Source organism: Bombus pyrosoma, linkage group LG1 (genome assembly GCF_014825855.1).
Source record: "Bombus pyrosoma isolate SC7728 linkage group LG1, ASM1482585v1, whole genome shotgun sequence".
Classification (NCBI taxonomy): domain Eukaryota; kingdom Metazoa; phylum Arthropoda; class Insecta; order Hymenoptera; family Apidae; genus Bombus; species Bombus pyrosoma.
Window position 1 is genome coordinate 13,162,273 of NC_057770.1, and position 108,967 is coordinate 13,271,239.

General features: G+C 35.0%; 1 protein-coding gene and 1 non-coding gene across 3 annotated transcripts; one reads left to right on the forward strand and one right to left on the reverse strand.

Annotated features, from left to right (window-relative positions):
* Nucleotides 1–44,012: 44,012 nt before the first annotated feature.
* On the reverse strand, nucleotides 44,013–108,339 carry LOC122574037. Of its 2 annotated transcripts, XR_006318895.1 has the most exons (5): nucleotides 105,406–108,339; nucleotides 103,204–103,537; nucleotides 62,486–62,574; nucleotides 59,845–59,898; nucleotides 57,450–57,880 (listed from the first exon to the last, which is right to left on the reverse strand). XR_006318895.1 is itself a non-coding variant. In XM_043741153.1 (3 exons), the coding sequence occupies exons 1-3, from the start codon at nucleotides 105,962–105,964 to the stop codon at nucleotides 44,355–44,357; spliced, it is 975 nt and encodes a 324-aa protein (XP_043597088.1). In that variant the 5' UTR covers nucleotides 105,965–108,339; the 3' UTR covers nucleotides 44,013–44,354. The 2 variants fall into 2 exon arrangements, 1 of the variants encoding a protein (XP_043597088.1); XM_043741153.1 differs by lacking the exons at nucleotides 57,450–57,880; nucleotides 59,845–59,898; nucleotides 62,486–62,574 and adding an exon at nucleotides 44,013–44,436.
* LOC122571901 lies at nucleotides 77,869–77,971 on the forward strand. Its single transcript, XR_006318289.1, has one exon. It is a non-coding gene; the product is annotated as a U6atac minor spliceosomal RNA (small nuclear RNA).
* Nucleotides 108,340–108,967: the final 628 nt, after the last annotated feature.

Genomic DNA, 108,967 nt, shown 5'->3' on the forward strand with positions numbered 1-108,967 from the left:
TTCTATTGTGAGGTCTGCAGGATGCTTCTTCTTCAGTCTTCTTTCTATTATTGTTTTATTCCTTTCAGCAACCAGCTGATTTGGGTGTGTTGCAAGTCTTTCTTTATACTTTTTTGCATATCTGGCGATTTCCTCTTTAACTGTTGGAATCTTTAAGTCTTTTCGTATATCTTCATTTCTGACGTACCATGGAGCGTTGACTATTGTCCTTGAGACTTTTGCTTGCTCTGTTTCTATTTTATTTATGTGACTCATTGCTGCCATCCCCCATAGTGGCACTCCGTATGTCCAGATTGGTTTGATTATTGTTTTGTATATATTTAGTTTGTTCATTATGCTTAATTTAGATTTTCTATTGATTAACCAGTACATCTGCTTCATTTTTTCACGTATTCTGTTTGTTATTGATTTTGTGTGATGCTTCCATGTAAGGCGTGTGTTTAAATGTATTCCTAGATATTTGACATACTTTGTTTGTGCTATGTGGGCGCCATTTAGTTGGATGTCTGGGGTTTTTCCTTTTCTAAGCGTAAATGTTATGCGATTGCACTTACTGGTGTTCGCTTTTATTTGTTTGCTTTGCAGCCACTTTTCAATTTTTGTAATGTGTTCTTGTAATAGTGCGGCAGCCGTTTCTGGATTTGCGTGTCTAGTTAGTAAGACCGTATCGTCCGCGAATGTTAGAGTTTTGCTGTTGACAGTTGTTGGTACGTCTGCTGTATAGAGCGTGTATAATATTGGTCCTAGGACGCTTCCTTGCGGTACTCCTGCCTTGATATCCTTAATTTCAGAATATGCGTCATTTATTTTTACTACAAGGTTCTATTGTTTAAGTAAGATTTGAGTAATTTGTAGATTTGTTCTGGAAATTGCTTTTTGATAGTTTGAAGAAGTTTTTCATGGTTAACTGACAAATAAAAAGTATAGAAATATTTAGAGAAATACAATATAAAATATAATATAAAAAATATAAAAGTAAGAAGATAAAAATCTACTCGCATAAAATTATTATGTACTTCTGAGGACTAGGGTGAAAAGTTAATGAAGAACAGAATGAAGTTGAATCATGGTCGTAAAAGGAGAACATATGTTCCCTAGTGAATGAACAAAATTAAAAATGTTAACCACGCGCGTGTTTTCTCTTTTACTGCTTTAATTAATCCAAGAATAGTGTTAGCGTTTACACTTGCAATTTAGCGTTTATTACATTCATCACGAAGACAGTTACTAGAATTGTAAGTCACTTTACATCCACCTACATTCTTTTATGAAATTAAAGTAATTAGAATGAAGGAGATAAACAAAGAAAAGCGGCTTCTTTATCTACCCTTGACTATTACAATAAGCACTTTACTTACGATGTAATAGGAGTTTGACATATTTTTTATATTAAATTGTTATATTTTATATATATATATATATATATATATATATATATATATATAAAATTGATATTTTATATATATCGTTGTACCACTAAATTCCTCATATAGAACGTATTCGCAACATAATTATTGACATAATTCATCGCCATTAAACCATATTTTAATAATACAAAAAATCCAACCACAATTCCAATTGCTTTAATAAAAAGAAGAAACAAGACACCGTATCGAAAAATAATTTCACCGCTCCGCACGAAAAATCAAACTTTGAAGAATCGTAAAAAGTATAACGAATAGCACGTAGTGCTTCAATTCCCACGGTGGGGACTAAATACCGAGACGACGAGAATTAGCAACTTAATCTGCCGAGAGGGAATGAGACTTGACGAAATGGAATGAAAACGGCCATCGATGGAGAATTTGTACGAATCGGTCCGATATTTTGCGGCTTCGCGAGAACTGGAACGTCGACAGTTCTTACTTCTTTTTCACGCTTCCGCGTCGGCGATGATCGATAATTCATGCACACTCGATTGACGATGCCGCGGGCCGGTCTCTCCCTTAAAAAGTGGAACATCAGTCGAAGCTGTGTGACAGCAGAAAATCTGAAATCGATATTCCGACCGCTTGCTTCTCCGACTCGCGAAACTCGCGTATCCTCGATTCGCTTGAAAGAACCTCTTATCCGCCAGATCAAAGCGAGAACAAAGATTGCTGATAACGGGGATGAGTGTATACCCTTCTGCAAGGCTCTTTGAATTTATTCCGACGATCGTCTTGGCTCGTTTCGTCGGCTTCTTTCGTACAATTACCGTATGCTTATGGCGAATATGAATGAAAAACGAATAGGATATTTGTGTGTTTGATAATGGTATACTGCAGGAATTTTCATTTGTGTTTCTTTGATCTTGATGGAAAAGGTTTTGGCGATGTTGGGACATGTAGTAAAAGGTAAATAATAATAAATACATCAGAACTCCGCTTATATGGTCTTTTTGGAAGGCAAATGATTCTCTCAAAAGCTATACCGATTATCTCTATCTTTTATAAAGCTATCGATTTCACGTTGTTCAAGTACGTGATTAACATTCAACACCTCAATAAAAAGTCTTATTTTCATAAATCTATCTATTCTGTAGCCCAAACGATTGTAAATTCTAAAGAAAATTCAAAAAAAATTTTGTCTATTATTGTCATTCTTCTACGAATCTTAATTTATGGAGTTAATCGGTATGTTTATATACCAAGTGTTCATTGATTCTCTCTAATATCTACGACTTTTTATTCACATAATAAGAGTTCAGATTCAGATAAGTGAATTCAGCCAATAGAAGTATATTTAATCAGGCACTGACAAACATTTTATTAACATAAATGAATAAATCCCTGTAATATTTGCAAATTGAATTTATTAGACAAAGAATAAACTTACAAAAAAAAAAAAGGAAAACAAAATGAAGATCTAAGAAAGTAGCTAAAATAATATTTATTCTTCGTGTGTGTGAAGTCTTTTCATATTTTCAAGATTTCGTATGGGTTGAAGGTCACCGCTTTTAAGAAAACTCTACATCTGGTCTTTTTAGCTTTCTAAAGCATTGAAGCCATCGACAGCGCATAGACAAAAGCTGCGACGAAGGCAGACCATAAACAGTCGATAGGAGACGTTGGCTTCAGGGTTTTTTCAGTTATAGAGTAACACTGCTAGCTAAAACCAATCTGGACATACGGAATACCACTATGGGGGACAGCAGCAAAGAGCCATATAAACAAAATAGAGACATTACAATAAAAAATTCTGAGAACAATAGTAAACGCCCCATGGTACGTTAGAAACGAGGATATTCGGAAGGACCTCGGAATACCAACGGTCAAGGAGGAGATTACCAGATGCGCGGTAAGGTACAGAGAAAGAATAACGACACACCCAAACAGGCTGGCTACGGAAACGATCAACGCAAGCATAGAAAGAAGACTAAGAAGGAAACATCCAGCTGACCTCGCAAGGGATATAACCTAATAAACACGAAGATGGTACCCCACTGGGGGTAACCATCCACATGCTATTCAATCACATGTTACAACATTTTACCTAATGTCCCACTGGACAAATTGTAAAATTAAAAATAAACAATATAATAAAAAAAAAAAACTGCTAGCGTGCGGATCTGGACCAGCTCATATTATTATTTCAATTTTTTGTACTTTTCACTTCCGTATTTCAAATATATTTTTCTACCTTATAATTTATCCATGCGTCTCTCTCATTATACATCTAATAACCTCAATAGTATGCATATTTTTTGCGTATACAGAATTCACAATGCGCTATAGAAAAGATTGAAACGTGTTACACGACTGTATAGTCTATACAAAGAGTTTATATTTTCCGTTCGTGTTTGAAATCCTGTTCGCTTTCATGAATCGCGAGATCAAAGCACAAGAAGGATTTCTGATACAGTAGTATTTCAAACACCAAAGTATTCTGTTATTCCTTGTATTTCTGTATGAAGGAGAACGCAGGCACAAGATAACAGTTTGCCGATATAAAATATACTTTTGTATAAAAATACCTAAAAAAAAAAATGATTACATACTATTTATGTGGAATATTTGACAAATAATTATGTAAATAATATATTTTGTGGTTCTTGTAAATATTTAAAAATATTCACGCTTTGGCTTATACTAAAAAGAAAATAAGTTTTCCTTGAATTATTTAACTATCAACCTCAATCCTCCATTTGATGTACCTAAACTGATGTCTTTTAAGTGCCTTTTGAATTAATAATAAATTGCCAGAAACGATTCATAATCCTGAGCTGTTGTTTTTCGTTCCATTTAAAACAGAATTTATTTGGATTTGCTACAAATTTCATATTCGTTAATGCAATTATTAACTTTAGAATAATCATGAAATATCTTTATGTAGTGAAATATATTAAAATGGAGAAACGAATTTATTGAAATTTAAAATTAGTTGAAAATTCCTGAAACCCAATGACGCTTTCAAATTGCATCCATTCGAAAATTTAAACACGAGGATAATCTCATTTTCAAAAACGCAAGTTTAAGCGCGTTTCATTAATTTGAAATTAAAGCACTGTGCGACTAATAAACGGGTAATGTAGTAATTATGTAGATGCAGGGTACAGCATTTTACGCAAACTATTATTCTAATTGTAAATTCAGTACACATTATATTTGTGTCGTGTCCAGAGTCGTGTCACGTGTCGATAGTCAACGTGCTTTGTAGGCAAGTCAACTACAAGTTATGCCTAACACGAATGTGTAATTATTCGTAGTGTGGGACACGAACTGTGTAGAAGTTTATAAAAAGCCATCAAGTATCCAAAGAACTATTAGTTACCGTAATAAAATTGGGACACAGTTTTTGGTATTTTCGCGTTATGTAATTGAAGGTCGCGCATTATATTACAGCAATATTCTGACTTACAAGTTCTATTTAATCATTACAATAATTCAAACTTTTAAATTCTAATAAACTCATTTCTAATTGACCCACTTTTGCTAACTGTTTTCCTATGGAATTAAAAACTAAAAGGTGTAACTTCTTATGTTTATTTTTACATTTTCAATGGAATTTCTATTTGGCAATTATAACGCACATTATAATGGGCGATAAAAGATTCAAATAGATTTCTTTTTCACGGATTACTTTTTTCCCAAATGGAAACAACGATGATACAAATTTTAAAAGCTTCGTTATTTGGCAATTTACATCTAAGTGAACTTTTATTTGAAATATTATTAAAATACTTTCGTATCCAATATGGAATAATTTTGCATAATTTCGTCTGAAGTTGTCCCAACTGTAGCATTCAAAGGGGGTATGGAAGAAAATATAAGAGGAATAAATAAAGGCGAGGAAGTGATTAGATAAGTTAACTATTGTACGCGACATAGTCAGCTTATAATTATAAAGTTATATTATGTGAGACGTGCATATCACTGTACCGTATCTCTTCGCTATGATACGGTTATTTATATAATGGAAAAAGTTTCCGAAAATTTCTCTTCTATGATGGAAGTTAATTGGCACCGGGGAACTTGCGAACTTGTGCGATTGTTTGAATCCCCTAACTTTTGGTGCAAGTTTATAGCTAGAATTAAAAATTTATAAAGTAGAACCTTTAATTGTAGAATTATACCAAATTATTGAAATTATCGGTTTCGTGAGAGTTTACGAATATCAAGATTTCAAGATAATGGTAATAAATTATTATTTCGTTTTATAATAGCTACATATATTTCCTAATTAATCAAATTAATTCACACGGTTAAATCGTGCAAGTCGATTATTTTAAAATTCTCATGGAAGATTCTCGCAGATCTAATTAGCATAGAACCCAATGAAACTCCGAATCGAATCTACTTGAATGGTAGTACCTCCTAAAAATTTCAAAATAACATACGATAACCTTTTAATGAATTACATGAATAATAATCCAATAATCCTGATTTACTATCTAATGGTAAACGTCTCATAAGTCTACTCTTTCACCTTGTTCGAAGATAACGCAATGAAAATTCCTACGTATATATATTTTCTTATATTAAGTTCCAAATCGTTCTAATAAAGCCCAGGCCAATTTTCAGTTAGTTTGACACAGTAATCACAATATCCAATACTCAAGATACGTGCTAAACCGACACCAAACGGTGAAAATATAGGCTGGAAAGTGAAACGTAGAATTGTCGACGTGGGTTTCAGTAAATCTTTGGTGGATCGTGACCAAATGCAATCGGTCAAGTCGCCGCGGCAATTACGAAGCAATTACGCGCATGTTCGCGTGCGCGCACGTGTTCTACGCGATGTTTTGATGGCCGTAAGTGCATCGAATGCTGTGAGACCGCGTGTCGCAAACAGCGAACCGTAGTATTTGCTATGAAAAGTGATAGCGGCCAGCAGTTATGTGCGACCAATGCAAGCGATCCAGGTCAAAGTTATTCTACTGGCGCACTATAAAGCAGTCATGCCGAACCCTTCTTTTGCCACCCTTCTTCCTTGTTTTCTTCTTTCATGAGTTGCAGGGTATCGAATATTCATTGCGTTTTTCCATTTCTATCTTTGGAAAGATACGCACGCTTTGGAACAACATTTAGTTATTTATTAGCTTCATTATTTATTACTTTCTGAAAACTAGCTAACATTCATAGAAACGTTTAATAGGTTGTGTAATAAGTTCGTTCATATTTCTTTAAAACAGTGCCAAAAATTATTACTTCTATATAAAATCTACTTTATCAACGACATATTGTTTTGCAAATGGATTAAGTAACGTATTTAATCTATGATTCCAAACTTTTCGTGCTTTCATCGCAAAGTTGTGCATTTTAAAATTAATTTATTGAATGATTATTTAACAATTAATATTTGCCAGTATGCCATTTCCTTCATTAAGTGATGCAATAATAAGCAATACCTATTCACGCTGTTTGTATATTTATCCATTACAGCTAATATATTATTATTATTATTATTATTTATTTAGTCCGTGCCTCTCGGCTTTGGACGAACTTTCAGTTTTTTACAACCCCTTATTGCACTTATAGAAACGTTTAATAGATATATCCAGACTCTAGAAAAATAACGTTGAAAATTATGATAAAGAAAAAGAAATATTAAGTTTATGTTTTTATTTGCATTCGAATTCTCCTTGGATTCAAACATCGAGAATGTATTGTATCTAACTATAGGTGCAGTTGTAAAATATTTTATCGAACTGATTTTAAAAACGGTGCGAGTTTTAACTAACGTCCCGTATGAATGCAAACTTCCATATTCGAGGATTAGATAGAAAAATTTACAGTGCAAGTGGATTGTTTTGTCTTTTTCAAATATTTATAAGGATGAACGATGGAATATGCTTGCCAATACGAACGAACGTATTCAACGAACATGAAAAAATTGTTAAATATGGAGCTGTAAAGTATTTCAAATTCGATAGAAAAATAATTTCATAAATAATGATAAAATGTACAGGTAATTTTAAAGAGAGTTAAGTAAAACGAATATGAAATAAGGCAACTGTTAAACTTTTATTTAGAGCAAAAGTTATGTCCCACGAGTTTCGAAGGTACGAAAGGAGATAACGAAATGTCTTTACACGACAGGTTGGGGCCGACGTGAACGGAATTTTTATTGGATCGTCAAAATTATTGGTCAATTTATAGGGAGCTGCTCATAATTTCTGAAAGTAATATCGAGAGTATATTATACCTGCTACTTAAAGTAAAACCGAATTTTGATGAACAGAAGATACTTAAAGAACAAACGATATGAGTTCTTTCTCAACTGTACTATAATATAATATATAATTATAATACTAATCAAACGAATAAATTAGAAATGATATACTCTTACGCCATTTATTTACATTTATATACTGGTAATATGAATATTGGGACATTTTCTTCTCTAATCTCATGACATATTGATCAAATATACTTTTCGTGGAAATTACCATTTGGAGCGGAAAATTTAAACTACGTTAAAAACAATTTCTTATTTTCAGAACTACGCTTCGCGCACGTATTTCCATCCCTTTCCTATTTTTTATATTTTTATTTCTATTAAAAGTTTACTATGCTGAAAGTAAGTTATTTCGTTTAATTGATGCCACGATCTTGTGATACAATTTTTTATTAATTAACGTTAATTTCATTACATTTGCTTAAAATCTTCTTTAAAGATGAAGGAATAAGTAAATATTCCAAAGAAGTCATTCACAAGTACGATCTTGTGATACAATTTTTTATTAATTAACGTTAATCTCATTACATTTACTTAAAATCTTCTTTAAAGATGAAGGAATAAGTAAATATTCCAAAGAAGTCATTCACAAGTACGATCTTGTGATACAATTTTTTATTAATTAACGTTAATTTCATTACATTTGCTTAAAATCTTCTTTAAAGATGAAGGAATAAGTAAATATTCCAAAGAAGTCATTCACAAGTACGATCTTGTGATACAATTTTTTATTAATTAACGTTAATCTCATTACATTTGCTTAAAATCTTCTTTAAAGATGAAGGAATAAGTAAATATTCCAAAGGAGTCATTCACAAGATGGTTTTCTCATAGCCTACATGCGAAAACCATAGATAAATAGTTTATTAACTTTCTTATAGCGAAATTAAATTTCTATTTATTATTTTACCAGAACGAATGGTCCATCGTTGTTTCGCAAAATATTTCATGTCACAGCTTATCTCTTAAATACATTCCTATTTGACATTACATGCGGATACATAATGCTCGTAGATATAATGTGGTGGACACTTAACACTTGTAGTAGACATAGTGTAACAGACATATAACATTAATTACTAGACCGCGGATATTCGTGTAAATTCATATTCGTATGAGCAACATTAATTGTAAGGAAATAAAATCCGAATAGAAACCTGTCCCATTCTTAAAATCTAACAACGAGTAGTTTGTATATAGTAGTTTATGTATTTTGTATATTTTGATACATTCAAAATTTGTCATGAATTTGTCCCCAATTACGAGATTAATGACGATATACAACCAATAAGGTAAAATAATTTATTGCATTGTCACAACAATTACACAAATTCCATTTGTTTGACAGATAATCTTTCTTCCCAGATATAAAGAGATACAGAAAAATTAAAAAATAAGCATTTTATTATTATATACTTATTCCATGGTCATGCGACATATAAATTCTATAAATTAAATATAAAGAATGAGAAAGAAAATGTTAATTTCAAGCATTTATTCGAAACTATTTATTCATTGACGTACTTACCACTAAACAGGAGGCTTATTTTCCCTTTTATCGAATCATGCCATCGAGAGGCACGCGCTATTTCATTTTTATCTTAATGTTTAACCACCTGTTCTCATTCTCGCTTACGAGAAGCATTCAACGCGCTCTTCGTTACGTTTTCATTGTTTATTCGATATGTATCGTCATCGAGATCAATCTTGCCCCATGGAGCAACGATCTACTTATTTAAACTTATACGAATCTAAGAAACGCATGCAACTGATTCTTTAGGTGTTAGATTATCATTTGTTGATCTCGTACTTTCACTTCATACAGCACTTCGAAGAAGGAGAAAGCAAGACGCGGAAAACTAACATTCCATCTGTGTTCCCTCGCCTCCTCCCTTGCTTTTGTTCACCGTTATTGCCATTTCCGTGTCGCTGCACTTGTTATTGTACATAGTGCACATACGCAATAAAAAGTTACAACTATGTTTGTTTCTGACATTAGATGTGGGATTGTAATTATCTCTATTTGCGTTATGCAATGAAGGGAATAGCTTTTTATTATTCGTGTTTTTTAATGTCTAAAGCTTCTATTGAGAATGTATGGTTGGAAATTTGGATTTAATTAACCCTTTCGCTTCCAGCGCCGCTTAGGGGCGGCACCCGCGAGATGACCCGCGGGTACGAGCGCCGCTTATATCCGACATCCAAATGATGCATATACAAGTGCTATCTGTAGTCAATAATATATTTTTTCGTTATCGGCAGAACATCTTCTGTTGGATTAATCATATTGGATTCTTAAAGTTACTCATTGTTGAAACAACATCGAAACGTTTCACGCAATATATTTCAAACATCCAAACGATCGTATACTGTTTCATGCTAAAAAATCTATTAAATCCATTGACAGTGAAACGATGTTTCATATACGATTCTTGCTAGAATTATTGTTATTTAAGACTTAGGAAAACGAATATACAGCAACCACGCACACCGTGCGTACTTCTGACGCGCGTTTCCGTTCAGTGACGACACTTTGATTGCCAAAGCGAAAGGGTTAATCCTTTGATGGTACACTAAAATGAGGAAGAATTTAGAATCAATAATTTGGAGAGTAATGATATAGATAAAAGAATTACTCTACTCAAATCGGTGAAAAGAGACAAAATTAATAGAACAAAATTTATCTAGGTCTTCAGTCAAACAGCTTTCCATCCACGAGCTGCAAAATATAAAAATGCATGTAGTATCGCGGACATAAGGCCTAGGAGTTAGCGGGTAAACCACATACAATGTCGCGAGAGCCGAGGCACCGATGGACCCATCAATGTGTCGTCGGTCCTTCAAATGAATAGTTTCATAGAAAAGGTCTACGTGGCTTTGGCCACGAGCGGTCGCGGAACACGTGTGTGGTGGGTCTAGGGGAAGACAAAAGACATGCGAGAGCAGGGCAGTTTGAGTTGGGAAGTCGAAGACGGTGAATCGAGAAGTCAGAGAGTTTTTTTTTTTTATTTATTGTTTGTTTACATTTTACAATTTGTCCGTTAGGACATTTGGTAAAATATTATAATTTAAGTTTTGATGAAATATAGCATGTGGATGGTTACCCCCAGCGGGACTCCATCTTCCAGGTTGTTTATTGTTTTATTGTGAGGTCTGCAAGATGCTTCTTCTTCAGTCTTCTTTCTATTATTGTTTTATTCGTTTCAGCAACCAGCTGATTTGGGTGTGTTGCAAGTCTTTCTTTATACTTTTTTGCATATCTGGCGATTTTCTCTTTAACTGTTGGAATCTTTAAGTCTTTTAAGTGTATCTTCATTACTGACGTACCATGGAGCGTTGACTACTGTCCTTAAGATTTTTGCTTGCTCTGTTTCTATTTTATTTATGTGACTTATTGCTGCCATCCCCCATAGTGGCACTCCGTATGTCCAGATCGGTTTGATTATTGTTTTGTATATATTTAGTTTATTCATTATGCTTAATTTAGATTTTCTATTGATTAACCAGTACATCTACTTCATTTTTTCACGTATTCTGTTTGTTATTGATTTTATGTGATGCTTCCATGTAAGGCGTGTGTCTAAATGTATTCCTAGATATTTGACATACTTTGTTTGTGCTATGTGGGCGCCATTTAGTTGGATGTCTGGTGTTTTTCCTTTTCTAAGCGTAAATGTTACGCGATTGCACTTACTGGTGTTCGCTTTTATTTGTTTGCTTTGCAGCCACTTTTCAATTTTTGTAATGTGTTCTTGTAATNAGTGCGGCAGCCGTTTCTGGATTTGCGTGTCTAGTTAGTAAGACCGTATCGTCCGCGAATGTTAGAGTTTTGCTGTTGACAGTTGTTGGTACGTCTGCTGTATAGAGCGTGTATAATATAGGTCCTAGGACGCTTCCTTGCGGTACTCCTGCCTTGATATCCTTAATTTCAGAATATGCGTCATTTATTTTTACTACAAAGGTTCTATTGTTTAAGTAAGATTTGAGTAATTTGTAGATTTGTTCTGGAAATTGCTTTTTGATAGTTTGAAAAAGTTTTTCATGGTTAACTTTGAAAGTCAGAGAATGTGCGAGTTGCGTTGTCGATATAGTGCTGTTAGCGTTGTCGAGAGAGTGTGGTCCGCGCGAGAGAGAACGTTGGATCCGTTGTGTCGAGAGTCGTCTAGATTGTAGCGTGTTATTGCGATTAGTTCATATTAAACTACCATCGTTTTTCTGTCTGTATTTGTGCAATCCATTCATTGTAAATAAATTACAAATACTAGGATATAATAACATTATATTCCATTGAAGATACTACATGCATTGTTAGTAAATCTGGGATCAGCAAGAGTCTACGAATATCTACAAGACAAAGCTACTAAGAAATCGGTCGAGAGAATATTTAGCCCAGATCAGTCTCGTAAGTACAATTCAGGATATAGACCAGAGATGTCGTTCTCTGTTCTCTGCGTTCCTCTTTATTACGAACGAAAGGAACTTAGTAATCTCGCGCCAAGCAGGCAAAAACGAGACTCGCGGAAAGGAAAAAAGAACGTGATGTTTCAACGATGGCTGCTGTTTGTCGTGCAGCTGTTGAAAAGCTTACTTTAAAAGTCTCCGTGACCGTGTCTCACAGCCACTTTCGTTATGCTCCTGTTGCTCGATTCTTCTATGAACCGTTCCATTGAGACGACGACGATGTTAGCTGGAAGAATTTACGCGAAATGGAAACTGAAAGGGATCGTGGAATGCAGTTTAAGATAAAAACGAGAAGAATCTTTATTTTTCTAGGTCCTTGATTATTAGCAGATCGAATTTGTCGATTAACGCTTGACATAATTATTGAGATATGTATAATTTTCTGTGCTGGACTAGGTTAGATGTGGAATTAGGCGTGGAAATATGTGTGTGCGTGGCGTCGCGAAAACAGATGAAGGTAAACAGTTCAGTCGTGTATCGATGAATATCTTTGAAATCGTCCATCAAATAAATATATAATTATTCTAATATTAATTCCAAGCGTAAATTTAATGTTCCTGTGACATTATTTCGGTTAACAAGATCCACAATTCTCAACAGTAATATTGCATTGTTACATATTGTTTTGTATCTGTTCGTCAAATTGGAAAGAGTGAATGAGAAGTGTAAAAATGCGAGATGTTTGGAAATATGTAATTGTTGAAGGAATATGAGTTTTCAGTTTGTGTAGACTGAAAGCTTTGTTAATTTTATTCAGATTACAAATGAGGTATAAAGTAACGAATTTTTACATCAGCTCGCTATTAATTCAATTTTACTAAATTAATTTGATTTACTGCGTTATATCTTAATCGATACCAAACATTCATTAAAAAATGAAAGAAGACATTAATTTAACTCGAAATACTTCTGGCAAGTATGAAGCTGAATTTCAATTTAAAATAAAAAGAAACCCATAATTTTATGGCGTCTAGGAAATATGTAAGGAAATGAAAACGGAAGATATATCAATGTTAAATTCATAAGTGCTTTAAATACAAATTTTCCAAATCTTATCCTGTATTTCCTGAAAAAGAAAAGAAATATACTTGTACACTGCTGCAAAATTTATTTGTCGAAATTACAAGCGTTCGATACTTGGTAAAGAGCATTAACTCGTCAAAGAATGGTCCAACTTCCTTTGCAAAAGAATACAAATTTTGAAATAATCGTGTAAAGTACTCGTGCCAGATTGCTCGTCGAATTGAAGGGCTGTTATAAAACTTGAATGTTTCCGTTTTATCGCGTGGTGAGAAGAATAAAAACGAAGGTGCTCGCCAAGTGGCGATTGGTTACAGAAAGTTGAATGGGTAGTAGTAAAAAAGAGTAGAGGGGAGGGGGGATTCCACTCGAAAGAACGAGAATTTCTCGAGAGATTTCTGGGGACGTTGTTGCGTAAACAACGAAAGGGAAGGAAAAAAAGGTGGGAACTAAATAACGTTCCGCGAAGCGATAAATGTTCGTTTGGGTACTTTTAATAAACCGTATTGTACTTTTAAGCGTTGCGTAACCGAGAAAACCACGTTTTAACGTTTAAAGGAACATACGTTCCAATTTTGTTTTTATCCATTGATCACCCTTATACTTTATCTAAGAAATGTTAAAAATTGTTAAAAACAATTTAAGAAGAATCGAATACGAATATTTCTATATTATATAATTGTCCAGAAGTAATATAAATGTTATTATAATTACTTTAAACAGTCGAATATGTACATATATGTCGGGGATGGAAGGACACTGGAGCCTCCCCTTTGGAACTGTGGGAAAATCCCTTAATATTGTAATCTAGATTCTACTATAGCCGTAATTAAACAATTGTCATTCAATCCGATTGTATTTGTTCGAGACTTGTGATAGTGGGATTGGGTTCGAGGTGACACAACTGGACGCCGAACGTAGCCGCGGTCACGGGATGGACATTTTTCCTCGGAGGTGTCAATATAATGGGACACACGTTGTATTAATAATCAAACTCCAAGCAGAAATTGCCTAGCAACGGCGATTGGAACCTTCTCGAAGCTTCGGACCAGTATATAACAAACGAACGCAATCGTAAAGGAAGGAAAAAATTTCCGTCAGTCTATTATTCGTGCCATCGCCTTGGAGAGTTACACATCGAGCAGTATATATAGAGCGTCCCATTAAACGTGTTCTTGCGTTAAAATATTTTACGTTTAATACAATGAATTCGTTACCGAACCTTGGGCCATTGTCATAAGTGTCTTGTCCACGCTTGTTGTTGGTTAACTCTGTAAAACCCACACTCGTGTTAATAAAAGTCGCTTCAATTTTACGAGGAAGATGTATAGTTCCAGTGAAGAATCGTTATATGCCCAATACTTTTCTTCTGACGACAAGGCGACATATATATATGTCGGAGATGTAGAGACATCGAGCATTTCTTTTGGAATACTTGGGCTCGAGGTGACGTTACTGGTCGCTAAACGTAGCCACGGTCACGGGATGAACGTTTAACTTGGCAGAAGATATTGAGGGACACGCTGTATTAACGGACAAGCCCCGGCCAGGAGCAATGTCGGCTCTATGCAGGACTGCCTAGCAGCGGCGCCTGGAATTTTGTTGATATTTCTAATCAATATGTAATTGACAAATGAGATCCAGGCAGTCTTTTATCGAGATCTCCTTGGAGAGTTTACGGATATCGGGCAGTCAGTCTAGAAGATACCAAGCGATACAGCTAACGTAATTTGCGATACGGAAAAAATACAAACTATTGTACAAAGAGTTTCCCGTTGACCGTGGATTCGTTTGAACCCAAGAATATTGTTAAAAGCGTTCGTTAAACTAATTTGTTGTTAAACCTTGTAAAAGTTATATCTGTTCGTGTTAAACATTTTAAGTGTAATATAATTTAGTTAAGTTAAACGAGGGTAAATCCAAATGAAGAATTAATACGCGCCCACAATTCAAGTGATGATTCAACACAAAAATCTAACAATAATTCATAATATATATATATATATATTATTGGAAAATTATTAATTAATCTTAATTCACTTAATAAGGAAGGAGGAAATGTTGAAAAAATAAATTGAGCAATTCGAATCTTTCGTCTGTTTTATACAAATATTTCATTCGTTCATATTATCGATTGATCGACGTGCCTTTCTTCAGTTCAGTACGTTCCGTCCAGTTTTGGCAACTGGCATAGCAATACGTTCGAAGCAGAGTAGGTGGATTTAATCGTCCAGATGGCTCGAAGACATTACGTTATTTGATCCCGAAAGGTATTGTTGTGACGCTTTGAAATATCATTGCGATCCGTTAATTTACCACTAATTTATCCAGTAAACGACCTATCGTTATTCTTCGTTGAAAGAATCCTATGGTACTTTAGTACATTACTCGTAAATTATCTTATACATAATTTCTTGAATAGAATATTCTCTTAAACGTTTCTTTAGCTTTTATATTGCATTATATATTCTTTCATATCCTTTTCAGTTCTATTTCTTTACCACATACTTTGTACTGCAATCGTCCATAGTTCTGGCGTAAATTTAAACGAATTCTGTAAATAACTGAAGTAAATCTATACAAGAAAAATTTAAAATTTTTCAATTCATCGGTGCGGATATTTTTCTGTGTTTATATCAAGTTGAATAACGCCGATTCTGATGGATTTATATCTTATATTACATTTTATTCTATGAAGAACAAAGCACGCTGTTTGACAACTTGCGAATAAAAACTTCATACTTTACGATTTATCCATCTACGTTTTAAAACAATAAAAACCGACTATTACACCATGAGATGTTTTTATTTCTTCAAAATTGCTCTGTAACGTGAACACCAATATTCCGCGAAGTAGAGTCACATTTATCTCGCGGAAGTTGATTTTGGCAGGGGCCGCGTCAATTAGTTTAACGTAAATCAGGTAGAGGCAGCCATCGAGTTAGCGCGAGAAGCTCTTCCATTTGGAGTTTACCCAGCGTTCGGGGCCTCTGTATACCTTCTGTCTAAAGAGGAAGTCGACGGAGCAAAATAGGCCAGTATCCTACTGTATATCCGTTCAGGAAGCCATCTGTAATGCGGTAAAAACGAGCCACGAATCGATCTCCCTCGTGGCCGACCTGCGATCGCATTAAACGATACCTTTCTGACGAGGCTAACTTTCTCCAGCCACAATTGAAAATTCAGGTTACTTTCCAGGTTTGTCGTCTTTGTTAGGAGATCAGTATCTACTTATTAAATATATGGGAAATGGAAGCAATAGAGATTTCGTGAAAATTCAGTACGACTTTTTCTATTTAAAATATGTAGGAAGATTTTCTGTATAATGTGCAAAGTTTTATTAATAACTCGTCATATTTTGTATCGCCATATAGTATTTTTCCGTTATTCTAAGGATTAAAACAACAAACTAATTTCGAGATACTTGTATAATATTTCTTAATATTTAATTGCCTCTATGAAGTTTTAGTTTAATAAAAATATCAAACTTCCAGGAAAACAATTTTACGTAAGTGTGAAATGATCTATTTACTTAATAACATGTAGCTTCGAAACTGCTGACTTATCCTCCAATATGAACATCGTAAGATCATCAATATGCTTTTCATCCAATTTGCAATTTGATATTATGTTAAAAGTCGGAAAACCAGATTGAAGATTTTTTAAATTAAGTAACTTCAGTGGAAGGTGCTCGTATTTCCTAACAGATTGGGAATAAGTTGGGTAAGTTCTTGCTGGTCGTTTCAACGAAAAGTTTTCACAAACCGAGAAAAGTAGCCGTACATATTGCAGGAGTATTCGGCGCGTAAGCTTTTCAGCGTTAATCGATACTTTTGAAGCACGAAGTTGTAACGAATCTAAGTTAGACACGGCAAAGAGGAAAGTATCAGAATGTTCCGAAAATTCAGGTCAGATAAAAATGATCGTACGTCAAAATATTCGGAATAATTCCAAATTTAAGTAAATTCAAGTAAAACGCACACTCGCATCAAGCTTTCCTCCTAAAGCAATCTTACAAATCGACCTTTCTTAAATGTTCCGTACTTCTACCGGTTCGTATTAAACTATTTAACTCAAAACCATAACGAAATTACAACGAATGACCGGCATTTCCATAAGCCATTTGAACGGAACTCCGTTCAGTTTGCTAAAGAGGTAAAAAAGAGGAAGAGGGAAGCTCAATGAAGAAATCAATGGTATCGATTTGCGAATAATCCAAGTTTAGCAGCTGCTCCCGTGGTTTACCGCTTCCTTCATAATTTATGAATTTATATTTCTGGCACGAACCAATAGAAGTTCATTGAAGCTAGGCCCCACCTAGAAACTGAATGGCCAGGATACGATATATAGAGCGAGCCCGCCACGCCCTTGCAAATAAGTAAACGCTTGACCGGTGACGTAGACCAACCGATTAGGTAGGATCAGTGCTGAGAAAGGGCTGGCCGTTTGTTGTTGATTCGGGGACGAAGAGAAACTGCGGAAAAAGCGGGTCGAATCGATGGTATCAGAACCGCTTAACGAAACGATGCCATTGTAACACCCTAAACCGCGAAAGAATACTCGAATTTTGCCTGATATCTTCTATTAAATCCTAACGTACAAAGAGGAAAAATATGGTATGTAACTATTTTGTTTTTCATATGAAGACTATAAGAAAGAAAATGTGTCTACATTTTGTTGTGTCTACATACAAATGTGTGTTTATTGGTTTTTTAATTCAAGTGCTATTTGATTTGATCTTCGTACGATATCTTGGTCTTCTTCGATTAAAATAAATATACTTTCGCTTCTCGTCAAAGTAAGTGATTACACGAAAGTAACTCAATTTAGAGACGAAAGCTTATTCGGAACAATGTAAAGGTAAAATATTTACTTTCAAAGGAATATCATAGAATCTTGCTTATATCTTTAGCAGACAAAAGAACAGAATATTAATTATTCATTAAATTGTTTATAAATTATGCCTTTGAAGCAAACTATATCTTGATGGGATACTTTTCGGTTTACAAAGAGCTCGTGGTAACCGTCTGGTAACTGTCTCGAGTTTCCGTATAACAAACGACCGCAACTACTTTGTGTCTGACTCGACGTGTACTGTGGTCACTTGCTAGCAATCGCGAAGAAAAATCGCGTGTCGATCAAAGGCTCGAGGCACGCTTGAAAGTTTCAGGAATGCTACTTTCCAGAAACTACCCGGAACTATCGAGCTTTTCTGGTTATTTTCAGCGAGCCCAAATGGAACGTATGTCGAGGCTACGTCAAAGTCAGAATTAATTTAGGGAAGATTATTTGAGAAATTTTTCTTTAAATTTTTCATATCTTTTAAATATCTAATCATTCTCTAAATACAGACAGTTGAATAGTTCACTGTTGATTAAGAGGAGATTCGTTTGATTAAAAAAAAATTTAGAAACATAATGATTTGATGATTCTAGAATTCTTGCTATCTTATAAATAATATTTTATAAATATTTTATAAAAGTCATTAATTCAAATAAAAAGATTGAGACCTGTTGGTACAATATTAGTGGAAAGATTTTCCGAAGTTTATAAAATCTTTAAACCTTAATTCAAAATCCAGAAGGAAAAGTTGAATCAAAAAATAATCATTCAAAGAGAAGGATTTTCATGGGTTTTAACCATCACAATCGCTGTTGAAAAAAAGATAGAAGCTCCGAGTACTATAAATCTTAATTAGAATTTTGAGCTACCTTCATTCGCAAATAACTCGATAGAGTTCAATTGCAGGAGTTGAAGAGCTCGAAATATTCGAATTTTATTATATTTTAGACAAAGAAAGGAAAGAAAATATAAAGAAGTATAACGATTATAATGTGTCAGTTAGAAAAAATCAATGAAAATTGGTGGGAAATGTAAACGTTTTTTGAGCTACGATCGTCGAACGAGATCATTCCTGGTGAAATTGCTACGCGAACGAAACTCCCACGACTGGCATACATTTCATAGCACTCGTGGGATTCGTCCTGAAAATGGAGAGCGTGAAAGACTATACGTCCTTTCGTGGAATATGCAATCGTTCTGCGGAAAATTCGCGGTGTGTAGATCAAACGATTTTGTTGGAAGTTGTTGAAAAGGATAGGAAAAGGGGAATTCAAAGGCCAATGGTATGCAAGATATTCTGTTTGAAATACCCGGAAATTCTTCAAGCTATCGTTCTTATTGATACCTTGCGATACCATCGATGTTTATCGAATGAAAAAGTCTAGAAAATATTTTCCAATTTTTATATTTTATTAAACACTTGTAAATAATGTACAAATAGTTGGAAATATTTTTAAAGACAGTACAAATAATTGTACACTTCCGAACACTCGCGGTTTGTGAGCGGGATGACAGAGGAAAGAAGTTACAGGCCAGACAGTTGATTACAAAGTGAATTGTATGATTTTATTCGATGCGTGACTATTAACCCTTAGAGTGCTGAATACTCGGGGCCTATGCCATCCGTACGGACGGCATGCTGCCAGCGCTGACGATCGCTGTGGACTGAATACTTATTCGCCATACTGAACTCTGTTGATTGACTGTTCAAAGCGCAAATCGTAATAAGTTATAGTAATTCTTTTGCGCGAGATTAAATGATTCAAGAGCGTTATTTTTTAGTATTAATTATTTATTATAAACATTGAAATTTACAATAAACTAGAATTTGGGTAGTAAACTAGAAAACAATAAACTAGAAAACTAAATTTAGTAAATATAACACGAGTTGATAATTCAGTCGTGCGTGAAAAATTTCAAAACAATCATCGATACGTAATCCGACATTGCATTTTCTGTCGTTCCTTCTCTTATTTTTCACACAAACAACACATTTTCTTCTTGATAATTGTGTTGTGCCGGCACGATTATTCTACCAAATGTCCAAATTGGACAAATTGTGAATGCAAAGTATTAAATAAAAAAAAAAAAAAAAAGAAAAGACAGTTTATTCAAACGCGGCATTAACATTGAAATGCATTTGTATTTATCTCACACAAACGTAATAGTATTACTTGTGCGTAGGTGCTCGGAAAAACTGACAAACGCATATATGCGTCCTTAGTCCAGACCGATGGTTTTCGCCAGACGCATATATGCATCCATAGCACTCTAAGGGTTAAGGGACTGTCCTTTCTAAGTATAATACACAATATTAACTGTTATGTCGTGTTCGACGGTCAGACTACGGTCCTTGAACTTTGTAAGACGGAAGACGACCGTGCTCGATGAATGACTGCCCTGTCAGTATCTACCCTGTCGTATCCGGCGGTTGGACCACGACCGTTGAACTTTGTGAGACGGAGACGAACCGTACTCGACGACTAACTGAATCTGCCTTGTGGTTTTCAGCGGTCATACCATCACCTGGAGGTGTCGTAAAACGGGTGACAACCTTACTCTTGATGACTGCTTCTTGGCGCTTCTGCCTCTTGTGTGCGGCGGCCAGGCGACAACCTTTGGTTTTCGTCAGATGGAAGACGGACAGCTCTTGACGACTGATTTCTCGCTTCTGCTGTTTATCGCTCAAGATGCAGGTGAAGGATAAAAGTTTGCTTCTTTCTACAAAGTGGTTTATGACATTGTTGTCCCTCCAAAAGCTTTCGAGCCTAGACTCTTCTTGGGACCCACTCAGCAGTGTCATAAATCGTTATCTTATCAATGGCCTTGAATAATAATGGAACAATCGCTTTTCGATAAGAAATTTAGCTTCTGTATTTAGTTTATTGAATGCAAAATTGCAATATTTTTCACTTTAACGTCATTTCACACAAAACTATCGCAAAGTAAAAACTGGTATATAATAAAACGAAAATGAAATATATTGAACAAGGAGATAACAAGTTTTTCTAGAATCTACGTTACCAAAATCTATATTCTTATCCACGCGAATGAAAATCATGTTTAATCAAACAAACAAGTACGCGTGACAAATATTTATTTCCATTTCGAAATAGAATACACGCGTTCGATGCAGAAAATAATTGAATGCGTGGGCGAAATTGCCGACAGAAATGGAATTCATTGCTTCTCGTTTGCATAGAAGCTTCGCATGCTGAAATGTACGAGGACAAATGATGAGTGAAGAAAAGCGTGCGTTTTTTATTTTTTTAATCTTACGCCTTCTGAATATTTAAGCACGAAACTTACCAAGGAAGTAAGAGATTAAACAAATTGTTTAAATATTTGCGAAATATACTTTTCTCATAACTCATCTCATTTTTATTTAAAAAAGATTTCTCGAGAAAAGATACATCTATGTGTGATCATAGTTTAATTTAATCACCGATAATTTTCAATATGAAAATAGAATTTGTTTCATAAATAAAAAATCAAAGATATTTTCGAAATTTCGAAATGTGTACGTAACAAGAGGAAATCATGTAATGCACCGTGTAGTTTCTTTGCAACTGTACAACAGTTTACATTTGGGATTAAACAGGTTATCGAAACGATTACAGTTTTATACTTCATCTTGTACATCTAGATAAATATCAAAATTGTCATGAAAGGCAGAAGCTTTCAGTTGAAACTGAAAATTATGTCTCAAAGTCATTACTTTGATTGATTGATTGTTAGATTGATTACTGATGTAATCAGACATTCCAACCAGAGTTATAGTATATTATATACAAACAGAAAAATGTAAGGAAAGTAGAAAAAGTAAAGGTCGAAGGTTGAGTAAAGTAAAGGAATGTAAAGGAAAAGTAAAGGAAAAGTAAAGGATACGGTTGAATTTTGTGCGGGGCTGTTTCTCTGTACGGCAGAGTTTTTTTTTTTATTATATTGTTTATTTTTAATTTTACAATTTGTCCAGTGGGACATTAGGTAAAATGTTGTAACATGTGATTGAATAGCATGTGGATGGTTACCCCCAGCGGGGTGCCATCTTCCTATTTTTTAGTTTATATCCTTTGTGAGATCAGCTGGGTGTTTCCTTCTTAGTCTTCTTTCTATTCTTGCGTTGATCGTTTCCGTAGCCAGCCTGTTTGGGTGTGTCGTTATTCTTTCTCTGTACCTTTCCGCGTATCTGGTGATCTCGTCCTTGACCGTTGGTATTCCGAGGTCCTTCCGAATATCCTCGTTTCTAACGTACCATGGGGCGTTTACTATTGTTCTCAGAATTTTTTATTGTAATGTCTCTATTTTGTTTATATGGCTCTTTGCTGCTGTCCCCCATAGTGGTATTCCGTATGTCCAGATTGGTTTTATAATTGTTTTATATATTTTAAGTTTATTTTCTATGCTTAGTTTGGATTTTCGACTATACGGCAGAGTTTGACGCGAATTACGCGTAAACGATACAGCACTGCACTGTGTGACGGATAATGCTGTTCTCTACGCAAGCACATTGGGATGAAGTTTTTGGTAATTAAATTATAATTGTTCTTAAAGATATGATGCATGTATCTTAACTTTAATAATTAATAATACAATTGAGTGTGATATATTTTAAAGCGCGGTACGACACATAGACCCACGTCACAATTTTCACACTCACAGCGCGATAGTATCGTTCAAATTGTTTTTCGTTTTCTATTTTGAAGCGACATTTCGAGGTTGAAGATTCTTAAAAGTTATAAGGCGTGTTAAAAAGAGCATCTAATAATGGTATATTTATTTTAACGAAAAGAAACAATTGATATCTGACTATATATTCTATCTGTATATTGTCAACACTGTTATAAAACGTTGCGAGGACAGGAAAAGTGTTTTTTTTTTTTTTTTTATTTTATTTTATTTTTAAATAAGTCATTTTACAATTTGTCCATTAAGACATTTGGTAAAATATTATAGTTTGGGTTTTGATGAAATATAGCATGTGGATGGTTACCCCCAGCGGGACTCCATCTTCCAGGTTGTTTATTGTTCTATTGTGAGGTCTGCAGGATGCTTCTTCTTCAGTCTTCTTTCTATTATTGTTTTATTCGTTTCAGCAACCANGCTGATTTGGGTGTGTTGCAAGTCTTTCTTTATACTTTTTTGCATATCTGGCGATTTCCTCTTTAACTGTTGGAATCTTTAAGTCTTTTCGTATATCTTCATTTCTGACGTACCATGGAGCGTTAACTATTGTCCTTAGGATTTTTGCTTGCTCTGTTTCTATTTTATTTATGTGACTCATTGCTGCCATCCCCCATAGGAAAAGTGTGAAGCAAGACAAATGAAAAAGATCATTCAAACGGCGAGTGAATGAGTGGTAGAGTGAGTCACTATAGCCCCGCTGTAACTCGTAATGTAAGACGACATCCGCGAAAGCCACTATAATGGCGCATCGTACCTAAGAGATTAAGCTACGAAACGAAAGATCTGTTTGCGTATTTTATGGCAGACTATGGCCGCATCGCGGAACATTTCCGAACGCTGACGCTTCTTGCCCAACAACTTTCTGCTTCGAAAGTTACCACAGAGATCGGGAAATTTTCGTGGCAATGCAGCGTAAAAGAGAATTAAGGATGAGCGGAAATAAACGGATTCTACGTTCAGTGAATACTAAAGATGGTCTTTGAAAGAGAATTCTATTGCTACGAACATCGTTTGAAAATATAATTTTATGGCATCAAGAAAAAAAGAAAAAGAATTTGGAAATTCTGCATCGATCAAATAATGCTATTTAAAAGGGAATTATTATGAAGACTCGATTAAATTGCTTGAAATTGGAATAAATGAGACTCGTTCGATGAATAATAATTGAGATAGAAATGAAAGAGATATCGTGTAATATATTGTTAAAATTTATTCATACATTCTGTACAGATTGCTCATTGTTGCTGAAATGTCGTATTCTCTACAATGGTAAAATATTATTTGTCGACACAAAGAGTATGATTAAAATAATAATATGTAAAATAAATATTGATGTTTCAGTGCTTGGAATATGATACCTACCAGTTGTAATTTGAGAGCAAATTCTGTATGGCACAATTACAATAAATTTGTCCAAAATTCGAAAGAACTAATTGTTGATAATCATTTTAATATTTCGAAGAAATATGAGAAGCATCCTGCATATTTCTATTGTATATTTCTATTCAACGACGTTCTACGTTACAAACGAGTCATATTACAACATAATATTACTAATAAATTATTAATAATTCATTGTCCAGTTTTACCGTAACAAATACAATATACAAAATGAGAAAGACCACATATTGATTCGTAATATATCAGAAATTATTCCATTGCTCCATTTGCAATAGCTACGCTAAATAAAATCCGAGACGAGGCAAAACCGGAAGCAAGGTCGAATGAAAGAACCACGCAGTTACCGTTTCCGCTATTTTCAGGTTCAATAATCGTAAAAGTGGATTTCACGCAGGGTACACGTACACACATACGCGTTTTTAAAAAGAGGAACGAAGATTTTATTGGCACGTGCGCATGCCACCCTCGCGGCGACGGCAGAAAGGAAGGTTAAGAGAGGAAGGTAGAGGCGGAAGGAAATAAAGATTTCGTATCTCAGAGAATGAGTTCTCTTTTATAAAACGTCATGGATCACCTTTATTATTGTTTTATGTAACACGTGTCGCTGGTTTTACAAAATCAGGAATCTCGTATGTCGTACATGTACATATGTATAACTTTACATATTTTATATAATTTTCCTCATTTCTTTGCTCATTCTTTGCGCTTGTGTCAACATGTATACGTGTTCTACGTAAGGAATATTTTTTTCTCGAGTTACTTTTGCTTGAAATCGGTCGTACTCTCGCTTTATTTCCAATCGTGGCGAATAAAAAGAGGCAGAAATAACATTTCTAGTTGAGGTTCACAGGGGAAAACGATAGGCACGGTTTTGTAGACCTTTTTCTTTTCATGTCATTTTATTACTAGAAATATTTCAACATAATGTTGCTGGAAAGTGGAAAGAATCTGTTAAATCCAGAAATATAGTCGATACATTTTGCGGAAGCGATAAAAACACAGTTGTTAAAATGATGTTTTAGTATTATGACGAGCAATATTTTTAAAGCTATAAAGAAAGTGTAAAAATACATGGTTAACATAAAAATCAAACAAGAGGATAATGTTAGCAACATGGATACTGCAAAAATATAGCCTACTCTGCTCGTCGTTTTTCAATATGCGATTCCATTCCTTTACTTTTTTATTATTTCGTGCGTTTCAACGCGTATGTTGTCACGCGTACTTTTTTTTCTTTTTATTTTATTCGGATGTAAATCTGCACTAGTATTTCACTGAAATATTTCCATGAAAACGAGGCTTTTATCGTGTTGTCGAAATCCCAGTCGTTGCACGAGATAAAATGTATTCGTGCCTTTGTTTTCAATGGAATATCGAATCTCATATCGCGAACGAGCTTATTATAAAACAACTTTGATTCTTTATAGTATTTCATACTTTATACACTGCTAAAAAAAAAAAAAGCAAAGGGAATGTATAAAATTCTTTAATTACTAAAATACCTCCTCTCCACGAAGCTCCGCTTTTACCAATTTTTCGTCCTTTTCCGCTTTATTTACGTTATTCACATTTTATGCTTTAACAAAATACCATTCTCACAGAATGCAAATTGCACGATTACGTAATCCTACGAGGATCTTCCTCTCGAACTGTTTCAACGTTGTTTCTTCTCCATTTCCTACTTTTCAACCACCAACAAAGTACCATTTCCATAAAATGTAAATTTGTTTAACAACGGCGCCATATTACGAAAATCCGTTCTCGCGAACACAGCAAATTCTCGCCCTTTTAGATGCTATCATTGAAGCCGCGGCCAAGAAACAATTTCCAAGAGTTTTCGCGACCAAGCCAGCCTGTTCGCGATGCTTTTACTGACAACGACCGATATCTGGGTAAAGAGAGAGTGATAACGCGATGTGATCGATGCGACGCGGGTCACGGGAATCGCACAATGCTCGTTATTGAGCCATCTAACCGCGTTGCACGCGCACACCGCTGCGAATCGGCCTCGTACAAACACACCGACCTGTGGCCGGAACAACAATATCCCTCCACCGAAATGCTAGTAACAAATGCTACGTTTTGCACTACTGCGAATGCGAAAGCTCGAATATTATGTAACGCGTCACCTTTGCTGAGAATTTTTGGGGATGGTGATCGTACGTTGTGTTAAATCAATCAGAGTCAGAAAGAGACAAAGAGAAAAGAAGATTAAGTATTAAAGAGAAATGACAGAGCAGAAACAGATTGGAAAATATCGAAGATTTTCTTGTCTAGTCGGTTGAACTAATACGATGAAAAGTTGAATAAAAACGGGTTGGCGAATTAAAAAATGTGATAAAAAGTGATAGAAGGAAGGGATTGCAAGGGTGTTTGGCTAAGAATACTGTCATTTTTTGTTTTTATACTTTGGTACCTTTTACTTTGTTCATTTTAGACTCAGAAATTACAAATAATCTTTTCGTTCTTCAAAGTTTTCTTGAAAATAATTGTATATCAAGGAAATAAGGAAGAATTTACTTTTCGAATGTTTTAAAATCCACCAAGTAAATCCGCGCAAGAACTTCAATTTGGAACAAATTGTAGTCTCGGACGACAATGTAATTACTAAAAAAGTACTTCTGACAACATAAACCTTTTGACCTTCTTTTCAGAGAACCTATTTGTCCCCAAAATCCTCAGAAATGAATCCCTACGTAGATCGATCGAACATATTATTATCATCTAAAGATTTATACGCGCTTCAAATAATATTGGAAGAAATTGTATGGTTTTTCAATTTTATGGTTACGTTAATTTTGATTACAATACATTTCCCCCGAGAATATCTTCTCAGAATTCGGATTCAAGCTTTTGATCTTTAATTGATTTTACGAGAAAGACGCGCAACGATGAAACTAGGTGAAAAATTGATTAAACTGGTTACTCTTGTGACTCGCGTTCTTTCGTGTTTCTCTTTTTATTCCTATACTCCTCCGACGTGTACAACTATCATTCTGCGTAAGTCACTATGAAGAAAGGAATCAATAAGCGGTCATATAACTCGAATTCGTGCTAATTAGTACTTTATAAGATTACGTGTAATCAGTATCATATTATATTCTATGCTCTTTGCCTCGTATTCTCTGTAGTCTGGTATACTTTCGACACATCTGACCTTGCTTTTAGTTCCTTATTATCAAAAAGACTTATTAATTACCTATATGTTGGGTACTATGCATAATTAAAGTACAAATCGAAGAGATCTATTTAAAAATATGAAACTTAAACTAGTTCCGTAAAACTTTAATTCCTTTTGCAACGAATTTGAAGTTGGTTATAAATTATCAAGAAATTCGAAAATATCGGGAATGCACTTTATTCTTGGAAATTTTTGTTCCTACAATGTGGAACATCTTAATCTCCATACAAATTTTTCCTGTCTAGAGACTCATCTATCATCCATAGCTGTCGAAACAATGTTTTAAAATTCGTAAACATTATCGTAACCTCCATGTGCCGAGTCTGTTTTCATTTCAAGAACTTGCGTCGTTTTGTTAAAACTGTGCGACCATAATCAGACGAAAATAAACCGATAAAACTTCTCAGTTACAATTTTCAACTGAATTCCACCTGCACATCTAGAGATACAAACAAAATTTGTAATTTGTTTAACTTATATCCACATACGTATAACAACCAGATTGTAATTTATAATTTGTATTATACGATACGGTCGTATAATTTTATGAAACAAGACAGAGAATAACGAGAAAGGTAAATCACGCTTACCGAAATAACCCAACGCAAAAACCTAAAAATCTCTCAGACGACAACAGTCGGAATATCAAAATGGGTTCCTACATACAGGAGCACGAGGTTCAAAGAATAAGGTGAAGATACATCGCAGAATGAAGACAGCCGACGGTAAAATAGCCGGGAAAATTAGAAAAGCCGCAACAAGGCGCAATGATCTGGGTTTCTTAATGACAAAGCTGCTCGACCGTATCGTTTCTCAGATTGTTCATTCGTCTAGCCCCTCGTCCTCCACGTTCACAGTCCTATCTCCGTTTCCCTCTCGGCATCTGTAATCTGGGTTACTCTACAATTAAGGTCAGGACGGTGGAGCAGCGCTCGAAATAAGACAGCGTCGGAACAGAGATTGCACTCGACGATGAAACGATGCACCGGCGTGTACACGCGCAGGGGTTTCGATCTTGAGGAACTGATGCGTCGACGACCGACCAGCTAATTTATCGCTCGAGGTTGCCTGAGATATAGATAGTGTTCCATCAAGCCTATACAGCTTAAACTGTATGCGAAGTGCCCTCGCACGTTAATTTGTTTATCAATATTAGGGAACTAAGGCAAGCGATAAGTTGTAAAATTTATTAGCATTTTAATTTCTAACTGATAACTTACTCGCACGATTCGTACGAGTCGTGCGATTTTGCTAATGATATTAATTCAAGTGCATAAGAGGATTCAGATTTGTATTCTTTGAAATGAGAAGAGAATTCTGGAAACATCAAGGCGATGATTTTAACGAAACTGTTACACGGTTCATGCGCTGGGCTTCTAGCTCTTGGCAAATCAGTCGTCTACAGAAGTAAATACTCAGAAGTCTGTAAACCATCTCCTTTTGTAACCACGCGAAAGCCAACGTTCAGATTCGTCCCACGTCTTTTTTAAAAAGCATTCTTTGTTTGTACTTATGGATAACATTACATTTTTTTTAATTTACCTTTCGTATTTACGTTCTCTTCGCAGTGGAGAAGAGGTATCAAGCGTCTTTTTATCATACGTACAAACGACGATTTTCAACTTGAAACATAAACTTCGTTATGTATTAACGCACAAAAATTATAATTCTCGTTGGATATTATTTTTTATTTTCAATCGCACAAACAAACGTTTTTTTAATATTACCCGCAAAGAAACTGAGTTACACCCACGGATCATAAATAAGACCAAAAAGAAAGTTTGCATCGAAATAACACAGAAGCAAACGTATCTCGCGGTAAATCATAAAGTTAAATCTCACCTGTTCGACACGCGTAGAGGAAACCGAATTTCTATATCTGACGGTCTTTCCCGACGTCCGTCATTTAATTTCAATTCCAGCTTCTGATTTGACTTTCATGGATATTCAGATCGTTCTGAGCCAGCGAGAGCTCGATCGATTTCAGATTTCGCGTTCCATATACCTCTATTCTCATCCTTACAAGCGTCTCTGTAGAAATATCGATTTATGGCGATCGACTCCTTCGTCGATCGTTTTTCACACGGAATAAAGTGTCTCTCTCACAATCGATAAAATTCAACAGCGCTATAATATAGTATAGTATATATATGGTATATATATGTAATATATAGATACTATATATATACTATATATCATGTATGTATATGTATATGTATACGAATATAATTAGTAGAAACGAACCCTTTGCGGTTTAGACCAGCTAAATGCCAACATCGGGCGGCTATAGAATACTCTTAACTCTCGATTGGTAACATATCGTATCGCGTTTACCTTAAATTCTATTTCAGCGAACTTGAAACTTTACATTTTTTATCTTTCTTCTTTTTATCATCTCTTCTTCTTCACCTTCGTCCTCCTTTTCTTCTTCTTCCGCGATGCTACAGCTCTGCCTAATTTACAGTGGCGTGTCTCTGTAGAGATGTGTACCTGTGTCTGTGTGTATCGTGTGAGTGTATGATGGTGTGTGTTTGTCGATTACTTTAAAACGTAGCTACGTAAGTAGTTTACGGGTACAGCTCCATTTTAAACCTCAGTTCTCGTTATTTCTCGATCGATTATCTCGAGGGACAGAGAGAAACATCCTTGACAAACGTGACGAATAACAACAAGTTAAATCGTGTTATGTTATTTTCTTCTAGGAAGTGTTTTAGAAAGTCGGCATTGTTCTTCAATTATTTTCAAAGTTGTTTCTCTTCGGCCTTTGAAACGCTTCTCGATTAACGAGAACTGTTCTCTCTATGTGTAAGACACCCTACGAGGGTATACAAGGGTAGCTGTCAAGGATTAGCGTACAAAATTCTTAACGAAAATTCGGCTCGTTACTCGGTTAAATATCTCTAGAATTTCTTATTTTTTTTTTTTTTTTTTTCTCTTTTGTTTCATTTAACGTTTTAATTTCTAAGAGTTTCTGTTTTCCTCCCGCTGCTTCGATCTTTGGTACGTTAAGCTCGTGACCATGTATTTTTTGGTTTAATTTGTTTCTCGAGTGGTCTTCTACGAAGCTTGGTCAGAGCTTTCCTCCGGCGTGATAATATAGCGAGAAATCGTCGACAAGATCGTTTTGAAATTATCTTCGAAATTGTCTCTCTCTATTTTTCTTTTTTCTCTTTATTTGTTGGTAGTAAAATTGTCGACGACCAGGCAGCTCGATTTTCATCGAAATCTTTGAAATTGGCTATGCCGGTTTGTCTTTTTTTGATTAGAGTTGCAAGCCTGGCAGTGCCCATATATGTATAATTAATACCGGAGACAAACATCGTACGTTCACGATTCTCTTCTTATATATCTTTACCTTCTGCGCAATTGGTTATCGTTAATTGCTCGCGAATGAACGATATCTGTCCCCGAAACCTTAATCACTAACTTTATCTACATCTCTTAAGCTAGTTTCGATCTCTACGAGTTCATCTCGTGGAAAAGGAACAGTTGATCTATACGAGGTTGAAAAATCCTCTTCGCGAGGCTGAGTATCGTAAACAGAATGCTAATGCTTGAAACAACTTTCTTTGCTACGAAAGGCTTTGCACGATAGCAATAGAGTTTAATCGTACTATCATCGAAATTAGAAAATATAATATTCTAACATAAAGTTTTATATAACCAGACAATAGCATCGTATAAGGATTTGAAAAGAAGTTTAAATACATGCGAGAGAAGATAATTATTATAACATTTTTCGTAAGCAACAATCGATTGTAATTGCAGTATTTTTTTATCCTACTTTGCCAGCTGTTTTAGAAGACGCTGTATTTACCGGAGAAATGCAAATTTGATACTTCAATCGCATAGAAGATGTCGATAGAAATGATAATTTAATCCTGTTGCGTTCTTCCTGTCATTCTTGAGCCGATTGAATTTTTTCAGCGTTAAAGATATTTCATGTCCGGACAAAATATGAGTTTTATGTCAAACATTTTTAAATATTGCGCATTCTGTTTGTTTCCTAAAATGAGATCAAGTTTGTAACGCTCGTATAATAATTCGAGATATGCAACAGGATCGAGGCTTTCTTCTCGAGGATAGTAAATTTCATTTTTAAGCCAGTTGTATCAAATGAATGTTCTATATTTGAAAATGAATTATCTCATCTATCTGACAGAACAATTTTAATCAAAGTGTCCAGAGTGTTCAGGATAAAGTGACAAGATTTTAATTCCATTTTTACATCGTATAATTTTCTGATCTCTTTATTAGAAAGCTAATACTTTCTCGATACCGTTAGGTAACACTTAAACGAAGGAAAATAAGAAAGAAGTAGCCTTCCATTAGCTGATCCGTTGTAAAGTGAACTTGAATCTTGTCCTTTCTAAACCGTAGTTACTCGGATAGATTTAATTAAATGAGAAGGACACGATCGAAGTTTGATTCATGCGTCGCATGCAAAATAAATTTCATGAGGTTGATTGTCGAGGCACGTGGAAAAATATATTACCAAGCAACATCGGCTCCACGACTCTACGCTTACATCACGCGAGAAGATTGATTTTTGGCGTTACATTTCGACGGTAAAGAATGCGAAGGACACGAAATTACTTTCGTTTCACGCCTATTTCGCCGTTATTCGTCAACGTAAGCCATTCCCTAAGTTTCAATTTACTAACGCCTTTTTCCGGACATTAGAACATTCCACTCTGAATATCGCCTTATTCATCTGAATCCGATATTCTTCAAAGGAAAAGGTAGATCGTGAACATTTCGGTATTTAAAGAAGAAGATGAAAAACGCTGGCCTACCCCATATTTAATTCTCCTATTCATTTGGAACCGACGTTGATTTTTTATTTCCGGAAGGTTTCGGTGCTAGAAAATATTTTTCCACTTCGCTTTTTCTATCAATTCTTAAATTTTTTCAAACATATATAGCAGACTTAAAGCTACGATGTTATAAATTAATATTTTGACTTTAATCACATATGTCAACCTACATTAATTAAATAAAATCTTTATTTTTGTAATTACCTCGTATATTGCCCGCGAATCGATATTATTTTCTACCGGGTGATATCGCCATATATATAATAAACATATTGTATAATTAGTGGTAATTTACATTGTTAACGAGTGTCGCATGGACAATCGAACCGAAAAACTGATTAACGCAGTTGAATCTATGGTAATGCAGTTACGGGTTTGATAAACGACGCTGTGTGTGCAAATGGACCGTTGTTCACCGGCGAACTAATAAACTAAACGAGCTTGCGACTGTAATTTAACCAATTGTAAACGCATATAACGAGAGTCGTATTTTATAACATTGAACACATACGGATAGTCATGGCAAACGTAGAATAATAAACATAATTTTTGAATGAGTTTTTCTTGATGAATGAATGTAATCTTATTTATGTTGTCCTGTTAATCAGGCAAAGTAATTCATGCATTTCCAATGACGTTATAGAAAAGTAATTAAAAAATTTGTGTTGCGTCTTTCGTTTGTCACTTTTTCAGATGTTTTTACTAGTTTATTCTAAAATTAATGTAACTTATTGTCCAATTTAATTCAATATCAAATATCCAACACTATTTGTATGTTAAATATTAAATCTAGCGTTAACTTAAAAAAATACGATTTTTATAGATTTTTTTCCATATTATCTCACTTTGACTATTTTCATCATTTTCGCATTTTACATATTTCCGTTTAATACGCATTTAATGTAGAGTAACAGCTGGACAATATGCAAAATAAATTTACGATACTCCGTATAGCTACAATAATATCAATAACATTGAGAACGAATTTGCATCGATAAATTATATGGGAATTATTTTAAAAATCAACGTTAGGTTCAATCAAAAAAAGATAAAATGTCAAAGTAACATTATGCCGTGTAAAATACTCTAAATGGAACATTCTAAACTAATTCAATTCCCCTGAAAATGCAAGTACCTCAAACACGAGTCATAATATCTTGAAATCTTACTCGAAGTCTTTGAATCAGTTATACTACACAATACTTATCACGCTTCCTCAGTGACATCCAAATAACGCAACATAATTCAATTAATTATTATATAAACTAAAATAATTTTAATTCACAATGATAACCATAACGATAAGTAATAATTATCAAGTTATAATTTATTTATAATATATAAAATAATATTATAAATAGCATGACTCAACTTAATGCTGCCTATTACTTAAAAAAAAAAAAAAAAAAAAAGAAAGAACAAACTTGTGTGATATAACTGTGTAAAGATAGAACGAAAACGACCACGTCATGGTCGAATATTTCTCGATTACGAGTGAAGCGAACACTGGCTTCGAGAGACCTCCATTTCGAATTATACAGCAGCAGCACGTGTTCGACAGTGTAGCGGCCACGGCTATACAAATTATTTGCATGCCAGGACGAATTTCAGTGGCTCTAAAAACATGGCTGTTCAACAAAAAGAAACACGCGAACTCGCGAACCTACCAGACATAAATGTCAGTGGAGAGAAGAAAGAGAAACGAGAAGAGGGGAAACAGAATATAAAGGAGAACGCGAAGGATCGTTCTACGTTGCTGCGATTAATCAATGCAGAATTGTTTCGGACCAATCTCCGCGGTTGAAAAACTTAAGTTTTTTGTTTCTTCCAATGAGATCGTGAAATGTATATCGATATATAAGTATACGTGCGTGGATTCTTAAAATATATCGCTATGCATTAAAGTTTGTCCTTTTGATTTAACGAAGGCCTTCGAACGTTGAATTACGTAAACTATTGTATTTATTGCATTTCCCACTGATTTATTTCTTGCTCGGAGAATGAAAACTAATTTTAAAATAAAAATAAAAACATCGAGGAAATTTGATTGGGTCTCTCGAATAGGTGTTATTATATCAATTTTCTTAAATTATTTGCACGGTACTGAATAAGTACTTTTAAGTACTTATTAAAGGGAATAAAACCTTCATGGTGATCAGCAAGTTTAACGTGATCGATGACAGATACCTGTTCAAGTTTTCCTGGGCTCAATAAATCCAGTCGAAAATCGGAAGCGGGTTTAATCGTTCTGGAAATTCAGGTTGATTACCACGTTGTCAGCTATGGATTCGTTCGATACGGGCGCAATAGATGTATTGTACAGTTTATGGTACTGTGCAATCTCAGATTCGTTCTATCCGAAACATACAGTGAGATCTTCTTGGTCAAAGCTGACATTTTCATGAAATTTCGCTGCTTAATCCGTACGACGACAATTCGAAAAACGGTTAATTATTTGCTATTTTAGAACGAGCCAGATTCAACATTTTATCGTAAATGAGGCATACTTAACAGATCAAGTTCAAAGGTTCCTCATCATTCAATTACGGTTATAAATTAAATAAATTTTGTTATCAAATATTTTCCGTTAGTAATTTTTTCATTAAATATTTTCTATTAATACGTTTCTCTTAATTTAAGTTTATCGACATGGAAGAATTTATTTTATGTACTAAATATAAAATCAATAGAACGAAATATGAAGTTGAATCGCAAATGATTAATTAATGTGTGATATTCGCGTGTAACGTTATAAAATTCTGTACGACGGAGATCCGTTTAAAATGTAGGTCAAAGCTTCTTTCGATACTAGAATTATTCTGCATCGCAGAAAAACCCAGTCGAACCCACCTTTTCTTTGTTTTCCGAAGAATTTCATTTCTTACACTGCGTCACAATCAAAATTTTAACAGCAAGTAATTTTTTACCTTAACTCATTATCTGTGGGAAAGATAAAGTATTCGATATAGAATGAGAGTATTTAATATCAGTAGCGCTGTTAATATAATAGAAAATGAAACTTAATTAATTAACCACTCATTTGGTTAATTTACAATTTGTGAATCAATATTATCTAGGAAATTAATGATTTAAGAGGGTTCTCTTTCCTGGAAAATATAGTGAAGCTTAGGCAACTTGAGGTTATCTTTTGCTGAACAAAAAGCAGATGTTTTCATGAGAATTTAAGAACTTGTAGTGTCCTATCTTTTAAAGAGAAAAACAATTTTCTACTTTTTTCGCTAGTTCATTATTTCACTCTAATATCATAAAAGGTATTACGTGCCTGTTTATGATTCTTGTTAAAATAAGCTCCTTTGGTATTTGGAATGGTGCTCTGGGTATTCATTTGCTTAATTTTCTGACTTCCGGTACTGCTGTATAATACTTCTTTTAATTCTCAATTCATTACTTCCTCATATTTCTTTCTATAATGCTAATGGGAATTTCAAGATCACAATTGTTAAGTCTATAAAATTCTATTACCACATTCGTTCGACGTATTTTATCGCGGTTATTAAAAGCTCACAGTAAATTAAGTAATTGATTCAAAACGAATTTCAGAAAAAATAAAAAATACATAATTAATTTTATAGTGGCAACAAAGTGCCCTATATGTTCTTCACAAGTTATTCTATTCATAATGTAATGGAATGACGAGGGGCTCAAAAGGAATAATTTGGAAAGTATTAAGTTAAAAAATTGCGATATCATAATAAAAAATTAATGATTATCTGTTGGAACATTTTAATGATTATTCTTACGACATTTTGCATTTTTGGTGTCGGATAAAATAATTCTTACTCGATCATAAGAGACAATTTCAATAATTTCGTAATTAAGAAAGTAACTTTGTTATATTACATTACGAAAGGATTAGTTAATAAGCTTATGGCATGGCAACATAGAATACCACATTCACGCAATCTATTTGATATTCTAATATAGCGATGAAAGATATACTATATTTCTTTATCTCTTCCTCCGGTCAAAATGGAAAGCGCTGAAATTTATCAAATACTCGAAAGCAAAGTAACCCAAAGTTTGAGTCCGTTTCCATAATGCAAATTATATGCAAATCGTTCTCCAATTATAATCGCACGTTCGTGCTACGGATTTATCGAGACGAAAACGAAACATCTTGGCTGAATTATACTACGATTCGTATTCCAGGCTTCTGTAAATCTTAACGATTAATCGATACGCTTCCTGTCGTCTATCGGCGATGTCGGGTCACACCAATTTCACCAAGATTTGCCGAAGCGGTGGCCCAACTTAATATATTGTCGCGTGCTACGGGTAATTCGTTAATGTTGTATAATGGCTGTAATAGTAACTATTACGTCTTGTTGGTCGCGCAGTGTACTTTACACGCGATTGCATTCCTCGTAATGGCGCACTGAAGGTAATGATCGTTTGACTAAATTATTTTATTCCTCCTCTTTCGTATTCGTTAATTCTCCTGCTGACGAAACAACAAAACATTTATTTGCACACTAAAGATTTAATCGTGACCATTTTGGAATTTACTTTACTTTGTACATTGTTATCGTGATACACAGTCGACGAATTCTCACGCAGGAATGTGAGTTCTAAAATAGTTATATGTTTAATAGAAAGTATCGAATAAATTTGTTGATTAAATTTGCCAAATGATGTATTATTGCGTATGGACACTTTGATTTTTTACTTATTACATCGAGTATGTCTAATCGCAGTTGTACAGTACTTTCAACTCCCTAAGTTTCACGTGAACTAATGCCTGATGTGACACACAAACACTTGAAAATTGTCTTATATATCTTATGTAAAATTTTCATCCTTTTCTCTAGCCACATATTTCAATTATATTTCCGATTCAGAAAAGTCTGAGACACTAAACTGAAACAAAGTTAAATTATAAGAACGTGTATTTGATATTTGCGAGTTATTGTCATCAATATTGAGGAATATTTAATGAAATTAACAATTTGCGATTGCGATTGAAATATTTGATCATGAAGTACGATTAACAATTAAATTCTGATTAAATCAATAATAATCATAGTTAACGATTACAGCAGGTATTTAAATTTGGTAGAGTAGAATCATCGATTAATTAGATGAACGGTTAAATTGGTCATTTAATTGTCAATTGGATTGATGATTAGATTTTGCACTTCCATTCGCCATGAAATTAGTATGTAAATTTGGCCTCACATCTAAAGTTGATTAGCTTCAGTCGTTAACGATATTCACTTAACACGATACTTCATTAAATTTTGGTTGCAAACTGGTAGCAACTGGTAATTGAGAATCAATATTTTTCAATCATCGATTAATGATCAACGATCAGTACTTCTAACTGTCAATTGACGATTAATTTCATCAATGTTAAATTAATTGCAATTTTTGTAGATCAACTGACTTCAATCCCGAAAATTAATCGATTATTGCTCGACAGTGGTCCGGATTAGAACTTTTCTGTTCTGTTTTCTGAAAAATACATTATATTTCAACAAATTGTTAAATAACTAGACGATAAACGTATTTGTCTTCTTATCCTGAAATTAATCTTGAAATTTTAGTTCCTTGTGTCTTTTTTACTAATGTGCTATTCCAGATAATGTGCCTCTACTGTTAATGATCGATAAGAAGTAAATTTTTCTTTACAAATTCAGTTGAGTTCGCGCGATCCTCGGAGGAGAGATCGTCCGCGTTTCGAGTAAATGAATTTCAATACCCTCGAGGAGAATCGGGCTCGAAGAAACCAATTCCTCGATTTCTTCTTTTTCACCTTCGCTCTCTTTTCGTTCATTGTTTCGCGTCGATACTCAAAGGTATCGAGAATGAGAACGTCTCCTTACTGCCTCTGGTCCCCTTTGCTTTTTCATCTTTTTGCGTTTCTCCGGAATAATGACCTCCTAGCGTGGCAAGAAAATAAATTAGCTATTGGCAGGCCTACGCTAGCAACGATCGATTAACTTTTGTCGCATTTTTCTTTATCCACTTTGCATGGCGTTTAAGGGGGTTCCTTTCATTCGTTTCATTAGGATTTCGACGGGGTTTCTTAATGATTATTCACTTCATTCGTGCTCCCGTTGGAATCAGAATTGTGCGTAAGAAATTATACGACGATAAGAATCTATGATTTGTGATTTGTTGAAACAAGGATTTCGAGACATGAAATACCAATTTTATCTTAGTTGATTTACTTGTTCTCTTATCTTAGCTTAGTATCGATGATTTAAAGGCTTTTTCTAATTTTATATTAATTTTATTTACTCAGAGGCGTAGTTCCTTAATTTTGTTTAATCTCTTTAGTTCACTGAATTCACGTCGATATTTTTGCGAATTGCTATGAACTTTTATTTTCATGACGCAGCATCGTACATCTTATCCTTTGAACAAAAATTCAAGCTCCTGTGAAAAATAAGTGATCTATCGTTACGTTTAATCATCTCACTTTGAAAAGGAAAGAAATAAAAAGAATATCAGTAAATAAGAGAAAGAAATAAACACAGCAGCATCTTTATCCAAGCGCATTAATACACGTCGAAAATTGAATGTTTAAAATCACTTGACACCAAAACTTTAACACAAGCAGTTTTCATTCATTTTAACTTACGTACCAAGAATACTTTACGCTACTTTTCTTTTATAATAAGTGCTACGTACACCGTATAAAAGTTTGATAAACTGCACGTTATCTTCATCTTCGTGTAGTCTAGCGGATTTAACGAAGTTTCGTTCTCCGGAAGTCGAACTAGCATCGCAACCAACGGTTTCTATCGCTTCGTACCAACTGGAAACTCTCGCGACATGATCCATCTCTGTTGTACTTTTGACTTTGCATTACTACTCGTACGTGAGCGGCTTTAAACCGGCGGAAGTCCGATCACGAGAGCGTGGTCATTTTCTTGACGCGTCCGCACATTAATTCACGCGTCCGTGGACGTGTGCGGAAATTTTTGCCTATGGAAGCTGACTTATTTACATATTCGGAGGAACAGAACCGTCGAGGCAGGACGACACGGAATTTACGGAAAAATTCGTGTCGCGAAAACGACCACCTCGATGTTCGGAATTTCTAAGTGCGCCCAGATTCGAAAATTTGAAACTTCTACAGGGAATATTTAAGTCTAGTCGAATTGCGGAATTTTAAAAATCGTGAAAAATGTTTATTTCTAATATTTATATTTTTCCATTCGACGTTTCAGAAGATTTTTTAATGATATAACATTTTTAAAGATCGAGCAGATGTTACGAACTATTCAGTTATCATTAGAATAGATGTTTCCTTTCCGGAAGTGTTTGATGATTTAATTTCGTTGCTTGTCATCTTTAATGATCGATCTATCAAACGAGTTAAATGTAATTGCGTATTTTGCAGGTTAGAGCTTGTATAAAAATAGGCATTTTGTTAGTTTCGCAATTTTGTAACTTGTGTACAGCTTTTATAAAGTGGAGTTTTTATCTCTGAATGTAACAAATGTCATACTTGTTTTACTGAAGTAATCTCCAGTCGAAACAGAAACTTGTTCAGATTCCCATTTAGCGAATTGAAAAACGAGAATACTTTTGTACCTCGTGCAATTTTTCGATCTATCGAGCACAACTCTGTGTACAGCAGCGAACAAACGATGAAAATTTTCTGCTAATAAAAATAACAAGTTATCGCACTTTGTAAATAATTAAATTTAATTTAATAAAACAAGAAGAAGAATCTTTCAATTTACTGTTACGTTCCTCGTATAAATCTATTTTTATTTATTATGATTCAAGTCGAATATGAGGTACGATCGCAAAACTGAGGAAATATATTTCGAAAATAACAGTAGTGCAAAATCTATGATGTCTTGGCACAAAATTTCCAAGCAATTCTTTGACTCTATTCATAATTACGTTCATTCGAAATACTTCAAAGAATCTCTGAGGATACACTCAATAAGCAATTGATAAGTACACAATTTATAGAACTTGTTGTAGTTCAATTTAATTTTACAGTAAATCATATATTTTTCTCACGGGTATCCCAACAGAAATATCATAAAAAATATTTTTATTTATTGGAAAAATTAGGTAGAAAATACCTTTATTTATATTAAAAGAATTATCGAACATCAACTTAATTTAAGAATGAAGCCTTCAAAACTTATTTTAAAGCATGCGTAGCAATAAGTTGATCTGAATAAAACTTTCTAGTGATTCCTCGAAAATTATCATATACTACATATCTTAAATAAAAAATTGCAAACAAATTTTTCCAAAGACAGAAGGAGCATTTTTATATCACCGAAATAAAGAAGCATTGGGATAATTTCATAGTTTATTTCCGAAACCTAATTCAATTCTCTGATTAATCAGCCCTTCTGTTGCAGCTTCTTTTCTGCACAATATGAACGTTTAAAATTTTATTTTCATGTTCAATTTCGTCCACCATTAACAAAATTCACTTCAAATTTCTTTATACAATTGAAATTCTACACGATCAAGCGAAAAACAAAAATTGTGTACAATGTTCCAAATCATAATGTAATTGGCGCATCTCATGATGAAATGTTTTTCCGCTATTAGATAAATGCAGATTCGCTTGTCCATCACCGATATTGCCAGAAGTAACGAAACGACCGCCTCTTTTTTTCTTTCTCGCTGCCGTGAATTGCGGTATCGACAATCTCGAGCGGAAGCGCGAACTTACCCGGTGCCTCGTGCATTTTGGCAACCGTCCACACGCGTACAACCAAAAGCCCGCCACGTAATATGCAAATGAACATAATCTCTAAAAGGTCGAGACCGGACGTATGCTTTTTTGCAACTTGTACTCTTAGGATCTGGTTTAGGCCACCGGAAGTGCTGACCACCGTTCTTACATGACAACTTCCGTAACTCGAAAATTGTTATTTCTTTTTCAAACATTGCAGCTTGTGTTAAAAATCGGCACCCTGATAGCTAAAATTATTGAAGAATTATAGTAATAAATTAGATTTCATATATTTATTATATATATCATATATTTTTTGACGTGGCAAAATTGTAGAATTTCTTTAAACGAAACTTTTAAGAAATCATTATTAATTTCGTTATAATTTTATGTAAAACTCGCATAGAACATTTAAGATATTTTAAAGAATATTTTCTATCGATTTGCAATATTTCAAAAAATTCAGCGTTTTTGGTTACCTGACTTCCTTTATAAGTCCTTAACCAATTAGTAAATTTTTTTCAACCGAGTAGCAATTCCTTTTTTCTCCTTTACTTTAGATTAAAGGATTGGGTAAACAGTGGATTGTTAACTAGTGCATAAATTTTATAGGTACGTATATAATTTCTTATGTAAATCGTAATTCCTGCTAATAAAAAATAAATTTCTTGTCGTACATTTAAAAATTTTTCTTTGAAACATAAATTTTGCAAAATCATTAAACGTTTAAGTCAGCGAATGGCAAAAGAAAAATATTTTAAATAAATTATAACTCGGATCCCTGTCGTGAACTTCTTACTTCGATTACGAAGTTTTCAGTGAAAGTTTTTGAAAATTTACAAGTTTACAAAACTCCACATAGAATTGTTCTCTCGGTGAAACAAATAAAAATTCAGCGAATTAAAAGAATTTCTGTATCAATAGATTGGAATATATAATAAATTTCTTCATTGCACGAAAGTTTGGTTTACTTAGTTTTATATCAAATATTAAAAACACAATTCTGATTCCCATTCAGGTGAAATTTTCTAAGATTTTAACGTTTCACATAAATTTCAAATACGTATGAAACGAAGTTTATGAACGGCGGAAGTTTTCTAGGAAAAATGGTCCTATAAGTTAGATCGACCGTAGCTTCAACAACAGCCACTTGCGACGTAATAAAAAATACATTTTATGATAATCTTCATTCAACTCCTCGATCGTTTTTCTTTCGTTTGACTATTCAGGCAGTTATGCATTTTACTATTGCCGTTTTACATTATCTGACCTAACTCCTAATTTAATAGTTTCAGGATCATTTATTTTGTCAATTTTAATTTCTCCTTTCTTTAGAAGGAAACGATCCAACGATTCTTTTTTAACATATTTTCATTCAATCTTTTCATCGAAACACACGACTGCGCCTATTACACGTGTGAGTGTAACTTTTAACCGGAAACAACCAACGATAATGGGAAATTAAATGAACATCATTGTCGTCGCATTCATTCGATAAACATGTTCATTATCGTGCATCATGTCATTTTAATTCGACTGGTAATTACCGAAAAATTTCATTTCGTACGATTGAATGTGCGAAGTAATTATACCCTAATGATCGTCTAATGCATTGGTAAATTTAAATGACAACTGTTTCACTTCATTGAGGAAATTTACTTGTTAAAATTCATATTCAAGAAACAACTAACGAATGACCGTTCTATCGAAACGATCTATTTCAGTAAATTTAGATCTTATTATGTAGATTATCGCTATTTTTTATTCCATAAAAAATAATTTGATTCCAAAATTCTCCCGAATTATTCTCAATTATGTATATATTATCGTATTAACATAAGTTGCAATTATTTTCAAGATATTTAACGAATATTAAAATATTGATACAATTGAAACATAAATATTAAACATGAATATTAAAATACTAACGTAAATAAATATTAGAAGAAGCTCGCGCACAATTAACTTTTTCTCGTGAAAGAAGAGATGAGAAGAGATCAAATTTGAATAAGTTTGCGATGACTCTCCTTGATGAAGTTGCACTACTATACGTTTTGCTATTTACACTTGCTTTTAGAAGTATGCCAACCTCGTACTATCACGACACAATGATACTCGATTATCGTGTAACTTCCGGCTCGTTTCCAAACATCGAAGGTAATTACTGCCCGAATCTTCCTCTGGCAGTTTTGATTCCAGCAATAACAACGCGTTCACGATGTTGTACGATAAAAGCCACGCAACAGGACGCTTGTAAAATGGCACACGAAACAGTTACTGCCTGTGAAAGTTCCTAAATTTATGGAAATTCGGTTTTCGTTCCAAGCTATTATAATGCTTCGACGCTTTGGCTTAATGGTTAATGGAAGTGTAGTAATATGCAGAAGTTTCTGTACGCCTTTTTATTGTCTTTTCAGCTCTGCTTTGAAAGAGAGAAATTTATAGAGGTTTTGCATTATGTAAAATATAGGAAAGGTAGATGTCTCTTACTTGCGAAGATTAGAATGTGCTTTGATGATCTTTCATCTTTAAAAGTTGAAAATGAAATGATGACAAGAATCTTTACAAATCGCTGTGTATTTTTATTAAAAAAAAAAAAAAAAATTGGAACCTCTTTTATTATGGATATATGAAAGGTTACGTGTAGCATCATCAAGAACATCAGCAAGAGGTAACCTGCATAAAATTTCTAATAGAAATCGATATATTTGAATGTTGTTTCATTACTAAATTAACTTGAATATATCTAGAGAGTCAGAAAGCATGCTACAGTTGTCTTTCATACCCCTTAAATTTTCTACAATTCCCCTAAGTTGAAATCCGAAGGAAAGGAAGAACGTTTTCTCCCCTAGTAAAAGTTAAGACACTTTAGGGCATGTTCGAGTTATCTATTTATTGTTCCTGAGATACAACTGATGAATTTTATCCTACTTTCAATCTTCATCGCAACCCAGAATCAAATCCTTCTCACTTACGGATATCTTTATCTACTTACATCACTATTTTTTACGCAAACCCATATTTCATATATGATTTCTTCCTTAAATAACAATTTCCGAATAATTTCCAATAGCTTTGAAAATAATTTCCATGATAAATGAAAAATATTATATACAGAAGGAATATCAATAATTCAATTTAGTTGTATCGGGTGCACATTTTACAAACGTTTCCTCCTCCATCTTCGTTCACACCTAATTTTCATCAGAATCAAGAGTTAAATGGCGAATTACCTGCATCGAGATCCTTAACAGATACCTTGACAGAGATTAACTTTCTTGTTGGAAAAAAGATGATAAAAATTCCATTCCCATCGTTCGAAGGACCGTTTCCTTTCTCTTTATACCTCGGCTTGTTCCGCTCCTTACACGGTGCTGCACGTGTCATATTGTACATGTGTGTTATACGTGTACAGGTGTAATGGAATGCCGGTGGAAGGGAAGGATCAGGTGTGTTACGTACAAGGTGCGATGAGTTGGAAAGATGGCAAGGGGTAGTTTTTCGAAGAGGTTGAAACGGCCGAGGGCGGGACGTGCAAGTGAGTGGAATAGGCCTAAAAGTCGGACTGCGACGTGGCCAGAGCACTCTCGGCCGTTTCCTCGCGTCGTCATAAGGGTCTGGTCACTTCGCCGCACTCACAGTGCGTTGGATGACCTCGTCGATCCACGCGATTGCTTATCGAGTGATCGCTGAAACAGAAGAAAAGCAGCTAATTAATTTGATAATCAAAAGAAGACGAGTGAAGATGATATTAACGAACATCGGAAGAAACAGATTGATTTTAGTATATTTTTTAGATAAAGAATTCTTGAATATAAAAGATATATTTACAAATAAAGCACGTGTTTTAATTTGCATTCGTTTCTTTTGTCCATTAGGCTATTTTATTGTCACGGCAACAGTACTTCGTTAATTTCGATTCCTCGAATGTACAGAAACTTCATTTTTCCATTTTTTATAGAAAAGATTTCATTATTCCTTGTTCATTATCCATTATTCCTTGATTTATACTTATTTTTGTGTCATACTATTATATTATATTTGTTTCTGTGCCACTTAATAACGTTCTTTATTACATTTATTAATTTATTAATTCGCTTACATGTTTGATTATTGTTTATTAAAGGTAGCCCAATTCGGTTTGTATGACTTAACAGTCCAATCTAAGTAACTTAGTGTATCGATATAATTGCATGAACACCATAATTGCCAAAGCAGAGACGAAATCACTTGAGAGTGCAGATAGTGAAACAATCTAAACAAATTAGTGATGTGCATGTGTATTGCAATAATTTTCTATTCTTATGCAAATATTCTTATAACAATAAAATTATTCAACGGTTTAAATAATATTCATTAGCAAAAAATAATTAAGTAATAAAATTGTTGATACTTCTGTTACCATAAATTAAATCGTATAATGTTTAAAAAAAATATTGAAGTTCGAGTAGCCTCGGATGACAGTGCACGTGAATATGAACGATATGAACATTAAATTCTTCGAACAATGCTCGTCGAAAATGCAAATAATTTCCGACGCCGCGGACAGATGTGTCTCATAAAAGACTGTCGCGAACAATACGTTAGATCCTCGGTTCATGTTTCAAAAGGATCAATTTCTGCGAACAATAGGTCTGCAAGCCGCGAATAATTTTCTTCGCTATGATCCGACTGATGATTCAACCAGCTTACAATGGCCGCTGAGACGAGGATCGTGGCCGAAATTAACTTTCCATCCTTCCAACGTGTTCGACGACGTTGTCGGGCCTTCGTTCACGAGCTGAAAAAATGCTTCAACCCAAATATCGTAGATTGATTCCCTTGATTATATCCTGAGTGAAGAATAAGTAGCTTGTCTGCTACTTCAGCGTGGAAGGTTCATTGAAAAATTGGCGTTTCGAGGTATTAAGTATTAATAGCTGAAAGTTGAATCGTGATAAATTGTTTGATGGCTGTTGTAAGGGGATTTTATAAAAAAACGGGAAATTATCCCTTTGCCTTCGAAAATATTTTCGAGACTAATGTGAAATGTTCGTAATAACAGCGAAAATTTGACAATGATACAAAAAAATCGTCAATTTTGAAGTATCTGCAAAGTATCTATTTGTAAGTAACAGAAGTGCTATAATGCCTTAGCAAACAGGGACAGAACACCATAGAAACAAATATCAAGTACTTCAAACGGATTAAGAAAAAGAAAAAGAATAAGAATAAGATGGAAGTAAAAAAGATATAAGAGAAGAGATTATCCATTCTAAAGGATAAAAAGAAAAAAAGGAAGATTTGGGGCAAAGAGTGGAGAGGAAGAGGGGGGATATCAGGCGAAGGACAAAGCTGGAAAAGAGAATGCAATGTAGAGAAACAAAGATGGCAAAGGATGGATGGTACGCAAAGAGGATAGAAACAGAGGGAGAGGGACAGATTAAAGAAGGGAAATGAAAGTGAAGAAACGTAGCGAAGAAGAGAGAAGAAAGAAGATGGGAAATAGAGGGTGAGAAAACAAGAAAGAATATTAGGACGGATGGAAAAAGAAAATGGCAATAGAACTGCAAAGCTGGTAGCAATTCACTGGTTGCACTGTAAAAAACCTGAATATGATGTTACCATGACCTACATCGATGCGACTGTGAAAAGAACAGAGAATAGAGGCCGGGCCATTGTCAGCGGTTGCGGACCGATCATATCAGACGAGGCAACGAAGCTCGCGCAGTAGTTATGACCTGATAATGGTCAGACAACGCTGTGAGTTGCGTGATAGGCCTCGTTAGAGCGCACGTAAGAATTTTTAAGTTATTTACTCGTCTCTGTTTGCGCAGCTGTGAGTCCATTTTCATGAACCCATCAATGCACTTAATGATTGTTCATGATGTATGGGGCGATACATTAGAAATAAATCATATTAACATTTTACGTTATGCTATATGTATTTCGATGGCCACATTCTTCGAATGGAAAATTTAAAAAAAAAAGGTAAGAACGACGTAAGTAATATGTAACGTATATAATAATATATGATACCTATTCGGATGAATTTGAATAAATTATAGAAACGAAGTTTCTTTCAAATTAAAACTTCCTATTATTCTTCAATGTTTATTATATTATTATGTATTATTCGTCACAAAAGGTTAATAAACATCGAACAATTCATATAAAGCATATAAAATATATAATAAATATAATAATAATGTGCAATTGTAGTATTAACTGGTCCACAGAAAGTAATTGAATATAAAACATTCCAAACATGAAAATACGAACAACGAATAAATTATAATATATACTACATAGTTAATAAAATTCTATTTTATATTACAATTCATTGCTTTTTCTCTTATATATGTTCAGATATATTAAACTAAAAAAAAAAAAAAAGAAACAAGAATAATATATATATGTGTAAGAGCACTCGTATAAAAACCAATTATTTGATACGTGGAAAGTGTTTCGAGCAGCCGCAACTGTTGCCCTACATAAAGGCATTTAATCTATTTGAATAGCTTGCTGATGAAAATCGATACCATGTATTTATCAATTGCGTAATCGAGACGTACGCCAGCCATGCTCGCAGCGCTTAAGCATTTTGATGATTTAGAAGAAATCGTTGGAAACGCGTAATATGAGGTCGAGCGTAGATAGCTAGTAGTCACGACTGTTTACGATCGGAACACGCATATGCCTTGATAGCATTTAATCGACAAGCACGATTATAATCGCGTTAATTCTTACGACATCCCTTATTAAATCAGGCATCTTTGTCATCAAGAACAACATTAAAATTCTACTTTACTTTAGTCATTATTTTATTTTAACGATGATTGGTATACACATTATAAACTTTTCAACTGCAATAAAATCTTCCTGGCTTATTTCGACCCAATTGTGTTCCTGTTTTGTTAATTTTGAGATAAAAGAAGTTTTAACGCAAGACACGAGATTAAGAAATTTTTAACGGATGAACGGAACGATAAGACGGGCAAAAAATTTGTAATTTTTTAAAAAAATGATCCAGAAGCTACAACGAGGTTAAACTTTAAAAGAGTTGAAGGTACAGGGCGGTCGATGTTTTTTCCCCTTTCACTATTGAAACTTTTCACTAAATGGAATTTTACATATAATTAATTTTCGAATGTTATTAAAATTGTTTAACAGAGTAGATAGAATAGCGATCGAAGACATAGTGAGATGAAAATTCCGACATTCAATTCATTGCCTGGAAATCGAGTATGACCTATTAATGGTTAATAATCGATCTGCTTGAGCAGAAATTCCATTAACGTCGATGCGCGGAAGCAATTTTAGCGAGGCATTGAAACGGTCGTTCTGTTAATTTAAATTTTTTCGTTGCGGGGAAATATAAACTCAGGTGAAACGTGTCGCAACGATATTACGATTCTGATAAGATTCCGATTTATCAAAATTTTTTCAAAATCTCGATAATGTTGAATGATAAATACGTATCAATGAAGAATTTATGAAACAGATTAATATCACTTAGTGTTAGCCACTGAATATTTAATATCACGATAATATGACACAAACGGAAAGAATTTAATGAATCAAGGGGAAGATAGAAGGTTATTAGTAATCATCGTTCGAATGACACCATGCTCGAATTACCGACAATGTCGAGAACGGTATTATAGATATTAGACGCGATTAAATCGCGATTACGAGTGATTCCCTTCAATTTGTAGCAGCGTCTATTAAATATCGATTTCCGCGCAGCAGAATTTCCATTTGCCGCGGAATATGAAGGTGGTTGGTGGTGGTGCTTTATCGTGGCGCAGCTATCGATTGCTTCTGCCACTAGCTACTTTTTTCTTTATTCTCTTCGCTATTTTTTACCTTTCTTCCGTATATATTTTTTTCTACAATATCGTACGATGAAAACGTTGCTGGACATGGAACAAGGTACCGGCAAGAGTAATTAAAGCGGCGGTTTCGATCTACCCACAGGCGGAACGAATCATTCTCGTGACCAAGAGATCGATCACGAAACCGGTGCTCCCCGCTTTTGTCCCATCGAATTAGTTATGTGTCAACATTATTATATCGACAAGCCGACTGTCGTGTTACCCAGTTATTGATTTCAAGTAATGCACACCGAACACTGTTTACGATAGTTCTCGAAAGAAACTCAATTCTAAGAACATTGTACCGTGAAATCGCTAATAAGAGTATTTCTCATTTTCCGATAGCCTGTGAATGGACTTTCAGATTGCCTCGATAAGAATCGATTGCGTAATTGTGACAATTTAGGGGTAAAATTCTACTAGAGATACATTATTCGTTTTATGACAAAGATCTTATCTAAAAGGTTACTGGAATAGTTTGGAAATTGGATGGGTTACTACTGCTGATGATAAGAGATAATGCCGATGAGAATATGGTAGAAAATATAGAGTATTAAGTACATAATGCACAGATAAAGCGCGAAATCGTGTATAATAGAATAAAATCATACGGTGATGATTAATAATATCCAGAAGGGGTAAGGTGATCGATATGATTAGTTTAGTATCTACCATGACTGTGAATAGTTGATTTAATAGTTGGAAATAAACGTTGGATTACGTCAAATAAATTTCATAATTACTTGCATGATCTATAAGATATCATTTTAATATTCTGAATGTTCTTTCACATTTATGGACTTTATTTCCCCGATACAACGCTACAGAGATTCGTTTCTTTTTATCCGCACGCAATCTTTATCTTATCTTTACAACTGCAAGGAACGTAACGAGGTGACCCGAAAATAAAACATCCTTCAACATCGTCAAACTCTCCTTGATATCCTAATATGTCTTTTTCTTCTCCAGATACACACACATACTCTTCTATCTCTTATAAAATTCTAATTTATTACCTAACACAATTAGGGCATTCTAAAAAGTAATAAAAAGAACCTCAGAAAAACACTCTATCAGTCAATCACTCAATCACTCAATCTATATGGAAGAAAATATTAACAAAATATAAATGAACAGACATCCTTGACCTTGTAAAAATCGAAACCCTGGAATCGTCTTGATCTCGTCCATAGGAGGCCTTATTAAATGCGTGTTCCGCTACGGATGCGATATCTCGCGTTCGACGAAATCTGGTCCGAGAAGCAGCTTTAAAATTTGCCATCACGCTGCTCATAATCATAACTTCAATTCCGTCGAGGATACAAGTCACGACGCGAAAAGGGGGTCGAGTATTTGTCCTCTTGCTCTATCCCTCATCTCGTTCTCCGCCACACCCACACCCTGTTAACTGTCTATAACGTTCGCTGACATTCTGAAAAGGTCAGAGCCGCGTTTAACGACAACGTTTGTATACGAGGATCCATCTAGAGGATTAAAACCCGTTGAATCGGTGAGACAGGCTCTTTTGAAGGATCGAATGCTTTCACTTCGACAAATATTGGTGACCGGATAATTGGAAATTGAGATACCAAGACTTGATTCCAAGTATTCTTGTACGTCGAGCACAATGCTTGCGGAGGTTTGTTAAAATACAGTGGTCTAGGTTGCAGCAAGATACAAGAAGTATATGATATCTAATGGTGACAGTGGAATTGTAAAGGTTTGATAAAAAATAAAATAAAAGGTATATTAAAATTAACTAAAAATTCTGGTTATTTCGCTGCCTAGCACTGATAGTGGCACCGCAACTGTAAGAACGCAAATTTTAGAGGAGAGGCTTTCTAAAATTTACATTTTTTAAAAAGTAAATACAGCCCTTGTTAACACAACTGCCCTGTGAAACGGCAGATGTGATATGCCACATAGACACATTAAAACCAAGTTTATTATGCGAGCACCAGGCAAAAAGTTCTGATAAAAATGCATCAACCAAAAAGTGAACACTAACATCGATGCTTAAATAATAAAATACCAGGACTCAATAAATAAAAGGACCCAAGCCTTTTCTTCATATAGAGTGTTTATTAGCCAATAATAAAGTGACAAACAACATAAATAATAAAGTGACAAAAAAATCTTGCTGCACACTCTGTAATTTACATAATGTTGTTAGGATCAGAAGTGTAGAAATAAGAAATTCGGCTGTATTATGCATAAAATGTTATAGTGTTTCCAAAACCAGAATTCTCACTGTATCTAAACACTCTTCAATTCAGGAATATACATAATATCGTTAAAAATCTTTCTTTCAATGTCCCGAGAAAAATCATCCAACTTCCACATCCATACCACGAACGATCGCTGATAATCTCTAAGCGGTAGGGAGTTAGGTGAACACATACTTGGAAACCGCGAAGGGTGATTGTCCTTGCCCTTGATCTAACTCGCACGCACCACGATCGACAGCATGAAAGCTCGCGTGACGGGCTGATTTTAAGAAAATGATCGACTCGGTGCGCCCCTGAACACCGTTTCACTCCGCGGAGAAATTTCAGGCATTTCCCTAGTCGAGTGTAGCTGATGAAGAAGCGCGTGCACTCACGCACGTATCTCAGATTAGCGTGATCGTAATAAATTTACCAAGCTAAAAGCTTTACGCTGAACTCGACCAGTAGCAACCGGCTAGCGGGATACTTGGTCTCGCGTTATTAATTTCGCCTGGTACCCGTATTTCCTGGGATTTAACTGTGCTTTCGAATATTTGGTGAATTACCTCCCTAGAAACTGCTACGTTCAGATTATGCTGTGTTCGGCTACCTCGGAAATACATGGACGGCTGGATAGACTAATGAGAACCGTGTGCAAGTACGTTTCATTTGGTTCGCGTTTGGTTGGTTTGAATTTATATGTTGTAATATGGATAGTGAATTATAGGCGATTTGACGAGTGGATTATTAATTTATTTTTCAAGATAATTTTACTTGTGGACTATCGAATGATGTTTCAGAATAGAGACGTGTTTAGCTTGGAACTATTAAATAATGAAGATTAACGAAGAATGAAATTTCCACGGTTTAATTATCGATCGTTATTTCACTGATAATCATTAATGATGAAATTCGAAGCATGGAGTATTAATTCGTAACGTATTGTTCGCGATAACGATATCGTAATACCGAGCTAAAAAAGAAATAGTCTTTTTATTAATGGCAATTATCTGGCAACCTGTACGTTGGCAGAATTCAAGCTGGTTTGCAATCTGACATGAAAAGATACATTAAATCAAATTGTTCTCTAATTACGTTTCATTGTAACGAGCAAAGAAAAATATCATTCTACCGTCAATATTCTTTCATTAACTGAAATTGCCTTGCTAGTATGTAAAAAACATTCTATCATCGTTTCACGGAATCAATTTGGCAAATAAACATTCGTTTCATTCCAACCTCTCGCAACGAAAACATAATTAACGCACGCATTCAAGAGTACATATTAACTGTAACGAATCAGAACCAAATATGTAATTTCCACTGGAATCAAATATATACATGTTCGAAATATATGTATATATTGAAATTAAAACCAATCAAAACATTATAAGCTTATAGTACGTGAGTGATCATAATCATTCGGCTAAGAGGATTAATGTGCACGTAATATAATTGAATTAATCACATACCTCGCTGATCCGCGAGGTTAATCTTCCATAATCCGAATTTTGTCTGATTTTGGGGAAAGAGAAACTATAATTGATTATAGATTCTTATGTTCTTGTATTATAAACTATAAAATAATGTTAAAATTACTTTCAAATTTTTTTTTCAATTTTTACAAATAGATTTCTTGCGATTACTGAAAAGATAAAATACGAGGATAAAAAGGTGAGATAACAAATAGCGGATGTTTATGCAAATTCATATTTTTATTAATGTAAATAAACAAGTGGAATCTGAGTAAAAGCTTGTTTCAGCCATTAAATATTAAAACCAATGCTTTATTTTGAATATGTTATTTGCAATATATTAATACTTTTGCACATTACGTACATGTAAATTTTCCATAAATGCATAAACACCCACAATTTAGTAATGAACAAAGGCAGTATTATTTTAAAAATGTGGACGTAATTTTTTTAATACCAAATAAGATAATATGATACAATAGAAGTTTTAATGGAAATCTAGACAAGGTGCGATTTCAAGCATTCCACCGGACGACAGATTTCCTCTTTTTTAAACACTTTTCGCCTATAAATAACCTGTCTTTTGCTTTTACTGTTCGACTTGGATGCGGACGGTACTCTACGAAATAAGCTCTCTCCTTCTCACCCCGCGTCTTTCCTACGGCTATGTTCAATATTTAATCGCGATCGGTGAAAGTGTAGACTGCCAATTTCGTCGAGCGTTTCCAACTAAAAATAAACTCCGACTGTCCCGTTTTAATTCCACCTTTCCGTATTTCGATCCGATCCTCCGTCTTACTCTGCAGGGAAAACGAAGAATTATAAGGTTGATTGGAAAGTTCCGTCACTATATTTTACCTGTTACGTTTACGAGCAGCTTTCTGGATTTCTACGAAACGCACGAACCTTAATTCTACAGGATGTTTCATATAATTGGATTAAATTCTTGTTTCAAGGCAATAGAAGACGGAAAGGAATTTTATTAAGCAAAATAGGATATTTTCAGATAATGTATGTTACGCGTCTGTTGAGAAAATGTAAATATTTGAGACATTCGAAGAATCTTTCTCTTCTTCCTCTTTTTTACGCACCTTCTGAGATAAATATTTTGCATTGAAACACATGAATCTTACCTTTACCTTCTCTCCATACAAACATGATTTTCCCGCTGAAGATTATGCGAAGGTCGACATGTTGCGCATCGTTGAATTTGTTTTTTATGAGCTATAAGATTGTTATGATGAAAATAGGTTTGTCCTATTTAAAAGTATTTCGGTGGCATTGAAATCTCGAAAAAAGTGACCCTGAGAAAAATTTGTTATCTATCACCGCATTTACCCCTTCGGACCGAATATTTTCTTCCTGTGATATTTTTGCCTATCATAAAAAATAACCGAGATACTTCGGATGGTCAGGTTAAGTGAAATACCCTGCATATTCTTATTATTTGTAAAAAAAATTCTTCTACTTGGTAATACTATATACTTTTTAATATTTCAATAATAAGTGTGAAGAATTCTCTAATGAGGAAGTAAGTAAGTTAAAAGACAGTGTCAATGAATAAAAATCTTATTGAAGAAAAGACCGATTTCTTTTTTCAAATACATAAACGAATACAACTTCCAAATATCCTACAATACATAAAATGTCCCACTTAAATTGGACATCTAAACTATTCCTACCGCTATTCAAAATGCAAGCGGACAATTAAGAGAAATACGATAACGATTAAAAAGTTCATTCAGTGTTGTCTCAAAGACGCTAAAAGACGTATTAATACGTAAAAAAGTAACCCCTGAAAGAAAATAACTTTCTACTTACGAGTATATATACTCTACTCCACTGCAAGGCACCATGTACAGTAAAACTTACTATCCTGCATGCTGATATCTTTAGATGTTTTATTCAACCTAAGCAGTTCGCTTTTGCAAAGTCTCCAACAATATATTATAGCGTCATTGTATAAGTTAGGATAAGCGTCACATTATAAATAAATTAAGGAAACAGAGTTATCGGTGGAACTGACTGCCGATAGTTTTCTGTTTATTTTTAAGGTCAGCAGACGATGAGGGGCTGGTGGCCACGTACAGTCCTTGTGGGGTGTACGTGGGCTTAGGCCAAAAGGGATGTGTGTGTGTGCTTGTAGCGAGTACCTGTGTGAAGGACAAGAGAGTGTTCGCCTGCGAGTGTAAGCGAATGGAATAAATTAATAGTTCAACTTCCCGTGATAGTCGTCCGCTCTCTTATTCCTACAATATTAACTTTTGTCCAGCTCGTACAATTAATTTTATATTTTTCTCCGGCAACCAGAAATTTCTCATAAATATAAGATAAGGTTGACCTACCGCTGATAAAATTGTTCAGCAGTACGCAGGCTTTCTTCTCGCGCTTCAACGACGTGTTTCGAGTTGGGTACCGGCGTCCGAATCGAAATAGAACAAGTGCGGCTTATCGGTTGCCGCGACCCAAAATCTGCAAGACAAAGACCGGGTCCCTGGATGTTTTCGAATGGGGGAAGTTTAAAATACAAGAGGCAATAACTGTGGTATATATATATATATATAGAAATCGTGAAGATACAAGCGAACAGCTGAAGGGATCAGATGTTGCCTTGGGGTTGATACTTTTAAAATGAGAAGGTTAAAGAGAACTTTTGGAGTGGAACAGGAGAAGGAAATGGAAATGCAGGGTAAGATTAAGGTTTTCGGGAATACGTGATATTATGCTGGAGATTCACAATTTCAGCTGCTCCACGTTAGAGATATTTTATAATGTTTATCCACTGATTCTTCGATCAAGAACTATTAATTGCAATGCATGCACTTTTATCGATGACTTCTAGGATTATTTATTTTATTTTCAATGGATTTTTAACAATAGTAGTTCAGTTTTTACTAATGTATCCATATTGTGTATTTCAATATTTCTCTTTCATTAAGAAATAATTTTATTCAATTTCAATTATCCAAGTCCTGTCTGTTTTTAAATAAAATCACTTATAATTTTTACATTCATAAACTGCAATCCACTCTTCGAACTCTAGCATGTTCCATTTTTTATTCTGATTTAAGTACACAGATCCAACGTGCCGTTATATGCCCGTGGACATGCAAATGAACACGTTGACTCGAAGGAAAACAACGTTCTCTCTCCAGCGACTTAACTTGGAACAATATAATGGAAATATATTGGGAATGTGTTCAATAACTCTGGCATAATTATTATAGGTATAATGGGTTGGCGGGTATTAAATCGTCATCGATAAGGGCGCAAATGGTTTCCCCCGTTTCCTGAAAACAATAAGGGTGCAATTCGCGGGACAAAAGACTCGCGAAATCTCGCGGACAAAAGACGGAACAATAGGTGTCTCCCTTTTCCGTCATATCAGCTCGGGCAGCGCGCGTACACGCTCCTATCAGCGCGGCCACGCGAGCCTGCAAGCGAGCGATTTTTATTCCACGTTGGAAGAATTGGCGATAACGGCCGCCTCGAACCTCGGTTTCGATCGATGCGCCCTGTTCTGCTTAACGGATGTTCCGATTGTAAATCGATTCGGATTGTCTACGTAGAATGGCTTAGTTAAAAAAGTTAATTTTTTAAGAAGAACAGAAATAACATTGCAGATATAATCCGGAGGTGGGATACAATTGTAAGTAATATTTTTGATAGGTAAAGGATTCGTTTTACTCGGTAGAAATTATAACCAGTGCTTTACTTTCGATATTTTATATACTTCAAATTTTTTACTTCACTATACACGTTCTGTATGTATTTTGCATTTTCGAATTTACCATAAATTGCATAGAAATCTGAAGTTTAGATATAACAGATAGATAATGATTGGTGAAGTTTGGACTGTAAATACAGAAATAGATTTAAGTAATTTGATGTTTGATCAAATTGAAGTTCCATGATTGTTTGAGGAGATTGAAAATGATGTAAAGTTGTAGGTTCAATCTGGAAACGGACTATAGTTATGATAAAAGTGTAGTTAGAAGGGAATAAATAATAGATATTGATTAGCAAAGTTCGGATTATGCAGGAGTTAGCATAAGTAGTTCATTGAAGTTGCTTCAGAAATTGTATTAGGAGACTCTAAGTATTAGATATATGTGTAGTACAGTAAGTTATAGATAATATAGTTATGGTTATAGCAGGTAAGAATAAAAATGACCGAGTTTACGCATAAGGTACATATGCGTTGTTCTGAATAAAATGTAATGTTACCAAATTAAGATGTCTAAATGTTTTTACAAATTTTTATAATGTATATAGTAACTTGAATACGTAAGGAAACTACGTACAATGGACAGTAATGTATTTCAAAGTATAGCAAAAATGTAATACTCGTAAAAGTGAACGTAGACTGAACATGAATGGAACTGAAAATTGGTCTAAGTTTAAAGATTGAAATATTTGAATAAATTTAGGTGTATAGTAGGAGATAATTCTACAGTGAAAAAAGACAATATAACTGCAAAAATATGATAGCAATAAAATATGTAAAAGTATGTGAAAATTACATGCAGATTCCCGTGATTTCAATAAAGTTGATAACGGTTCAAAATTTTTCGTGCAATACCTGATCATTTGTAACAGCAATAATATTTCAGAAAAGAAGTAAAAAATATAAAGAAGAATCCTGAACACTTTATATACATACCATTGTTAAAATAGATGCTGTTGAAATTGATAAAAAATGATAAACGTATCAAAATCTTAGTAAACAATATAATTCTTGATATTCTGCTGCGTATCTACCTGCTGAATATTTCATTACCAAACTTTCATTTCTCGAAAGAATCGACTAAATATCCAAAGAAACGTAAAAATATTATTAAACAGGCTAATGAATGATTACAGGTATAATATACAATAATAAATATATATTTCTAAAATACTTACTGAGCTTTAATACAGGTATCGTAACATTAACACCAGAATTCCTGACTTGTAAATCTATACTCAAACACTGATACATAATTATAGAATGATATGATTGAAATAAACCTATGTACCTATTTCAGTATAAGTCAATAGGAATTTTGCCAAAGACCTGTGTGATCTTTCTCTTTTTATTAAATGAAATTTGGTAATTCTAGTGTTAAAGCAGATCATTTTGGATTCAACAGATCGTGACACGAATATCTCTGTACAATTCCTTTATTACATTCAATGATACACCACAGTTACATACATTCGTTCAAGCATAATGTACGCCGTTCATCGATACGAGTCTAGCTCGCCGAAAGACTCCAAAAAATTCTTTCTGCTTCTCCTGCTCTCACCCTTCTCAAAAAACGAGATTCCGCTTCAGCGCGGTTATCAGGAATTTGCATTTCTAACTTCCGCGAGAACTTTTACCGTGGAGCCCGGATCTTCTCAGTGCTCCATGCGTTCCAGCTGCAGCCGTGCATCGCGAGACTATAACTTCCGGCAATTCGCGCGCGCCATCACGTCGTCCATACGACGATCTCGTGTCTCGATTTCCGTGCACAAGCGCGTCGATGAAAATCGCAAACGACGATCTTTCATCCTCGATTGCGTCGCAGCCGCGTCTGTAGCGTCGAATCTTTGCTCGAAAGACCGATCTGCCTAAAGAAAAGTACGCAAGTTGCAGATCTCTTTCTCTCTCTTCCTCGATTTCCGTTCTCCGGATTTGAATCGGATTTAATTTGATTTCTTGGTGTTTGCACGTGCAACGATGCAAAGCACACAGCGAAAAATACAAGCGCAATCGTTAAAATGGATTTTATCTTTGTAACAAGAAGTGCAAATCGCAATCAAGATCGTTCTTGATTAAATTTTTATTTCCGAATATTTTTTTTTTGTTTTTTTTTTTTGTCTTTTTCTTTAGTACAAAAATGGAAATGTGTGATTCTTTCGTAATATAGCTTCGGTTGTTAAACGATTACAATGTTCAAAAAGCTTTCGTATGTGTCTGTGTGTATATATATATATGTATGTATGTATACACTGTAAATGCTCGAAAAAGTGAAATTCAGCATCAAAATAGGTCGCGCTTAGAGAGTATAGGAGTTGTTAGTGTTAACATCTACTTTTTGGCCCCGCATTAATGAACGAACTCGACGTTTCCTGCGAAACTGTTGTGTATGTGTGTGCTACGGAAAATGTTCGAAACTTGTTACGTTCGACTATGACCTTCGCTTCACATTCTTCCTTTTTTCGGGGTCGGATATCAAAGATTCTAGAAAATCGTTATGTCTATAACTCTTTACGCTGAACCATTTAATATTTAGGAATAATATATATTGTTTACTGAAATGTATATTACTTTACTATTACTTTTATTTGCTGAGAATACCTTGATTAGTGTTCTAAGATACAGAATTCCTCGTAACAAAAATGTAAGTCAAAGTTTTAAAAGGAAAAAGGTATTTCAACTGTAAACCACAGATATTTAACAATGATAAACGGCTACATATATTGCCAAGATATTGTAAGTAGTCGAAAGAAACATCCACAAATACCTAAGTGTTGCAGAAATTGTATTCTTAATCTTGGGGCATCGTCTAATTCACGTAATTTAAATATAGAGTAATGTACCAGTACTTCTAATTTTAGCACGGTATGTCAAACAAACGCCACTTTTGTCGCCTACTGCTCGTCGGCGAGCTCGAGCCTAGGCCGTTTTTTGCTAAGACAGTGATCTTGTAGTGTCTAAAATTCTAGCATGCGCACACAGGTGTGACCGTGTTTACGCCGATCGCGAGTTGTTTCGTCAAACGTGAAAGCGGAAAAGGCGCTCTGAATTATCTCTGTCCGACGTTCGACATTGTTCAGCCACTTTCGCATCACCAGCGTGCCCCTGTAAAAGTATATTTACCAAAATTTTTCCACCGCGCGTTCACCAACTGACTGCAACTTTTGTTACGATTTCTATAGTCAAATATTGCTGGCCTCTAACTCACACTCGTACGCTTCACGTAGCACGAGTTGTATTTGTTTCGCTTGTCAACTGTTCATTAGCTCTAAGCTTTACTTCTCACGTATTCACGTTTCTTTAAATCTCGCTAACATGTTTGTATACTTTTACTTGAAATCTTCCGATTGTAATATAACTCTCTTCGCATCCATACTTTTTTGTTAGTTCACTGTAGTCGCATTTCGTTGTGATTTATACGTTAAATAAATTCGTTTAATCGCCCTTGGCATTCTGCATCATCTATCTCTGTAGCTTATCATTTATTCAATTATACTCCGCACTAACAAATTAATTATAATATATAAATTTCTAATGAAACTCTAATTTATCTATGTGTAGCTTTATGTTTCTGCTACTTTTTCTTCTACGAGAAAACTGGCTGCTACGATTAACAAGTTTCGAGCAATTTCCATACGAGTTATCCGTGCTTAATATTGTGCCCAGCGTTTCATCCTCGTGTATTCATGCAACACGTAGAAACGAACAGAAGACGAGAAGATGAAACATTTGTAGAAATTGAAGGAAAAGAAAGAATAAAATCTCGAAGTGTACACGCGTGTCGTGTACACTGGAACGAAATAGTCAGCTTGAAACTAAATCCCGAATTGCTTACCGACGACACCATTGTCGCAAGTCGGACGATTTTTGGCAATGTCGATGGAAGTAGCTGAAAAACAAATCGTATCGATAACTCGAAGAGATCTCGTTGGCACGGTACACGAACGCACACATAAAACAAAATGCGACTGGTCCATCGAATTGTGTTTCCAAAAACTTGGGAAACGTACAGGTAAGCTTACACGAGTTTACCAATCGATCGCAGTCTAGCTTTTTTATCTTCTTCGATCGATTTAAAATAGACGATGCTTCGATGTGTACGCTAATATACTTGTTATATTATATGTAAATGGCTTTAATAATTAAGGTTCTTTCACAAAGACGCATACGTGAGAAACATTCGTGCGAGTCGGTCAACATTAATAAAATAGCACACAAGTTAGAAGCAATAAGTGCAGAGATTTAAAAAAGGTGATTTCGGAAATTGATGGCTTCTAATGTTCCATGTCCCTGGGGAAGAAATTGCTATTGACATTAAAAATTTTCAGATTAACTGTCTCAACACAACTTGTCAGTTCTTCGTTGGATAATAATGAAAATTACGTATCTAATGTTTCTTTCATTTCAGAACTTTTTCTGTCGATTCTAATAACATGGAAAGATAAACAACAGAAACAGACAACTTACAATTCTGAAATTCAAGGTAATTATGAGTATAATAAGTTGTGTGAATGATTTTTATATAAAACAGTCGACTGACGATAAATCAGCTTTGCTTAGCTCATCGAGCACTCGAAATCTGCAAATTTCTGAACTCCCGTTTTTTAACTCTCTGCACAATATCCCGAACGTGATAATGTGTAGAGGGCCAAAGGAACATTTCTCACCTTCGTCGCTGGAAACGTTTCATTGGCGCAAGTTAGCCTCTTCGAGATTATTGATATTTACGTAAATATCAGAATAATATAAACTGCGATATTCTGTGTTATATATCGAGATATTCTCGCATCACGCAGACGTGTGTTTCCATAGCCTATATCTCGACAATCAGCAGTGCAACACACAAGCTTTCATCAAGCAAAAATTTCTTTGAAGCATTTCTCGCGAATATGCTATGTGGATCCATAATAGATTTGAATGAAATTTTTTTTTTTTTTTTTAATAAAATAGAATGAAAAAATTTGCCAAATAATCAATTAAAAGTGATACTGTTAAAATGATAGGAATTGAACATTTTATATATCTTATTATTAATTCTTCCGTTAAGTTCACTGTAAAAAGAGAATATTGAAATTAGACAAATGAAAAGGTTAACAAGATATCTTTTAAATTGCTTCAAAAATTCGTAATAAAAAATGAATAACTTGAATTTCAATAGAGGTACAAATCAATTAAAGAAATCGTTATTTTTTACTCTATAGAAAGGTTTACAGAGAAATATCTTCTACTTGTCGATAATAGTAATAATAAAATAAATTCGAAAAGAACACAAACTTATTGGAATTGTGAGTATTTAAATTTAATATCATCGAATAGTAGTACGTTAGAACCAATTTACAATATTAAACCTTCTATCTTTAGCACGTTCAGTGTCACCGAATTAATAGTTTCCGTATAATAGAAAATTGTTCAATTTCGAAATGTATTCACAAAATCCTAATTCACAAAATAAACATTAACGAATAAATCAATATTTCAAATCAATATTTATTATTTCAAATATAAAAGCTTGAACAAAGCTTCAAAATTCATGTTTACAAAACACTGAGCATGTTAAGGACACATACAAGAGGGGGTCTCAAAATTAGTAGCAAGATTTACTCTACTCGTTTCGAGAGTGAAGAATGTACCTTACACGTGACGAATGGTCGAGCACTTCACTATACTTAATAAATGTATTAGCGAATAGCTATTCCAAACGTCCCAAATCTGAAATATAAATTATTGCAGAATTTAAAATCGTTATAGCCCAAATTTCGAAATAATTTCGTCTAAAATATAAGAAAAATCCTCATATTCTCTTATCCTGTATGTTCAAGTCATAAATGACCATAATAGTTGAAATTAGATTTGAACTAGGCTACTCAGTTTCATTTTATATAGATATTAATTGAGTTATATGTAATAATTAAAAACGATCAATATTACTCTTATCGAAAATTAGGTAACCTGCTCAAATTCAATTTTAATTATTCCTTGTCATCTATGACTCAATAACATCATTCAAGGATTAAATACAACAAAGTTATGAGAATACATCCTGAGACTTCAAAATAACGTCACCATCAATGCTATATAGAAAAGGAAAATACTTGTAGCTGTTGACATAACATAAAATCGTTTTGTACCACAAAATATAATCCAAAGCTCATGAATCGACCAACACAAAGTCACAGAAGCATAATAAAAAAGATAATTCCATCCTGCATGTTAATATGTAACCAAATATAATCAATTCACTCTCGCAACGAATAGAAATGCAATGGAGATAACGAACGACAGTTTGAAAAGCACTCTCTGTAGAAGCCTCGAAAGATCGTCAGCTTGAACATCGATCGTGAAAAGCGGTCTCGAAACGCGCACACCTTGCGCGCGCGCGCGCGCGCACGACGACGCTCGTTCAAAACGTAACATACGCAACATCATGTTCACTTGATAGACGAGACAAAACGAAATCACAAAACGGCGATACTCACACCAAGCTGGTGTATACTCACACCGAGTATATTAACAGTGACGGTTCTAACGGCCGATATGTATGTTGCAGAATTTACATAACTCGATTCTGAAAAGAAACATTAGCAACAATGTAGTTGTGGCTGCGATATTGTTATTCGCGGTTCGAGATTGATAGAAGAAAGGGCGAAGGATTACAGAGAAACAGTGAAAAGGGAAGAGAAAAGGGAGAAAAAGAGCGGCACAGTGCGATAGATAGAGAAGAAGACAGGGTAAAAGGGGGGGTTGGAGTGAGAGAAAAATAGTTGTCGAGAAAAGAGGAAAGAAAGGGAGAGGTCGAAACAAACACTATTCCCGTCAGTAGAAGGAATGGAATTCCTCAGATATTTACATAATTTCATATAGCTTTGTAAATTTATTCCGAAACGTCGCCAAATCGGGGCGCTGCGTTATGTAAATTAATTCATATGCTGGATAACGATTTTTAATCGCGTGTTAAACCGACGATAGCGAGCCATCGATGCATGCGCCGTCGGAATCTGATCGATTGGAAAGCCGGTGAAATAATGGTGGTTGACGCTTTTTTTCTTTTGATAGACTGGCCGCGATTTCACTTCCGTCTCAATGATAAACGAGGAGAGAACGTTATTGGAATGCGAATCGTGAACTAATTTTGTGTTATCTCAGTTTATCGCAGCGTTTTAATCACGGTATAATTTAATTAATTTGAATTATCGATTCAATGAGAAGAGAGCAAACGAATACGAAAACAGATTCTTGTTATGAAGGAGCTGTGTAAGAAATGAAGCTTTTCTATTTTTTTCATTTGTTGTATGAAGAAGGATATTTAATGAATTGCATTTTTGTCTTGTGAAAGCTATGTGATAATATAATACATTATATTTTTTTAATACTATATTTATTTAAAATACAGAGCATAACAATCGTAGCTGCATTGAACATTTTATTACGCTCAGATTTTATTTATATTTATTTTATTTATATAGCATGTTCGAATATTTTTATCTCCAACTGAAATGAATTATTGCCTAACAATTTTGAATAGTTTATATACCACGGAAATTTAAATATAAAAGTGTAATTGTTGAAAAATGTATTTCATATAAATTCACACATATGTATATTCAACGGTCAGTGAAGGACGAATACAAGAAAATGTTGATACATCATCAGAGTCATGATTGTTGAATAAACAAACATTGAAAGCTACAAGTTACGAGCTTAAAACCGATAGATTGTTATCATCCCAAACAAATTCTAGTAATAAACAGGGAGGAACTCACAGAATGGGTCCGCAAATTGCAGGACACGCGACGATTACGTCGAATTCTTTCATGCAGAAACGAAGCTGTGTATCTTGAGAACCTGAAGGCCGACATTATGTAAATTAATTCGCTTATCGATAAATACAACCTTCTCTGTTCTTCGACGATGGAAATAGAAAAGACGTTCAATCGATACACCGAAACGAAGAGAAGGAAAATGCTTTCTGCGTATTAAAATTTTAGAACTCGGAACACAGAAATTCGCCCATTCGATTGATCAAACTAAGAATTAATTTTAGTATCCTTTTATCGTTCTTTGAACACGAATAAAAATTTATTTTTAAAACATGATTGTTTCAGTCACTCGTAAAAAGTGGTAGTTCTTTGTTATTTATGTTACCTGATCATTTTCTGGCAAGAAAATATGAAGATTACTCGATAACAGATCTGACCTTTATTTAAAGTAGTCGTTACGTTAATAAAATTCTACTCTTCACCTAACTAAATATTCTACTTTTACTCTTTTTCGTGACCAGGGCATGTAGTTCCCTATAACATTATATTAGGACGATTATGTATAGCTATATTATATTGTAGAATTTCTTCCCCATTTTATTTAAATTCAAAGTATATCTTACGGAATAGAAAGAAATTTAAACAAATAATAGAATAAAAGACAAATCTTGGAAATAAACATTTTACAGAACCTAAAATAAAAAAAAAAAGAAAGAAATTATGTACAAAATCTATTTCATCATTCGGTATCATTGTTTCCGCCCTCGTTACATCGTAAAGTAGTTGAATCCGTAACAAGTTCGAACGTAACGCGAAACTGGGCGAATCATAATCTGCCCCGTTTGAAAAAGTGGATTCGCGACTAAGACCTGGAAATAAGCTTTTCGTTTCTTAAGCAGGATTTCTATGGTGGACAAAAGACCTGGGAGACCTGGTGAAAATTTAGGTTAACTTTCGATATAGAACAACCGACTCGGAGCCTTCGCATGAAGGATCCCACGAATCCTTGACCTATATCCCTTAAAACATCATATCGCCATTACGTGTGCCTTGCACACAAAAAAATATGTACATGCATGTGTCTGGGCACGTATGTACGATGGTCCTGGAGGATGTTCAAAATCACGGCAGATACCTCTACGTAAAGGACTCCCGTTTCCTTTTTGCTGATAACTTTTGCCGTTGTAAGACCGGTCACGATACCGACGAAATTCGATAAAAGTCCAGCTGGAAAATTTCGTGGCTGGCATACGACGAAAGCGCACGAAGCCCGCCACTTTGATCTTGCGACCTTTAGAAAATCGGATTTCCAGCTTCGAAGACATTTTTTATACGCCTCTTTGGCGAGACGTTCCCTATCCCCTAATACGCTTAAGGACTGAAAGACTTCTTTTGGTCTTTGACCAGCCTCCTTTGCGTTACGAAAAAAAAAGTAATTTACTGCTTGTTTGTTCATTCGAAGAATTTTATTTATTATTTGTTTGGAAGTTTTGAGTAAAAATTTCTTGATCTATGAAATTTGCAGTCTAATGAATTTCTCGTTGCTACTTACTTTTCGTTCCGTATCTGATTAGAGCGAGAAATGCTGTCCCGATCTTCCAATGTTTAACCAGCCTTCTGTTCGCTACGCAAGAGAGTAATTTATTGTCTGTTTGAATAAAAATTTGTTGATGTTTGAAGTTTCAGAGATTTGCTTATGGAATCTGATGGAAGAGAAATTTCTTCGTACTACTTATTTTTCGTTCGACGTCTAAACGAAAAGCGCTGTTTTGTTTTTTCATAGATAGAAATATCGTCTAAAGTTAAGTATGGTAGTTTGTTTACGTAGCTTGTATTTGACTTTTAGCTTCTGCTTTTGAAAGTCATGTTTCGCGTCCATTTATTCACGTAGTTCATCTGGTGTTTTCAAAGTCAAGAGAAGAAGATTTATATCGGTAATGTTGAGATGATATGCTACCATTTTCGACATTTCAAATAATTATAATGAATAATGATTGTAACATATCCCAGATCAATTAAAAAAAATAATATTAATACATTGGTAATTCTATGGATATTGGTAAAAAGCAATAAAATGAACGAAATAAGAAATCAACATTATTGATATAATTTTATGGCTGTGGGCCAACATATGGATTTCAGACAGTGCGGTTAATATCAGTATTTTTATTCAATATTCAATATTTTTCAAAATTTCTCAATACGATATTGAAATAGTTTAAAGTACAATCGATTTATGTTATCTATTGAAACTAAAAGTATTCAATTTGATTTTTACTATACGAACTATTTAAAACTAGAAGAGTATGAGCAATAAAGCATTAAAAAATTTGTAAATATTGCGGATTAACAAATATTATTTACAGCATCACTTAAAAATAGCATTAATTTGTAATCTCAAATGTACTTATATATATTAAACTTATTTTCGGTATTGCAAATAAAATCACCATTTTTTAAATCATTTCCAAAATAACGCACTACACAAATTAGTCTCAAACAATTGCAAAACACTAAAGTTAGCCACCATATCATAGCCATACAAAATATATTCAGTTGCAACCTTCGTTAAAGTCAGAAACAGTTCATACGAATGACAATTACGCAGATATTAAAACTCGTTTCTTACGTTGGATATTTTTATCTGTTTTACAAACAGCATACAGCTTAGACTACTGAAAGTAGGTTTTAGGACGTTTAAGGATTGTGTTGAAATGCTTACGTTGCCAGTTTGATGAGGGGAATTAGAACCATCTGGAAGAAGGTACGTGTCCCTTTCTTTTTCTTCCGTCGTGGGTGAACACGAATATCTTGGTAAACGGTGCTTTTAAGAAGCTGCAATTAGAAGCTTAAACCTCGTTCAACGCCGACAATTTACCTCACTTATGAACGTTTCTGATGTTATCGCGAACATGCTGACTGGAATTCACGTTTAAATTTTCCCTCGTGTTAGTACGCTACGTGGAGCACGATAAATTAGAACCTTTTCTTTCGTTTTTCATGAACTATTTGTTCAGAATTCGCGGATTTGACCCAATTTGAGAAAATGGAGACGGAAACGATACATTTAAACTCGATTTAATTTTTCGCAAGTAGGTGAATGAAATTGAAGTGAAGAGAGGAGATGACTGGCATTTTAGATCGTGAGTTGTAATAGAATTTTATGCACTTAACACTTCTTAATTTAAGTTTAAGTTTAAGTTTAACTTTGAGTTTGGAGAAACCAGAGAGAATAGATATTACAGAACGTCGGTAACATTATTAAAAGATTAAATCAGGATATAAAAATAGACACTGATAACGGATATCTAATAGAAAAATTAAATATCCATGAAAAGAGAAATATAAAAATATAACACGATCAGAATTTCAAATTAAAAGGCATACTTTTTAAAAAAATTAAGGAGGTATTAATATATCTTATTTTATTATTTTTTGACAACAATCCAGCTTTTTTGTCAGACTGACCTACCCTCAGCCCCTACTCGGATACAAATTATTTTATGTTCTGCTAAACAAGCGCGTATACTTTCTCCGCCGGTACTCCATTTCAGAGTTGAACGTCACTTATTTGTGTTCCACCAGCAGGATGGTTCCTCGTGGAGTGCGCCAATTTTGACTGTGTCTCGCTACAAAATTGTTCCGACTTGCAACACAAGCCTCGGACATCATGGCTCATTTATCTTCTACGGTGTAACTTTGAATGAATTTTCGAAGGTCTGACTTCCTTCACAATGTCGGAATACTTTCAATGATTCAGAGATGCTTACAGTAGCTTATATTTACTACAGTAATTTAGAAACAGATATGAACGACTGGTAAATAAAGATTCTTATTCGAAACAGAATTGTTTAGTATGATGGCTGAGAGAATGGGCAGTATGGCTTTGTTATTAATAATAATTTATTGTAATAACTTATCATATAATTGAGAATGGTAAATAGGGTTTAACGTTAGTTAATAGCGTGGATCGAGATATACGGAAATAAATGTAAGAAACGCTTTTTGTAGGAAGGACAGAGCTCTCTTGGTATTTTTATAACACGGAGATGTCTTGGGTATGTTCAAAATTAATGCAAGTATATTTCTGTAATAATACAGGAATTTCACTACTAACGAGCGTTTAGTCCTTTCAATGAGTGCCACGAAGGTTCTGCTATTGAAATGGGCAAGTTGAAGAAAGAATCATGGGAGTCACGTCATCGAAATTCAAGGTTCTTTGAGAGCTAAAAGCGTCAAGATCATATCATAGATTCGTTTCATAATTATGGAAAATCTTTGAAATTTTATTGTAGGTACTTAAGAACACGAGGTGATAAAAATATGTGCACATAAAATAAATATCATTAGTATATCATTAGTAGTATATCTAAAGTATCGACGAACCGAAACATTAATAAAACACTAATGAATAAAACACACAATATTTCCTCATAATATAAAACGAATAACAAATGACAGAGTGGTTGCCAAACCCTGTACTTAATATCCAATGAAATATCAGACAAATAAAACTAATTGCAAATTAGAAATGATTCCGCTAACGATGCAGAAAGTAAAAGGAAAATATTAAATAATTCTACCGGAGGATCTCCATTTTCCACGGTAATGAGCTAACCTTTCCTCTCAGACGGAGTCAGCGAGGTAGAAGATGTTCTGGGAAACATATCGGCCTTGTTAAATTCTTCCACGCAATATCATTCTGTTGAACATTCCGCGGTTTCCTTGGATTTTCCGTAATAATGCGATGCACGTAGAGGCCATGCCGATTGAAGGCTGATGAATAGAAAAGGAGATATCGGGGGATGGAAAGTTGAGATAATTACTTGTTGAGGAGGTCACGGTCCGATAGCAAGTCCCCAATGAAACAAGAAGTCTGGGCTCGCAAACGAAACTGATCCCGAGTTGGAAATAGTCCAGAAACATTCGGCTAATAACAACTACCGACGAGATCTTTTATTCGCCAATGGAGGTTTATTCCATCGGTAAAAGTAATTTTCCTCGTCTCGAAGATCAGCTCGATTCTCCCGTCTTTTCATTCTGTTCGTTTTGTTGAGATCGTTGATGAAATTTCGTTATGAAGGATGAGGTAATAACTTAAAACGATTAGGGTGAAGAAGATCTAAAAGAATATATTGTCTTTGAGTCTCCCTGGCTTCGATATTTTTTAATCGATTTTTTAATTAATGCACAATTGACTTGATATTAATTTATTATTGCTCGTTTACTATTTCATATGTTTTTTTATATAGAAATGATACATGATTACGATGCAAAGTGTATTGAATTGATGCATTGATTATTATAATTGGAATGTAATATTAATACACGTTGGAAACGAGGTTTTGTGAGTGTTATTTTAATAATGACATCTAAATTTTCAAAATGCAGTTTCATTTTGTTGCTGCAGTATTTGTTTTTAATTGATTGCTTATGAATGTTTCACACATTAATTACATTATCAAACGTGTTACATGAAATACAAGTAGGTAGAATAAAACAATATTATATCATATAACATACTCAATTATAAATTATAATCATTAGTTTCTCAGCATATTTCCAAAATAGCTTCAACAAATTAATTTTACATATCGTTCACACCATGAAGCAACCTATTTCTTATATTAAACGTATTTCTCTATTCACTCATTTAATTAAAAAAACGCTAAACGTTCTACTCTTGTCGAACTACTCTACATATATAAACCTTCGAAGCAATTATAAATAAAACAGTAGTCTATCAGTTATTATTTGTATCATCGTTAACAACAATTTTTCGTGATATCGTGCGCACGAAAAGAAACAGATAAGATTGTCTCGCGGATGAATCACGAAAAACAGTAGGTGAGAAATGTAGGTACGTGGAAGCAGTTTGACGTTACATAAATATCTCTAGAAGACTTACGACGCTAGCAACCGGCCGCCCGGTGAAAATTAACGGCGTCGTAATGCGAAACAAACGACGAAGATCGAGGAATATCGTCGCGAATACCGTTGTTCGCACTATCGAAAACGTATTTCAACGTTTATAAATTTTCTTGGTCCTCTCTCTCTCTCTCTCTCTCGAGAGAGAGAGAGAGAGAAGAATACACCCCGGATTCGATTATCGCTGACCGTTGACTAGTCCTAATACTATGATTATTATACACTTTCGTAGAAAGAGGAAACCGTTAAAATCCCATTTAATTTTTTCAATTTGAAAAGCAAAATTAACCCTTAGAGTGCTGAATACTCGGAGCCTATGCCATCCGTACGGACGGCACGCTTCCAGCGCTGACGATCGCTGTGGACTGAATACTTTTTCGCCATACTGAACTCTGTTGATTGACTATTCAAAGCGCGAATCGTAATAAGTTATAGTAATTCTTTTGCGCGAGATTAAATGATTCAAGAGCGTTATTTTTTAGTATTAATTATTCATTATGAACATTGAAATTTACAATAAACTAGAATTTGGGTAGTAAACTAGAAAACAATAAACTAGAAAACTAAATTTAGTAAATATAACACGAGTTAATAATTCAGTTGTGCGTGAAAAATTTCAAAACAATCATCGATACGTAATCCGACATTGCATTTTCTGTCGTTCCTTCTCTTATTTTTCACACAAACAACACATTTTCTTCTTGATAATTGTGTGGTGCCGGCACGATTATTCTACCAAATGTCCAAATTGGACAAATTGTGAATGCAAAGTATTAAATAAAAAAAAAAAAAGAAAAGACAGTTTCTTCGAACGCGGCATTAACATTGAAATGCATTTATATTTATTTCACACAAACGTAATAGTATTACTTGTGCGTAGGTGCTCGGAAAAATTGGCAAACGCATATATGCGTCCTTAGTCCACACCGATGACTTTCGCCAGACGCATATATGCATCCATAGCACTCTAAGGGTTAAGAGCGTAGTATCGTGGGCAAAAGGATTAAGAGATATCGGGTGAACCGTAAACAATGTCGCGAGAAGGCCTAAGTGCCGACAGACCCATCAATTTATCGTCGGTCCTGCGATCGAATAGTTTCGTGGAAAAGGTCGACGTGACCCTGGCCACGAGCGGTTGCGGAACACACGCGTGGTGGGGCTAAGACAAAAGGACAAAGGGATGCTAAGGGAGAAGGACGAATTAACAGCCAGTATTAGTTGAGAAGTCAGAGAGTGCGAACTGTGTTGTCGAGAGAGTGTGGTCCGCGTGAGAGAGAGCGCCGGATCCGTGGTGACGAGAGTTGCAAATTAATCATTTAGTTGTCTAAATTATAGTACGTTATTGTGATTAGTTCGCGTTAAACAACCGTCGTTTCCTGTTTAATCAACACCCGTACAATCCATTTATCGTGAATAAATTAATTGTAGTATAAGATCCTACAAGAGTATTTGATATTAAATTTCCTTTAAATCAAAATATTTTTGAACGTAATGCAGCAACAAAATCTCTTATCTTTGAACATAGAGGACGTATAGCAAGAATCCAATTAAACCGCGAAATATTCAATTAATTCAAGTGTCACGAAACGCTCTGTGCGTTTAGCAATGACAAACAGATGTGCACGTTTTCCGTACAAACTCGCGGAAAACTTAATATTGCGATGAAGAATGGCGTACAAACATAAACAATTCGTTTATCTGCTTCCGACGTAATTAAATTACAAATATACGGATAGTTGTCGAACTTGAGATACAGCGAGAACTACCCTTCGTTTCGATGTTCACACCGGACGCGATACAGACGCAAAACAATTAATCTAACTAACAAACCGCAGAATTTCATTTGGGTATTTCGTCGACTGAGTTTCACGAAGAGCATGTTCCATTTTCAAGAGTAACCAAGTTGTAGATATTTCTGTCGTCCGCCACGAATTGCGTTTCACTCGGAAACTTACCACTGTTAAACCAGAATCATTCATGGTGGTTAATAGGGAATTAATAATCTCGTTACACGAATAACAATATGAATTTAAAGCCAATGGGTATAAAAACACATTGTCAGAGAATGGAATTTTTTATTTGTAACGTGGTTTAATAGGAATATGGATTAAGTGGCAACTTTTTTTTAAAGATATTCCGTATGAGTTTCAAGCTATTTGTAATGGTCACGAAAAGCTTCCGTCTATGCCACTTAGGGGATCAATCATACACTGAAGGGTGACTTGTTAGATGAGTGTACCTATTTTATTCACATTGTTAGAGTTTTGGAGAATCGACCAGATTCATGACACGTGATGAATGAGGGGCAGAGCAAATTTTGATACTGTAAGACTTGTATCGTAAATTTGTATTGTCGAAAATGATAATTTTCTACATGTTAATTAACATATGAATCACTTTTTTAGAATATATACATGTAATTTTCTCTAGAATCGGAAAAGGAGTTGGTAAAAGAGTGCATAAAGGAAAGAGAGAGAGAAACTGGGGAAATGGCCAGGAAGGGAAAAGAGCAAGAAAGAGAAAGAAGGAACTAGAAGAGGTGAGAAACGGAGGGAGACAGAGGGAAGCAGGAGGGGAGCAAGAAAGTTGGACAGGAGACCGAATTGCAGAAAAAAGAAGGAAGAGAGAAACAGAAGAGAGGAGGAGAAGGATAAGGGAATAGAAATACAACAGATACTACAGGAACATAACCAAAGAGGAGACGCCAAAGTACCTGGAAGGGAGGATGAAGTGGAAGGACAGAAAAATGATAGTCAGGTTCAGGTGTGGAAACGAGACCAAAGCGAAGGAACATTGGAAAGAGGAGGGAGAAAAGAGGTGCAGACTATGTGGAAGGGAAGAAGAGGACCTGAGACATGTAATAGAGGAATGTGAAATAACAGGAGGAGCAAAGGACATGGAAAAGACATTGAATGAGACTGGGGAAGGACTAAGGGACTTAAGAGCAATAATAGAGAAAAGAAGGACAAAGGTAATACAAGACGGGGTAGAAGGACAGGAAGGTAGCGCAGCAAGGAGGAAAGAAACCAAAGGACAATAATGTGTAGTCATAAGTGGCAAGAGTTTATAGTCATTAGTTATAGCGACTAGAGATAAGAATATGCTAAGAAGTGCAATACAATGTAAATTGAAAGTTCGTCCAAAACCGAAAGGCACGGACTAGAATAAGTAATAATAATACATGTAATTATAAATGTAACACATACGCTATGTGAAATATATTTCCTCTTAGAAATACAACTTATTCTATTATAACTTATTTATATTCTATAGTTTAAAGGTAACCAGTTGTAAACAAGTGCAATGACAACAGTATCAAATGCAACATCAATGTTGTTTTCTCATTACGTCAGGCATAATTTTCTAACAAAAAGTAGTAAATTTGAAAGAAATATCATACTTTATTCTTCCAATGATAAATAATCAAAGCTGTAGAACATCTTATATCCAAAGTTAATACACGCAAACTATGAATTATCTCGCACAAGAAATGACAAGAGTATCCAAAAGGATAATAGAGGAACAAAATGATCGTAATAATACGCAGTAACCAAGAGAAAAGAAAGAAGAAAAAGGCATTAGGAATTTTGTTTCTTTGGGACAACCTATTACTTTATATAAACAGTTATTACCATCTCTACGGACGGTAATGCATATTGAAAATAAAATAAAATAATGTGCATATACATACTTATACGGATAAAGCAAAGTGCATATAAGGTGTAACTGATAAAGTAATCGTAAAAGGCACATGGGTAGAGGTCAACGTATATGTACTTAAAATTGCATAAACTCACGTACGAGTATAAAGTGCAACTTCCTGAACAAAGCAAGAGCACGGAGGAAATGCGTATAATAATTGTATGCTATTTCCGGAAGACCTCTACGATGAATCATTGTTGATCGAAGTGTAACGAAATCTATAAGAACTTTCATCTTTTCGCCTTCGTAATTGTAAAAGAGTTAGTTTTTAATTTTTACTTTATTCGTCTCATGTTCAATTTAATTATGAAAGAATTCATCATTCGTATGCAATAATAAATATTCTATAGATACACATTTACAATCATTAATTAACTTTTTGGCTAGACAGTGTTTCTCGTGTTACACATTAACATCAACGAAATGTTTAAAGCAGTGAGATATGTACATAATCTTTCATCAATTTATACAGATCGTGAAGAAATTATGCAAAAATTAGCAAAAGTGTGTAACGAGCCAAAATATCACGAAGAATAAAATCCTTTTCTTTTGAAACATAGAATTCTCATAAAATTTCATCGACCACAATTCTGGCTATCCATCGTCTACAATCTCGTCTAACAGAATAAACAAACAGAATCAACAAAAGGTAATTAAAACCGTTCCGAACTAACCCACATACCATCTCGCGTGTAACACGAAGATCATTAAAATTCGAGTCGACTGTCAGGAATCTCGATTCAGTTATCCAACCCTCGTGAATCTAACCTTCTCAAGGCGACAGGTTCCTTAATAAACAACCGATGTATCATTCCACGTTTATGTTATGCGAAATACTTCGTCAAACCATTGTACTAGCAACTTGATACAAACTTAGACTTTGGTCTAACTTGGCTTTATCGAATATATCACTTTAACGCGAGAAATTCAGCTAACATGCCGAAATGGTCGACCGATTAACATGCATATGATGTTTGCACATCATTCTCCTATTATCCCGATGATCAAACACGATATTTAACAACGTTACGTATCTCGATTCACAGGTGATCCCGTCATTGACGAATTCACTTTCCAGCGCTGAAATTGGGACAAGGAAAGGAATATCGAGTTGTGAATATGGTAACTACGCAGCCATAGGGCGATTCGTAATGCGCGATGGTAATAGTCAAGGTAAATTCTGGTGACTACTATATGATAGTTATGTGTCGTTGCAATAACAATGAAATTTCAAAAAGTCTCTCATAAAACACACTGTACCTTTATACAAATTTTCTGTGATAAATATTGAAATAATTTCTTGAATCAGTGCATGCAATTATATTTCACGTATATTATATTTGGTTCTTTGTTGCATTATTTATTTTGATTTTCTATTTTGTTTAACTAACTTAACTGACCACTCAATCTTTAATAATTAAAAATGTTCGATACATATATAATATATTTTAGTATAATTAAGTATAATTTTTTACTTATATAATACGAGTTGGACGAAACTAATTAAACTAATTAAAGGCACTAATTAATGTTTCGTTGCAACAAATAGAAAATTCCGTTGTAGTATTTTTTGTTTTGCTTTCAGGTAAAGCAACTTTGTGTAAGTATGGGTTTCACCACTAACGATAATCTTATTTCTATATATACAGAAATACACTATGTATGTACATACATCTGTTCGGGAAAGCAAAGAAAGCCACTGTGAAGCATAGAAAAGTCTCGCGATCATCAATAATTTCAACGTTGCTAACTCTGGCCTTTCGTTTAATTCTTTATTCGCCTCGGGTATATTCACGTTGCCACTGATATCAACGTTTTTCCCGACTTCTGTTCTCCCTGATAACGAGCGGTACGCGCTCGTGAAAGAAACATCGATTCCAACAAGTTTTCTATGAATAATGAATGGTCGTTTGGTCGATTACGTCTCGTGACCTCTGCAACCTTCATTAACTGTCTGACTCATTGTCGGATTCTGCAAATACTAACGATCGAGTGAACCATTCGATTCAGTGATTCGCGTGTCATTTGAATTCGATGTTAAATGATTATAGAGTTTAAATTAATGTTTGCACCGACAAACTGTTCCGTGTGTCCTAGAATTTTCCTCTTGACGAAGCAGATGAAAATGTTTTTTTATCTTCAGAAAGATCCATCTTCGATTCTTCAATTTTCAGGTCTTCAATTTTTTATTTCTTTTATTGAAATTTGTAAATCTAATTATCGGCGAAGACGTATAATTTGCAAATTTTAATTACGCGTTCATTTCATTGTCGGCCTTTATAATTATAAAGTCTTGATTGAATTTGTGAAGAAGATCGTGGATATTAAAATTGTAAGAATTTCGAAAATTTTCCTCTTGATCTGGTAATACTGATATGTTAGAATGAAAAATTAATTTAGCTTAGGTAACTACTCAAAATTAATTTTAAAAAACGCGGTTAAATGTCTTTATTTGATTTCCGAGTAGAACAGAATCAAGGAACAATATCAGATCTAACACGAACAAACGTCATTGGAAGTACGATGAAAAATTCACGTAAAGGCTGAACTCCTGGCATGGTCGAAATCATTCATGCTTTTCGAGGGACAAAGTTCCGAATTTCCTTGAGCTGGTATTTAATATTATAACATAATTGATTATAGTGTCATTGTGTCTTTTGATCTGAATACTTATGCACAGCTTGTACGTTGCATGATATCGGATCCTTTGACTGTGTCAAGTTAAAATTAAGATTTCGAACAAACGTTTAATCATTAAATAAGCAAGTAGATTAATTCCTTAATTCCTTTTATATATAGAAGGAGTTCAATTAGCTATTTGTTAAAACGTGTCTTGAAATAAAATAAAAGTGAAAAGAGAAATAAAAATGAAAAGATTCCATGAAACTGCCCTAATAAAATTTGATAACGTTGAAAAGTATTACGATCAAAGAAATTGTGTTGCAAGCAGGAAGTATTTAACATCCGTCTTCTACAATTTAAACTGATAACTTTCCTTTAATGATTTACACGATGGACTTTAACTATCAGCTCCCTCGATTATTTTCAAGACAGGAAGAACTGAAGATTAAAAACTTGTTTCATTAAGAATTCAAAAGAATTTCTTGCTATTAAAGACTATTCGGTTGAACCAATTCTCTTCCAAGCAGAGAAAATTCTCAATATGTCTTTAACAACTCTTACTACAGATTCTAACTTAGAAATCTTCCATAAAATCATCCAATGAAAAATTTCAATTAGCTCGAAATTACTATTAAAAATTCAGAAACACTCGTACTATTATAGGAGTAGGTGATGTTTGTTGCGTTCGATACACGTACTATGCGTATATGTACGTACTACCTATGTGTGTCTATTTGCATTCGACATGACGGCGGATATTGTAGAATGTCTTGTTTTCTAGAGAAAGCTGTATGTGGAAACGAAGAACACGCAATCTAAATTGTATCTTCATGGAACGAGGATATATTATAACACTACCTGTTTGTTATCAAGGTAAAATCATTAAAAAGAGCAGCAAGGTATGAGGAAAGAACTCTAGAATCGGAAAAGGAGCTGGTAAAAGAGTGCATAAAGGAAAGAGAGAGAGAAACTGGGGAAATGGACAGGAAGGGAAAAGAGCAAGAAAGAGAAAGAAGGAACTAGAAGAGGTGAGAAACGGAGGGAGACAGAGGGAAGCAGGAGGAGAGCAAGGAAGGTGGACAGGAGACCAAATTGTAGAAGAAAGAAGGAAGAGAGAAACAGAAGAGAGGAGGAGAAGGATAAGGGAATAGAAATACAACAGATACTACAGGAACATAACCAAAGATGAGATGCCAAAGTACTTGGAAGGGAGGATGAAGTGGAAGGACAGAAAAATTATAGCCAGATTCAGGCGTGGAAACGAGACCAAAGCGAAGGAACATTGGAAAGAGGAGGAAGAAAAGAGGTGCAGATTATGTGGAAGGGAAGAAGAGGACCTGAGACATGTACTAGAAGAATGTGAAGTAACAGGAGGAGCAAAGGAAATGGAAAAAATATTGAATGGGACTGGGGAAAGTCTAGTGGACCTAAGAGCGATAATAGAGAAAAGAAGGGTAAAGGCAATACAAGAAGGGGTGGAATGACAGGAAGGTAGCACAGCAAGGAGGCAAGAAGACCAAAGTGGCAATAGTGTGTAGGCTTAAGTTGCAATAATTTGTAGGCATAAGTTGAAATAGATCGTAAGCGTTGGTTTTAGATTAGAGGTAAGAATATGATAAGTGCAATAATGTGTTGTAAAAACCGAAAGTTCGTCCAAAGCCGAGAGGCACGGACTAAAAATAAATAGTATTACTAATTGATTAATTTTCATTCAATTTTGCGTTAAAATCTACTGCGTTTCTTCCACTAAAAAATATATACTGCTACTTAAACAGTAGCATAAATAGTTTAACTTTCATTCAATTCGGTGCCAAAAACCATTAATGTAATAAGTAGATTCAATTTCATCTGTGTAGTATGAAAGGAGAGACGTTTAGCACTCCCCTAGACAAGGATGGAACACATATAAATGGTAAGGCACTGTCCCCTTTCGGCGGCACTTATCAGATTTTTGGAGGGGATGCTACAGAAGTAATTCACCCGAGGTTCCTGGAGCACCCCCTGTCATACGCGTAGGATGGAGTTTTAGTCGGTAGGAGTCTGACACTACTCTGCTGCTACAGTTAGCGGCAGCGGAGTGTCCATGAGGATTTCTCCACGCGCAAAAAAAAAAGATTCAATTTCATCTGCGCATCTTTTTTTTACCTTCCAATGCCGTATAAAAGGTTAAATTAATGCTAATGCTACAGCGACTACGATTAAATCAGCCGATTAATTTATACAGCCAGATATTTAACAATTTGACGAACGCAACACGATAGGATAATAATCAAATTACAGCCAGCGTAAATATCACGGGACGACTGGCAGAAACGATTTTCAATCTGTTCGTGGACTCTGAACGAGACAGATTCCGACGTTAAGCAAGGTGAATGATATCGCAATTTCATGGAGCAGGAACAGTCTGCGACATCTCGGGGCTGTCGTGAAGATTTGACGAATTCCTGAAGCGAATGTGACTCGCGCTATTGCAACTAATCTGCAAGAACGCCTTCGATAAATCATTATTTCATTGACCATTTCCCTGCCTCTCATTATATTTGCTTTTTACCTTTTAGCTTGCCTGATTACATTTATCTTCTTCGACATATTCGCGACTATGCATTATTCATCTAGCGAAAAAGGTAGATTTGCTCAAACACTGCCGTGTTTTTGAACGAATAAAATTACTATACGTGCAGAAAAAGTGAGGAAAACAACATTTGATGGCAAACGTAAAAAAGTTTATTGCAAGTGGACGATCAAATTTGCGCAAGCTTACTTTTGTAAAAATATGAATTTTTCCACTGATTACTTTCGTCATTTTTATTTTGAACGTCGAAACAAATTATAAAACTGAATTTGATTACGTCCAGTTTGGAAATTGGAAGTTAGGTTTTTCATTTTTTAAATTATTTTTCTTGATCTCAATTGATAATTCAGGTAACAAAATTCTGCTACCATTTGATTATCTCTTTCATTTTTCATAAAATTTATATTTAGTAAAATTAATCCAAATTTTAAATTCGTGTATTTGTTCCAAAATATAATTAAACGAACGTGAATATCCTTTTTCCTCTCTACACTTCATTAAAATAAATAATACAGATAACAGAATCCCATTACAAGTTCGTCGTCTCTTTCACTTTCTATTGCAAAAATGTAAATGTGGTAGTAGATAATATTCAAATCGATCAAAAGCTATAAATTTTCCAAAATAAATCCAAGTACACTTTCTTCTCTTTTTATCTGGATTTATATCACACTGGGTTGCAAATTAAGGGACAGAATTGCGTTACAAGTGTATGCATTCATTCGGAATATCTGGGTTGCTGGGTATTACGTGCACGTTTATGCATTTGATCCACGAGATGCATGGACGGTCGCGTCGTTGCAATTTATAAAAGGTAAGGTAACGTAACAGAGGTTTCGATGCAGCTTATGCGCCTCGTCTCCACTGATTACATAATATCGTCCCTTGGGCCAAGTTAATAGATTACGTATACCGGGAAGAAGGAAAGTTCTAGGAAAGCTTTTGAAACCGAACAATACCGAGCACTGAATACGGTAACCGGCATGCAAGCTCGATACAGATTTTAGGTCATACTTGAGGAAATTTTCTGAACAACTATTGACATTCTTTTCAATTCTGTTACACGAGACTTGGCCACCCTGAATGGCTCTACGTTTTAGATCTTTAGAAACCGACACTGTTTGTACATCGATATCTCCCTCTCTCTTTTTTAGACGCTTTGAAATTATTTTGTAAATCGAAATATCTTCGTAAATTGCGAAAGTATTTCAAAACGCTTATAAAATGCTAACAAAACGTAACTTGTCTTAAAATTTAAATAATTTGGTATGATTACAGGAGAGAATTTCGAAGAGAATATAATTAGGGTTAATGGATAAGTATTCCAGAAGATTCATAAAAGGTTACAAAGATGTAATATAATTGTGCTTATAATTAAAGATAAAGAATTTGGAATAATACGATTTTTAGAAACACAAAGTTTCCTCGCGTAATTGATAAACCAACAAAAAGTAGAGATGTAAAAAGTTCATGTAAATATCGTAATTCAGTGAGAACAATAACAACTTCAGCGACTTGATGCGATTACAAAGAAGTTCGTTGTTACAAAGGAGAATAACTTTTTGTGAAAAGAATACGGGATCTTTATTGTTCTCCAGGAAGAAAGTTGTCTTCAAACAAATTTTCCCAATAATTATTGACGTTATTCTTCAGTTTCTCGAAACGTGCATCACTAATCTTCGATAGACTGAATTCTGCAGATGCTAGAGGACTTCGGTATCCTAGATTTCCAAGGGATCGTAATTGTCAGACCTTTAAATAACAGCCTTTCACTGCATAATTCGTACCAGAATGAAATTTCTAGTCTTCTTTTTACGACTGGCATAATAGAAGTCCTAGCAAAGGATATCAATGAAGATGGGAGAAGCTTTATACCACCACCGTAGAATAACTCCACACCTACTGGAACAATAATTTATGTCATGTTCCAGACTTGAGAATCAGCAGAGTTTAACATCTCCTTTTATTAAGAATTTCTCAATTGTCCCAAATTTATAATAAAGTAATACATATATCGAAACAACATCCTATAAAATTAAAATTAGTCGTGATATCGATATTAAGCAAAATGGCTAATTCGATTTTTGTTATAATTAGTGGAAATTTCGTTGATAGGATGATTATATTAAAAATGTAAAATAGAAGATTCAGTAAAAAGGATAAATGATTGAACAAAAAGTTTGAAGGACGAATATTAAATACAAATTACAAGAGACAATATATATAAAACTTTCCATTAGCGCAAAAACTGAGGGTGGAAAATAAATTTTTCAAATTTTTGCCACTACGAAATCATCGTATAGGTAATCATTGTTTAAAAGTTCCGATGCAATATCGTCTGACTAAACATTCACCATGGAACTTTGTGCAAGTTATAATTATCAGAAAGCACCAAGTTTCAGTCATTCCTTTCCTCTCTTTTAATGAACCTTTAATTCATATCTGGACGGTTTGGAATTCCTCGAGAGGGATTAACTTTAAATCCTTTTCACATCGCCTCGTCTTGACGTTCACGCGAAAACATTCTAGATAGAACAATAGCCAGAAAGAATGCCTCCGAACCGTATCGTGAATAGGAAAGAAAGTAACCCAGTTTAAATGCGGAAATATGAAATCGTGGAAAATATGAATATTCGCGAGAAGGACGCAAAAGATGCAGAAATGTAGGTCCACGGAAAAAAGACGGTAGATACAATGACGAGAGATACAAAAACGCGAAAGAAGGAAAACAGCAGCTTTGTTCTGCCTGAAAACTATAATAAACTATGGCAAATAATTAATAGAATCTCCATTTGACTCGATCATCCGCGTGTATATGACAATACAGCAAGGAAAAATAACAGTTAATGGACCAATGTATCCCTGACTATCAGCGACAGGTATTTAAAAGTCAGGTGTTCTTTAAATATAGGCAAAGGATAGGAAATTAATGATACTAACGTAAGAGTTTTGTGATTGCCTTCTGATCCTCTATAGGAAATTTTTGTATAAAATTTTTTATATCTCAAGGGACTAATTATATTGTGAAAAACGTATTGTCCAAAAAATTGTACAATATTTATTCGACTCCGTAATGTGTGTCGACTCTAATAATAAATTCATATTGGTTGTCAATTATTAAAATCAATAATCAAACGAAACAATTTATAGAAAGATCTACAATTCTCAGGAGAAATGCGAGGAATTGGAATTATTTTAAAACAACAAATTTTCAGTGTCAATTTTAAGCTTTGTCAGCTGCTCCAATTTTATCAAACTTTTCACAAACTTTAAGAATCTATCTTCTTGAAAAATATAAGATCAGATCAGCGAAATGAATCTAAACGCATTTTCAACTCTCTAATAATGACTAGAGTGAATCGAGTTCTTGGGCAATACCCAAGTTGCGTAAGCAACGTTCTGTCAACAGTCCCTTGTTGCTTCTATCGAGCAAGCCCTGCACGTCTCTAGAAGCTTCATTGTGTTCGTGTCGAGACTGAAACGCCTACAGTAGAAAATTGCAGAAATCTGTCTCAGTGATTGACACAAGCAACGAGCATAAACATCCACGATCGAATTATTACGTATTACTAAAAAATTAACACATTATAATTATTATGACACTGTTGTTTCTGTTCTAGAATGAGCGAGCAGAGTTCTCCTCGTTCCCTTGTGCCATCTGAAATGCCATCTTTCGAGCAACGAAGGTACACGATGTACGGTCGTAAAACGCAGAATGCGGCAGATTTCTTACAAAACTTCGTGCGAAAAAGTTATGATAAACGGATGTAAATGTATGAAAATGTGGCATCGCGATTCGGAGGTTGATCAAAATAAACGCTTTCGCGGATTAAAGAGCAAAGTTTTTCATAAATTTGCTCGAAGAAGCGTACGATTCTTTGAATGTGTATACAATTTCGAATGCAAATGAAAAGAAAAGGCTGGAGAGAAGAAATCAAGTGAGAAACGAACGAAACGTGATTTCGCTTTAACATTCACAGGTTTACGAGGGATCGATTTGCAGATGTTGAATTTTGAAGCTTGTCAAAGGTTTGCTCTTTAAAATGCAATTCTTCGAGGATAATTTTTACCGATAGAAGCATAAAGGTGGATAGCACAAAGTGCAAGAGCCGAGAGTTCCTTTTCCACGATGCGACGTGTCAAAGAGGCTATAACATTAAAAGGGGGCACAGCTTTTGAATATCAGGCTGGAAAGTTTCCGCTTTATCTTGCCCTCCGCCCCATGGTAAATGAACCTTTCCGTTTTCCAAGCCTCGGATCGATTCTAGAAAACTTGACGCGCGGAAACTTTCACGAACGTGGACAAACGTCGGCCAATTAAAGAGCAACGATCGTTTCTCATTCGCTCGCGTCCGCCTCGTTAATAAGTTTCTATCTTGCCAAAGTAAAGCTCGAAGAGCAGTCACTTCGGAATTAATGAATATTTCAGACTCCTTTTGTTCGTATTCGCGGAATTGCTCGATACTGAAGCGAAACGTAACTTTGTACGTTCGTTGATAATGTTATTGTGACCGATGCGAGTGGGCGGTTCGCGTGATGGAATTTTAGTTATGGTTTTGTTCGATGATCAAATGAAAATTAAATGGAAAATTGGTACGCGGAAAATGATTTTTCATTGAAAATTGTTTTACTTATCTGATCCTTCATCTTAATTTTAAACAGATAGTTGTCAAGTAGTTGACAATTAGGTACGCTTACTTAAGTTTTCACTTTTTATGTTTTTTAAGAAAAAAAAAAGAAGATATTGTAACATATCTCTGTAAAATGTTAAAAAATGAAAACTCCTTTCACGTTGTGATAATATATTACTCTCTTTGCTTGCATTCGTCCTTCTTCTTACGACTCTTCCCTGTTTTCTTCCACACGGTACTCTCCTACGCTCTTCTTACATACATATATTCTATGTCTTACTCAAATCCTTTTGAACTTGTTATCTAAGTCTTGTGAGACTCTTACGGATTTTCTCATCGCTTCTTATATAATAGATACAAGACCCCTTACGTAATTAGCTAGAAAACTGCATTGTATATCTTCGTTCCAACAGACTTGTTTTTAAGGAATTCTTAATAAAGTTCGTATAAAAATTCATTGATCATTTCATATATCCGAAATCTCTATAATTCCTAGCAACACTGAAGAAAAAAGAACCAAATAAGAAAAGCACAATTCACAATAATTGTTGTTAACTATTTACTATTTATATTAATTTAATCATCCTGTGGTTCGATTTCATTAGTAAATAAATAAGACCAAATAGAAAAGTATTTTATATTGTGGGCATGGAATATATCGCAACATCCTAATTATCCAACTAGAATTCGATTTGGTGCTACTGAAATTCATTGCATACCTCTATCTCTCGTCTTTTATTTTACTAAAAAAGTTCTCTTAAGTGATTTCGTGAGCTTCATGATTTTCCATAACAAGATTACCTGCTCCGCGTCTTTATTGAATCTCTCTGTTCAAACACGGATTTCGTTTCCAGTCTATGTTATAGGGAACGTAAGAAATCGTTAACGTGACTACGTTTATGTTCTTGCGCAGAAAAAGAAATACGAAATTCGCCTTTGTAATTGCCCCCCAGTTTGGCGAAGCTTCATTACACGTTTGATTACGAATTGCTATCAAATTGAATTCTTTTGACTGCGATCGTTCGTTTAAATTTAAATAGAATTACCGATCGAAATTCTTGCGTACAATTTAATAATGAATTATGATATTTGCAAAAATTACGCCAATACTTTTCAGTGAAATTATCATAAAAATATCATAAAAACACGAAGATAAACAAAATTTAAAAAGTAAAATTCATCAAACCAAAATTAAAATTAAATACATATATCTATATATACATCTACGCCCACTACATTCACAGAACTCAATTCATTCAATAAACTCGATATAAAATACCAAATTGAAGCACATTTCCTAAATTCACCACCCCATTAAAGAACAAGATTATATGACATATTTCAATCCAATAAAAATAAATAAACTCAAAACGGAAATACAGTCCATAAATTTCGCCGAAGGAGAAAGCATTTCCTAAATTCACCACACCATTGAGGAACAAAATTATCTTAGGAAAAGAAGCACATGTCACTATTCCATTTAGCCTCATCTTTCTACGAAAATCTAGCAGTCCTTTTTTCTTGAACAACCCTTTAGAAAAATGTCGGGCTGTTTCACACGACCTAGCCGGAAATTGTCAAATCTCAAGCAGACGTTGCGAAACTGCTGCTTGGCCGATTTTCCTTGGCTCTTTCTCCTCTGCCCATGCTACTGCAAGTAGCGATAGATCGTTGATTCCGCAGGAACAACTTAGGTGGGTCGGGCGTTGCAAAAGACGCATTCATTGTGGAGGACGCAACAGATTTCCTTCGAACGCGTGGAGAAAGGACGCGAGAGGGTGGCGTTGCGAGTGGTTTCCGAGGACGTTTCGACTTGCTCGAAGAAAGCTCGTGACCCCGGCCTGGCCGTGATCGAATTAAAGCCCGGACATCTTTTTGCCGACCCTTGGAAGCTTTCAACGCGACGGGCAAGACGACGAGAACAAGTGGAACGTAAATGAGAGAAACCATATTGACAAGAACAAGGACGAACAACGGATGTTCGACCAATGGGTTGTTTGACTACCAACGATGGTGTGCTTTTCACTGTCTTTTTCGTTTTTGTGCTTAGTATTGTATAAGTAAGTTTTCCTTTGTGTAATTTAAAGCGATATATCTTTCGTACCAGAGTGATGCTGTTTTTTTACACTCTTTTTATTTTTTATAATTAGTGAACTTTTCTTTTTCTATTTTCTACGTCAGAGTGTACATAAATCTTCAAACGTTGTAAACATTGATTATACGATTTTTACTGAGTCCTTCTTTTAATACTGATTAAATGCTAATTTATAGATTAATGATTTTTTAGTTATGTGCAATAACGTGAAATATTTTAGTAATTAAAATTGCGAAATTATTAAACAGCTTCTATCATATTTACCCTCGTATACTGGCAATAAAAAATCAGCGTTGCGAATATTGTTTCACAAATTATCAAACTTTTATCTCCTTTACCTCTCAAACGTGTAAAGAGTGAAAAGCAGGGAAACATGAAATAAATTATAGCATAAAAAGCTGGATCTGAAGCGAATAAAAATATGGATGCAATTTGTTTTGCAGCCTCTTAGCTAGATCAGAGGGAATCTTCCGGCCGTTCTATCTCCGCATTCGCTTTCCGTGAAATTAAAATGGAGGCGGAAACAATTATGGGGGAATAAAAATGTAAGCCGGTCGTATGGATCCGCGTTCGATGGAAATTGCACCGACCACCGCGATAAAGTTTGTAGAGACGGAGAAAGTTTGCATTAGAGACCGCTTACAAAGAGCGAAACTAATTAATTAGCTGGGCGTGGCATCTAAAGTCCGCCTCGTCGAGATTACTTCACACTTTACGTACAATAATGAAAAACGAACGACTCATTACGGGTTTGCGGAATTCTCGCTTTTATTATTTCGTGATTAATCTTTACCTAGCCAACTAGCAATTCCATTGGTATATTGTACCTCCGGGTATTGAATTTATAACGTCGTTTGTGTTAATTAAATTGATACTCTTGGAACGTATCTGCGGAAAAGCAGTTGCAAGGATTTATTGGAAAATTACAGACGAATACAGATTACAGATGAATCTATAATCTATTCGAATTTGCGAAAGCTGTGTTGGCATAAAAATATAGGAATATACTACGAGTGTCTCGTATTAGTAATATTAATTTTCGTCACATTCTTTGTGCTCCATCACTATCTACAATTTATTCATCCTTTATGAATTATATTAAATAGCTATTTGTATTTTATTTTATATTCCTGTTTACTACAATATGAGAATATTTATATCATAAATCTTTTAACAATTCGTTTTAATTTTATTAGCATTTAATATGTCGGTATTTCATCAATTCGCAATAAACATAGAAGCAAGGACCAATAAGTAAGAAAACATGCTTTTCTGATACATGGAAAATAAAAATTATCTTCTTCTTGGAATTAATTGGAAAGCAAAATATTTTATGCCAAATCTTTTATATCAAGGAATCTAGATAACTGGCCAGAAGTAGAAGAGAGAGATAATTGGAATAAAATACAAACCTCTTCAATGTGAATTTCTCTTTGAAAGAATATAAAGAGTATTTTCCTCCTCATATTTATTGAAATTAACAGTGGAAAAAGCGGACACGAGAGAAAATTAAAAATCTGTTTCGCCTCGTTGGATTGAATGCGAAAATATGGTTTCAATACGAAAAAAAAGATATGCATTTGAAGCCATGTGTGAGCACAAGATTTTGACCTATTTTCTTTATCTGCACGAATATTGCATTGAATAAGGATATATTAAAACATAAAGGTACGAAGCCCAGGTATAGAATATTTCTATACTTTTATATTATATTATATTTCTTTTTATATTACATTATTATATTATATTATTCCTTTCCTATTGTATTATACCTTCTATACAAAAATGGAATAATGCTTTCTAGGGGGCTGAAGATATAAAAAATATGCTTTTTCTTAAGATATATGATATAGAAGATAACATCATGTATAAATTACAATAGTATTCAATGCAGTAAAAAAGATTTCAATTGCAAGTTAATTTTTCTTTAATGAAACGGAAGGTTGCAAAATCATATATGTATATCATAAAAAACAACAAATTCCCATTGATATGTTTATTCTTCAATTATTTTAACATGAAAATAATCTTGCAGTTGAAAAGCTCCTTTTCTTTTAGTTATTGTAAAGACTCTATTTACATTAAAAAATAGAAAGCGATCATTCAATTAATTATTGATCCAATGAAAGCAGCTTATAAAGTACTTACGGACATCTCATATATTTAAAAAAATTCTTTTAACATGAAAAGAGGTTTCTCTATTTCGTGAAATACCATAAAAGCCAAAATATTACATGAAATGTGTAGAGAGGCTTAAAAGTACCTTTGTTCCACGAAATTCCTGTAGTTTAGCTCTGGTTTGCTATTATACTTCACAAAGCAGTTTCTGTTAACGAAAGAAAGCAAACAGGAAATTTCTCCAACCACCTTTTGATAGCCGGCATTAACGATAAATCTTCCGTTCCATGCTAAAGCAGCTGGGAAATAAAAACTATAGCTTGTGGCTTGGAATGTGTGTTAAAACGGCACATATACACGGAATATGTGCACTATTGCCTTTTCAATATACAGATAATTATGCGTTTCACAAGTTATGTACATGCGAAAGATATTGAAGATTTCTATTTTACGGATATTCAAATATGTATAAGTATCATTATAAATAGATATAAATGTCTTTAGTAAAATCCAATCAATTAATTCTTTGTTTCTGTATAATAATAGGAATGATAGGTAATTGCATTTTTTCCGTGAGGTACGGGTGCATATAACATAATGGCAATCAATAAAAATGAACGTATACCGTTTATAAATTATTGCTGATGAGCTAACAATTTATTAAAAATCATATAGAAGGAGAAAAAGATACAGAGGAAAGTAATGTAAAAAAAATATGCTATGCAGTCCAGACTATAGTATTTCGTTCTTATAAATACTTGAAGAGCTTTTAAGACCGAAAAATTGAAAACTAAAATTATTTTGGACACGCGAAACGTAGGATAACTGAATGGAATAGGCGGATGTGAAAAGAGATCACGATCTCGGACACGATGTTCCTGCTGGCTAGCAAAGTGAGGATGTAACCATTCTCTCAACGACTTTCTGATAGCTGAGTTACAGCGGATACTCTCGACCTCAGCGCTTTTTTCTGCTTCGTGCCAAAGTACCCGAAGAATAAAAACGAAGTGTACGCGGTCGTGAATGTTTAAGAGTGCTGAAACACCGACTGACGAGGGCAAAGTGCATTCCCAACGCCGACAACGCGATGTAGACACGACTCAAACGAATCACTCTACTCGGGAACAAAGTTTTGACAGTACGTTGAAATTTCTCAGTCTGAGCATTCCTTCGTTTCTACTACTCCGAATTGTGGATATCTGGTGAGAAACTTTCGCAATTTTAAATTAATTTAGTTTATATGAAAACTTTCATCGCGTATAGTTATTATCCTGAAATTATTTAAAATTTTTTTTTACTAAGTGTTTCATTATCGTTGAGAGTTATCAAGAAAAGTAACTATTTTAAAATTCTTTAGAATCTTCAGAATATTTTTTTATTAAATATTCTATTCTCCAAAAAATATTTAATTTCATTTAGAATAAGTATATATCGAAGCTTTAATTGTTCTTGGATGTTGATCGCAATATTTATAGCTAGAAGAGACTACCTACGTAATGTTAAAATAAATATCAAACTCGAAGAAAATTCTTAAATTGCACATTTTCTTCGATTGATTTTATATATATTCGTACAATTTATATCGTTTACTGATTTTTTTAACTCAGGGACTGTCTTCAGATTTCCGGTTCCACCTCATTTTTCTCGCCGTATTTCGTTTCGATTTTATCCTTCCTTTTTTCCTTTCTCGCGTTACCCCTACCTTCTTCCCTTTATTCCCTACAAGTCTTACCCAACAGCCAATCCGATCGATATCATTTTCCTAAGTGATCTCGTGATACGTCAAGATTATTCAACCGCAGATTACATTTCTGTCTTTTCTTTTGAAGCAGCGTTGCACAATTTATAGCGGCAACCTTTACTCAAATGTCATCTTCTGAATATTTTTCAAATCTTCAATCTCTTAAATGTTCATCTTATGAATTATTTAAAATCAAAATTATATTATGAAACCTTAAGATTATTTGATTTCTCTGAGTTATAAGTTATGCAAGAAAAATTCTTCTAAATCGATAAAAGTATTAGAATCGTCAATTCTTCGTAATCTAATAATGTAAAACAGATCGCTATATTACAGGATCTCGTATTTAACTTCCATATATTGTTACCAACATTCTTAACCATCAGCTGCTATCGTTGACCTCTGGTATTTCAAATATAATTTCATCCGTATTTTACGATACTTAAATCAGTGCTTTAACAATTTTAGCATTTTGTTACATTACGATTTGAAAAATTTATTAATTAATTCATATATTAACTTTTGTTCAAAAACTTGTGAATTATATTGAACAATATTAAATAACTTTTCGACGAACAACACCACGTAGCACATATTTTGAAGTTTGTTTCCATACACGTGGAAATGTATTCAATTATGTCAACATATAGTTTCCTAAAAATATATATAATACATAAATAATATATATATATATAGCTGTCACGGTAGGATCAGTTGATGACCTAAGACTCTTTCTCGGCACTATATGTCTTCGGGCATAGTTAAACGAAGATCATTCATATACTTTTCCCTTTCGCATGAATCGTGGGGCTCTGTTCACGAGCCACCAGTAAGACGACAAGCGAGACGATCGATGGGTCTCGTTTCGCCATCTGTTCTCTTGAACTACTTCTTCGAAACTTGATTCACTGTTCTATACTTGCCGCATAACTTACTCGGCCCAGTCCACAAACTGCATTAGGAACGTTTTTGCAGTCGGCCGCCTACGCCAGATTCACGGGGACAGGATACAAAGCAGAAGGTCCAACTAGCTAACTAGCTAATCGATACCAACCCATAGATTCTTAGATCGACAATTGGACATAAAAGCTCCGTCAAACATTAAGAATATTCGAATTTATCACAATAATAACAAGCATCCTTATATTAATCAACAAAGACAGTCGGAAGTGTATGGCATATTTATCAGAATTAGATATTTTAAAATTAGATGTTAAAAACATTTTTTAAGGAACAAGCAAACGTTCGAAATACAAAATCTATTTCTACGATAAATTACACATTTACACAATTTATAAGTGTGTTTCTAACATTTAAAAATCTTCCATTTTCCAGTTAAAGTCGAGTAAACAACGGAATATAAAAATTTTGCAGATATATAAAGATGAATATGTATTTGGAAGAAATATATGTGTTATGCATTTTCGTTATAGATTATGTACATATTAACCCTTAGAATGCTGAATACTCGGAGCCTATGCCATCCGTACGGACGGCACGCTGCCAGCGCTGACGATCGCTGTGGACTGAATACTTTTTCGCCATACTGAACTCTGTTGATTGACTATTCAAAGCGCGAATCGTAATAAGTTACAGTAATTCTTTTGCGCGAGATTAAATGATTCAAGAGCGTTATTTTTTAGTATTAATTATTCATTATAAACATTGAAATTTACGATAAACTAGAATTTGGGTAGTAAACTAGAAAACAATAAACTAGAAGACTAAATTTAGTAAATATAACACGAGTTGATAATTCAGTTGTGCGTGAAAAATTTCGAAACAATCATCGATACATAATCCGACATCGCATTTTCTGTCGTTCCTTCTCTCATTTTTCACACAAACAACACATTTTCTTCTTGATAATTGTGTTGTGCCGGCACGATTATTCTACCAAATGTCCAAATTGGACAAATTGTGAATGCAAAGTATTAAATAAAAAAAAAAAAAAAGAAAAGACAGTTTCTTCGAACGCGGCATTAACATTGAAATGCATTTATATTTATTTCACACAAACGTAATAGTATTACTTGTGCGTAGGTGCTCAGAAAAATTGGCAAACGCATATATGCGTCCTTAGTCCACACCGATGACTTTCGCCAGACGCATATATGCATCCATAGCATTCTAAGAGTTAATAGGTTTATAAGTGAATACTAGTCAACGTAAAAAAATCTTTCTTTCCCCACCATTTTTTTGTTTCAGTCTGTATTATTCCACCTCGACGCCAAATCTAAAGACGTCTGTTCGTTATTGATGGAACTTCTCGAAACAACAGAGCTGAGAAAAAATATTCTGAATATTTCAGCCTACAAGCACGGTTCTCGGCGCGTATTCTTGGTCCCTTCGAGAAAACAAACAGAGCGAACTCTGTTTCCTTACATATTGGTGTCTGAAACTGTTTGTCTGTATGACGAATCCTCATTGATTTCCATTCGAAAAACGTTGAAGCGAAATTGTTTTAACGATTTTCTATCCCGCGTCAGATTTGGGTTTGTTTCCCAAATTTTATAACAGACAGAATTTTTTATGGTAACCATTTTTTTATATAACAATTTTACTGTAGCTCTGTATTGAATTTTAAAATAACGATGTGAAAATCTATAAATTCCCCCACTTTTAGTTCCTTCAAATTATATTTTCCTTTCTATAGTTCCTCGTATTATTTCTTAATTTTTTATATTTTTAATTAATCATTAAGTCGTAAAAACTTCTTCCTCAGGAATTTACACAATGATAGAAATAGCATTTCTTTTAATTGCTTGCAAATTTTTTATGAAATTTCTTTTCCTATTGATCTATCATGAATTGGATAGTTTCGATGAATCAAATGGAAAAATCTCGGCGAGATTCGAAAAAACAGAAAGGTATTCCGGAAGCTCATTTCGTTAGAAATAAGAAAGAATTGTTTTTCTTCGAATCTGGACCAGATGGTGTTCGCCGTCCAAAGCTGTCTTAATAAAATCCTGAAAAATATGTTTTCCTATCGACACGAGTGCAGAAAATCGAACGATAAGCCAAACGGTAAGAAGAAATTTAATTTATCTCTCTTACCCCACGGCTCGTTGCGCGATGACGCGGAACGTATTATGCTAAAACGTCCGTATAAACGATGTGAATGCATCAATGTCGAATAATTAGCAAAGTTGGTGAATCGCCTTCATTTCTATGCAAAGTAAGAACGATATCCTCTTGGATCTAATTTATCTGCTGACGAATAAATCCCTATAACTGAGATTTCGTTTACTTATGAGAGAAAAGCATCACAGTTCACTTGAATCTTTCACTTAAGTTTAATTCCAGTACAATCATCGGAGACACGTTGTCACATGAATCAAAATACATCATTAACAGCGATGAGCAGAAGAATAAGATAGGGTAAAATTGATGGATCTCAAGTTTTATGCAAACTAGAGACCAGTTCTTCTCGAATCCATTTTACCAGTTATGATATTTTCTAGAAATCAGAATTTTGTATATTTATAAATTAGAGGGGAAGATTATTTATGTTGAGGTTATTAGATGTATAATGAGAGAGACGCGTGGATAAATTACAAGGTAGAAAAATATATTTGAAATACGGAAGTGAAAAGTACAAAAAATTGAAATAATAATATGAGCTGGTCCAAATCTGTACGCTAGCAGTGTTACTCTATAACTGAAAAATCCCGAAGCCAACGTCGCCTGTCGACCGTTTATGGTCTGCCTTCGTCGCAGTCTTTTGTCTATACGCTGTCGATGGCTTCGGTGCTTTAGAAAGCTAAAAAGACCAGATGTAGAGCTTTCTTAAAAGCGGTGACCTTCAACAATTTACAACTTATAATGTGATGTTATTATCACTCATATATTATAAATTTTATTATAATTATACAATTTGTAATGATTTTATAAGAAGTTTTAATAAAAAAAAAAGAGCTAAAGAATTAAACTTCAACTTTGTAATAATCTACTTCAACTGCACTAAATTTTCTGATTATTTCCAACAGTTGCAAGAAATAAAAGCATAAGAACCATTTTATCTTTCTAACTATTTGCCACGACGTATGCTTCTTGTCAGCCATTATAATTAATCGAAAAAATTTCGGAAGTCGATAACAAGAACAAAACGGAAGTTTGAAAGTAACGATGAATTAATGGAGTGATTGTAATTTGTGCGCCGTTGTGAATCGATGTATTAGGCGAAGATTAATCGCTTCGGGTAGATACGCTGCTCCAGGATCTGCTTGTCTAATTTCTTAGTGTACTATACTAATTACGAAGTTTTCGTTGATTCTTTGGACAACGTCCAACACACTTCTGCGATGCACTTTCGCAGCTGTTTGGCTCTGTAATGAAGAATGATAGAAGCCCTGGCTTCTTTTTAAGGGGACAATAACCGTTGCCGTTTATGATGCAGATTATTATTATAGAATTAGGAAGAAATATATTGTATATCGCGAAGGGAAGACACATCGGTTAAATTTACATTTAACCAAGCTATTTATTATATTTTAGATTATGAATGGTGGTACTAATGATCCTAATTTAATAAGGTTAATATCTATTAATATAAGGTTTTACACTATAGGAAGATTAATATTGTAATATTTTGAATATGAACATCGTCTATTTAACCATAAAAATAGTCACGCTTCCTTGAAACTTAATATGTATATGTATGTAGTATCGCGGACATAAGGCCTAGGAGTTAGCGGGTAAACCACATACAATGTCGCGAGAACCGAGGCGTTTTTAAACCATAAACAATGTCCCGAGAGCCGAGGCGCCGATGGGCCCATCAATGTGTCGTCGGTCCTTCAAGTGAATAGTTTCATAGAAAAGGTCTAGGTGGCTTTGGCCACGAGCGGTCGCAGAACACGTGTGTGGTGGGTCTAGGGGAAGACAAAAGACACGCGAGAGCAGGGCAGTTTGAGTTGAGAAGTCGAAGACGGTGAATCGAGAAGTCAGAGAGAGTGCGAGTTATGTTGTCGATATAGTGCTGTTAGTGTTGTCGAGAGAGTGTGGTCCGCGCGAGAGAGAACGTTGGATCCGTTGTGTCGAGAGTTGTCTAGATTGTAGCATGTTATTGCGATTAGTTCATATTAAACTACCATCGTTTTTCTGTCTATATTTGTACAATCCATTCATTGTAAATAAACTACAAATATTAGGATATAATAACATTATATTCCATTGAAGATACTACATATATATAGATATATCTAGATGTAATGCGAATAGAATTATTCGGACGTATTTTGTAGATTATAGATACGTGTAAATGAAAAGGATCCAAAATTGTGTGTAACTGTGATACGTGTAACTTGAAACGCAACAAACCAACGCTCGTCTGGTAACAATGGCCGCGCAAAGTGAAACATGTGTTGGAAGAAATGATTAAAAGCAACCAATATGTCGCAGTTTGTAGTTATTAAAAGCGCTTGACTGTTTAACCAAAGCAAAGATGAATCCACTATACGTCGCCACTTGAAGTCTGACCTTATTTCCACGGAGATTAAAGTTTCATTTATCGAATGAAGGTACTAGCTTCGCGCGACCTTCTATGCAGTGGTTCAGCTGTAAGTGAAACTGTATTTTCATCTCTTTCGTGTTCATCGGTTAAATAATTCATAATTTTTATTCGAAACATTTGCATTCATAAAAATCTGAATGGCAAAAATGCAATGGTTATCTTTCTGCTTATACATTATTTACGTGTTCGATTTCGAGTTAATACATCATAATTGACTCGGTACATTGAATTCTTTCAATTTTACAGATATTACGTATCATTATTGATTTTATTTTTTTATACATAATTATGGATCGTTGCCTTAAATTTGCATCAAGTTGACAGAATATTATATCTGTTTACAATACAATTCTATAAATTCTCCTGTAATATATTAATAACCCTCAATATTCAATGGAACTATTTTTAACACTTATTATGTTCGTACTTTATACTAATTTTTTACTAAATATATATTTACAGTAAATGTGTTATAGCTTCTATGTGAGGTTGGTTTCGATTTTAATCAACGTAATCATGACAGCGTTAATGAAAGTTTACAATGTTCTTTATAACACGTACAATAAGTCATAAAAGTTTAAAAATAAAAGTTTTCTATGGTAAGAGTTTCTATGGTAAATACTTTCGTGAACTGCTGTATACTCGACAAAACTAATGCGACCTGGGCGAAACACATCCCTTTCGGATGGATAATTTTAAAGCGCGACAAGACGAACTCAGAGGGAAGAAACTGTGTTCTCGAGAAGGACAGAGCCGTGACCCGCATTTCGAGTCTCGCATTGTTTCCTCCGGCAACAACTCTCCTTCGTTACGGACCGATCGACAACGAACTCACCAGGGTTGCGTTGCAATATTACGGAAATGTTTTCTCGCGATGCAGACAGCGCGAGGAACAAAGCCATGCGGTGTGGTGGAAACTTTAATGCCGATTCGTTAACCGTATAATTCATCTTTTTGAAATCTCGATGGCCTGGTTATTGTAGGAAACTTGCAATTTTCAGTAATTGTTAAGTTAATCACAGGGCGAAACTGAGTTCTTAAATGAGTTGTATTTTGAGCGATGACTTCATCGTTAATTTTAGTTGGTAAGAAGAGAGTTAGAGAGAGTATAGTGTGTTTCAGCTTAATCGTGCATGAAAATGGAAACGGGAAACCCAATTTCTGCAGTTTGTAAATAACGATTTGTAACTTGGTTGATCTATTTTTGAAAAACTGTAATTTAACGATTTAAGAAAATAACGTATCTAGAATTCTTGTAACGAAAGATATACAGTATACTGTTTATTACCAGAGTGAGAAATTACCTCAATGAGAAAACTTAATCACACAAATATACATTCAGTATATATTCAATGAATTCAAGAAAAATTCAAAAAATTCGTTTAATAATTAATGAAAGGTTACTTTCAGAGGATAAGATTTATCAACAGACGTATCCTAAAAGGCAGTCCGAAAGCATTTCGTGTTACAAATACCACCTTTAAACTTCAACCAGTACAGTGTAAAGCGAAGCTTCAAATAAATCTGCATTTGTGTTTACAACAAACTACCACTGGAATCAACCGGTTAAAAGTATCTTTCAAAGCTGTTACATTTGCAATCCCCGTAGAACCACTAGAACCTTAACTGCGCTCCAATTTCCTGACGTTTTACCACAAAAAATAAGATCAACGCGATTCGTACCGCTGGGTGCTCTGGGATTCGAATAAATCTGCGAGTCTGCGTCAGAAGTAATTAAACTACAATCATGCCTAACGGCAGGCTAGATAACTGCTTCCAAAGCGTTCGTAACACCAGCCATGTCATCTGAAACTGCATTCCGATTTATGGGTATGCATGTTTTGGCTGTGTATACAGGATGTTCACGCAATTAGTCTCCAGATCTGTGAGGAGACTAGAAGAGAACAAAGTCCGATTATTTTCTACACGCGATGGTTAATTTCTAAACGGTAATTTTTCGTAGAAATTTTATAGATTTACGATACATTTGTGGGCATTTGTGTGGCTTTTTTTATTATTAAAAGATTCCCAAACTTGTCTCTTTGCCATTTTCTTTCACAAATTTAACGTTTACGAGGAATACTGTAGAATTACTTTTATACCTTTCATTCTAGTTTCTCTAGTATATCTTTTATACTATAATTATCTATAGATTTAATATTAAAAATACTAGATTTGATAAATATTAAAAATATTGTTAAACCAACTAAACTATTAAATATTAATGAAACTTCTTTTTCCATCTTTTTCGTGAATTTATCATTTACGCTAAAGATGCTGAAAACTAATAATATGAACATCCTATATATATATATACATGTGTATATATGTAGGCGTACATAGGAGAGAAGTTCGCTTGTGAAACCGCATTTCCCTGTATGCAGGTGCATGTGCAAGTGCGAGCGGCCTCGAAGCCACGCCGTGAGACTGATTCAGTTTGATCGAAACCGTAATTTCGCGGGCTAGGCACAAGCCGGGAGGTATATAGGCGAATATCGAATACCTCGTATTGTAAGGTGTAATATGGATGTGGGGAGAGGAAATGGAACTGTCGGTTAAGAGGGTGGTGTGCGTTTTTTTTCCCAAGCAGATTTCTAGGTACTTTCTTGGAAAGAGGTTCCTTTAGAGGATGCGCTCGAGCAACATTTTCGATGTCCGTTTTTCTCCGACAAAGAAGGACGTTCTTTTTTAGCAGTTAGAGTGGACGCTTGAATCAATTTTTTTGAAGGGAATGCGGGAGTTGGTTTCGCCAGAGACTTGTTGAACGGTTTCAGCGATAGATGTTTGAAAAATGATAGGCAACTAGAAAAGAAACGAAAATATATAGTTGGGTTTTAAGAAAGGGTGTTTAAAAAATGTAATGAACGGATGTTTAAACGATGAGGTAATTATTGCAAAGTAACGAATACGTTTTTGGAAGGATGAAATTCCTTCGTCATTATTAACTTCTTTTAAGATGGGTACATTTGAATCTGTTGGTTCATATTTAATGGAGAAGGTAAAGGGTATCATGAGAGAATGATTGCTCGTGTTGAATTAATGTTTCTGAAATGGTAGATAATTATCATAGAAAAACGAATATGTTCTCGGAAGAATAGGGTTTTTTATGGATACTATTATGTTTTCTTAAAATTGAAAGGGAGTTCTCAATTCTGCAAATTTATTTTCTGGTGGGAATACGAGAGTTAGCGTTATGAAAGAGGTATTGTGATATAACGATGACTTTAGACATTAGATTTTTTGAATAATTAATTCATAAATAATTAATCAACAAATAAGCAGTTAAAAATATACTGTTTGAGATATTAAGTACTCAAATACACAGCTTAAAATAAGCATATATATTATATAAAATTAGTATAAAATCGCTCTAGTAAAATTTATTGTTGCCACACAGAGTAAGACAACATTCTCACATTTTAAAGCAGTGTACACGATGCTCAATTACTTTGTGTGGAACAGGCTGAGAACGAGTTGTTTATTACTTGGATAATATTAATCAAAAACAAAGAGAACACTGGAGAATAAAGCAAAGGGATCCGGATGTATCCAGTTATAAAGTTAAACTTGAACAAACTTTTCAACCGTCTGCTAGTTAGTACTTGCTTTGTATCTCGCAGTTATTACATCTTTATTGCAAGTGTTTTATAGTTTGAAGCAATGGAACTCCAATAACTCGCAGAAAAGACAAACATTAATTATTTAAAATAATTAATAGTTGCGATCATTGCGTTCTCGACTCTACTTTGATCCTCGACTAGACACGCTTTAACATTATCGTCAAGGAACTAGTTTCTTTTATCGTGAATACTTTATAAGTGGAAGAACTAAAAGAATGTAAAATGGTATAAACCATACTCAGCCTGAACCGTACATAATACGATCCATAAAGATTCCAAAATATCATGATGTGTATTTAAAATCATAGTCTGAAAGCATCAACTTATTATTATACGATCTTTCTTCACGTGGTTGTAAAAATTTAAAGGTTGACATTTTTCCGATACAAGTTTCAGAATCGTTTAATCGGTACAGTCATATAATTTTTGAAGAACTATTCGTCCAATTCGCCCGTTCCAATAAAGAATAGTTTGATAATTACTGTTTCCAGAAGAAAGGAAGAATACTAGCTCAACTTTTCAGTGAGAAATTTTCCAATGCCATTAAAACTATCTGTAACAAATCAGCCTCAAGAAATTCCAACACTGGAAGCGAAACTGCCCAAAACGACGCAGAGTTACGCTGTTCTCTCACATTCGAGGTAATTCAACATGCTCTGAACTTGCCGGTCCCAAATACTGCATTTTTGCAGATGACAAGGTCGAACATGTAGTGCCCGCTAGTTGAAACGAATCGCCGAGTTCTCTTTCCTCGTACAGGTGTCAAGGGAACAATTCCTGAGTCTTCTGGAACGCCATTCCAATTAAAAGTTCCATGACGTTTTACGCTTCTTTCCTGTCAATTCCGTATGTTCCTAAACACATTCGTCGCCTGTGGTTCGAAATCACCTCGCGAGACCTTGAATACTTGACAAAACGTCGCGTCCCTTTTGACCAAATAAAAATTCGTTTCGCAACGAGCTTTTCGCTTTGCGGGACTTTGCATTCGATACGTGCAACCACCCGATACGTGAAACAGCTGAAAATTTATTAAAATAGCTTCCCTTTCGAATTTCCTGCTCATGGAAAGGTGAGATAAGAGAAGAAACTCATGGAATATCGGGTTCCAAGGGTGGTTTATATCCGTTGCATGAATTTTGGGATAGCTTACGAGCGCGAGTGAATGATACTTTGAGAAATAATAGACAATAGTATAATATTTCAATATAGTATAATATTTTTTTACTTAAACGATCATCTCAGCTTTTTGTAACGTGCTTTACTTAGAATGAAGATCTAAATTGTTGTTGTTGTTGTTGTTGTTGTTGTTGTTGAAGATAAGAAGAAACAGCCATAAAAGATGTTTATATGGTTTGAAGACGTGCTTGGTGATGATAAAAAAAGACTCAAAGTCATCTTAAGAAGTATTCCGGCTTTTGCTTGTATCAGTCTAGTAAACAGCAATAAAAATAAATTTTTCACTGTTATTGAAGATAACGAGAAGTGAACAAGATGTGCATCTAGCGATGATAAGAAAAAGACTCAGCTCGAAAAATATTCTACGGTCAGAAATGCTATAACGAATAGAATGGTGTACCGATACTTTTTATAACTACTGTAAATTAAAATAATAAAAGGCAAAACGCCGTGGTCATAAAGTAACTAAATTTCCATCGAAAGTATCGCGGAAAATAAATAAGCAAGTAAACCGAGCGACACGCTACTCGCCGGAGAAATGAAAGATTTATTCGCGAAACGTTATCCAAGAGCAATAAAGCGATGAGTTCATAAGCCAAAGGATCTGGAGGACATGAAAAGAGGGGGGAGGCGGTAGAACTGGAAGAAGGGCGATGGTTTGGTCGATTAATCCAGGCTTGATATATCATGGTCCAGGTTAGTGGTGCGTCTGAGTTATCCTTTTCGCGCGAGCATCCAGCCTGTTCCTTCTAATACCAACCACGATACAGTATACCGTGCGGCAGCTATAAAGATGACAAACGGGTTACGACAGGAAAATAACAAGCCGCCGGCCATGATGAGCCTGCAGGATGCTCGGCAAACGATCGCGACGTTTAAAATGGGCATGTCTCGACTTTCGGTCAGGAATCACGACCTCTTTCGTCGCAACGATATGCTGACATCACGGTGTAACTCTCGTGGCTCTTTTATGAGCCCGCCATTTGTGTGTATATTTGTCTGGTTCCCTTTGTGTCAGTCGGGTTTTAACGTAAATCAAGAAGTGTGCCAAACTGTTTTTTACTGGCTCTATATTTTCTCTTTTTCTGTTTCGTTTTGTATTTGATTTTGACTCTTTGTCTACTGTAGTAAAAGTTCGAGCACGTTCTATCAAGCTGTTGGTATGTAGGTATTTTGAATTTTATATTTGAATAATTTTAGACATGGCATATATTTGTTAAAAGACAAGAGAAAGATTCAAATATTTTTCCCCCTCTTTGCCTATTGATGTTCATACATTTTTTAGAATACTAGCTGCAAATTTATAGACTGCAATAAATGTTACTTCCTGCGTGGTTATAGCATACAAATTATTTCGTTAAAAGCATGAAAATGAAAATCGATTTTGTTGCTTCATTTTTGTAATTTCGTGATTTGGAAATGTGATCAAAAATAGATATTAGGTTCTGCAAAAGTTATCTCGCTTATTTACATCATTTCCTTCGTAGTATCATATTATAGAGATGAGAAATCCTTAGTAACTTAGAAGGCCTATTATCAAAAAGCGCAAAAACTTTCGATAGTACTCGATGCCTAATTTTCATTCTATACGTCGTAATAAATGTTATCTTCCCAGTAATTATACGAGCGTGTTGGTTACATGCGGTGAATAATTTGGGGAATGGCGGGGATCCATCAAAAAGCACGTCAAAAAGTCGAAAGACGCGGAAAAGTGGCCTCAGTGACGCAGTGGCCTGTAATGGAGCAGACTCGAGTTTAAAGCAAAGCCCCGAGAGCTTTTTTTTCGCGATACCGCATAATAACGCGCGCTCCCGTGGACTAACGATAAAATGAAAGACGAACTCGTATCTTTGTTATTAAATATGTAACTATGCTCGAGTGCAAAATGCGCCCGTATTTTTTGAGCAAACAGAGCATTTGTGGAATGCAAATACTGTTTTAGGATGCACGTTCGTTTCTTCGAACCTTCCTCGACCATCGAATTTTACAACCGTGTGAAGATAATTAACAAATATACCTATCGACTTGAATTTACGGCAATTCTTTCAACTAGATGAAAAAAGATGAATATAATAATTTTTATGTAAATGACAATTACATATATACTTTTAATTGTATTGGTAAGTACTTTCTGTACTTTTGTACATAAAGCACAAACCTTTATCCTTCGATCTTATTAATATTTTCAATTTTTAAGATTAAAATATCTGCTACGTACAATACAAGATTTTTTATATGCGATTGGTAAGCGTAGTTGATAAATCATAATCCTATCATCTCATTACCCGAATACCAGAAGATCCTTTCGTTTCTGTCAAAGGAAGATTATTTCGAAAGCTGTCTGACCAATTTTCATCTAACGAAGAGAAACTTTCCTATTATTTTTTACCCCGATACTTTGCCTCATTGACAGTACGTTCACGATCTCTCGCAGCAGTAAATCCATCAATAGGTTAACAAAATTCCAGATCTAACGCTCAATCACCAACGATACGATCGACTCCCTTTATAAGGGAATTCTTTTCTTCTCTGTGTTTAACGAGATGAAACAGTCTGAAGCGGTATCACGTTCGATGTTTATCAGTTGAAGGATTTCATCAAATGTATTCCTGTCACGTTCTTGTATACGTTAGACGTTGGACATCCGAGTGCAATAAAGAACGAATAAAACGAATAAGTTTTAAATTTGCACTTCTTTTATTCTAAGGTGAAGAATAACGAAGAATCATAATTTCTACAAGTGAAATATTTTATAGATTATTAAAGCCATAAATATCCAGAAAATATTAAAATATAATGATAAATTATAATAATCTTGTAAAAATCGAAATACTAAATTGTATATATTACCATTTTATTTTTAAATATTTTTAGTATACCATTTGTAAGAGGGGAAACTAAATTCAATATTTGTTAAGAATATAAAGATCCCTTTCAAATTTTCGTTGAAAAATAGAAAAATTGTCACCATGCACGTGAAATATCTTTATTACCCTCGTTTTCGTTTTGCAATTAATAATTCTCTCATCTACGTACAACATGCCGCACATAGAAGCAAGTCAGTCAATCTTAATATTTGAACAATCGTATTTACCTGAGCTTCAAGATTTGTTTGAGAACCTGCTCTAATAAACCACTTTGTACTCCGTACGCCAACCATCTGAATTCAAATTTATACTCGCATTATACCTCGAAATTCCCAAAGCAACTTGCCTAGCTTTCGTTCTCCTTTCAAACGATCACCGTATCCTATATTTATCTCCAACTTCTTGCCGATCTCAAATCTCATCACGTGACAATTCTAACTCCAAAATCTTCCTCTCGAAGAACGAAACACTATTGGAAAGAGAAAGATTCAACGTCTTCGTTGATCATTGTCAATTCACTAGAGGAAACGTGCTCTTCAAGTACTAGTTCAATGAATAATGAAACGTTCACCGATCCACTGTCGACATCCCAGCCGTTCCCACCCCCTTGTAAGCTTCTTAAAACCTAATCCAGCGTTTTCCAACTTTCTCGAATCGCAACCTCTTGTATGTTGACTATAATAATCTAATCTAAACAATCTAAGATCCGCACTTTCATGTTGTTATAGATTAAAGTTTTAGGACCATTTTCTAACAAGTTACACTCCCAGAAGTTCATTCGGGACAGGCAACAAGATAGACGTTCTACAGGGACGCTAGATGGTTTACTAGATGTTTAAAGTCACATTACCTGAGATCGTTGCCCCTGCCTCTTCTTATTCCTCGCGACGAATGCCGTGGCGGTGGACTGCATCTGCAGTCACAGTGCATCACACACAGAGCGACGCTGGTCGCGAGAGTCACTACGAAAGGCGCCGCGAAGAAGTGTATGATGGTGGTGACCTGCGCCTCGCGGTTATAGTTCGCCATCACTATGCTGCCGTTCACGCGGCTGTAATGGCAGGGGAATTTCGCGCCTTCGTAGCCTAGTTCGCGGGTGAAGTTTTCGCAGTCGACGATCGGCGGATAGCCGCACCCCTTGATGTTCACCAGGAGCACCGCCTCCACGTCGCCTGGCGTCGGCACTGTTAAAAAACAAAGTTTCAAATTATATTAAAATAGATTACAATTTGCAGTTCCACCTTTGTATTTTAATCTTTTTATGATCTCTTTTCATCCCTCATTCCTACATTTAACCTACTCACAGAGACAGCGGATATGTATATGCTCTGAGCTCCGATATTGGATAAATGGTAGTTTCTGTACATTTTTGCTAGGTGCGTAGAAAAGTGTGTAGACAAATATGTGAGAAATTATATACTAATGCAATAAATTACCGATGAAATTTTGATTATCGATCCCTTTCTGATTTTCGACAAGATCGAATTTCAACGAAATATTAATCTAAAGACACAGTTGGGTGATATAGACCAGAAGGGTTAATAAAGGGATCTTCTTTGAGAAGAAGAAAATTGCAAGTCAAACTGCACGGTTATGTCATATTTTCGAAAAGGTATGAAAAGCTTTGAGAAATTGTTTGAAGGACTATTCTGGGTAAAAATGGTGTATAAACGCAAGTAATGTTATTCCCAGTAAGTTATATAGTTGTGATACTTCTAAAGTTTTATTGTCGCTATAGTGGGATTTCAAGTCTTGTATGAAATGGCTTCTAAAACATACGAAGCAAAAGACAGATTTTAAGGATTTGCTAGAGGATTGAAGTAGAAATGGAAGTAATATTTTATATCCTTCCGTTTAGTTTCAACTTCCTAAATGTAATTTTATAAAATTCTAAACTCTTATAACTATATAAATATCATTTTCCAAAATGTCTTTCTAAGTTGCTATTAAAGCGAAGAGCAATTAGAACCCTCTTATGAAAAATTTGGATTTTTCAAATCAAAATGATCCGAAATAAATTGAAATTCTAAATTTCAAATTATAGATGTAATTATCTCTGTGAATATATGTCTAATAGTATTAAAAAAAATTAAAAATATTATTCAGAAAATTCTTAAGTATTTTCCAACATTCATTCATTCATTACGAAAGCAATTACGCGTTTTCGTAATGAATATTTTAACAAATTAATATATAAAACATAAATTTATACTTGTAACTTTCCAATGAGTAAACTGGTTCTAAAAATTGTACAGTACCCCCGCTACCGCTTTGCAAAGAATTACTGGAAGTAAACCAGCTTTATAATCGTAATGTAATACGCTGATTTACCATGTACAGTATTTAATAGAAAACTTTCAATGTTGCCATGATACAACGCAAGTCAATGAAATAGAAAACTTTCAATGCTGCCATGATACAACGTAAGTCAATGAATTAGAAAATAGGGGGACCTAGACAAAACCAAGATCATTCTAGACAATGTTCAACATACGGTAATATGTTTTCTACCAACTCAGCGAAACGATATCGACAATATCGACCTTGTGATGCGGTCGAATTAAAGAGGTGCGAAGTTGCAAGGTTAACGACAAACACGGGCACCAAATATCGACTATGGGTTTTCATGATGTAAATTTCATGCGTCTTATATATTTATATATAGGATATATTTAATATTAATTATGAACAGTTTAACAAAAATAATTATACAGAAACAAATACGCGGATGACAATAAAGAGCTAGAATCCTTCTATGGTATCAGTTGTTCAGAAATCCCTGTAAGTTGAAATAAAAATTAAATTCAACTGATGAAATCGAAAATAAATCTAAAACGACGTAGAAAAGCATCGCTGCCTGCGCAATTAAATAGCGACGCGCGCTTCGATATATGTATCAATGATCAAAATTATATTTAATTGTTTCGTCAAAACATTCTGTCACCATTTCTCCACTACAGTCCAAAATTACACGAATCCAGCGACAAGTAATTGCTCTAAACTGTGAAGATAGAACTACTCTGCATAAGTCTGCAGTGTGAGAGTTTCTTACCCGAAGTGGTTGAGGTGTGCGTGACGCCGGTAGAGTTGCCCGAATTGCCTCTACCCCCGGTGTCATTCTTCATGCTCGTATTGCTCCATGGTGTATACGTGACGTATATATGCGTACACCTATAAACGTCACTGGTGCATCCTTCGCGGCAGGAACTCCAGGTACAGTTGAACAAGCCAGCGAGTTCTTCGCGCCTGGAGGTGGTGCAGATGACCGGATCTGGCGAGAAATCGGCAGCCAGAGTGCTGATGGCCGGATCGACGTATAGCGGCACCAAAAATAATAGGGCCGCACCGCCGGACGTCGCGACAAATGCCAACGCCGAGGTGGCGTAAAAGTTGAACCGCTGACGGCAGGTACGCCGTGGCGGTCGGCGCCGCGAAGCGCCGAACCCGAGCTCCAACAGTTTGCGACGACGTAGCTCTCGCTCCTGGAAGTCGTGTTTCTCGTTTAGCTGATGCTGCTGCTGATGCCTGGTGGTGTGCTGGCCGGCGTGATGATCGCTCTGACACTGGACGCAACTCGCCTCCAGCAGGAGTTCAGAGCTGCTCCCGCGCATCACCCGACCGCTCTCAAATAGGTGCCAACCGGAGCTTCTTCAGACGTTCCAGGCAAACGATCAAGGGTTTTCGAGGATCCTTATCTTCACTAGGACTCATCGAGCGTCGGCCAGGCCGCTTTTGTCCGTCGACTACTAAGGGGTCGGGAGCTGTTTCGATCGCGAGGTCGACTGTCGAGCCTCCTTTCGCATCGACCGCAAGTAGCAGCTTTCTGAATCGTTCAATCGACAGGTCGCTTCGGTGATCTCATTTAGCGAACTGTGTCATCTGGCGAACACTTTGGCTTGCGACTGGTCTAAAGGTTGTTTGATCAAAGCGTTAATTAAAGCGAGGATCGACGAGGATTTGCCTTTGTTGATCCACCTGAGGTTTTAGGCTGTGCGATGTTTAGGACCGTGTGGAGACGAGGAATACGATCGGTACGCTTCGTGGTTTCGTTAATTCTATCGGTCCGACGCCGTTGCATTTACGTTCCGCTTTTACAGTGGAATTAGATGATACAACGCATGGGTGATACGAGAACAGCCTGAGTCCTGACGAAGCGATCCTCCGTTATCGTCGCTTCGTTAAACACGACGGTGTCTGTGAAGTCTTATAAAAACTCTGTAAGAACTCGAGAGAGATGGAGGGATGCGCGTGGCACATTTCGCGAATGCCAGGACGTTCTTGATCGGTTGAGTATCCTTGACACGACATCGTGCGGATTAACGAATTCCGCTATCGCCTCATCTGGCCTGTAACGAGGATTTTCTACTGAGACTAGATTCTTGGCCAAATGCTGTGGAATAGAATAGGACTCGTTCGTTACGCTATTTCAGAGGAAATAGCTAGGTGTCGTAACAATCGAACGAACCAACCGACTTGTCCGCACTTTACAACGTTTCCGTTTTATCGCTATGCATAATGACCTTGAACGTTTAAAGTTCTTTTAGGCCATCGAAGTAAGTCGATCGATCACGACCTTTAGTTGTAGTCACGCCGTCAGGCATAGAGCATCTTGCCTAGCTCGGTCTTCCGATCCGTGCATGGAAAAGTTTCAAGGCCGTTATCTTTGCTCTAAGCACTCCTACAAAACCGTCTCTCTAGATAATTATCACTAAACTCTATCGCGTAATCGACGACACTTGAATCATTACAAAACTAAATCCTTAATTAGGCCTTGGTAATACCCGTTCACTGCTACAAACACTCTAACTAACGAATATCGAATAAGGAGAATAAAAATATTTCAAAACACGATAAAAGACGGATCGACTAATCATTTCTGTAATATTCCAATTGGCATCGATCTTCTCGGATATGATACACTTTATTGTCTTTTTGCCTCTTCCTCTCCTTCGTTCTTTCGCCTTAACTAACAACTCGAATGAACAGACGTAAACATCCGAGGATCATTCTAATTAACGGAAATTGATAATAAATCCACGGTTGTCATCGGCGCGTATAATCAGCAAAAGTCGCGTCCAGAGCGAGGATGAAGGATAACGCGTCTCGCGTCGCTTGGTCAAGATTGATCGAAATTCTCTTACTTTCTTCCTCCACCGGAAAGAACACGGCTGCTGTTCCTTCGCGTCGATACCGTAACCGTAATCAAGGAAATCCGATCGTGAGCGACGCGACCTTAACGAACAATAGACCCCTTCCTCGCCTAGCTATTTCTCTCCGTTCTTCTCCCGACACCTCTTAGATAAATCCTCCCGCCTCTGGTATCTCGGACGTTTATTGGTCCAGTGTTAGATTATCACGAACGATCTCTTCCTTCTTCCTTCTTTCAACCAACAAAGAACATAACATCTCCCGCTGGCCTCGGTTACAGGAACGATTACAGCCGCAACTAGTTGCCTCTGCCCACTGCCTGTTGACCTAGATATCTCGGCCGATCGGTGGCACACACCGGTGTTTACCTTAAACGACTCGAACGACCGAAGGCGCGTATCCAAGACAGCGAGTGTCCCGTGTTGCTGTGTGATCAATGAATCTTTCAATCTTTCCACACCTTCCACGACTACTATCACCTTTAAAAAAATACACCTGTCGCCGCGTATATGTATGCGATTCGTTACAGTTGCTTCGATCCACAAGTGTTCGAAACTATTGCGATTGTATTGTAATCGTGGCCACGTATTCGCCGAATGAAGACAGACCCAGGCTCGAAGATCTAAAACACCCCAAACACCTATCTACGACACCTGACACCCGCACCTGCCTCCTGGCTCCTGGAGTTTCGTCACCAGCTCAAAGCCACGTCTCCGTCCGGATGTTTCTGGCACAGGGTGCAGGAGCTAGGATCAACCAGCTTTTTCAAAGCTTTCGCGTGTTACATCTGGGCACACCTGCACCTGTGAACTCGCGTTCCGGATAACATCCGCCTCGCGGATCGCGAGTTAAAGCGTGACTACTCGTCGAAACTCGACCGAGAGTCCTCGACGGGACAGGCTTTCGTCCGAAGCGACAGGGCGGGGTTCCAGGCGCGCATGAGCGCGTGTGTTGCCGTCTCACCCTCCGCGAGCCACCACCACGTTACACTCTCCTTGTTTACGCTCCTGCTTTGCTCCCTTTTTGCTTGCCTTCGCGCCGTGCCCGCGCGCTCGACCATCCCCTATCCCACCGACCGTTATCATCCTTTAATTGCGACCTATAATTAAACCAATTTTTCGGTGCCGTCTTTTCGACGCGTACTTTCGCTCGTTAATGAAATTGAAAGGGTTAGAGAGGATAGGCAAAGGATGTTTTGATCGAATTTGTTGAGAGGATTTGTTTTAATTGTTAAATGGGTCTGACGTGATTGGAAAAGAGTTTTAATTTACTTTAGGTATAACGGAACTTTATTTATTTCAATGAAATTTCAAAGCATTTGATATAGCGAACTTCTGTCTATCGAACTGAGATAGTTTTAATTAATTTCGTTCTAGGGAACAACCATATTATTCTATCACCGAATCTAGCTTCGATAAACTTGTTTATTTATCGATCTCGTTCGATATTCAGACAAGAAATGACCT

What these genes read in the sequence shown, in the direction of transcription:
- LOC122574037 (XM_043741153.1), bottom strand. Translation starts at nt 105,964, where the DNA reads ATGCGCGGGAGCAGCTCTGAACTCCTGCTGGAGGCGAGTTGCGTCCAG. An exon ending in GCACACCTCAACCACTTCGG is followed by an intron (nt 103,538 to 105,405) that starts GTAAGAAACTCT and finishes GTTTTTTAACAG; the next exon opens with TGCCGACGCCAGGCGACGTG. An exon ending in GGCAGGGGCAACGATCTCAG is followed by an intron (nt 44,437 to 103,203) that starts GTAATGTGACTT and finishes CTTCTGTTTCAG; the next exon opens with CGATCACTCGATAAGCAATC.